This window comes from Macrosteles quadrilineatus, unplaced genomic scaffold (assembly GCF_028750875.1).
Source record: "Macrosteles quadrilineatus isolate MER2022 unplaced genomic scaffold, UCM_ALF_1.0 Scaffold_1__1_contigs__length_201487025, whole genome shotgun sequence".
NCBI lineage: Eukaryota > Metazoa > Arthropoda > Insecta > Hemiptera > Cicadellidae > Macrosteles > Macrosteles quadrilineatus.
This window is the reverse complement of record NW_026542594.1, coordinates 59,414,632-59,522,269: the sequence shown is the minus strand read 5'-3', so window position 1 is coordinate 59,522,269 and position 107,638 is coordinate 59,414,632. Positions and strand designations below refer to the sequence as shown.

Sequence of the window (107,638 nt, the reverse complement as noted above, 5' to 3'; positions counted from 1 at the left end):
GTAGAATTAGGATTTGAGGTTTGTAACACATTCATTTAGTTTTCCTCAATCGTGTTGGCAACTTAGGTTTCTTTTGTAACCCGAAAAGTTCGCTATTAATTTATGCTAGGCCATAATGGTAGTGGCCCTATTACATAGCAAAATCCCATTGGTTGTTATTGGAAGGATTTGAACCTGGGACCTTGCGGACTAAAGCCCCGCGCTTTGCCACCACAGCATCCCTCACCTAAAGATATTTAGTCCAGTGCAATTAGACAAAAAATGACCTTGACCCGGACAAAATTGATAACAGGCTGAAAATTGGTGGAAACGTTCAGAACGATGTCCTGAGTGGCCCACACAAAGTCCCAAGAAATCCCAGTTGGGGAACGGCCGCCATCTTGAAAAAACTGCCGCCATCTTGGAAATTTAGATTTTTTTGCTGTATCTTTTGAAGTAATAGTCCGAAAGGTATTATTATGTCTCAAATTAAGCGTTTTGAACTCATGTATGAGGGTAGTATATAATTAAAGAGTTTAATACGTTCTAAGCATAAATATTATTTATATTAACCTAAAAATATATCTATAAAAATGATATAAATTTACAAAATGAAGCTTTTTCTCTTTTGTTCTTAATTGAGTTGTTAAAGCCATTAACCCTTTTGACATTTCTTTCAATTCCCTATGCTTAGTCTTTGGAATTGGTTAAATAAGGGGTGAATAAAAAGTCAAGACCCCCCTTCTAATATTTTTCTAAGTAAATATACAGAAATATCCTTTTGGTGGTGTTGCAATCTTAGTAGGAAGTTTCATTGTATGATTTTAAAATCTTTGAGTATTCTCCTTTGTCCAAATTACAATTAATTACAAACCAATATTACCATTGATTTTCCATAACGTTTGACGGGCTACCAATTTTGATAAAGATGAAATAGCAAACTCTGGTTTTCACCATTCATAAAGTTTTTGTAAACACATTAAAATGAGATGTCACTTGAAGGGGGTTTACGTTTAAAATTTTTGAGTTGTCCCCAAAATCCCCCCTTTTTGGGGAACATTTTAAAATTTCAAAATCATTAAATGAAACTCCCTGCTAAGATTGGACGACCACCAAAAAGGACATCTCTGTACATTCACTTAGAAAATATTAGAGTGGGGGGTGTTGACTTTTTATTCACCTAAATGCTGTAATTTGTTATTTATTTATTTATTCCAATGGCAAGATCACCAATTTACAATGTGGATTCAAGAAGCCTAAGTGGTAACAACATGCATTTAAACAGAAAACTTAACTAACTTAAATCTATGGCAGGATCAGAGCAACATCGGTAACAGGAAATATAATCTTTACTAAAAAAGCATCAATTTAACAATGAAGTACAAAATAAATTATTAAAAAGCAATTAATATTTCGTTTGTTCCGATCTGAAAAATAGAATCATTTAGATATAGTTGCTATAATTGATTACCATTATATTTTAATATTGCATATAAACTTATAATGTAACTTACTTGCTGTTAAATGTTATTGTCGGTGATGTAATCTTCGTTGTAACTATCGCGGTTGGCACATCCGTGTCCAGTGCAATTAAGATGCATCGTGGTACAATTAAGACCATAAGGATCGTTGTACTGTATCCATGAATCCATTTCAACGTGGACTTGGTTTGTCACTCAGTTGGTGGTTAATGAGCCATAAGGTGTCAGCAAGACAAGCATCTACAACTATTTTTGGTTCGGAAAGGGCTATACTGACATCTCCCAACATTACTAAAGATGTTGGTAAGGTGTCACCATAAATAAAACATACTCCTCAAGGAGTATCATTGAGGAGTATGTTTTATCTATTGTGTTACTGGCTGAAAGCTATGAGATAGAAGGACACTTTTTACTTTTGGGATTGTAGATCGTGGTACAGGAGCACTTGCATTGACACATTTCGGCTGGTGTTATGCACTCAATGCCACCCATGGCGTGAAGAGTTCCATGTCCATCAAGTGTTTTAACGTTGTAATCCGCGTTGTCGAAAACATAATGAACGTAAGCTCCGTCATCTATTGAAGGTGAAAGGTGATACATTATCAGCTATCGAAGTCTCATAATTGACGACCTTCTTGTATGTCGAGCAAACTCCGAGCTACGATAGAATGTCTAACGGCAACTTCGAGCCATATGAAAGATCGTGGTCGAGCTGCAGCAATAATTGCATGAGCGATATTAGTTGTCTCCTATTTAAACCTTTATCATAGTTGGATATTATATTTATATTTAACCAATTCCAAAGGGTGCAAGAAATTTCAATAGGGTTAATGGCCTAAGCAAGTCCATTACGAAAAAAGGGAAAAGCTTATTTTGTATATTTATATCAATTATTTTAGATGGGGACGCCACTATGTGCGTACTTTAACCAAATATGGGTGAAGGATGAGTGTAGGATTAGTGGCGCGATCTTGTAGTCTTGTTAGTGACTAAGGCCAACATATTCCTTAGACACAGATGCTAATTAATAGCCCATACAGCTGATGGCAACTAAGGGACCTACAGTTTATAGTGGAATCCGAACCACATTTTTTCCTTGTAATTAACGAATTAGTCTAATTATCAGGATAGTACTGCGGATAGTCATGGTACTCACTAGTGCGGACGTTAATCCACACCAGGGAGCATCGCATCCACCTTGCATGCCTGTAAATAAATATCCACAATTCGTATAAAAGGGGGAACATAACCGTATCTATATCATTATTATAGATATTTTTTTGGGTTAATATAAATAAAACTTATGCTTAGAACATAATAAACTCTTTAATTATATATTACCCTCATACATGAGCCCAAAACGTGTAATTTGAGACATAAATAAGGTCTTTCGGACAATTACTTCAAGAGATACAGCAAAAAATCTAAATTTCCAAGATGGCGGCAGTTTTTTCAAAATGGCGGCCGTTCCCCAACTGGGATTTCTTGGGACTTTGTGTGGGCCACTGAGGACATTGTTTTGAACATTTCCACCAATTTTCAGCCTGTTATCAATTTTTTCCAGGTCATAACCTAATTGCACTGGACTAATTCAGTAATCTTTAATTCAGTAATTAAAGATATACTGTTTAATCTTCTAAATTAACACAGCTTTCACTGGGGACACACTTAATGTAGGATATTATAATTTCAATGCTACTGCGCTTTGAAATATTAAGAATTAAACTTATATGGATTTACAGAACCTGTCAGTAGTTCTAATCGTAAAATTTGTGATTGTTTGCCTGTTCTGTTTGTTAATGAAACGCCAATCGTATCACCACTATTAAACATTTTGTTGCATTTGTCGTGTTAAATATGTGTTGTCAAGTTTAAATTAACCATAGAAAAGCAACTCAAGTGTTATTAACATGCTTACTGGAAGGCGTTTGAAAATATCATTCTATTAAAATACGAAACTCAATTGTTACAATTTCAACTGCTGAAATGCAGGTTTAATGTAAACTTAATATAAATGCTGTAAATATATATAAAATCACAGACTTTTATGGTATAGTCCAATGGTCTATTGGCTGTGATATCATTCAACATTGCATTTTTAGGCTACGCATGAATGGTTATGGAAGGAGGTAAAATTTGACTTTTGAAAGTTGTGTGAATGTTGATTCATTTAACACAATAATTATATCAGTATTATCTGTAATAAAATTGGGGATTGAAGTTAATGTAACTCACCTAAGGTTCAGTTCAGAAATGTGTTGCTCTCTAATTTACATCATTAGTCAAGTTTTCAACACTTCCATCGATGCTGCAGCTTTGGTGTGAATATTCAAAGAAACTCCCAACATACGTACACAAACATGAAATAAAAAAGTGTATTAGGGTTTACTAAAATTGAGAAAATGATTCATTTCATATTTCTATAGATTTATATCTTCGTTTCTGTCAGTTTTAAGCTAATGTATATTTATTGAATCCTTATTGACCACATCAATCTTTAGATGGTAATTTTTAAGGGTAGCTAATTCCTAAACTGGCCGCCAGAGATATACCCCAAAGCCATCTGGTGGTAAACTCTTGAACTATTGCAAGCCCAATGTAAACAAAGCAATATTTTGCATTGTGAGAGCTCTGTTTTATATAAGTTGTACAATATAATCAAACTTCTGCTATCGTTTATATAAATTTTAAAAGCTACTTAACTTTTTATTATCATATTTATTAAACTCATAGGAAGTTTTTTTACTAAAATACATAAAATGAAAATAATTGCATTTGCCTATAAGTGAATTAATACATCCATATGAGAGTATAACTGTTTTTGTTTTGTGTGCTGGTATCAATCCAAACATTGTCTGCCAAGCTGTGACTCGACTCGCCCGGGTCAAGGAACGGCTTAAGATAATTAGTAATGATAATTTAGAGAAAATAACATAATATACTGTACTTGTGTACAGTGTCTGTGTGTATCCTCTAGTCTCTAGTCCAATCCCACTCCTGTATTAAATCTGAGACAAATCATAAAATATTACACCTGAAGGTAATATGAAAGATTCGAAAGTAAACATATCACACACATTAGTCGACCTCTTATGTCTCAATGAGATATCCTTTCACAATAACTTTGAACAAACATAATTTATTTTTATAATGCAAACGTTTAAACGGAAATTTTCTCAATTTAGAAAAAAAAATATTTAACATGAAATCTGATGACAATACGACGTGGTAAAGTAATCCAAATTTCAAAATCTATAGAGATTTGAGTTTACAAATTGGATAACAAAATATTTGATTTAATTTAATCAACATAATCATAATGGAGGGACTTATCCAATACATATCAAACAATATCTTATCGTCTAATATATCTATCCTTGTTTTGTTTTCTAGATACTGTAGATGTTTGGATCTAGTTTAGGGTGATGATCCCTACAGTATTACGACCTTATTGATATTACTAATCAAATAGATTACGTTATTATTGCGCATCAAATTTACCAAATTGATTTCTTCGTCCAACTTCAAAGTACCAAAATTATGAATTGCTTCCTAACGTTTTACCATGTATAAAACGTACTCTTTTACTTCCTTCTGTAGATGTTGTGTGCTAAGTTTGTATTTAAAACTACAAATTACTGTATACATTTCGAGCGATTTATATTGCTTTAGATTTAGTCCTATTAGGATTAACTTAACAATAACGTTATATATAAATATACATATATGTGTGTGTGCGTAGGCAATAGCTTTTATATTAACACTCCATAGACGTGTAAGTTACTTACTCAATCAAATAGTACAACGTAGCCGTTTATATCCACACATTTGACGTGACGTGACAATCTCTTACTCTTGAACGTTGAGAGGTCAGATTTTGGCGTTTTTTGGAACCCATGTCTTCCGGGTTGAACAATCTTCTTAGGAGATGACAGATCGGCTTGTTTATACAAAGAAGTTACTTATATAGATATAGATTTTTATATTAAACTATGTTTCGTTGAAATTACTGCGTGCATTGATTGAATTAATATAAATGTAGTTTTCAATATCCATGGTAACGAAAATAAATCGGTTGTATGAAAAACTATGGCAAAAGTGATAAACAAAGGTACAACAATGATTCGAAGTCACATTTAAGTTGATGAATTGTATTTTTTTAGTATTTTTTGCTACCGTATTAATAGAAAACCTTTGAAAATATCAATTGTGATATAATGACACGTTTTTCACGGTAAAATAATTAATTTAGCATTTAACTAAAGCAAATTATAAATTTGAAATAAAATTTCACCAATATTTTTAGAATTTTTAATTTTATGAGGCCTTTCGCCAGCTATGCTGGCATCATCAGACATATCACAAAACTGAAGGTCATGTTTATGTTTAAAAATACAATGATACATTTTAAAGAATGTAACATATGGGTGGTTAAAAATAAAAATTATTCTGTTAAGTACATTTAGCTAAAATTACAAAAATAAATTATCCTACTAATATTATAAATGAGAAAGTTTGGATGTATGGATGTATGGATGTATGTTTGTGACAAGTGAACGCGAAAAATACTGGTCGGATTGGGCTGAAATTTGGCATGATGATAGCTCACATTCCCGATTAACATATAGGCATATTCTCATTTCAAAAATCCTTTCGGGCTCCGCCCCAGTGGCTCTGGAGTTTCCCATGTTAACCTTATGAGAAATGGAATTATTGAATCTTAACAGCTGTTTCAATTAAACAAGTTGGTTCTGTTCTATGATGTTCAATAGCATTAAAGTTACAAGGATTACCAACAGGGTGCAGCACTATTATTTCTTTTACATTTATGACAACAGCTAATTTGCAACCAAAAGGTGAGTGAGCGTAGCGAACGAACTTCAACCTGGAGGCGAGTTAGCGTAGCGAACGAGCTAACCTGAAGGCAAGTGAGCAGAGCGAACGAGCTCCAACCTAAAGGTGAGTGAGCGTAGCGAACGAGCTCCAACCTAAAGTTGAGTGAGCGTAGCGAACAAACTTCAACCAGGACGTGATTGAGCCATGCGAACGAGATAATCTTGAAAATTAAGAAGTTAAACGGGGCAAAGCCCGCGGGTTACAGCTAGTGTATGTATAAAAATTAAATATCAAGTAGAAATAACTTATAACTTTGTAAATTTAGAATTTATGTAACATTTTGACATTATTTACCAAACTGTCCTTTTTATTCATAAATAACTAGCTGTACCCGCGGGCTTTTCCCCGTTTTACTTCATAAGTGAGCTCGTTCGCATGGCTCAATCACGTCCTGGTTGAAGTTCGTTCGCTACGCTCACTCTGGAGCTCGTTCGTTGCGCTCATTTGCCTTCAGGTTAGCTCGTTCGCTACGCTAACTCGCCTCCAGGTTGAAGTTCGTTCATCGCTACGCTCACTCAGCTGTACCCGCGGGCTTTGCCCCGTTTTACTTCATAAGCGAGCTCGTTCGCATGGCTCGATCACGTCCTGGTTGAAGTTCGTTCGCTACGCTAACTCGCCTCCAGGTTGAAGTTTGTTCGCTACGCTCACTCACCTTTTTGTTGCAAATTAGCTGTTTATAAAAAAAAAAATAATAGTGCTGCACCCTGTTGGTAATCCTTGTGTAAGTTTTTAATGCTTTTGCTGAGAAGATTCTCATTTTATCTGCTTTTGCTGATCTTTTCTGTTCTGGAGGGTGATGAGAATCTTGAGTGATAAACCTAATGGTGTGGGTTGGTTTTCTATAAATATCAAACTATAAATAAAGCAAATTAGTTAAGTAAACATTCTGAGCACCATCCCACTAGCTATAGTGATGTCATGTCATATTTAAATACATACTAGTATTGCTTCCATTGTCAATTATGGTAGTGTTTTATCCACGGTGGATTTAATGAATAATGATATTTCAACTGAAGAAGACGCTTGAGATAAGGTTTTGACAACTGAAGAGGTTTTGCCGGCTCGAGCTGCAAAACCATTTGGCCCGTGGTACGCACGCTATTTCTCACCACACTATACCCTATTACCACTATAATAATGCACACTGATAGTCAACACAACTACAACTTTAAGGTTATGTGAAGAAATAATTTGAGGAATCAGCCGAAATAAAAATAAATAGTTGAGGCAACGGTGACAATAACACAAGTCTATTGCAATGCTATGGATTTTGATTGTGTATTTAAAATGCATTCATGTTTTAAGTAAGTAAGCGGACAGCTGATTTTGCGGCTCCGGGATGTAAAAACCTGTTCGGTCCCCAAATTACGATGACAGCTGGCATGGCCAGCAAAACGTAACTTTCAGTTACCAATTAACGTATGTAATACAGCCAAAAACATCATAGTATGGTGAAAAATCAATCACATTCTCATTCACATATAAACTTGTAAAAATAAATTAATTTAAACAAATAAAAAACAGAAGTATACAGTTAAGGGCGTGGGGCTATATATTTCAAAGGTAGGTCTCAGATCCGGCATCCCAGATTGGAAAACTTGTCAAACAATAATTTTTGACTAATTGTTCTTAATTGTAAACAGTACAAAAAATATATACAATATACAATATTTTTTTGTAGTAATATATACAAATTATTTTAAACTTGTATCAAAACAATTTTTATACTAGTTTTGTGACTGGTTTTGAAATTGTTATGAACTTGTATCAAAACAGTTTAAAACTTGTATCAAAACAGTTTTAATACAACATTCAACCAACTGTATGAAAACTTGTTTACAGCCTGTATCAAAACAGTTTTAATACCAAACTTGTATTAAACTTGGTTCAAAAATGTTTTAATACCAGTTCAAACTGTTTTCATGCTACTTGGGGAAATCTATACAGGGTGTAAATTAAGTCTGGCACACATTTTTTATCTTTTTTTCTATAGTAGATAGAAGAAATCAATTTGCGGGAATGATTAATAACAAATGTTAGGCACTTTTAACAAATTTTGAAAATAAAAATTCCCTTAAGGGCGAGGGGGGGTGGGGGGTAACTAAAAATTTTCAAATGACAACCCCCATCTTGTGACCCCTCATTTTAAAGGTCATTGGAAGACAAATCCAAAGATGTGTCTAAAAAATTTTTTTTTGCACCCTATCCAAGATGGCGGTTTAAAATGCACTTAGGGTTGAATGGGTAAATTAGGTATGGCACACATTTCTTATCTTTTTTACTCTTTGTAGATAGAAGGAATTAATTTGCGGGACTGAGTAAGAACAAATGTTTGGCACTTTTTCATAATTTTGAAAAAAAATCCCCTTAAGGGTAAGGTGGGGGTGGGGGGTAACTAAAAATTTTCAAATGACAACCCCCATCTTGTGACCACTCATTTTCAAGGTATTTGGAACACAAATTTAACGATGTGTCTGAAAAAAATTTTTTTGCATCCTGTCCAAGATGGCGGCTTTAAATGTGCTTGGGGTTAAACGGGTGGGGTCGGGAACACAATTTTATCTTTTTTGCCATTAATAGATAGAACTTATCCACTCGTGGGACTGAGCCAAAATTAGGCACCTTTTTATTTATTTTAAAAAATCCCCTAAGGGTAAAGGGGGGAGGGGGGGCAACTAAAAATTTTCAAATGACAACCCCCATCTTGTGACCTCTCATTTTAAAGGTATTTGAGAGACCAATTTAACAATGTGTTTAAAAATGTTTTTTAAGCACCCTGTCCAATATGGCGGCTTAAAATGTGCTAAGGGTTGAACAAGTAAATTAAGTCTGAAACACATTTTTATTTTTTTACCAAAAATAAAGTTATAATAGATTTGATAGTTTATATCAGAAAAACTTGGACAATAGGACGAACTGCAATAAACAAACTTATGTAGCTCTTATCACTTAGTAAATAAATCTGATAATTGAGATTCCAGGTTTGGACGTTGCACTCACTTGGAATTCCTATCCTCTTTCTTAAGACTGCAGGCTAATCAGGTAACAATCTTATCAGTTTTTCCTTATTCCCCTTCAGTCTGTGAAGGTAGTTTCTTTGAAGTAGTCGTAAGTACATCTTTTATTATTTTTATTTTAACATGGCGTTGTTAACAACAAAACAGAAGATAGAAATACTTGTCATTGTTGGCTATGGAGATAAAAAAACGGACTCAACTTGAAGCGTGTGATATTTTTAACAACTTGTACCCTGATCGCCAAATTAATCGAGCTACAGTATCTAAGATATGTAATAAGTTTGCTGAAACGGGGGATGTTGCAAGTAAACCAAGAAGTGGTAGGCCAAAATCTGTACTCACTGAAGAAACTAGACTGAATATACTTCTTAGTGTTGAAGAAAATCATCACACATCGACAGGTAGGATTGGAAATGACTTTGGGATAAGTCACATGTCGGTCCACAAAGCCCTTAAAGCCGAGAAGTTTCATCCTTTTAAGGTTCAGTTAATTCATGATTTGAACGAGGACGATTTTGACCGCAGGATTGAACTCTGTGAACTCATGATGCAACGGTGTACTTTGGATCCAATGTTCAAAAATAGAATTGTATTTTCAGATAAGGCTTCATTTAGTCTTCATGGCCACGTGAACAGACAAAACTATAGGTATTGGTCTCCTGAAAATCCGCATTGGGCTCAAGAATGCCATACTCAAAATCCCCAAAAAGTCAATGTTTGGGCAGGCATTGTCGGGACCAAATTAATAGGGCCATTCGTGATCGAAGTAAATCTAAACGGAAACCGTTATCAGGAGTTACTGCGAGAGTCGATAGTACCTGCCATTGCCCATGAGTTTCCTCCGGAAGACGAAGAAAATGTTGTCAACGAGAACATTTGGTTTCAGCAAGATGGCGCACCACCTCACTATAATGCTGAAGTCTGAAATTACTTGGACGAAGTTTTTCCAGATCGTTGGATAGGGAGGCGGGGAGCTATTGAAGGCCTGCCAGATCACCCGACTTGACGCCGTTAGACTACTTTTTGTGGGGCCACCTAAAAAGTAGAGTATTTGTTAACCGCCCAGAAAACATCCAGGATCTCACAGCAAGAATAATAATGGAAGCACGATCTATTAATGAAGAAACGCTGTCCAGGGTGGTAAACGAAATTTACAATCGGTTAGGGCTCTGTCAAGTTACTCTTGGGCATCAGTTTGAGCATTTGTGAATATTAACAAGTACGTAAAGTTGATTATTCCAATTACATTTATTATTTAGTTTAGGAATTCTATTAATTTTGATTGCTATTGTGTTTTTGTTGTTGTAGGGTTGTAGTATTATTGTAATTATTTGGTATTCTATTTTATTGTAATTATTTGGTATTCTATTTTATTGTAATTATTTGGTATTCTATTTTATTGTAATTATTTGGTATTCTATTTTATTTTATTGGTAATCAATCTTTACACTATCAAACATTAGAGTATAAAGGAAAAAAAGGTGTTCCAGACTAAAGGTGCATTGTCCCTGAAGCGACTCTTGCGATAGTAGCTGAGCGACAGTAGCTCAGCGATAGTAGCTTAGCGATAGTAGCTAACCATGTCATTGTCCCAGAAGTGATTGTTCTAGAGCGATTCTGTATATTAGTTTGCTGACTTTCGAGTGAATTGGTGCTACTGTATAAGTGCCATGACACCAGCTAATTTTAAAACTTTTTATTAGCTCACTTTCTTGTCCGGTACAAACTTTGCAATCAATAACTTACTTCCCAACGAGCTAGAGAATTGAAACTTTAAAAATAGCTCACAAATGGATGAGAATGCAATATTATATCATTTAATTTTCATATTTCCCTTGGGCTAAGCCCCATGGGCTTCCAAATTTTTCATGTTTAAATTTTGGAAGAATGTAGGCCTAAATATATCAATTGAAGTCAGCTGTAAATACTAAAATTTGACAGTTCGAATTGCAGTTCGAGGTACAGGTTCTGCTCCCGAGAGATTCTAAATATTAAATAAGCGGATCAAAGTAAAGATAAAACATATGATTACAGATAATAAGTGTTTGGTTATGTATTAACAGGCCATGTAAAATAGATTTCACATATTTACACATTAAAGACTAAAAAGTATAAAATAATTATAAATAAAAATAATTTTAAGAAATACCACGTTTTTAAACGCACTAAAGAGTAAAAAAAATTTATAAATATGTGGAGAAAATAAATTATTTGTAAGATTTAAAAGAAAAAACGTGGCGCGCATGCAATGGATAATAATAGCATAGACTTCATCTATGATAATAGTTTAATAGGTGAAGATAATTGTAAAATTAGTATGGGCCCCACGTTTTTCTTTAAATCTTCAAGTATTTATTCAATACATATTCTGTACTTTATAGTGCGTTTAAAAAGTTGCATTTTAAAAAGTTTTGTTTATATTTATAATTTATAATAGTAGTGATTTAATATTATGTACATATCTCATATCTTCTTCAGGGGTAAAAAGCAGTTTTGTATTCTTTGAAGACATTACGACCAAAACCCGTCCACACCTACAAATCGCTCAGCGACTGCGACTCTGACTCCCCTCAGAGCAGACCCGCTACAGTCGCTGTGTTCAGCCGCTAGCCGCTCCAGTCGCAGTCGCGTCAAGGACAATGGTCCCATTTGAAACAACGCTAACCAGTGCTCAGCTACTATCGCTGAGCTACTATCGCTCAACTACTATCGCAAGAGTCGCTTCAGGGACAATGCACCTTTTAAGGTGCATTGTCCCTGAAGCGACTCTTGCGATAGTAGCTGAGCGACAGTAGCTCAGCGATAGTAGCTCAGCGATAGTAGCTAACCATGTCATTGTCCCTGAAGCGATTGTTCTAGAGCGATTTTGTTCATTTTGCTGACTTTTCGAGTGAATTGGTGCCATGAGTGCCATGACACCAGCTAATTTTAAAACGTTTTTATTAGCTCACTTTCTTATCCGGTACAAACTTTGCAATCAATAACTAACTTCCCGACGAGACGAGCTAGAGAATTGAAACTTGAAACATAGCTCACAAATGGATGACAATGCAATATTATATAATTTAATTTTCATATTTCCCTTGGGCTTCCAAATTTTTCATGTTTACATTTTGGAAGAATGTAGGCCTAATATATCAATTGAAGTCAGCTGTAAATACTAAAATTATTTCTAAAATTAGTAGAAAATAACTATAAATAAAAATAATTTTTAAAAATATCACGTTTTTAAACACACTCAAAAGTAAAAATTATTTATAAATACTATGTGGAGAGAATAAATACTTGTAAGATTTCAAACGAAAAACGTGGGGAGCATGCAATGAATAATAATAGTTCAATAGGTGAAGATAATTATAAATTAGCATGCGCCCCACGTTTTATATCTTCAAGTATTTATTCAATACTTATTCTGTACTAACAGCTTTTCATCTTCTTCAGGGGTAGAAAGCAGTTTTGTATTCTTTGAGGAAATTACGACCAAAACAAGTCTACAAACAACACAAATCGCTCAGCGACTGCGACTCTGACTGCCCTCAGAGCAGACCCGCTACAGTCGCTGTGTTCAGCCGCTAGCCGCTCCAGTCGCAGCCGCGTCAAGGACAATGGTCCCATTTGAAACAACGCTAACCAGTGCTCAACTACTATCGCTGAGCTACTATCGCTCAGCTACTATCGCAAGAGTCGCTTCAGGGACAATGCACCTTTTATTCACCCGTTCAACACTAAGTACATTTTAAGCCACCATATTAGACACTAAGAAGTATATTCAGTCTAGTTTCTTCAGTGAGTACAGAGTTTGGCCTACCACTTCTTGGTTTACTTGCAACATCCCCCGTTTCAGCAAACTTATTACATATCTTAGATACTGTAGCTCGATTAATTTGGCGATCAGGGTACAAGTTGTTAAAAATATCACACGCTTCAAGTTGAGTCCGTTTTTTTATCTCCATAGCCAACAATGACAAGTATTTCTATCTTCTGTTTTGTTGTTAACAACGCCATGTTAAAATAAAAATAATAAAAGATGTACTTACGACTACTTCAAAGAAACTACCTTCACAGACTGAAGGGGAATAAGGAAAAACTGATAAGATTGTTACCTGATTAGCCTGCAGTCTTAAGAAAGAGGATAGGAATTCCAAGTGAGTGCAACGTCCAAACCTGGAATCTCAATTATCAGATTTATTTACTAAGTGATAAGAGCTACATAAGTTTGTTTATTGCAGTTCGTCCTATTGTCCAAGTTTTTCTGATATAAACTATCAAATCTATTATAACTTTATTTTTGGTAAAAAAATAAAAATGTGTTTCAGACTTAATTTACTTGTTCAACCCTTAGCACATTTTAAGCCGCCATATTGGACAGGGTGCTTAAAAAACATGTTTAAACACATTGTTAAATTGGTCTCTCAAATACCTTTAAAATGAGAGGTCACAAGATGGGGGTTGTCATTTGAAAATTTTTAGTTGCCCCCCCCCTTTACCCTTAGGGGATTTTTTAAAATAAATAAAAAGGTGCCTAATTTTGGCTCAGTCCCACGAGTGGATAAGTTCTATCTATTAATGGCAAAAAAGATAAAATTGTGTTCCCGACCCCACCCGTTTAACCCCAAGCACATTTAAAGCCGCCATCTTGGACAGGATGCAAAAAAATTTTTTTCAGACACATCGTTAAATTTGTGTTCCAAATACCTTGAAAATGAGTGGTCACAAGATGGGGGTTGTCATTTGAAAATTTTTAGTTACCCCCCACCCCCACCTTACCCTTAAGGGGATTTTTTTTCAAAATTATGAAAAAGTGCCAAACATTTGTTCTTACTCAGTCCCGCAAATTAATTCCTTCTATCTACAAAGAGTAAAAAAGATAAGAAATGTGTGCCATACCTAATTTACCCATTCAACCCTAAGTGCATTTTAAACCGCCATCTTGGATAGGGTGCAAAAAAATTTTTTTAGACACATCTTTGGATTTGTCTTCCAATGACCTTTAAAATGAGGGGTCACAAGATGGGGGTTGTCATTTGAAAATTTTTAGTTACCCCCCACCCCCCCTCGCCCTTAAGGGAATTTTTATTTTCAAAATTTGTTAAAAGTGCCTAACATTTGTTATTAATCATTCCCGCAAATTGATTTCTTCTATCTACTATAGAAAAAAAGATAAAAAATGTGTGCCAGACTTAATTTACACCCTGTATATTTAATACGCTAGGCATATTTTTGTCATAATTGCTTTGAAGTGGTGGTGCTACAGATCACCATGTCCAAGGTGTTGTTAGAAAGGTCTTAGCATGTAGTTTTGCCATCAAACAAAAAAAAACTTTGGAATTCCATCAGGGCTCTGCCCCAGTGGCCTTCAAAGTTCCTATGTTATTCTTATAGAGAAAATGTTTACATTTTAACAGATGAATACTTTGAAATTGATACTAATATTTGAAACAGCTGGTTATACTAAAATTGGAGAAGTGTGCTATTTATAAGATTAGTTGAAAAGATTGGGTATTTACTCAGGGGAGGTATAGAAGAGGCTAGACAGCTGTGGGCTTCTTATTAGCTGAGGGAACGCCATTACCGTAACAAAACGGACAATAGCCATCGGCCTCGGTGGTCTAATGGTTAGCGTGCTGGGCTGATATACTGTAGGGTCCCGGGTTCGAATCCCGCTGGTAGCATTAACTTTTTGTCCAAGATGTTTTTCTTATAAGCAAGTTTGGTTGGTTTGGTTCGGTTATTACAGTTAAATTTTATTATCAAGTCATTATAAAATTTTAATTGAGCAATTTCTAGTTTTATTTAATAAACAGAATTATTTTTCCGATTACTAAACTTTTGTTATATTATTTCTTTATCAGCAAGTTTGGTTAGTTCGGTTAGGTTATAATAGTTTAATTTTATAATTAAAAAATAATAAAATTGAATTTGAGGCATTTATAATTTTATTTTATGAACAGAACTATTTTTGCGATTAGTAAACCTTCATTGCCAAAGTGCTCTCTACTACAGCTCTGTTCACGGAGGAATTTAGAACTAAATGCCTCATTCGTACCTCCCCTAAGTCAGACCCAAAAGATTGATTGCACAAAATCAAAACATAACCAAAAAACATAATGGAGGCTCTAAGGCTTCGACCAGGACGGCCAATAGGAGGCCGACGAACTTTAACTGGTAGACACAAACGAAATACAAATAATACTATTGTTGTTGATAGCCGAATATAGCAAGCATCACGTGCATTACGTGTTGGGTTTAAGTATGCTATCCAACAGCCGCCTGAAGATTTCACTGATAAGAAGATTGGACACTGTGCTGCATTTCTTGATAAATCATTGAAAGAACCGATTTGCAAACTATGGAAACATAGGAAAGTCATAGAACACCACCAAGTAAAAAAATAGAAATAATGTGTTTTTTAGAGTTTGTTAGAGTGTGCTCTCCAACAGCCGCCTGAAGATTTCACATTCCATTTAGGACTGTTGGATAATCGCTGCATAAGCTGTTGATTTTGGAAGACAAGGAGGCGGGTAGGACTACATCGGAAACAGAAAGAGAGGAGATATTAGGTGAGTGGCAAATGCGTTGGGAGCAGAGTGTTTTATGATAACGTTTTAAAGGTAAACTTTCGGATATATACCTAACATCAGAAAAAGACTAGAACAAGTTTGGGAGATGGGCCATTATGAAATGCAGTTTGTCACAGCACATGGAAAATTTCAAGGCGAATTTCATTTGGTGGAAGAGGAAGTATGTAGATGTGGAGAAATAAAAACGAGTCACGTATTTATGAATTGTTTACTTCAGGAGACAAATAGGTTTAAAAAAACGCCTGTAATACTTAGCGATTGCTCGAATTCAAGCAACAGGTACACTAGTTTTAAATTAATATTTTTTAAATTTTTTTCTGTTACCATTAGGCGCATGATAATGTTTCAATATAGTAAACTATTTGTTTTTTAAGCTCTACAAAATGGTTTTTTGGAAAGAAAAAAACTAACTTTTACCCTATAAAACCCCGTTCCCATGGTCCGATCATGCTGGTTTGGGAACTCGTTAGAATATATGTATTTTTACACGTTTGTACCAAATTTCATCAAAATCTGATCATTTTTGCTCGAGTTATCGTGCTAACGGACACACTTACACACACATATATATATATACATTTAAATATAAATATGTGTATATATGAATTTGAACGGTTGGTGTTTTTGACCTCTAGGGACCTCAAAATTAAAAAATAAATCGGTCCGGGTCCGAATCTTACCATGAGTACTACGGTAATAGGTTATTCCCTATATGGGAAATTCACTAAAATGTATAGACTTATTATTTCAACTAGGATCGGTTTTTAGTAAACAGGGTTGGAAACAAAAGGTCAATTCATTGAGTTGAAGCAAAACGTGTATTTATAAACCCTTAGATCAAGATCCAATCTTTGAAGAATCCAGGGGTGCCCATCCCCCCCTAGACTCATGACGCACCCCCCCCCCTAATTGAGCAACAGCCCCCCCCAACAAATGAGAAACTTAAAAAAAATTATTCCCCCACCCAGCATTATTTGTAAAACTAAGTTTTATACATTCTTTTAGATATTGAAAATTCAAACCCAGTTAATCTATATAAATAAAGCTATAGTTTTGTCTGCACATTGCTCAGAATTATACATATTTTGTGTTATTTTTACATTTTATACATTGAAGAAGTTGAAACATCTCAACTTCTTGTCTTATCTCAATTTATGTCCGTCTGTCACGGCCCAGAAGGCATTTTACGCAGCCTACTCTAAAGAAAACTAGAGTACCGATTATGATTCTAATGGTTTAATTGTCTTCACATGATTGGCGAGAGTGTCCTTAGCCATTAAAGTATGGCCTCACAATTTTGGAAATAAAATAACGGACGATCAAAAACCCAATTTTGTGTGATTTTTCAAGTTTTTTCCTCCATGTTTACTACATACGTCATTTATGAAATGCTAATAATCTGTTAAGAGAACACGTCATATATGAAATTACGAACAGCTGTTTGGATAAAGATTCCTTTTTCTAGCTGTCATTGATATGTTTACATAAATGTTGTTTACGAATACTGCGTAGGCCCTAACCATTGCCGATCACGTGTGTAACCATTTCTGATCACTTTTGTAAGCAAATCCAAAACTAATTGAGATTAATAACCGTGTGGCTTTGGCTTACATAACGGGTTTGATTTATCACGGGTACTTATATGCTACTGTAAATTCAATTAAATACCAGCCATCATCTAGGTCGGGAACCGGAGATTCTGTGTGTATCAAGTTGTACTTGTTCTTGAATTTTGATTACCGGGAAAAGACCGTGAATCAGTGTTTTACAGGACTGGAAAACTTATCTTTCTATATAGGCCCAAATAAAATTAGAGTTTTATAAGTCACCTCAATTTAAGGAATGTTTTATTGCCAGAATATCTATATAGCGTTCGTAACCTCTGCTTAACAAATTGTCAGCGTCTTTCTCTTGATATAACGACCCCCTCTCCCTTCCTTTGGAAACATCACAGCTCCAACGATGAAAATGAAATGGAAACAACGCTTGCGCCAACAATCGTCTGCTCCGTTTTACTTTTGTGTCTGCTGTGCGCTATGTTACAACAGATTTCAGATACAACAGCTGGGGAATGATGACGTTATAATCACAGATAATGGAATCAACGTATTATAGTACATACATGCATTAAAGTATTATATTGTCTGTGATATAATGCTTAGTAAACTGTGATTAGTAACCATGGTAGCTTTGTGGCTGTGATCGGGCAATTGAGTAGGCCTAAATATGGCGACTTGTTGAATTTGTGTATGAATTGAAGAGAAACCTAATAAAGAACAGAAGAACAAAGAAAAAGAATAACAAGATTGTTCTCGTGACATTCTTTTTTTTTTAAGAGTGTTTTTACTATCTCTAAATATAATTTTACACTTTATTACTTATCTATCAATTCCTATGTTGTGATACAGCACCTACCGGTAGCCTATCTGTATATCATGAGCAGTAGTAGCTTATAACACTTTCTAAGGTTTAATATTTACGTTATTTATAACAATGCAGTGTTTGGCTAGTTATTAGTTGAGTTGGAGTTAGCTATAATTTTAAACGTTCCCGTTCGTATAACTGAACCACCAAGATAAATAATTTAAAATCCGTCATTATTGCACAATAATAATGATTGTGCAATATTGAATTTAGTTTATAAAAATGCAAATCGTGACGTTAATGGCTGTTTACAGCGTTTTAATGGGTTTGTCATCTGTTTTTATACTATATTGGATTAACCGTATTTTTCATTACCTCTCCCCCCTCTCTTTACTAACTCAGGTAATCAAGTATCTACACAATAGTGTAAAGTATTGCAGCCTGCTACTTGATTTGTATTTTAACGAGCTTTATGTCAACAAAGTGTTCTGTGCTGAGTCGCGGTGTAGCTGGACGTGTCTGTACCACGCGTTATCTTTATCTATCACATCAGTTGAGCCATTCCGTGCGCTCCCTCTTAGATCTCACGTCTTTCTAATCTTGAATAATAACTTCCCACACGAACCCTAAACTATCCTAAAATTCTATTTTAATGAATTGATTATCGTCACGTTGAACTCTGTTGCAATTAACTTTAGCCACCCCCCCCCAATTTGAATTTTTTGCTACCCCCCCCCCCAAGAATTTCAATGACGCAGTCTGCGTCACAGCCCCCCCTTGTGGGCACCCCTGAAGAATCATAGTATAATCAGTATATAGAAGGGCCTCTGTGGTGAGAGCGAGAGCCGCCGAGGCGGGCCTCTTAGATTCTAAAAACAGCCCTTATTTCATACTATACTCCGCTCACAAAGTTTAGGTGGTTTTAGGGAAGGAAATAGATCACCTCTATTTGATCCTACGTAATAGTTCAATAGCTGAGGTTTGCCAAAACGTCAATCAGCTGCTGCATACATATTTTAGAAAAAAAGTTGTGAGGGAACTTCCCCTCAAACCGCCTACATTTTTTGAACGGACTATTAGTATTCCTTCTTAAATGTTCCATAACTTAATTAACTTCTCATATGTTGTGTTGGAAACTGGAAAGATTAAAAATCAAAAAGGTACTCAACATATTTTACTATAAAAACATACAATTAAAATTAACTAAAATTAAAGACAATTAATTACAATAATCATAAAACTTCATATCAGGCTAAAAATAAATCACATTTTACAAATCACATGTATTTACATTGACCTAAGAGCTATCCCAAGATGATTTACAAAGTAAAAATATATTAAAAGTATATATACATGGAATGATAGAATCAATACATCAGACAATATTACATACAATTAGATTACAAATAACTGATACTCGTAAATAGGGATGAAGAGGATATACTTGGCATCTAACTGACTCTTGAAAGACCAAGTTGTACTAAAGAGATCTACAAACAATGGGTTTATTAGTATATTATATAGTCAATGGATTATGTCTACAAAATGCAACTGACTGAAATTTACGAATGGAAGCCGAGGAGGTTAAAGTGTACCTAAAGGAAAATTTATTTCCTACAAGTAATAAAATTAGTTGTTTTGCAATGTTATAAAGCATGCAAAAAAAAATTAAATATTATGATCTACATTTGTGTCAAAAGATAATAAAGTTACATTTTGTGCTGCATAGAAGTCAAGTGCGTTGGCCAACCTCTTTCAATGGTATATGTGTCTGTTGAATCCCCAATCCCTAAGCTCAGGGATCTTTTTATTTAATTTTTAGATAATTGCTAAATCATCTTACAACATAGCAAGGGGTTGACTGATGACATGGCTACATTGACAAATAAAGGCATATTGTAAAAATTTGATGCTTGAGATCATTAAGTTGTAACTATCACTCTAAAAGTAATTTAATTAGATACATAACTATGTTAAGTGTCTGAATTTGCTTATGAAAACATCAAATATCTAGGAACCATATACACTGATGTAAGATATGATCAGGTTAAATTATCAAAACTTTTTGAGAACATAGTTTACAATACAGGGTGATTAAAAAAAGGATACCCCATTTTAAGATTCTGTATGCAATCAAAGAAATATAAATGACTATCTTATTGAAGTATAACATTCAGTTAATACTGCGAAGTAAGTGCATTGTTGATTTAAGTATGGGTCATGGGTCCTTACTTAAGGAATAGGAATGTGGGTTTAAAATGTAGATGGTTTACTTTTTCAAAATATAATGTTAAGCTATTTCCTTTTTTTACATGTTCACAAGAACTCTTTGAACACTATGTTTGAAGTAATAATATGGCCATGTATGTTTTTTGTGTTTATGGCTTTGTTTTTTTTTTACACAGACACAGTTTTCACTGAAAAAGCGCACCCTTGATAAAGCCACAAACAACTGAATGTGTAAAAGGGATCGGGGTCTGGCATGTACAATCCTTCCTTCATTTGCGTCTGTCAAGTGGCCTTATTAAAAGTCATGGCAAAGGTAACTTTTACAAGAAATTCCTTCTTAGTCAGTTTGAAAGCATTATGGACTATTGTGTAGTATGACAGTTTGACCAGCCAACTTAGCTTTGATAGTGTAGGTGCCCAAGTGAGCTACAACCATCTTGGACCCTGCTTATGTTTCTCATCAACATGATAGAGTTATTTTTAGTAAGGGTTTTTGAGGTGACGAACCTGAGTAGCTTAATGAGTTCAAAACTCTAATGGATACCGTGCTGGATTTACCAGCAAAAGGGGGCGGCAGAGGATTAAAAACTTAAAAACTTAAAAAAAAAATTTAACCATCAGTTTGCCGCGATTACAGGTGACCATAATAATGTTTCCGTGATTGCGGCCCACGGGCCATGGGAGATGTTCTCAATTTCACTGCATCTGGGGGTGCAAATGAGGATGTCCCTGTGATGGCTTTCCGAGTGGGATGTTTACGATTTTGCCGCGGCCGTGGGTGACAATGATACACTCATGATCACAGTCCACGGTAGATGTTTTAACACGACTTTTGAGCAACTGTGAGTGTCGATGATGATGTCCCCGTGATTGCAGCCCGCGGGGGATGTTCATGATTTTTCCGCGCTCACGGATACCTATGATGGCTTTGACTTGATTTAGGAGAGATGTCCACGATTTCATTCACGATCACGGGTGTCATTAATGATGTCCCCTTGATGCATAAGACATAAGGAATTTCCACCACAGGGGGGGGGGGGGGAGGGCCGCTCAACTAATTTGGCCTAGGGCCGTAAGTACCCTAAATCCGGCACTGGGATACAACAGAAAATACGCCCATTGGTAAAGAACCGAATCAAAACTGATATATAAACCGTTTCCTTTCGGTAACAAATTTGACACAACATAGCCATTTATTGAAACCTGTAATAGAATTCTTAAATATACATAGAATGGTTGGTACATATGCCTACCCACAAAAAATACTTTAGAAATTATAATATAGTAGAGGTGGGCATAAACAGAGTTGAAAAAAATAGCGTTGCACACTCTCAGTAGAAAGAGACATATACTTTATTTCAAACGTTGTTTTTATGGATAAAAACTGTTCATTCTTCCTCGAAAGTCAACCATCAGAATGTGCATATTTGGGGTGCTGAGAGTCCGCAGAAAAGAGCTGAGCCTACACTACACATACGGTACCTAAGATGAAGGTTCTTTATGCCGTTTCAGTCAATTAAGATTTTAGTCCTTATTTCTGCAAGAGAGCTTTCCGGAGATGTTTGAAAACTGGCTGTTTTATGATAAAAGAATATTTAAATTCTCTTTATTTTCTTTTATAACAAAAGAATCTTCTGTTTTATTTTGATTAAATACAGCTTTTTAAAATTGGGGTATTATTTTTAACCCTACAAACACATTCTCTACCAAACAAGATTAATTTTAACTTAAGTGATTACCCTTTTGTACTTGTTCTTACATTTATACTAGCTTAAGAAATGTAGAAATGAGGTAGTAGACTACCTCCCATTAACTGGTATTGGTGCTGCTGGTAACAAATGTTAAGTTCAAGATTCTAAAAACTTTTAAAAGGTTATTTAATTTTTTAAATCTGACGTAACAAGGCGTTTCTGTTTACCATGAAAATGTTATACAAGGTACAAGCGTTGTCAGTAAATTATTGTTTCCAATGAGCTCTAATCGCAGCCACGTTATCTAGTTCAAATTTGAGACTAATTTAGTGCTGCTTACTTTATCCATTATTGTTCTAGCTGGTTTCCACGCTGTATAACACTAAAATAATCATATCTTAATTTTTTATAAATTCAAACTTTTGAAGAACGGCACATTAGTAAAATCATTATAAGAACACACTAGTATTGTGCTAAAATGTTGTCCCATCAGGCTTAAAATAAGCCACTTACATTTTACTAGTGCTATTTTTAAAGGAAAAAAACTTTAACTTCAAATAAGTTAGTCTATGATGTCCAGGGGCAGTCTGGTTATTGTTAAAGGTATACAGAAAATATTATAAGGTCTCACAAGGAGTTCACCTTGTAGATTAGGTTTGTGTTTGGAAGATTTACTTTTCCACATTAGGTTATGATAATAACATTGCTATCTTAAAAGCCTTCTTCATCCCTTTGAGATAGTTTGAACACTGAGATAGATATGTATTATCTAGAAATCGTCATCTTCATCGTGAAAGTTGTAAGGAGTCTCGTCGCTGTTGATTGGCTCCACAGCCTTGTAAGATGCGGAGAATCCTTTACTGACAATTGTGTCATCCGAGTGGAAACGGACCAGGAGAGCCTCATTGACAGATACTATATCCGTTGGATTCTGCAATCAGAAGTCACATCTTCATCTGAGATCTGTAGCTAACTAGATAGTGGGAACTTCCATAATGTAGAGAGGATATGTGACAAAACTGACTGTAGCTCTTCAATTGCAAACATTTTTACAGTACTCTCCCAAATAACTGATGTTGTTGGGAACAAGAGAATCTCGGATAAATAACATATAGGTGGCTCAGATTTTGAGGTTAGGAGTTACGTTACCACATTAGGAAGTCAAATACTGTAAAATATATGTTTTTACAATAGATGGAAAATTTAAAAAAATGCTATCTCTGTCGAGATCTACGAGAGATAATGGAATTTTAATAACTCTTTCTGATGTAAGTGGCCAAAGGGCTCTTTCATCTGCATTATATTTGAATGAAAGATTTGCTTGAGTTGGTCCATATGGGTAGGATATGTCTACTTTAATATCCAAAAGTAAATGGTAATACATGTTAAGTCTCTAAAGGAAGTTGTTGAAAGGCAACATTTGTGTGTTGTGTAGGATCTCTGCCCATGTAGCACAGATGGTTGGGCCAACGTTGGCCAACTGTGGGACAGTTGGTCGATGGTTGGTTGGAGCTTCCACAACCAACCAACCGTTGTCCAACTGTATATCTCGTAGTTAGGCCAACCAATATTTACAACTGTGGACCAACATTGGTTCATTGTTAATGAAATAGCCTACATTAATATGCAATGCTGGGTATCATACATCAAGCCAACCGTTGTCCAACCGTTTTTCACTCCGTTGGACCAACAAAAGATACTTTTGTTGGACCAACGATGGTCCATAGTTGAGTTTACACGACTTTCATTCTCTGGATCTAGCTTTCACAACATAATTATAATAATGCAAATATTTTTCAAATTAAAATATTCTTTAACATATTTGCAACAATTTAAGGGGAAAGAGTAATTAATCATATAACAGTCAATTATAATAGCATTAATAATCTAACGGTAATTAAATAATCTATATTCAAATACCAGTATCCTCTCTAACTCCCCCCAAAAGGTAGTTAAGGTAGGAGTAAGGCAACCTCTGCAGCGACTTCTGGCAGAGACTGTACCGTTGGAGCTTATGAAACTTGGAGGTTATGAACCGCTCTGTTTATTTGATATTTAAACGTTGGAGTTTGTGAAATTTGGACATTGTGAAACGGTGCTTATTTTAAAGTTATAGTTTTGGAGTTTATGAAATTTGGAGGTTATGAAACGCACTGTTTATTTAATATTTTAGATGTTGGAGTTTGTAAAATTTGGACATTATGAACCTCACCCAGGTAAGAGGCTCATAAATCGGAGGACCCGGATTCGAGACCCGTCTGGGCCAAAAAATTTTGTTCTAGCTTTTTTCAAAATTTGTTTTTATGAACTATTTAATCAATTTACTCAACTAATAATTATGCTTTTCATACTAAATCTTTTTATTTTGTGTGAAATAAAACGGTTGGTTCGATATCAGTTGTGTTATGGTTAGTTGGCCATCAGTATTTTTGGATGGATGGGCCATTGTTGGACAATGGTTGGTTGGAAAACAGTTTAAAGAGGTGACATTTCTACCGTTGGCCAACTGTGTGGCTCCACAATTTACCAACGTTGGCCCAGCCATCTGTGCTACATGGGTGGACATGTTTACTCACAGAGTTGCCACAGAAACGACCGTAGGAGGGTCCACTAGCGTCTAGACCACTGTAGACCTCCACAAAGTCGTAACCACAGTCCTGCTCATCCTCCACCTCAAATGTGAGGAACGTCAGATGAACATTCTTGCCTGGAGGAGCCTCGATGGACCAATCACAGTCCGCCCGATTCTCGTAGTTGTGGTCTCCATACTTGGAATGGGAGTACAAATGCTTCACTCGACTTGTAGCTTGCAAGTGACCTCCACACACTGAAACCATAATCATTATGGTTAATTTCAAATTTGAGCAATAGTGAATTGGATTAACATTTTATCTCTTGCTGAAAGGCATTATAACTAAATACCAGTTGCACTCTGTTGTTGATTCATACAAGTAGATAGGGGAAGATGAAGGTTTGTTACAAAAATGTCTAAAGGACTGCCCTTTAGATGTGACAATTATCTGTCTTTTTGATAGTTTTGACTTTTCTCTTTGTAGGTAGAGTAACACAAAACTGATCCCAATGTATGGTAAAAAGAATCATACTGTTTGTTGAGTATTCTGCCAAATGCATCCTCATTGACTAACCTGGTAATAAATTAGTGTCTTCTGGAGACTTTGTACAGATCCTTAGACCAGGGTCAATAAGAAATTTATATGTCATAAAAAAGAATCCTGTAGTAATCCTTCAAATAGATCCAAATGATGTCATTCAACAGCATATTTTACCACATCTCATTTAAATAATAGTTGAGGGTTTTGGTATTGAATGATATGTTCAAGTAGGTAGGCTATAGGTAGTTGTATTAGCACCTGTGGTATGAGTGGCTACAAAGCCCTTGCGCTGTACAGATGCATCAGACTTGAACACCATAAACATCTGGTTGGTGGTGGCTATGATGGGGTGAGGGACCTTGGAGCCACAGAAGCGACCCAGGATATGAGAGTCAGTCGAGTCTCCATCATACAACACAATGTGATCATACGCACATTCCTGATGAGGCTCCATCTCAAACTCCGTGAACAACTGTAATCCAAATGAAACCTCAGTGCTTACATAAAAATATGAGTAACTTTCTTCACCCTTCACCTCATCACAAAAATATTAGTATTGTTCTCCATGGTGGAAGGGAAAATAATAGGTGTGCTATTCCCGTCATATGCTGACCTCACCTAGATTGCAAACACCATTTCACAATTTAGAAAAAAATTATAAAAACAATAACAATCAAATCAAAACAAATCTATACTTATTTAATACGCAAGCAGGATTTTTGTGACAATTACTCCTCCGAAACTACTGAACCGATTGACATGTTTTTGGTGTCATTGGAAAGAGCGTAACATGAAGTTGTGCAGGAAACTTTCTTTTTAGGTAAATAATTAGAGAGTGAGGCCCTGGGGCCCTTTAAAGTTTCGTATTTCTCCATAAGATTAACATGGGAAACAAACATTGTTTTGAATCTCCAGCTGTTGTCAGAAATTAAACCTCACTTAATAATTGGTCTCCATGGAAGCATGAGAAAATTCACAATGTTTACATTTGCTTTGACATTTAAATGTAAACAACCAGAACTGTCAAATGCCTATTTCACAATTTCAGACAGCTGATCCAAAAAAATAAAACAACTATATGTGGTAGGTTTATTTAATCTTAAACTTAATGATGGATTATTTATTATAAATCTATTTCAATGATTATGAAACAGATTTTTCCCGTTGCGAAGAAAAATTAAAAGTGAGAAGGAGAACATATGTTAATTGTAAATACCCCCGCCGCAGCAAACCTGCCGACTAAGCGAATTTCCATTTGTCTGAAATGAATTGATTTTCAGTTAAATATATTTTAATAACATTAGGTTTAACGAGTACCTAGGTTTGCTGCTACAAGGAAACTAATAAAGTGTGTTTTTGAGTAAAATATTGATAGCTTAGTACAAAATAAATAAATTTGCCAAGTTTGATCAAAATATATCCATAAACAAGCAAACTACAACATTTGACAATATTCTCCATAAGAATAACATGGGAATTTTAAATTTACAATTTTTTTAATTTTCTTCGTTACTAATAATCGAACAAAAATACTTTTATATACTAAATTATTTGTTTTTTTAAGCTCTTTAAAAAGGTCTAAAGAGAAATCGGGAAGTTTTGTGTTTTGAGGGTCAAAAGTGAGAAAAACAAATTTTTACCCCATAAAACCCCCCGTAAAGCCCCGTTCCCATGGTCCGATCGTGCTGGTTAGCGAACTCATTCAAGTTTATCCCGCTTTACACCTTTAAACCAAATTTCATCAAAATCGGACAAAAATTACTCAAGTTATCGCGTTCACGGACGTATATATATATATATATATGTCAATATATATATATATATATGTCAATATATATATATATATATATACATATATAAAAATTTGAACGAATGGTGTTTTTGGCCTCTGGGGACATCAAAATGAAAAAGTAAATAGGTCCCGGGTCTAGGTCTTACCGTGCCACCTACGGTAATAGCTACTTCCCTTTAGGGAAATTCGCTAACAGCCAATGTGTAAATTATCTATGTTGTATCAAAAATGTGTATAGTTTTGGATGTTGGTTTGTGTTTAATGATATAAGTTATTAATTATAGAATTTTTATTTTAAGGATTTGGCATATGAGTAAGCCTGTGATAAATAACACCATATCAGAGTTCTGCCAGTTTTTGCCTAACTCTGTCCTGTAGAGTTTAAAGTAGCCTACACCTTATTGTCTACAAATTGGCTAAATGTTTTAGGTACGGTATTTTATAAAAGCTGACAGCCTTTTTAAGTTGACTTAAATTGTTAAGCTTACCTTTTCCCATCCATGGGCAGTTTGATTGTTATAAATTAACCCTTTAAACTGGAATAGGAATGTTACGTAAATTTTGAGTATTTCCTTTAGTTAATAATCTTTTAGTTGACTGTTTTAAAATCATCGGAAATTATGACTGTTATTAGTTTTTAAGGTACTTCAGTATTAAACGGAGGCCACATTTTGTCAGCGCACTGCGGCGGTTATGTTAGGTTGGGTTATCATAATAGAAAGTATCGTTCGATTCATAACGAAGCGAGGAAAGTCCTACACACATAATATTTACGGTAACCCAACCTAACATAACCGCCGCAGCGCGCTGACAAAATGTGGCCTCCGTTTAATACTGAAGTACCGTTTTTAAAGTTATTTGTTTATAAAACACTCCAGTACTTATTTGCAATTGCTCGATTTCGAGCAACATGTAAACTAGTATATACTTATATGGCAATACAATCAGGTGATTTTTGTTTGCAATCTGGGTGACGTCAGCATATGACGGGAATAGCACAACTATGTTTTAGCGAATTTCCTTATAGGGAAGTAGCTATTAATGCTATTACCGTAGGTCTCATTGTAAGACTTGAGCCCGGGACGGATTTACTTTTTCATTTTGATGTCCTCAGAGGCCATAAACACTATTTGTTCAATTTTTTTTATATGACTATATCTATCTATCTATCTATGTATATAAACAGGGTGTATATTAATCCCCGCACCGGCTTAATATTTTCTAAATGACAACAGATAAATCAATAAGATTTGGTACATCATCAAAACCACACCTAAATGAAATTTTAACAAACTTAATGTACTCCTAAATTTGAGCATAAATAGAATGTTTATCAATGCATTTAAATTGAAGAAATGTCTTGCTTTGTACTCATAATATCTGCTATGTTAGAACTACTTCTCAGGTAAAAATGGAGACCTGTGCCAGATTTGCCACTTGGCTGACTAAGCCGCAGCGTTTTGTACAAGACAAAAATTGAATTTTTATCTTCTAAAACTAATAATTTGCCTCGCTTGCAGGTGGCGATGATGATGTGTCCTTCATCACATTTGATTTTCATCGATCGCGGGTAGCAATGATGACAACATCTCAGGTAGATATTCTTTACTTTGACGCGATCTGTTTCACCTAAGGGGCAAGGGATGCTCGGGTTAGTTTTGCCCAGGGCTGCAAGTACCCTGAATCCGGCACTGGATATGACATGATAAGAACGTTAGTGGGAATATTGTACATTTTCACGGTTATAAATACTTGACGAATAACCTATTAAATATTTATGTAAATTATTAAACAATAATTTTTATGTTACCAGTTTAATTCTGTGGCCAGGCGTGGTAGTAAAGTGCCAGACACAATCCTTGCGGCTGGGGTAGTAGTCAGGGTAGTTAGGAGAAGACACGGTTCCCACCGGGGCAGTCAGCTCGTACTTGCAGCCTCCCTCCTTGCAGTCGTGGCCGTTCTCATGGAGAGTGAACCCGTTGTGGCACCAGCACGAGTATGAACCAATGGTGTTGCGGCACTCGTGTTGACATCCTCCATTGTCTGTCGCACACTCATCCATATCTGATGACAGATCAACAGATAAATTAACGTTTTGTAACTACTGAGTACAACATTGTAATGTTCTTTGACACTTGCTACAAACTGCTCTGATCCAGTTGCAATGGGATATCATCTTGCCTAGAGGTTGTAGTACCTCTGTTTATATATCTGAAGAGTAAAAATGTATTGCTACCACTAAGCTTAGGCCAGTATAATTTTAGACACCACTGGCAGATATTTAAACAAAAATCTAGTCAACAAGTGCAATTAATGGGGTTTTTGTAGCGGAGATCAGAAGCAGTGTTGGGGACTTATGAATGACATTGTGTCATATATGTGGGATTGGATTATTATTGGTGGTTTGATCAAAGTAATTTATTGGTGTAATAAGAAATACATCTACTGCAGTGGTAAATAATCTATACTTATTTAATACGCAAGCACGATTTTTGTGACAATTACTCCTCCGAAACTACTGAACCGATTGACATGTTTTTGGTGTCGTTGGAAAGAGCGTAACGTGAAGTTGTGCAGGAAACCTTCTTTTTAAGGAAATAATTAGAGAGTGAGGCCCTGGGGCCCTTTAAAGTTTCGTATTTCTCCATAAGGATAACAAGGGAGATAATTTTTATTTACAGAAACATATGTTTGTTACTTGAAAATAGTCAAAGTCTACTACATAATAATTGCTGTGTATTATGACTGTTAATGTATACTACATTTCAATCAAGGATTGTGTGCCTTAAACTTGAATCATAATGGATCTCACTACTTTATTTTCATGCCGGGAATAGTAAAATTTTGTTGAGAATAAGTTACCATATTTAGAAAACTTTACTGTAATAATTAATTGATGTATTTAAAATCACAAATCTTTGACATTATTAATTCATTAGAAACGAAACAGCTGATCGAGAAATCAAACAAATCATCTACTTCATGTGAATAATGTTTTTACACAAACATAGTATTTTTTAACCAATAACTTGATTCTTTTTTACTTGTGGGTGTATTTTGAGTTTGCAGTTATGAAAGCACCAAGCCAAGTACCTTTTATCTAATTTTCTTTATAAACTAACAGTATTAATTAATTACTACATGAACTTTACAAGTTAGGTAATTAATTGTCAGTATGCCAAGGGGAAGAGTGGGTCCTCGAAAACAGTCGAAGGCAGAGGCACCCATCTAGAAAATCCAACTGAGTTTTTAAATATAGAGGCCAGTGGATTGCCAAGACACGGATTATACTAATAAAAGGAGGCAGTGGTTTTATTGATATTAATACATCAAAAAGGACCTCATTAATCTCACAAGGCTTCATGTGATTAGAACGGTTAACAACAATGTAAAGTAGAATGTAAAGTCCTGACATGGAACAAGTGAGAAGGAAATATTTTGATTTCGAGGATAAAAAATTGCCCGTCTGAAACAAAGTTACCTTTTAAAATGGAAAGATGCTAATTTCTGTTATCTTTGGCATTTGCAGCACAAGCACTTTAATTAAAGAGCAGCAATGTTCTTAGCCAGACCAATTTCAGTCACGAGCAACTATATACTGTATATGTTGTTTTAAGTAAGGCTACATCTTTTAATAGTAGGATAAGCATATTCATTACGGAAAATTCTGACCAGGGTAATATTCCTGAAGTTAACTTTAAGACTGAAATCGTAGTATTTATGGAAGTGCTTTTGTGAAAAAATATTGTTTTTTAGTGTTTATTTTTAAAAGTGTTTTCTTCAAGCAGCATTTTATGACCCTCAAAATATGCTACATAGGTATATGCTACATTCACTGCCTATTGGTTTGATATGATAAAATGTTTTGTTAAATGTGTTTTTAAAAATCTTAAAAAAATAACTACCCTGTAACATACTTAAACTTGGACACTTATTAATTTGCTAAATATAATACGCATACAGCTAGAAAATGGCTGGATTCCTCTTCCCTTCTAATGCTTTATTATTACTGTATTTAATTTACGACGAGCCAATATATAACACGATGAATTTGTTTTCTAAATTCATATATTTTTGCGGGGCATTGAGCCGCACAGGTTCACTAGTAAACTTTTAAGACGAGGAATAATTTTCTAGAAGTAGTACCACTGTTTTACAGTAGGCCAAAACCAAGGTTATTAAAAGAAAAAGAGGTTGCCTCAGTCGCACGTATGACGTCAGCCGCCGACCCGGACGGTGCTGCTTTTAATTCACAAAGCTGTCACCTGTCAAATTCTTTGTTATTGTTGTTATTTGTTTTTGTGTAAGGTCCGTGCGGTTAAGTAAAAGCATGTAAAAGTAAGCTAGCGGGCGGGAGTGTGACATTATCTGCCGATCTGATCGCCGCATTCTCCTTCACTCTATTACACCACATATTATTTTTGCATTTGGATGAGAAACAGCTCTCTTTGTAATGTAGCCTATAACTACTTTTCTACTGGTTTTCAGAAAAAACTTTACATAAACATGTTATTAAAGCAAATATTTTATTAAAGCAATACAAAAATAATTTTTTAAATTGGAAATGCATAAATTATATCAACAAATACAACATATGGGTGTTAGGTTGTTTAGTAGATTGCCAGAACGTGTAAAAATTCAATTTTTTGTTTTAAAAGTTTAATCTCATCTCTTAGTTACTTCACTGGATAAGATGTGTTGATTAGTGATCGTACTTATTATATACTGCCATTTCCAGTGCAACTTTCATCTATGCTTGATATTTTGACTAGGGATTCTTCTTTGTTAATCTTGATGTTGAAATTTTAGACAAAGTTTAATTGATGGACATGCGCTGGGCTTAAGATTCCTCTTTGGTGTCAGATTTAAGAGTTCCGCTTTTAAATCTCGTTCGTAATCGTTGTCAGTAAAATGTTTAGAACAAACTACTGAAGTACGAGGATTCAATGGATCTACGCGTTTAAAACAGTGGACCCATTGCTTGCATAGTTCTTCTTCCTTAGGAAAACGGTGATAAACAATTTTAGGCCTGTCACTATGTAAATCACGGGTTTTTACCCGACTATTATCACATACCGCTACAGCACATCGCTCACCAGGCATTTCAAACAAACTATAGTTTGATAAAGATAAAATGTAACAATCAAATTATATAAAACACAAAAAAATATAAACCAGAATGAAAATATAAACTTAAACAATAAAAAATATTACGCAGAATAAATTAAACATGAAAGAATAAGGTTACTTAATCGCACTAAACTAGCACAAAAACGTTTGAAGTGGACACTCAGAAATTACGTATTTTCCTAGTAAGAATGGTGGTTCTGTTTACAAATAAATAAATGAAAAACAAACAACAATAACAAATAATTTGACAGGTGGCAGCTTTGTGAATTATAAGCAGCACGGTCCAGGTCTGCGGGTGACGTCATATGCGCGACTGAGGCAACCTCTTTTTCTTTTAATAACCTTGGGCCAAAACTAACTTGTTATTACAACAATGCTGATTTTATATACACTGCATGTTTTTTTAGATTATACAAAAATAAAAAAATAAAATGACAAAATTTTTTCACACAGATAATGTTTTTAGCCTTTCCAAAATACTATTGCAAAAGGAAAAGTTCAAAGTTAACTAATGTTGATGATTATATGGCAGCTTCGTTCAACAGAAGAAAATCATATGTTTTTTTTAAGTGCTCAGTAGGATTACTTGGTAAATTTATCAGGGTCCAGCTGATTTTACCAGGCTCCAGCATATTCTACTTAGTCCTTTTTGTAAACACCCACTTTTCTGTCAATAAAGAGACCAGAAACCAGCTGCTTACTGTATAGTGTATGGAAAAATAGCTTTAACAGTGTACTAACCTGTAAAGAAGACAGCAGCAAAACCAGACTTTTGCACAGAGTTGTCCGAGCTGAACTCTATACGCAGAGAGTTGCCTTCAGAAGTGACGAGAGGAGGCAGCCTTGAGCCGCAGAACACGCCGTGACGACGAAGAACATCTGCAGACATCTTGCTGTGGACCTCCACACTGTCGTACTCACACTCTTGCTGTACAAGTGTTATAACTGTCTATTGATATAACTAGACATTCTATTCAGAATAAAACTATATGTAGTTGAACTCATTTAAACTGAACTGACAGAGTGAATTGCTGTTCATTACTGATTCCTCTTGTATACAACAAATATTTAACTAAAACAACTAAGTTATTTTTGAATTGGCTATAGTTCGTCCATATAGGTAGATGTGTACTTCAGTAGCCTATCTAAAAGTAAAAAAAGTACAGTATTTAGAATATCTTTACAACTGAGCTGCTACCAAAGACACAACAAACAAAGTAAATATTTAAAGAAGTATCTTCAAAGATTTAGTCATCAAAGCCAAACTGTCCTTATAAAATAAATAGAAACAATTCCAGAGACTTAAAAGGATTTGTGTCAATGTTTTTAAACACTTGAAAGACTTAAATTACAGTTCATTTTGTAGGGATATTTTCTATGGCGTAGCTTTGATATAAGGAAGCTATTATTAAATATGGTATATTTGATTTTAACTATATTCTATTACTGTACCATCAGTTTCTGAATAAGTGAAACAATGGATAGTAGGCTACATGAAAAGGTAAAAATCAAAGTCCATATCCAACCATTTATTGTTTTACAATCTTATATTCCACTATCACAATTCAGTTAAATGGAGGATACTACCTCACTCACTTTTTTAGCTTACTTTAGCTAACTACATTCTTTAGTAGTTTTTTAAGTTCATAATCTACGTAATGAATATCTACTACACAATTATAAGAAATTCTATTTCAACAACTATTCTATTCGTACCATTTTATTTGTGTTATGTGCTGATAATCCTGCAGGTAGCAGTTAAGTCTAGCACTAAAACTTTAAACCTATTTCTAAAATGACCATTATTTTAAGTAAAACTTTGAATAGTCAATCACATATGTGATGAGCATTAATTAGGTAAAATATATTTAAATACATTTTAATACATTATGTATGCAACAGTAATCTATGATACAAACCAATTGAAATGTTGAAACTTGAAACTGTGTAAAAATCTTACCTGGAAGAGCTGAAACAAAACAGATACTAGTTAGATGTATATTTCTTAAACTCAATTAAACAAAAAAAACCAAATCATTAAAAAAATAAAATATACATGATTTTCACAAGTTTCTACAGTGTGTATGTCATTCGTAAGTATAATTAGAGTCAGTGGCAGGATAAAGAAATTTTGTGTGGGAATTACTGTGTATATAACTGAACAGAGATTACTAAACTGACTGGGGATGTCTCACTGGTCTTTACAACTCTGCCGATCTGCAAGCAAAGTTTAACATTTTGTGACTGTCTCAATGGGAACTAATGGGCCCCACAGTCAACCTATACCTTGCAAATTTGTATGACCCTCTTCCATGGAAACTTCCTAAGCCACTCTTACCTACGTATATCTAAAATACTTTTTCTCCATACATTCCTATCAGTTAGCAATTAATTCGAATAGGGGTAGCTTCCTCACATAAATTTATTTGCAGAAGAAGATTAGTCTATGGCAGTAGTGTCAATTTCCCCTCAATTGGCAACTCTGACCAGACTCTTAGTCATATAGAAAAAAACTGGCTATAATAGTTGTAAAAAAAATAGTATTAAAACCAGGCCTTTGCACATAGTACAGGCAGGGGACAGTAGGGGGTTGATTAGGGGGGCACATAACTTGTGGTGGCAGTTATGAAAAGCTGACTTAGCTGCGACTTGAGTTTGATGGAAACTATTATTTTCAGACAGCCCTCCGATCATATCAAAAACCCAATGAACAAGGGCAGCTGAGACCCCTTATGTTTTTTTTCTAAATACCTGGATTAGTTTGAAAGAGGTAATCAAACTATCCCTATCATTAAGCAAAGTAATTTTTTTATAAAGAAAACACTTACATTGTTTCCTTCAAGATCAAAGTGGGTGAAGTTGAGGGTGATGCGGTACTGAGGAGGAGCAATGATCTCCCAGACACAGATCTTGTTGGTTGGGTAGAGTTCTGGGAATGAGGGACTGGTGATGGTTCCATTAGAGGCATCTATAACCCCACCACAAGCATCTGGCAAAACATAAGAGTGTCCATCAAGACAAATTAAGTTTATATACCTATCAATAGAAATTGGTAAATAAGAGGATCCATTTATAGACTCAAGGCTGTAACATTTATGATGAGTCTATCATGACAAGGAAGGAGAAGCAAGCACTTTTAATCTCAATAGATTAAAACGATTTTTTTGATTGAACACACTCATAAAATAACAGAGAATTAATTGGTTCCAAAGAAGAACAGCTCAGTGACTTAATGTAGGATGCAGAGTACCTTATCATAAACTAGAGCATGTGTAAAGACTTGCAAGAGGGCATTCCCATGCATATTGCTTTTTTATAAACTTTGTAAAACATAAGCAAAGTATATGTAAAGAGTGTCCACAAAAGATTTGTAGGTAGGCTACAATTTCTTACATTACATATCAGTATAGGAACTGTTACTTTCAACATTATGTTCTATCAACTTACAATGGTTGTATCGGCCTCGATAAAGATTAGTGTTTTAGCCTACACATGACTGTTGCTGAGTTTGTAATCTGAATAGATATTGTTACCCAAAATTAAAATTAAAAAAAAAAAATAGCAGGTACAATGGACCTGGTTAGCTAACACATTCTGGCTTCCTGGTTTCCCGACATTAATCAAATCAGGCTCTTTTTTGTTAGCAAGTTTTGTTACCTATGTATTTCGGCCTTTTTTTTAGTGCAATAAAGACTGAAAATTGATTTTATTAGCGAATTTCCCTATAGGGAAGTAGCTATTACCGTAGGTCTCATAGTAAGACCTAGGCCCGGGACCGATTTACTTTTTCATTTTGATGTCCCCAGAGGCCAAAAACATCATTCATTCAAATTTTGTATATATGTATATATATATGTCCTTCCGCACGATAACTTGAGTAATTTATGTCCAATTTTGATAAAAATTTTTTGAAGGTGTAAGGTGGGATAAACTTGAATGAGTTCGCGACCCAGCATGATCGGACCATGGTAACGGGTTAAACGGGAGGGGGGGGGTTATGGGGTAAAAATGGGTTTTTCTCATATTTTACCCTTAAAACACACGATTTATCAATTTTTCTCCAGACCTTTTTAAAGAGCTTAAAAAAACAAATAATTTTGTATATCAAAGTGTTTTTGTACAATAATTGGTTACGGAGAAAATTTTAAAAAATTGTTAATTTAAAATTCCCATGTTATTCTTATGGAGAATATTATAATATGTTGTAGTTGGCTTGTTTATGGATAAATTTTGATCAAACTTGGCGTTTTCATTTATTTCATACTAAGCTATTGATATTTTAATAAAAAAACACACTTTATTACATTCCCTGTAGCAGCTAACCTAGGTACTCGTTAAATATGTTATTAATGTTAATTTAATAGATTAATAATTAAAAATCAATCCAGAGGCAAATGGAAATTCGCTAAGTCGGCAGGTTTGCTGCAGCGGGGGTATTTCACTAGCTGTTATCCACGGTCTTCACCCTGTTTGACTACATAAGTATTAATAAAATTATTGATTGGTTAAGTTAAGCTGAAATAAATAAAACAGAATACAGTAATACAAACAAATAATCCCACCTGAATTCAATAAGGTAGTAAATTAAATGAATAACAAACAAATAAGTACAGCTGGGGTATTTTTAACATTAGGTAAATGGAAAGTTCCCTTTAGAAAGGAATTACGACCTTAAAGGGCAATTTATGAAATAATGGATAGTTTTGCGCAAGGTTTCTCGTCATGACGAACATTTTAAGTAGGCCTATATAATTTATGGGGGTGTGACTTGTAGTTTTCTCAAAAGTTCATGGGTACTTTGGGATTTATGGACTACTAGCAGAGTACCCGTCCTTCGTACGGGGTTGGAATATAAGTATAAAATGCTTATTACAGTTATACTCAAGCTTTGTGTTTGCAATAAGGGAGGACACAGTTTGATAAAATTTGTTTTTTAAAATTTACATTATTCTATAGTATTACACATCTACCATAGCCTTAATGTTCTAACACTTCACCTAAACAATAGAGAAAAATAAATTATCAACAATTTGCAAAATATCACAAATTATTCATGAAATGAAAAACATAAACATAACTGTAAACAATCCTACTTTGACAGTTCTCATTGCGAATCACAGTTTTTTGTTACTGCTTAGTTCAAATTAGCTGTTTTCATAAATGAAAAAAATTATAGTGCTGCACCCATCTTATAACTTTTTAATGCTTTTCCATATCATAGAACCAACTTTTTTAGTTGAAACAGCTGACTAAATTCTTTAATTCCCTTTAAATACGAATACTCATAAGGTTAACATCAAGGGCGGTTCCAGGGCTAATTTCCGGGGGGGGCCATTCTATCTCGACCACCGGGGGGTGTGGGGGGTATGGAATACCCCCCATTGCGCAAGGGGGGTCCGGGGGTCCTCCCCCGGAAATTTTTGGAAAATTATACTTACAAAGTCGACATTTTAAGCACTCTGACGAAGAAAAAGTTTAATCTCTTGTAATCTGAAAAGGAGAGTTTTAGTAGTGCAAAACTTACCTACTTTGTTCAGTGATACAACTTTGTCTGCTCTACTGTCCCTGTAATTTCACATTATCTATTTTTAAATATTTTGTTTCATAATGCTGACGTGCATTGTATTCCTTCAACAATTATTGTTTCAGAAAATAAAAAAGTTTCTCGCTTACTACATTATTGACGTTGCCTAACCTAACCTAACATTTTTACACAGTTTAAAAGCAAATTGTGAGATTTTAACAATCAAGGGATTTGAGGAACATGAATTTTTGGACAATAATTAGGCTATAGTACCAGTTTTTTTAAATTTAAGTTACATGTAAAACAAAATGGAAATTCAACAGTGAATTCTATGATAATTATCCTTGTTAGATCTTAGGCTATTTACAAAACAAAATCAAGTCGTCTTTCACTCTTTTTGGCAAAACGTTCGATCACTTTTTCAGTATCTACTTCAATATCCCGGTGAACGTGAAGTAGACAAAGACCCGTAAGACGGTACTCCCCCATTCTCGCCCGTAGCCATGTTTTCACTCTCCTCAATGTGGAGAAAGACCTTTCCGCTGTTGCCACACTGACTGAAAAACATTACGTCTGAATTTTATTAACTGTATATATAATATATATATATATATATATAAACTAATAATTGAAAATACACCACAAGCGTCTACAAATTTGAACATAAATTATTAACTGAAGTAAAACTACCCAAGCAGTTGTGGAACAAATAAATAATTATGTTTACGTTTTGTTCGGCTATTTATTAATAAGAGTAATATGCCTCTTATATTTGTTCAAATTTGGGTATTTAAATCCACAATTTTATTGTTAACTCTACTTGTCTACTCCCTTACGGTATTATTTTTATTAGATCGGAGAATCAAAATATTACTAAAAGTGAAATAAAATAAAAACTGTTTTAATAGCTTGTTTACTGTATGCATACGTAACTTAACATAACATTAACATGTGGAAGTTGCGGTGACGAGTTTAATAATTCGGTTATTTCAAGACCCACTTCCACACAACAACTAACTACCGTATCTAGATTGTCGGTACATAAACTAGTTGTCGACGATTTCGTCAAAACTATTATAGTTTTTCAAAAACGGCGTTCTGTTCTGCGGATCTGTCCGCTGCCGACTGCCGTGGCATTGTCGCAATGAAAAAAACACAAACGCAATGAATATTATAACATCGATATTTTACAATCGCTTACTGTTTGTGCCACTGCGACTTTGTTAATGTCTACACATGAGTGGTAGTAAGTTTAATGGCGGTTGCTCAATTTCGAGTCTAAACTAACCTAACTTAGAAAACAACTAAGCCTAGGATTTAAAAACTTTCATGATCAGTACTTACCATTATAATCTTGTCCGGTGCTTGAGCTCAAGACGCTCAAATGGAGATGAACATTGGTTATATCTTGTAAAACTGTGTTTTAATAACAAACACAACAAAAAACGTAACAAATTAACAAAACGAATACTGAGCTGAGCCACAAGTGTAGGTGTAACGTAATGTGGAGGTATGATCGACACGGTGACGTACCGGATGGCAGGAAACGCGGATGCGCGCGGACGCGGTGCCACGCCCACTGCCCAGACTGCATTGCTACAGAGTGCAGAGCGGGGTTTCCCACGATTTTCCAGACACACAGTTTGTCCAAGTCTTTCAACTCTTCAGTGACACTTATAGTCCAACATGCTTATGTGCGTGTAATAGTCTATTCATGTAAATAAAATAAATGTTTAAATAAAAAAAAAAAAAAAAAATCTCGGGGGGGGCCATGGCCCCCATGGCCCCCTCTCTGGAACCGCCACTGGTTAACATGGGGAATTACAGAGCCACTGGGGCGGATCCCGAAAGGATTTTTGAGATAAGAATATGCCAATATGTTAATCGGGAATGTAAGCTATCATCATGCCAAATTTCAGCCCAATCCGTCCAGTGGTTTCCAGTGGAACTTCAAACACACAAATAACAAACAAACAAACACACAAACTTTCACATTCATAATATTAGTAAGATCAGACAGAGTACCCATCCTTCGTACGGGTTTGGCATATAAGTATAAAATATACTTGCAATGGGAGAGATCACGTACGTTATAAGAAAATTTGGTTTACTATAATTTACTATATTATAGTGTAGCACATCTACCATAGCCATAATGTTCTACCACTGCACCTAAACAATAGAAAAAATTAAAGTTCTCACAGCTCTTTGTTGCTGCTTGGTTCAAATTAGCTGTTGTCATAAATGCAAAAAGAATTAATAGAGCGGCACCCTGTTGGTAAACCTTATAACCTTTTAATGCAATTCAATTCATAGAACCAACTTTTGTAGTTGAAACAGCTTGAAAAATTCTTTAATCCCCTTTAAATATGAATACTCATAAGGTTAACATGGGAAATCCTAGAGCCACTGGGGCGGAGCCCGAAATGATTTTTTAGATAAGAATATGTCTATATGTTAATCGGGAATGTGAGCTATCATCATACCAAATTTCAACCAAATCCGACCAGTAGTTAGTGCGTAATTGAACTTAAAACAAACTGAAGTTCCCCTTGTTGCATAGAGAATCCCGTCCTTAGTAGTAAATGGTTTTATATGTTTGATAACGTTCTAATTTAGAACGTTATCAAAGTTATCCATCCACTTTATTGACAAAGTATATACTTTAGCAGTCAAAAATCAATCTCTTACTGTACCAGTAGAAATATACACATACCTATATAAAGTACATACCTTCGCAATGTCTACCATCAGAATGAAGTTCGTAGCCAATTTTACAGGCACACTCATATCCTCCGAGAGTGTTTATACAGTGATGTTCACACCCGTGGTCCAGCAAAGAACATTCATCAAACTCTGTATAACAAAAACTCTTTATGATTATGATAACATTAATTCTATTTTGATGGTTTAATTTTTGTCTTTTTTAATTATTTCCACCTTTGATTTCCTTTTCAACCAATACGTATAAAAGTGGCAAAAGTTCACTTATCATGTTATTTTACTACTTTAAAACAACACCGTTCTGTGTAAATATAACCTTCCATAGGTGGTTTACACAGAGAACTTACACAGAACTTTTGATTTAATCTAACCCAATATGTAGAAGATGAATTGACGTTACGGTACTTAAATCTATATTAATTTGATAACCTTCAAATGTCCAGATAAAACATACAGATTACCTAAATCACACAGATATATATAGAAGAACCATGTAACGGTATTAATCCCAAACAAATACTCTTATAACTTCTAAGAGAGGTTAGGTTTTAATTTATAACTTCTCATTGGCAATGATAGTGAAACAAAAACTCATTGTAGCAACCACTAGTTAACAATTAAATTGGTCTAACAGGTAAGTTGACGAAGCATTGCAATTTTTTTTCTTTACTCTCAATCCTTGAACCTCATTGGGTTGGTTACTAGTTTTGTGAAAAAAAAACAAAAAAAAACAATGCTGTAAAGTGAATCTTTTTAGTTCTAAGAACTAAATTGAAAAGGGTAGTTTAAAAAACCGTTGTAAAGATATTTTCAAGTCTTTCATTCTGTATTACAATTACAAAGCATGTATAATACCTTACCTTTCATGAAGACAGCTGAGAAGCCTGCTTTCTGCACAGAGCTGTCAGACACAAACTTGATGAACAGTTTGTTGCCGGAGGAATGAAGATCTGGAGGTAGTTTGTAGCCACAGAATTTTCCAAGCAAGGGACTATCTTGAGAAGGCCCGTCTCTAACCTCCACATAGTCATACACACAGTTGTCATGGTTCTCCACCTGGTGTGATGAATACAATGTACATGGAATCATATTAGACAATTATTTAACACGTTGAGTACCGCCGTTCCCAATCGGGTACGGTGCTTGGCCCCCGTACGGTGCGTCCGTACCCGATCTTGAACGCTCGGCAATGCCTTTTGTATATCTTTGTTTTTGCTCTAGCGTTGGTCGTGTGTGACTTGCATTTTGTAGTGGTGTAGGTTGGTAGTATAAATTTCCCCGTAAAATCCCGTCTGGCAAGCTTAAAAGTCAACTTTTTATCCCGTCTTTTTCCCTCCATTTGGCAGTTCCAATGGGACCGGCTATGTTCCAAGCAGTGCTGTTATCTGTGGGTGTTAAGTGAACTACGTCGACTCTCGTCGTAAAGCAGGACATCCCCGCACGTTATTTGCTATTTGTCAGACCGAAATTGGAAAGCCAATCACACACGGCAATCGGGTTTGTTTTCGAGGCTGTGGGCTGCGCCGCACTGAGGAAACGCCTGCCATTTGACGTGCCGCAGCGAACATGTTAACAAACACATTTTTATACTTTAGGATGAAATGTACAATGTGGAGGCAAAAATATTTAGTGTCCTAAATATTTAGCTAATTCACCCATATCAATAAGACTTGTTTCTAAGTACTACATGATTATTAACAAAATGCTTTAAAAATGTGGTTATCGATTTGTCTATTGTGGAGATACAGTACAATGCCATGTTATGGCTGATGTCCACAACCTATACCAGAGTACATAGTACAGTCAAAGCAGTTTAAAACAAAGTGAATGGGAAAAGATATGTGTATATTTTTTTAAATATTTAATAGATTCTCCTCGAACAATGTATTAGAGCTATAATATGTGCTTTGATGGCATTACCTCAAAAGACTGGAACTTGAGTGCCACTTGGTAGTCTTGGGGGGCTGCGAGTACCCAAACACACTCTTTGTTAGGCTCATAGTCCTCTGGATAGTTGGGAGATTCGAGAGAGCGCCACTCCTCATCAATCTGTATCTCTCCGCCCCCACACACCGCTAGACAACAAGCAGTCATATTCATGTGTGGGTTAAGGGTGGAATTAATCAAATTTTCCTATTTTTTTTGTATATTTAAAAATCAAATTTCACTGAAACATTGCTAAAGCCCCCTTATTGAAACATCTTAAATTGTTTCAAACTTTTCTCATTCAAAACAAAATTAAAATAGTTTACAGCTTGGTTTATTTACCTATGTGGATCAGTAGACTATTTCTCATTAAAGTAGACCACATGAGAATTGTTCGATGACACTTTGTAATGTCTTGTCAAATTCATGAAAAATTCAAAAGACTGTTTGTCAGTTATTTCCACATTTGTAGGAACTGGAAAATCCTTCATTTTATTACTTAAGTAACATAAATGTTCCACTGGATTTCTTGCTCAAACACACAATCTAGAGGGTGAAAATTAATAATCAAACTCAATGCAATGGAGTGAATATAAATAAATTTCCTGTTTGTGAATTTTAACTACCTATATTATCTGTGACTATTGATACAACAGTATAATTTTATAATTTAGCTATTAATCATAGGTCCGTGAAGTTGGCGTACCCATATAAGCGTATCCACTTTTGATCATACCAATCGTTAGTTCATCGTTAGTTCTCGATAGTTCCCAAATTTTTTCGTTAGTTCTCAAAAAATAAAAAAGTTATAGCCGATTATAAGTGGGTACGCTAACTTCACACTTCCGGGTTCTAGCACGCGCCGTTTTCTGAGGAGAAATGTTTACATCTATATACCAATCGTTAGTTCTTCGTTAGTCCTCGATAGTTCCCAAATTTTTTCGTTAGTTCTCAAAAAATAAAAAAGTTATGAGGCATACAAAGTGGGTACGCTAACTTCACAATTGTACAATTTCCAGCGGGAACAGTTTTTTTACTATAAATGCCTATATCTATATACCAATCGTTAGTTCTTCGTTAGTTCTCGATAGTTCTCCAAAATTAACGTTAATTCTCAAAAAATAAAAAAGTTACGAAGCATAAAAAGTGGGTACGCCAACTTCACAGTTATAGAATTTCCAGCGGGCACAGTTTTTTTTACTATAAATGCCTATATCTATATACCAATCGTTAGTTCTTCGTTAGTTCTCGATAGTTCTCCAATATTTACGTTAGTTCTCAAAAAATAAAAAAGTTAAGAGGCATACAAAGTGGGTACGCCAACTTCACAATTATAGAATTTCCAGCGGGCACAGTTTTTTTACTATAAATACCTATATCTATATACCAATCGTTAGTTCTTCGTTAGTTCTCGATAGTTCTCCAATATTTACGTTAGTTCTCAAAAAATAAAAAAGTAAAGAGGCATACAAAGTGGGTACGCCAACTTCACAATTATAGAATTTCCAGCGGGCACAGTTTTTTTACTATAAATACCTATATCTATATACCAATCGTTAGTTCTTCGTTAGTTCTCGATAGTTCTCCAATATTTACGTTAGTTCTCAAAAAATAAAAAAGTTATGAGGCATACAAAGTGGGTACGCTAACTTCACAATTGTACAATTTCCAGCGGGAACAGTTTTTTTACTATAAATGCCTATATCTATATACCAATCGTTAGTTCTTCGTTAGTTCTCGATAGTTCTCCAAAATTAACGTTAGTTCTCAAAAAATAAAAAAGTTACGAAGCATAAAAAGTGGGTACGCCAACTTCACAGTTATAGAATTTCCAGCGGGCACAGTTTTTTTACTATAAATGCCTATATCTATATACCAATCGTTAGTTCTTCGTTAGTTCTCGATAGTTCTCCAATATTTACGTTAGTTCTCAAAAAATTAAAAAGTTAAGAGGCATACAAAGTGGGTACGCCAACTTCACAATTATAGAATTTCCAGCGGGCACAGTTTTTTTACTATAAATACCTATATCTATATACCAATCGTTAGTTCTTCGTTAGTTCTCGATAGTTCTCCAATATTTACGTTAGTTCTCAAAAAATAAAAAAGTTAAGAGGCATACAAAGTGGGTACGCTAACTTCACAATTGTACAATTTCCAGCGGGAACAGTTTTTTTACTATAAATGCCTATATCTATATACCAATCGTTAGTTCTTCGTTAGTTCTCGATAGTTCTCCAAAATTAACGTTAGTTCTCAAAAAATAAAAAAGTTACGAAGCATAAAAAGTGGGTACGCCAACTTCACAGTTATAGAATTTCCAGCGGGCACAGTTTTTTTACTATAAATGCCTATATCTATATACCAATCGTTAGTTTGTCGTTAGTTCTCGATAGTTCTCCAATTTTTTCGTTAGTTCTCAAAAAATAAAAAAGTTATGAGGCATACAAAGTGGGTACGCTAACTTCACAATTATAGAATATCCAGCGGGCACAGTTTTTTTACTATAAATACCTATATCTATATACCAATCGTTAGTTCTTCGTTAGTTCTCGATAGTTCTCCAATATTTACGTTAGTTCTCAAAAAATAAAAAAGTTAAGAGGCATACAAAGTGGGTACGCTAACTTCACAATTGTACAATTTCCAGCGGGAACAGTTTTTTTACTATAAATGCCTATATCTATATGCCAATCGTTAGTTCTTCGTTAGTTCTCGATAGTTCTCCAATATTTGCGTTAGTTCTCAAAAAATGAAAAAGTTACGAAGCATAAAAAGTGGGTACGCCAACTTCACAATTATAGAATTTCCAGCGGGCACAGTTTTTTTTTTAAATAAAAATGCTTACATCTATATACCAATCGTTAGTTCTTTGTTAGTTCTCGATAGTTCTCCAATATTTACGTTAGTTCTAAAAAAAAATAAAAAAGTTACGAGGCATACAAAGTGAGTACGCTGACTTCAAAATTATAAAATTTCCAGCGGGCACCGTTTTCCGACTAAAAACGCTTAAATCTATATACCAATTTTTAGTTCCATGCATTGTAATTTGATTCATCTTCACACAATGAAAATCAAAGTAACACTGACATTAGAATAACTATCACATTATGATTCTCTCGAAGAGAAAGGATTGCTTATCAGTTCCAGGATAGCGCTTATCTGTGATATCCGCAATAGTAGTTGCAGGTGTCACTCGGTTAGATTATTTTTTAGGAGTTATAATTTTGATTACGTTATCAAAATGATTAACAGTTGAATATGTTCAGATAATTAGAACATCCAAAAACGACAACGCTTCCGAAAATTGGTTTTAGATAAGCAATGAAATCATATTTATACCTACTTAGTTGTGTGAAAAAGTGCATTTTATAAAAAGTCCATCATGGAAACAAAATAAACTATCCATCAAAATGAAAACCAGAGTCTGCTAAGTAAAATGGTATAAAGTAATTTATAAGCAGTGATTATTTGAATTGGATTAAGCAGATAAAATATGTACGATCAAAGAACTTCTGTTTGGTTAATTAAACTAATCGTTTGTATTGTTTGTATTTGTTTGTGTTCGGTATTAGTATTATAAAATTACATCATTAAACGTAACACGTTACGAGTGACAGTTGCACGGATCGAGACTGGAAGGTCATACGGACTTGAACAAACTGGAGACTGGAGTAGTGGATGGAATAAATGTGTACAACACATTACTAGCATGGCGTATTGGGTATGGCGGGGTCGAGACAATATTTATTTAGTTGTATAGTAGTATACTGTAAGCATTTTTCGTTGAATGAAGGTGCGCGCTGGAAATCAGAAGCATTAAATAAGTTGATCTATTGATTATTGGCTATACGTATATTTATTTAATTTTTTTAGAACTAACAAAATAAATGAGTGAGCCCATCTTACGATTAATATTAAGATATAGGCACTTTAGTCAGACAAGGGTGCACGCTAGGAATGATTTGGGTTTGAGGTTGGCATAACCACGTTTAAGACCTTATTGCCTTTTTATTTAATTGTGAAATTAGCGAACCCTCTTTGTATGCCTCGTAACTTTTTTATTTTTTGAGAACTAACGTAAATATTGGAGAACTATCGAGAACTAACGAAGAACTAACGATTGGTATATAGATATAGGTATTTATAGTAAAAAAACTGTGCCCGCTGGAAATTCTATAATTGTGAAGTGTGCGTACCCACTTTGTATGCCTCTTAACTTTTTTATTTTTTGAGAACTAACGTTAATATTGGAGAACTATCGAGAACTAACGAAGAACTAACGATTGGTATATAGATATAGGCATTTATAGTAAAAAAACTGTGCCCGCTGGAAATTCTATAACTGTGAAGTTGGCGTACCCACTTTTTATGCTTCGTAACTTTTTTATTTTTTGAGAACTAACGTTAATTTTGGAGAACTATCGAGAACTAACGAAGAACTAACGATTGGTATATAGATATAGGTATTTATAGTAAAAAAACTGTGCCCGCTGGAAATTCTATAATTGTGAAGTGTGCGTACCCACTTTGTATGCCTCTTAACTTTTTTATTTTTTGAGAACTAACGTTAATATTGGAGAACTATCGAGAACTAACGAAGAACTAACAATTGGTATATAGATATAGGCATTTATAGTAAAAAAACTGTTCCCGCTGGAAATTGTACAATTGTGAAGTTAGCGTACCCACTTTGTATGCCTCTTAACTTTTTTATTTTTTGAGAACTAACGTTAATATTGGAGAACTATCGAGAACTAATGAAGAACTAACGATTGGTATATAGATATAGGTATTTATAGTAAAAAAACTGTGCCCGCTGGAAATTCTATAATTGTGAAGTTGGCGTACCCACTTTGTATGCCTCTTAACTTTTTTATTTTTTGAGAACTAACGTAAATATTGGAGAACTATCGAGAACTAACGAAGAACTAACGATTGGTATATAGTTATAGTCATTTATAGTAAAAAAAACTGTGCCCGCTGGAAATTCTATAACTGTGAAGTTGGCGTACCCACTTTTTATGCTTCGTAACTTTTTTATTTTTTGAGAACTAACGTTAATTTTGGAGAACTATCGAGAACTAACGAAGAACTAACGATTGGTATATAGATATAGGCATTTATAGTAAAAAAAACTGTTCCCGCTGGAAATTGTACAATTGTGAAGTTAGCGTACCCACTTTGTATGCCTCATAACTTTTTTATTTTTTGAGAACTAACGAAAAAATTTGGGAACTATCGAGGACTAACGAAGAACTAACGATTGGTATATAGATGTAAACATTTCTCCTCAGAAAACGGCGCGTGCTAGAACCCGGAAGTGTGAAGTTAGCGTACCCACTTATAATCGGCTATAACTTTTTTATTTTTTGAGAACTAACGAAAACATTTGGGAACTATCGAGAACTAACGATGAACTAACGATTGGTATGATCAAAAGTTGATACGCTAATATGGGTACGCCAACTTCACGGACCTATTAATCATAGATAAAACATACTCCCTTAGTAGATTTCTCATCCTTATGGAACAGCTGAAGAGAATTTTATTGTTAGTTCATGTACGGTTTATGTAGAGGTCGTGTTTTGTTTACAATTTGTTTCCCGTTATTAAACCCATTTAAAACCTCGCTTAACCAAATAATACGATCTAATCATAAACAATAACTTGTCCCCTAGTTATATAACCAAACAGTAAAGCAGATATCAAGAAATTAACCCTAAAATAATTGAAACAAAGTTTCATCGACACTAGCGCCTTTGTGTCACGTACATGAACTAGACACGAAAAAGGTGCTTCAAAATTTACAATGGGATGAGAAGTCTACTTGTGTTGGTTAGTCTATGTATTAATTATTAGCTATTTAGTTTGAACTATTATTTACTAATTCCTATCAAAACATGTACCATAACATTTTATAACTATTTTATGTATCATATGTTAAGTTCAAAAACTAATCTATCTATCTATTAATAGGCAAGCATGTTTCTTTAAAACCTTTTTTCTCAGCTCGTGTGCATCGTGGGGTAAATCTACGCATACCGTTAGAAAGCTATTTTCCTGTAGGTGTGCAGAATCCGTTTATAAATTTAAATAGGCTCAAAGATAAACACAAAAAATGAGTTTAAAAATTTGAAAAAATTAACATGGATCTTATGCGTTGCCATGCTGGTGACGAAATAACAACGAAATATAAACAGAAAATCAAAACAAATGGAAGAAACTCCAATCACATGTTTTATTTACAGTGTGGGGTGAAAATAGAGAAGTGAGTAAGTTTACATTACATATTTTTGGTCGAGTTTCGACCACTGGACGACCTCTCGTACTTATTTAATACGCAAGCAGGATTTTTGTGACAATTACTCCTCCGAAACTACTGAACCGATTGACATGTTTTTGGTGCCATTGGAAAGAGCGTAACGTGAAGTTGTGCAGGAAACTTTCTTTTTAGAGAAATAATTAGAGAGTGAGGCCCTGGGGCCCTTTAAAGTTTCGTATTTCTCCATAAGATTAACATGGGAAACAAACATTGTTTTGAAACTCCAGCTGTTGTCAGAAATTAAATATTAATAATTGGTCTCCATGGAAGCATGAGAAAATTCACAATGTTTACATTTGCTTTGACATTTAAATGTAAACAACCAGAACTGTCAAATGCCTATTTCAAAATTTTAGACAGCTGATCCAAAAAAATTAAACAACTATGTGGTAGGTTTATTTAATCTCAACCTTTATGATAGATTATTTATTATAAATCTATTTCAATGATTATGAAACATATTTTTCCCGTTGCGAAGCAAAGTTAATAGTGAGAAGAAGAACGTTAATTGTAAACAGTCAATGTGTAAATGATCTATTTTGTATTAAAAATGTGCATAGTTTTGTATGTTGGTTTGTGTTTAATTATATAAGTTATTAGTTATTGAATTTTTATTTTAAGGATTTGGCATATGAGTAAGCCTATGATAAATAACACCATTTCAGAGTTCTGCCAGTTTTTGCCTAACTCTGTCCTGAAGAGTTTAAAGTATCCTACACCTTATTGTCTACAAATTGGCTAAATAACTTAGGATAAAAGCTGGCAGACTTTTTACGTTGACTTAAATTGTAAGCTTACCTTTTCCCGTCCATGGGCAGTTTAATTGTTAAAAATTAACCCTTTAAACTGGAATAGGACTGTAATTGTGAGTACTTCCATTAGTTATTATTAACTATAAGAGAACTATAAGAGACTATAAGATTATTAATCTTATAGTTGACTCTTTTAAAATCATCAGAAATTATGACTGTTATTAGTTTTTAAACAAGTTATTTGTTTATAAATAACTCCTGTACTTCTTTGCAATTGCTCGATTTCGAGCAACATGTACACTAGTGTCAGGGCCGGATTTAGCATTTTTGCGCCCCTAGGCCCAAATAATTTTCCGCCCCCTAGTCTGGTCACAGTTACTTTCCTTCAAACCTTTTTAAAAACTATATCACGCCCATAGGCCTAAGTTAATTGCTTGAATACCACTTCTCGCCGGAATCATTGCAAGTTTTTTGTATTGATTGTTTAGCCTTAACAAAAACACTGTTAGCAATTTTATGCTTTTAATGTTTTGTTTTAATAAATGCTCACGTTTGTGGCCGTGGGACTGAAAAAAACAACTCATACCACCGAGAATTCCTGAAAAAAAAACCAAAAAAAAAACATGGCCATTGATTCCAATTCCAGGCCCAAAAACCTGAACTCCATACAGTATGTGATACCATAGATTAAACATAGGCTACTCCTTTAGTAGATTTGTCATAATTTTGGATTAGCTGAAAACAATTCTTGTTATTTAAGGAGTATGTTTTATCTATGTTTAAACCTAGTTTATCCAAAATAAAACGATCTAATCATCAACAATCGCCTCCTGTTTATATTACAAGAAATTAAAACACACATCATAGAACTAACCCTAAAAAAATAGAAACAAAATTACGTCAAAACTAACGTCCAGTATCACCAACATGAACAAAACATGAACAAATTTTGAATTAACAATGTCATAAGAAGTCGACTTGAGTTATATTTAATCTATGGTCGTACTGCATCTAGGTTATATTTCCAAAGCAAAACAGAGCAATACTCCTGCCAACCATACCGATCCTTAGGTCTGAGGAGAAAATTACAGCATAATTGGTGCTTTGGAGGGTATTGAATGTTTCTAAAATCTAATGCAAACTGAGATTAATATTTTTTTGTTAAATATAAACGTAAATTAATCGTTTTAATATTCAACACAACGTATTATATATTTTAACTTGATCCTGCAGATTGTTGTAAACTAATCAAAAGATTAATTAATAACTTTTGTTTTGTGGTAACAATGTCTAGCACGCTTGCGCCCCCAATCACAATGATCAGTAGTGCCGAGCCCGAGCCTGAGCCAGCGGAGCCAGCATAGTGGCAGTGCAGTGGCAATACGATGCGTACCCTTTGGGCGCTCGTCAACGTCAACATTCCTACAGCCTACTCCCGTATAACCAATGTTCGTTAGCAATTTTGTAACGAAATTGATGCGTAATTCTGAAAAATATTTTAAATTTCATAACAATAATTTCTTCTTATGAACTTCGGAAGTTTTTTTGATCAAATATGACTATTTATTTTTATTTTTAGATAGCCAATAAAAAATTCCTCTTGGCCGTGCGCCCTCTGGGACCTTGCGCCCATAGGCCCGGGCCTACCGGGCCTATTGGGAAATCCGGCCCTGACTAGTGTATAGTTTAAAATCCATCCTCACCTTCATAGATTGCCTTGAAGCCTCGGTGCTCCGATGTGCCTGAAGTGATGTAGGTGATGAGCATGCGACTGCCGGCCGATACTATTGGCTCATAGATACGACCACTGCCACAGTAGCGGCCTAAGAACCATCAGTTGGATAATTGATTGATAAAATAACACCCTTCATTCTTTCCTTATCCAATTGTGATACAGAGTTGAAATTATTGAGACATATTAATGTTGAAAACTGATTATGATTTTCATTACTGTTGAGTTTACAAGTGAATGGTCAACTTCATAAAGTTAGACCTAAGCAGAGAGTTTTTCAGTTGTAAGGTTTTCAGGCCCCTGGGTTAGGGTTTATTGTATCTTAAAGAAAACTCTCAACAAACATTGAAGCTGTAGTGAGTGAGTTGTTAAAATATGTCAGATGCAGGCTTCTGCCTTCCTTTGTGTTTGTGTACACAGTTAGTTTATAGTTATAATTTGTTTCATAAAAATACCCTTTTCTTATTTTCTGTCCTCGGCTTTGCTTCGGTCGTGAAATTGTCGAAAATAGTCACTTAAGCCAAAGTGATGAAATATATCAGAGTGCTTGTGTGTTACCTAGTAAAGGAGACTTATGCCAGTAACCATCTCTGATCTCAATGTAGTCTGTGCGGCAGTTGTCTGACTTGAGGATGTCGAGGTCGGTTATGTTGAGGACAATCATCTCTCCGTGGGTGGCAGTGATGCGCCACTCACAGCGATGTCCGAGACTCTCCTCTGATAGGCCGGTGTGCTGCAGCTCATAGTCTGGTGACGTGATCACAGCTGAGTTCTCCTGATAGGTGCGACCGCATCCTGCAATGTATCACAGCTAAAGAGATCAGATGCTTCGGTATGTGTTAATAATTTACTGTTGGATACTCAAGTAGACATTTATATGGACTAGCTGTAGCCAACTTTGATAAAAAAGAACATAGTTGAAATGCCCATTCACAGTGTTTGCTAAGTCTAAAATTGTATACTTCCTCCCTTAGCTTTCATTACTGATAAAGTCTGTGTGAAATAAAAGACAAGGCAGTTTACAGTAAATTTTCCTTTCAGTTTGGCTTGGAAAAATGTTTACGTAATAAACAGAAATCAATAATTTGCATTAAGACACTATGCCGATGGCTTAATTTTTTTTAAACTAGCTACAACTTTAAAATGAGAGTGTTTATAATATCTAGTACCATCCATATTCAAAGATTTAAAAAATGTTAATAGATTAAAATTTGATACCGTACTTCCATGTTTAAGAATTTTGGATGAAGAAATATTTTAATGATTTTTTTTCATTGAAGGGAATGGATTGATATTGGTATTGATATTGGCTGTTTCAATCCCCATACTTACAAATAGTAATGTTATACACAACAGTTTCAATCCTTTTATACTGTATGAATATTAAAATATTATGTTTGTCATACAATTTGAATTGGTTTGATGTCTATAGTTGTTAAATAATATTACACAAAATAATAAAATCTCTGGTTGTGTTTTTTAGCACCAGTATCCATATAACTTAAATTTGGAAACATACAGGGTGAATTTTAAATGAGTTCCCCCCCTACTTTTTTCTACATTTCATAAGATATCATCTCCGGACCACGTCAGATCATTGTTGAGTAGTAAGTACTTCATTTTGACTGGGTATACATTTTTGGCCGCCATCTTGGATCCGCCATATTGGATACAAAGTTTTTTTTTCAAATGTAAAGGTAGGGTTGTGACCCATTATTTCAAACTAGAATTTTACGCTGATTACAATGCCGCAATTAGTTTTTAAAAATCTTGATCCGTTCTAAAGTTATGAGGACTTTTTATAACTTTATTTTTAGTGCATTTTAACATTGTGCATTTACAAACTAAGACCATAATCTCAAAATTGTGCTAGATAAAGATAAGTATACACCACCATTCATTGCCGACATATTTTCACTTGGTTATGACGGATGTAGTTTTTTCAGCCGCCATCTTGGATCCGCCATTTTGAAATGTGATCAATTAATTTAAATATGAAGGTGGTGTTGTGACCCATCATTTTGAGCTACCTTTTTATGCTGAACTCAATGCCGCAATCCGTTTTTCATTTTCATCTTTGGTTTTTGAAATATTGAAATTTTAAATAAGACTATTTTAATATTTCATCAAGACAGCTTGATAACCAAAAATGGATTGCAGCATTGAGTCCAGTATAAAAAAGTAGTTCAAAATGATGGGTCACAACACCACCTTCATATTTAAATTAATTGATCACATTTCAAAATGGCGGATCCAAGATGGCGGCTGAAAAACTACATCCGTCATAACCAAGTGAAAATATGTCGGCAATGAATGGTGGTGTATACTTATCTTTATCTAGCACTATTTTGAGATTATGGTCTTAGTTTGTAAATGCACAATGTTAAAATGCGCTAAAAATAAAGTTATAAAAAGTCCTCATAACTTTAGAACGGATCAAGATTTTTAAAAACTAATTGCGGCATTGTAATCAGCGTAAAATTCTAGTTTGAAATAATGGGTCACAACCCTACCTTTACATTTGAAAAAAAAACTTTGTATCCAATATGGCGGATCCAAGATGGCGGCCAAAAATGTATACCCAGTCAAAATGAAGTACTTACTACTCAACAATGATCTGACGTGGTCCGGAGATGATATCTTAAGAAATGCAGAAAAAAGTAGGGGGGGAACTCATTTAAAATTCACCCTGTATAGATTACATAGATAGGCTAAGACTTGTTTTAAAGATTTTTATAGTCAAGGTAATGTTTCTGAGAAAGCTATTGAATTTCTAGATTTCTAGATATTCACATACATAAAAAAACAACCATCATCCAGATTAACCTTTTTTAAAAATGTTATGTTATTTTCAATGAATTTGCTTTCAACTATCAATAATTGTTCTGATATCTGAACCAGTTCTGTCAATCTTATTTAGGCCGTTGACCTTAATTAACAATAAATGTCATGTCTCTGGATGAAGAGTGTTACAACATGGCCTGTTATTGTTACACAACCAAACTTCCTAGTCACTAGTCAGATGGTGGTAAGCTATCATTATGGTTCAATAATCAATCCATGAACTTCATGCACTCAGGGGCGCATTTTTCCATCCACGCTTTTTTTTAGCTTGAGGTCTTCACAACTGGTTTGCTCTGTTTAACATACTGATAGTATCATAGATGTCTAACAACACAATTAATGTGATATATCCAACTTCTTTATCCAGCCTTGACATTATTTACTTTGTAAAAAATGGGTCTCTTGTGTAAATTTAGCAACACTAATCTTTCACAACTACAGTATTTTATATGATCCAAGCCTAGGGAGCAGGGAGAGGCTAAAGCCCTTACATTGTATGGCCTACACATTGCAGCCAAAGTGTTGTATAAAAAATATGTTAGGTACATTTAAACAGTAATGCATAAGGCATCTGATTTCTTAACTTGTATAACAAAAAACCATCCCTTTTTAAAATAAGGTAAAGACAGAGAAATTGTAAGTATTTTTCTGAAATCATTTCTATTAACCACTTGAATGATATGCTCAACAATAATTTTAATTGGGCTGATACTTGAGCCAAGACATGATAAGTGGGTTATCTGAAATCTAACTGACTTATCAAGTGACAATGATCCCAAACTACCCTCATTCCCATCTATTTTGTGTCAGTTCCATATACATTATATTAAATTAATTTACTAGTTGTTTAACTGTATGTTTTTTTACAGAAGTGATGAATTTATAGAATAGCTTAAGATGTTCTAAAAAATAGCTTCTTGATTGTATAAAATAACTTTCAGCATTGCACATTGTAGCCTACATCATAGATAAAACATACTCCCTTAGTAGATTTCTCATCCTTATGGAACAGCTGAAGACAATTTTATTGTTAGTTCATGTACGGTTTATGTAGAGGTCGTGTTTTGTTTACAATTTGTTTCCCGTTATTACAGCCATTTAAAATCTTGTTTAACCAAATAATACGATCTAATCATAAACAATAACTTGTCCCCTGGTTATATAACCAAACAGTAAAGCACAAATCAAGAAATTAACCCTAAAATAATGGAAACAAAGTTTCATCGACACTAGCGCCTTTGTGTCACGTACATGAACTAGACACGAAAAACGTGCTTAAAAATTTACAATGGGATGAGAAGTCTACTTGTGTTGGTTAGTCTATGCCTACATGTTCTTAAATTTACAGAAAGTAGATAAAAATATGTATAATACTGTAATACTTGAAACATAATTTACTGGCTTGTGAGTCAACAGTAAAAGTGTAAATGTTTGTTACTTAAGTGTTATTAGAAGTTTGTTATTACTTTCTGTACTAAAAACAGCACTAAGGAATTACTGCAATGGTGATCAACAACATTATTAATTAGGCTAATGTTTTCATATTCTGCATATTTTTTGCAAGACAGAGTAAAGCGTTGCCCCTGAAACTTGCAACATATAACCAAAGCATTATTTTATCTTGTATGTTTATTGACAACATGTCTACAAATCATGATCAAAACTAGCCCCAATCTGCAGTTTTATCAAACCAATTTGTTTTTAATAAATTATATTCATGAAATGATTAGTTAACATAGTAAGTATGATGAACCAGCCTATATAGAAATTCATTAACCTTTTCTTATCTTATAAAGTATTCCCTTGTTAGATTAGAGCCACAAACAACTGATTGCCACAAGTAGTCACAGTTATTTAAAGATGGATCCATACCTACGGTAATCAAAAAATAAACTAATTAATGATGTTCTAGCAACAAGCTCATAAGTTTTAGAATCAATAATAGAAAATTAATAAGTTTTAGATAAATAAAATTAATTAAAATTAAAAACATACTGTACTACACTTTTACTTTGCACCTTTCTTCTCCTGATAAAATTCATATACAAATCACAAACGAAACTATAGTAACTACTGTATAAACTTAATAGCAAAAATGTCATTCAGTCGTTCTTTAGGTGCAATAGGTAATAGGAAAACACTATCCTGAATTGCTAAAAAGTTGTATATCCATTTTAACCTACGGTAGCACTTGTAGAGCAGGTTAGTCTGGGCAATATCTCCCTCACTGAGTCTGATTCTCTGACCAATCTCTGGCCTCCGCTTGTAACCTCCCCTGGAGTAGTCTATGGGCTGGATGGTGTCCAGGTATGTACCCTACAACATACAATAGTCTAGTATACATGTAGAGCAGGTTAGTCTGGGCAATATCTCCCTCACTGAGTCTGATTCTCTGACCAATCTCTGGCCTCCGCTTGTAACCTCCCCTGGAGTAGTCTATGGGCTGGATGGTGTCCAGGTATGTACCCTACAACATACAATAGTCTAGTATACATGTAGAGCAGGTTAGTCTGGGCAATATCTCCCTCACTGAGTCTGATTCTCTGGCCAATCTCTGGCCTCCGCTTGTAACCTCCCCTGGAGTAGTCTATGGGCTGGATGGTGTCCAGGTATGTACCCTACAACATACAATAGTCTAGTATACATGTAGAGCAGGTTAGTCTGGGCAATATCTCCCTCACTGAGTCTGATTCTCTGGCCAATCTCTGGCCTCCGCTTGTAACCTCCCCTGGAGTAGTCTATGGGCTGGATGGTGTCCAGGTATGTACCCTACAACATACAATAGTCTAGTATACATGTAGAGCAGGTTAGTCTGGGCAATATCTCCCTCACTGAGTCTGATTTCCTGACCAATCTCTGGTCTCGGCTTGTAACCTCCCGACAACAGAGAGTCTAGTTTTGTCTATGGGCTGGATTGTGTCCAGGTATGTACCCTACAACATACAGTTGTAAAATTACTTTTACACAACATCTTTTTACTATGACTCTCTGCAAAATTTGCTCATAAGTCTTCATATAATATAGGTTTTTACCTGACAAAAACATAAATAACAAAGTAACCTACATAAAATCTGTTTAGTTAAAAGTTTAATGTTCATTCTTGTAAATAAACAAATTAATTTTAATTTTTCAATGTATATTTCAATGAAAGAAAAAATGTATTTGAGTAAAAGCCTGCCTCTTTTATCCCAAATTTATAATATGCTACTGACACTTAAGATAGCTTACTTTGAAAATGTAGGCCTAAACATTATAGCCTTCTAACGCCTGTTTTGAAAATGTTAAACCTGTGGGATAACTCAAACAATAAACTATAATGCGACAATTGTATCTAAAATGACATTTTACATAACACAGCTTTTGCTACTGCTCTCCTCAGGACAGGGCTCCCAGGACCAACTCTAGTAACATATGTGTAGGGCATCCCGGTTTGTATAAAACTCCCCTGAAGTAAAAAAAAAAACATCTTCTATCAATAATATGTGTTCAGTAATATTCAGTATAATTAACTTTGTTATAATAATGCTTTCTATCAACTAAAAATAAATACAGGTGGCATTGGTTTTTAATTTGGTTTAATGTTTAAAACAACATATGTGATTTAACAATGAAATAATTTATTAGTAATTTTGTTAGTTGAAAAAAAACAAACACATCAAGACTCAAGATCCCTCTCTCTTTTGTAATCTCTCTTTAAAGTTCTGTAAAATCATTGAAAGTTTATTTGTTAATATTAAAAGTATTTGTTAATTGTATCTCAGTGTTCTAATTTGAAGAATGAAAACTCCGCTTAACTTATAAATACAGTCCACTCCACAGGCTATCGAAATTCTACATGGTCCTTCGAGCCGGATCATCTGAAACTCAGCTCTTTTGGTAACTATAAGTCACAATTAGTTCTACTCAAACTCCAACTTGCAACCTTAAAAATGAACTACTCACTCCTTTCTCATCAGTAAGAAGTAAGAAGACTATCAAGACTACTGTAGATCTAAAAGGTCAATATCTAAAGGACTTTGATTCAAACTTTGATTCCTCTATATTTTATGCATATTGTTTTTGTTGTAATTTATTAATTGACATTTCAATTTGTATCAAACTGTACAATTTGGTATTTTGTAATGCTCATAGCAACCACTAGCACTAATGTAACAATGCCATCTGTTATCTGTGTCTCGTATTGCAGAAAATAATGACAATCTCTAATCTCTCTCCCTCTGAGTACTCAGAATAATTGTTTTGTTGTACAACAAAAATGAAATTCGTCACCCTCTCTAGGCAATTAAACTCAATTGCGAATCGTTTAGCCAAAATCCAAACTAACATCCAAGCTTTAGATTTATTACCTGAATTGTCCCAAGAACAAATAAATAAGTTGAAACTTTTAGAGTCAGAAACACTTAGAAAATACTCAGAATTTGAAACCTCCCTTGAGAAACTATTCAATAGTGACACGCTTCCCGATGATTATGAAGAAGATACACTCTTTCAATTACAAGATACTATATCTGACTTATATGTAGGAATTCAAACTCTCACGAAGAAACACCTTTCTCAAGATCCTACAAGTCATAGGCCTGTTCTAAACACTGACTCAATAACAAATACTCCATCAAGTAGCCTACCCCATAGGCCTAGTAGCTCTTCCTCAAACCAAGATAGCCACTCACTAAAACTCCCTCCTCTATCTCTCAAAACTTTCAATGGTTCACCGGAACAATGGTTATCTTATGTTAGCCTGTTTCAAGTATCTGTTCATGATAATGAAAACATATCCAAAGTTGAGCGATTTCAATATCTGCTTTCTACTCTACAGGGAGAACCTTTCAATCTTATAAAGAATTTACCAATCACAGCTGAAAACTATGATGTAGCATGGGATCTTCTTCAAAAACGGTATCAAAACAGTAGGAAAATCATAAGCATACACCTCAACAACATAATAGACTTACCTAACCTAAGTGACTCCTCCCTCAAGAACATTCGCTCGTTCATTTCTCAGTATAACGAAAATGCCCAAGCACTCATTGCACTCAATCATGACATAGCCAAGGATAATATCTTGCTCTCAGCCATGTTACTAAGGAAATTACACGCAGACATTCGCAAAAAGTTTGAAAGCTTACGTCTAAATTCTCAAGACCTTCCAACCGTAGGTGAAGCAATAACATTTTTAGAAAATGAATGTGCTTACTTAGAAGCTGCTAACCTCTCTAACTCTCAGTTCCCTAGAACTACTTCAAGCAATAGCAATGTAGGTTTCACTCAAAATAGTAAGAGGTCCAGCCCTCACTCCTCTCAGATAGGCCTACATAAGTCTACACCGAACCGCACTACTTTACTAGCTTTCAGAGACTCAAACGCCACATGCACATTTTGTAGTAAAAGTGATCACAACATTTACCAATGCTCAGAGTTTAAAGATTTGTCCGTACAGGAAAGATACAATTTTGTGAGGAAAAACCACCTCTGTTTGAACTGCTTAGGTACCGCTCATTCTGTCAAAGACTGTAAGTCAAATAAAACATGTTTTCACTGTAAACTGAAACATCACTCCCTCTTACATCAAACTAATAATAGGCCTAATGATAAGCTTAACCAAAAGCCTAAAGATAATGCTCCAACGCCCAAGGAAATGAATAAAACTTATGATCACCCTGAACCTCCCTTTGTAGCTGTCTCCTCAAACCCTAATACCACTATATTGCTAGCCACTGCATTGGTACACTTGAAAGCTAATAACGGTAACACAGTTGTAGCCCGAGCCGTTATTGACTCCGCATCTATGGTAAGCTGCGTAACAGAAAATATTGCTAACCTGCTTATGCTTAAACGGACATTTTCCAGTAATTCCAAGATAGATGGCCTATCATCAGTAGAAGTTAAATCTAAAGGTGTGTCAAAAGTTAACATATCGTCTCTTAGCGGAGAAATGATTGCTGATAACAACCCAGTCCTTATTCTAGACAGAATAACCTCAAACCTCCCACACTCAGAAGTTCCAGTTAATGTTAAAGAATACTTCAAACATTTGGTCCTGGCTGATCCAACTTTTCATTTGCCTAGTAAGATAGATGTGCTCATAGGTGCTGATCTATTCGCTAAAGTAATCACTGGTGAACGCATTATCCTTAACAAGGATCTTCCTGCTGCCATGAATTCTGTATTTGGATATCTTATCATAGGATCTGCCCCAACTCTTCCTGCTGTAGTCCCTCACAAAACAGCCCCTCAATGCAAGGGTAATCTTTCTTCTTTATTAAGTACTCAAGATATTGATTTGCACAATTCTCTGCAGAAATTTTGGACTCTAGAGGAACCTCCCATCAAACATCATATTACATCTGAACAAGAAATTTGTGAAAATCACTTTCTAAACACGGTCTCTAGGGATTCAGATGGACGCTACTTTGTTAGGCTACCCATAAAAGAAAATCATCCCCCTCTTGGTGACTCATCATTTTGCGCTCGTAATAGATTCCTATCACTTGAAAGAAAATTAGAAAGTCAGCCTGAAGTTAAAGCAGAGTATAGTAAAGCCATACATGATTTATTGTCATCTAGTCACATGGAACCTGTTAACCCTCCTCCAAACAGTGATAATAAACAATTTTACTTACCTCACCATGCTATTGTCAAAGTAGAATCCTCAACCACCAAGCTTCGTGTAGTATACGATGCAAGCGCACGCAGCTCCTCAGGTGTCAGCCTTAACGATATTCTACATACCGGGCCAAAACTACATAATGATCTTAATGATATTCTGTTAAAGTTTAGACTTTCCCCTATTGTCTTCTCATGTGACATCAAACAAATGTTTCGTCAAATAATGATCCACCCAGATGATAGAAACTATCAAATGTTGTATTGGAGAGATGACAAAGACGACCCCCTTTCAGTTTACCGTTTAACTACAGTTGTGTTTGGATTCAACTGCTCACCCTACTTGGCACTAAGGACACTTCACCAACTTATCACTGATGAAGGCGCAAACTTCCCTCTGGCAGCTGAGGCTTTAAAGAAACAAGTATATGTAGATGATTTAATATTAGGTGCCAACAGCATAGAACAAGCTTTGGTACTAAGAAATGAGGTGGAACAACTTCTTTTAAAAGGATGTTTCGAACTGAGGAAATGGACTAGCAACTGCCCTCAAATCATGGAAACTCTCCCCGACTCTTACAAAGAAACTCCTCTATATTTCAACTCCTCAGATCAACCTTATTTCAAGGTACTAGGTATAAAATGGTCACCTAACTCAGACACTTTCTCTTATCAGTTGAATATCCCAGATACACCTCCCACTAAACGAGGTATACTTGGAACAGTTAGCAGAATATTTGATCCAAACGGTTGGTTGACTCCAGTCACTCTTTGGGTAAAAGCGTTGATACAAGTTTTATGGGCACTAGGTTTATCATGGGATGCGCCTGTACCTCCGGATCTAACTGAAAAATGGTCTAAGTTCCTCCAACAACTCCCTTTCTTAAGTGAACTTAGCTTACCTCGATATGTTTCCGTAGCTGATGCTGTTCATATCAGTTTACATGGATTTTGTGATGGGTCTGAAACAGGTTACGGAGCTTGTGTCTACTTGCGATGTGTAAGTTCTTCCGGAGAAATCAACGTACATCTGTTAATTGCCAAAGCTCGAGTAGCTCCTCTTAAGAAGATCTCCATCCCTAGACTAGAATTGTGTGGTGCCCATCTTTTGTCCAAACTCCTGAACTATTGCAACTCTCTACTCTCTCAAGATTATCTTGTCAACGAATTACATGCTTGGTGTGATTCATCTGTAGTCTTGTCATGGATAAAAACTGTACCCTACCGCTTAAAAGTTTATGTTGCAAATCGAGTCTCAGAAATTCAAGAACTTACTCCTACTTACATATGGAAACATGTCTCAACTCATTGTAATCCAGCTGACATTGCCAGTAGAGGAACCCTTCCCATTTCTATGAAAGACAACAGTTTATGGTGGAACGGTCCCAATTGGTTATCTCTGGATCAGGAATCATGGCCTATTCCTCGCTTCACCCCTCTCCAAGACGAACAATTGCCAGAACGTAAGATCGAACCTTTACCAATAATGGTTACAACTAAAAAACCAGACTTATTCAACAGGTTTTCATCTTGGTCAACCCTCCAGCGAGTCATTGCTTACGTTCTACGCTTCAAAAATAACCTTACAAACCAGGTTAAAGAATCAGGGTTTTTAAAGCTTGAAGAGCTTGATAAAGCAACAATCACTATCTGTAAAATGATTCAGCAAACTGTCTTTTCTGAAGATATTTCTAGATTGAAAGATGGAAAACCTTGTTCCTCTCGTCTCGCGTCTCTCTCCCCCTTCTTAGACGAAAATGGATTGATTCGTGTTGGAGGCCGCCTTAAGCACTCTCAAGTATCCTACGCTGCAAAGCATCCTATTGTATTGCCCAAAACTAACCATGTCACCAATCTCATCGTTGATCATTACCATTTGAAACACTTGCATGCTGGACCTCAGTTTTTACAAGCCGTTTTATCTCAGAAGTTTTGGATCCTATCTGCTCGAAGTATTATTCGAAGAAGAGTTTACAAGTGCATCCGATGCTTCAAATGCAATCCTAAGACAACAACTCAGAAAATGGGAGATCTTCCTCCACAACGAGTCCTACCCTCAAGAGTGTTCAACAACTGCGGGACGGACTTTTTAGGCCCATTCTCAGTTAAACCTTGCAAATTAAGGAAGATACGTTTGTATCTTCATTTGTTTTTCTGTCAAGGCTGTACATTTAGAGGTTGTTACAGATCTCAGTTCCGAAGCTTACCTAGCAGCATTGACGAGATTTGTCTCTCGACGAGGGTTGTGTAGCAACATCTACTCGGACTGCGGAACAAATTATGTAGGTGCCGCTAATGAAGTTCAAAAGATTGTTAAGAATTTCTTCGTCCAGAAAGAAACTCAAGAAGCTCTTAGTAAGTTTGCAATGGAAAACAACATTACATTTCATTTCTTACCCCCCGCAGCTCCACACCAAGGTGGCCTTTGGGAGAGAACTGTCCGCAGTGTCAAACACCATCTTCGGAGAGTCATAGGCGAACAGATTCTTACTCTTGAAGAGTTCATCACACTAACCACTCGCATCGAAGCAATTCTAAATTCACGGCCCTTAACCCCACTTTCATCTGACCCCAGCGAAATTAATTGCTTAACTCCAGGTCATTTTCTGATTGGAGGACCTCTTTTATCTCTTCCCGAAGCTAACTGGAATGATGTCTCAACAAACAGATTGTCAAGGTGGAAGTTTGTTCAAGCATTAACCCAAAGTTTTTGGAAAAGATGGCAAAAGGAATACCTCTACACGTTGCAACAACGAGGGAAATGGAGAAGTCCTCAACCTAACATGAAAATTGGAGATCTTGTCCTATTGCATGAACCAAACCAACCTCCCCTTTCATGGAAAATGGGACGTGTCATTTCAACCTCCCCAGGGCAAGATGGTCTTGTACGAGTTGTAAGATTAAAAACTTCAACAGGAACACTCTCCAGATCTATAACTAAAGTCTCACCCCTCCCAATCAATGAGTAATAAAAGAAGTTAAGACTGTTAACCAAGAGTTTATTGTAAATAATATGTTCATTTCTAAATACATTTTTTTTTCTTCTCAATACTTGATTATTAGGTGAACCCCACTAAGTGGTTCACGGGCGGGGGTATGTTCAGTAATATTCAGTATAATTAACTTTGTTATAATAATGCTTTCTATCAACTAAAAATAAATACAGGTGGCATTGGTTTTTAATTTGGTTTAATGTTTAAAACAACATATGTGATTTAACAATGAAATAATTTATTAGTAATTTTGTTAGTTGAAAAAAAACAAACACATCAAGACTCAAGATCCCTCTCTCTTTTGTAATCTCTCTTTAAAGTTCTGTAAAATCATTGAAAGTTTATTTGTTAATATTAAAAGTATTTGTTAATTGTATCTCAGTGTTCTAATTTGAAGAATGAAAACTCCGCTTAACTTATAAATACAGTCCACTCCACACGCTATCGAAATTCTACAATATGACTATTTGACTGCCACTATCAAAATAGTCAAACTAATTTAGCCATCTTTCAGAAGCACATGTGGATGTTTTGTAATTGGGTGTGTGTGAGTGTGTGTGTGAGCTACACGTGTGAGAGTGTTAGAGGGGCACAGCTATATCCGGCTTACTTGACAGAGGGGGACCAAATCCTGCTCTGCTATAGTGTGTGTTTTGACCCATGACCCAGTGACCTCGTCACCACCTGACCATCAACCCCTGGTAAGGGAGTCCCACATGTTACACTACAGTGCATAGCCATAGCGTGGTGTCAACATCAAAACTTGGGGCTTAAGGATTTGCATAAGAAAATATATTTAGTAGATGAATTTTTCAGAATGGCTTTCTGATATCTAGAACCAACATACAAAACTAACAATGTATATGAACGCTGCTACTATAGTCCTATATTTTTCAGTAATTCAATCCATTCTTTGAGACAGCGACATACTCTAAGATGCGTACTTGATGCAGAATATAATTGAATAATAAGTGTACTTTCTAGATTTGGTACTGACTGGAGATAAGCTGTTCTAGGCCAGGGATCATTTATTAATGATCACCGCAATGATAAAAGACAGTTGGATCCAGTTTTGAGCCATTGACTCAGAATAGAGATAGAACCTTTTATAGATATGATAAAATAACCTTTTATTTTCATGATCAAATCTGACCATGTTTTATCTAATACGAGCAATGTTTGTATGTATGTTTGCACAAAGATCTCAAAAACGGCTCCGATGATTTTCTTCAAATGTTGTAAGTAGTTTATTTCTGGACTAAAAACGAGTTTACTGCAGTTAGAACTGCCAACAAAAATCTAATTACGTAGAAAAATTAAACTGAAAATCACATTTATTTAACATTAGTCTTATGGGTTGCTAAGTAACAATGTTGGTTGAATTAACAAGGAAAAAGTAAACAAAATACTTGTAAGTTAGTTGTCTAGCCACAGTATACTAGCAAATTATAAATACAGTACAAAAGGAAAAACATCAGTTGTTACTATTGAGCAAAGATTATACTGAAGATTACTCGATACATTGTAGCAGGACTTTTTTTATCTATGATTATAATAAAGACAAGCAGTCCGGATTGAGGGAACTGTTAATGCCAATAAGATTAAGGTATCTGCAATCCTAAAATGCTGCGGGAAGGGAGGGAAACAGGTCCGCGACGTAGGAAGTGGTAAAGGAAGTAGTAAAGGCGAGCAGTCCTGAGTGTGGAAACTGTATATGACGATTATATTAAGGAATCTGCAATCTTAAAATGCAATGGGAAGGGAGGAAAGCAGGTCCACGACATAGGAAGTAAAGGCGAGCTGTCCGGAGTTTGGGAACTGTTAATGACGATTAGATTAAGGAATCTACAAACCTAAAATGCCGTGGGAAGGGAGGAAAACAGGTCCGCTACGTAGGAAGTGGTGAGGGAAGTAGTCAAGGTGTGCTGTACGGAGTGTGGGAACTGTTTATGACGATTAGATTAAGGCATATACAATCCTAAAATGCTATGGGAAGGGAAGGAATCAGGTCCGCGTCGTAGGAAGTGGTGAAAGAAGTAGTAAAGGTGAGCAGTCTGGAGTGTGGGAACTAATGGGGATTAGATTAAGGTATCTACAATCCTAAAATGCTATGAGAAGGGAGGAAAACAGGTCCATGACGTAGGAAATGGTGAAGTATGTAGTAAGGCTAGCAGTGCAGAGTGTGGGAACTGTCTGTGGCATTTATGTATTTGCAATTCTAAAATAGTATAGGGAAGGAGGGCAAACAGGTCCACGACGTAGGGAGTGGTGAAGGAAGTAGTGAAGGTGAGCAGTGTGGAGTTTGGGAGTGGATTAATGTATCTGCAATACTAAACTGCTTTCAGAGTACACTAATGATTTCCCCGAGCAAAGCTTGGTCCCCATGTACTATGGTTAATTTCGTCAATAATTCCCCATACATTGCAGTTCCATCAACTCAATTTCTATAAATCAAGCTACGGCCCCGTTCAGCACGATGTTTCTGAAAACACCAAATTAACCAATCATATTATACCACCAAAAAACATAATACCGTAAATACTTTTATGTATGAGTTAAAAAAATAATTATTTAATAAAGGCTTTGAGCTGTTTTTAACATCTAATGGCTTGAAAAATAAACTAAATTGTAACCTGTTCATAATATAGTATGAACAATAACACTTTTGTAATTTATTCAGTTTGGATATGTTTCAGCCAACATATCCAATGCAAATAAATGTAATAAATGTAATGCATAGTTTATAGCTCTACTAATGATATCAGTTAATTATGGATATAATGTCGGTTGGGCTCTAAACCAGAGAGAGGATTCTGTGCTCTCTGCTCTAAACTCAACTGTCAGATCAAGAAGGTATGTAGAGGAATATTTAGCTCAGTTAATCACGAGAAGTAGAAAATATAGAAACTATAGAATAATACCCCCGCTGCAGCAAACCTGAGGACTAAGCGAATTTCCATTTGTCCGAATTGATTTTCAGTTAAATATATTTTAATAACATTAGGTTTAACGAGTACCTAGGTTTGCTGCTACAAGGAAACTAATAAAGTGTGTTTTTGAGTAAAATATTGATAGCTTAGTACAAAATAAATAAATTTGCCAAGTTTGATCAAAATATATCCATAAACAAGCAAACTACAACATTTGACAATATTCTCCATAAGAATAACATGGGAATTTGAAATTTACAATTTTGTTAATTTTCTACGTTACTAATAATTGAACAAAAATACTTTTATATACTAAATTATTTGTTTTTCTAAGCTCTTTAAAAAGGTCTAAAGAGAAATCGGAAAATTTTGTGTTTTGAGGGTCAAAAGTGAGAAAAACCAATTTTTACCCCATAAAACCCCCCGTAAAGCCCCTTTCCCATGGTCCGATCGTGCTGGTTCGCGAACTCATTCAAGTTTATCCCGCTTTACACCTTTAAACCAAATTTCATCAAAATCGGACCAAAATTACTCAAGTTATCGCGTTCACGGACGTGATATATATAAGTCTGTATATATATATATATATATATATATAGACTTATATATATATACATATATAAAAATTTTAACGAATGGTGTTTTTGGCCTCTGGGGACATCAAAATGAAAAAGTAAATCGGTCCCGAGTCTAGGTCTTACCGTGCCACCTACGGTAATAGCTACTTCCCTATAGGGAAATTCGCTAAAACAAAGTGTGTTTGATAGAAGGTGAATAATGGAAATATTTCAATTTAGATAAACATATACATTGACATTTTCACTTGCATATAATTCCATAAACATTGTATAACAATTCTAATTAGCTTATTTTAAAATGTAAAATATTTTTTTAAATAAATTTTACAATAGGCTATTTTAGAATTTACAAAATACTCAGTAATATATTTACTAAATATTTTACAATCTATTATATTATTAATCAAATTTTATGTAAACGGTTAAGGCCATTTACCAAATAAAAATATAGCATGGCACATTATGGCACATCAAAATTAAGCTTAGAGTGTGTAGATTTGCCGAAAAGTATTTATATGGACAAACTTCCTAAGGGCTCTGCCCCACAGGCTGATTTCCAAAGGGCTACGCCTGGCATGCTTTTAAGGTTTAGATGATTTAATTTAATTTAGTTAATGAAACAGCTGGTCAATACAATGAACTGATGTTTGTTTATTTACTCGAATAAGATGTTTGTGATGCTTTATGTAGATTGAGGAGGGCTATGTTTGGTTTTAAAGTGAGGTTGTGTACGTTTTGTAAAGTATTGCTCAAAGTTTCATTTTTTCATTTATATTGTAAGCTACGTGAAGAGGAATGAATAAAATTAAAGGCAATGGTGAAACATGTAATTCATAAAGCATCAATATTATGAAGCAATAAATTGATGCTATTGCTACACTAAGGTATGTTGTGCTAAGAGATCTATTAAAGTCAAAAGTAGGGGTTTGAAAGAAAGTAGGTTTACACTTTGAAATCAGTTTATATTTTCAAACTAAATCATAGAGTTGCTGTATTTTAAAACACACATCAGCACCACGTTAATAGCTCTATAGGTCACATTTTCTTCCCGTTGCAAAGCACGGGTATAGCAGCTTGTACATATATAAAATGTATAGTTTATATCAAATTAATGTTCAGTAAACATTTTGTACACTGTTCATTTGTGTCATCGAGCTGGTTATGTGTTTATTTTTAATGCTAGACATACCCGAATCATTTACCAAACAATCTTTTCAAAATCATCTTCTAATAAACAAATTAGAAAATAATGATTCAACCTCGGCAATGAACTTATTTCTGAAACAAAATGTGTCTTATCTTTTAGGGTTACACTGCATAATATTTTAAAGTTGTTTTTACTGAATCCTTCAGTTAAAAAAAATATATAGGGTACACAATACAACCGGGAATACTAATAAAACACAGTCAATACAGACATTAAACACTCCAGCTTACAAACCCTTACCTTAGAGAATGTGTTTCTGGCATAGTGCATGATGGAGTCATAGTCATAGGGAAGACCCAGAGAGTTAACCTCATCTTCTGTCAGTTTGTTGAAGTTGTACTCTTGTCCTAAAAAAAATTTAATCACAATTAAAACCCACACAATCCCTATTACTAATTTGGATGAGGACGCACCTGGTCATATTTAAACCTAAACTAGTGTGCATGTTGCTCGAATTCGAGCAATTGCAAAGTATTACAGGAGTTATTTCAAAACGAATAAAAGGATGAGCATGGACATGGGAGTGGAAAGCATTGTCTAGCTTTGTACCTAACAAGGACCAACAGATCTTCAGCTATTTATTGCAAGTCCAATGATCTAGGACAGCTGGGGGTAGTTTCAAACCAACAAAAAATGTCCGACTCAGGATCAAAAATAGCTTATTGTACTAAGTTTAACCTTTACGTTAAGAACGCTGTATGAAGGAAAAGATGATACCTGCCATGATGTTGTCCCGCACAATCTGTACGTGGTTGTCGCGGTCAGGACGTGTGTGTTCGTGCCAGAACCCGACCACGTGGCCCAACTCGTGCACTACGATGCCGAACTTGTCGCAGTTCTTGCCGATGGAGATCGCCTGCGGTCCGTTGCCGCGCTTGCCCACGAACGAGCAGCATCTGCAAACAGGTGACAACACTGGTAACGGCGTCGTCCTCAAGCGTGTAAAGCACAGTGTAGATGCACTATTGTAACGTAACTACAACTACTGTTTTGTCTCACCCGCACGGGCGCTCCGTGAACACTATATAGTTGGGGTGTTCTGGAGCGTTTCTCTCCACAAACTTGACGCAAGTGAAGTTCTCCCAGTGCCTCATCGCTTGTTTGAAGAGCGCCTTGTGTGCGCCGCTGAAGTTGCCGTCAATCTCGTACGGGATGACGCCGTAGTCCCAGACTCGTTCCTTCCTAGCGGTGGCGGCGCGCGCGACACGACGTCGTGGCGTCATCAGCTGACTAGGAGCCTCCGTCGGCGCCGGCGTGGTCTTCTGTCGACCCTCCCTGCAACAGACAAAAGACATGGTACGTCATACTATGGATCTTAATAAGAGCCCCTATACAGTAATTAAAACCTATCATATCCCATTTTCAACGTAAGATAAATATTTTTCACTTTACTAATCAATAAAGCATGAGTAAATTATTGTCTTGCGTTCCTCAGCGTATTATAAATAATTTTGAATGAATTCATGAACTCATTAATGATTAAGAAATTAAATGTTTCTCATCATATTGGTACAAATGTCGTCTCGACCATTAAATATAATACTTGTAGAGGCAGTTATATACATACAAGTATCGGGTACATTCTAGTATTCGTGGGTACAATTCGACGTTTCAACAATACAACAATTAATTAATTATTAACATAATGTTATTTTGTTGCCAGAAATCGTTAATAATATACGTTATCCCAACAAAAAAAATAAATTTAGTAACTGATGAAACAAAACTTGTGACGAAAAAACTTGCACCATCTGAACTGTATTCGTACATAATATGTAAACTCGCCGCACCCGATGTGGTAGATATGCAGTGATTCCGGTTTATGGTTTTGTGGAACAGAAATACAAAACATGACAACTGTTGGTTTCCGACAATATAGGCCACAGTTCCATCCCCGCTTTTGTGATCTCGACACCTGACGGCTTTCGTGTGACAGTCGCGGTTTGGCCATACACTTTGTGAGGGATTTATTTATTATACCATACATTCTCCCATCTCGATGACCATGGTAACACGAGGTTCAATCCATTCCATTATTGGCTAAAATAGTTACTAAAGTATCAATCCAGTTTATATTTCTGTCACAGTTATGATGTATTCCACATTACTAAAACTGAGCACAATATGAGATTTCATAGATTACAAGAAAATAGTTGTATTGCTTGAAGATGTTACTGCTTGACTGAATCAGCTTCAGCTATGATCAGTTTCATTATTTTTTATACATGTTTTTTTGTACTTTCAAAGATGAAACTATTTTAAAAGCACATATCTTAGTGAGGGTACACTCGTCCTTTTTGGTATGGAGCATTGAGGTAATGTTTACTTTTTCAAACCAAACAATACAAGAAATTATATAAATCTCATAAAAATAAATTTGAAAGTTCAAAGGCGTGGGCAAAATACTCATCCAAATGGAAACCATCCAAAGGCCGCAGTTAAACATCAATCATTTTTATTAATGCGATTGGCTTTACCACTAGTCCATGATTAAATAAAAACTTATCAAAACACGCTTTAAAGTCTGAGGCTTACGAAGATTTCGGAGCTTTGATCATGAATAAAGTTAGGATGTCCACTGGATAGTTTACAACTTCACCAAAAGCATTAAAACTCGCAAACAAAGTATTATGATCAACTAACGTTGGTATTTTTTTTTTTAGGGAGAGGAGGTAAAATAAGGAGGAGGTAATATATGTTTTTGTAATGCTTTTACGCACACTGGTATCCAGTATGTAGTGAGATACTCCTGAGCTTATCAGGATAACTCACTAAAACCCCCCCTCTACTCTGTTGGACACAGACCTGGGATTGTTTGAAAACGTGTGACCTAAGCCCTCAGGGCTCGCACCGTTTCTGACATTAAATTTCTTTACGACCTAGACTGCATCGTGGTCAAGCTCTAGCTTCTTGGTGCGGAGAATACCCTGGACAAAATGCGACATACAGGTCCAATTGTCCTCTCACGTCATCATCGGAATGACCGTGTCCACCGTCAACTGTTCTACATGTTGTTGAGCCTCCAGGCAGAAACCTTCCCAACGCTGGCAGCGGAAGAAGGCGTGCTCCGCGTCGTCGGGAGTGTCTGGGCAGTAGATGTAATCGGGTGACACGGCTTTGTCCATCCTAATGGATCAGTCTCCTTGTCCAGCGTTCCCGCGTCTCCTGTTCCCAGCTCTCCTGCCAGAGCTGGTAGGTGCGGTTGCGCGCCTCCGTTTTTGCATGGTTCTCCCCACGTCGCTGACAAATCGCTTTCCCCTCCACGCCAAAAGTTAGACGGGGATTACTCCAGCAACCACCAAGATGGCGGGTTCAGATACTGTTCGGTAGGCGGATGCTACCCTGAGTGCTGCCTGACTCAGCACTCTGGCGAGCCGCATCCTATACGCCTCCTTATTGAGCGCGTCTGCCCACACTTCTGCATCATACAGGAGTACATACTGAACTGCAGACATCAACAGCCTTCTGCAACTGGAACGAGGACCTCCAACATTGGCCATTAACCGGCTAAGAGAAGAAATCACCTAAGCGGCCTTGTCCGCAGTACGGAATATCTGGTCCCGCCAGCTGAGCTTAGTGTCCCCCATGACACCAAGGTACTTGGTAGCACGAACGGTTTGGACTTTGATCCACCCTCAACGGCACAATGGTGTCAATCCGCTTTTTGGTCAGAATCCCGATCTCTGTTTGTTCAGAGCGAGTGAGAGACCGTGATCTGCCATCCATGCGTTTATAGTTTGCATGACTCGGTTTAATTCTAGCTGGGCCAGATCAACACTACGAGCAGCTATTAAATCCGAAATATCATTTGAGTACCCAACTAAAACGGTTTAATCAGGCATTTCAGACCCGAAGAGGCAGTCGTAGGCAATGTTCCAGAGGTCCAGGTCGAGTATGGAACCTTGGGCAGCACCAGAAGTGACACTCATCGTCCGCGGGCCTTCTGTAGTATCATACATGAGGAGGCGGAACCGGAGGTAATCCTCTATAATGCGCATGAGGTATGCCGAGACGTGGAATTGTTCTACAGAGCGTCCAGCATATCGTTGGTATTATGAGAGGTACCAACTTACTAATTAAACGTTAAGTAAAATATAAATAAAATAACAAAGATCATAGGCCGATATAATGTTACCAAATTTCTAAGCATTAGAATGTTATATTTTAAGATGTCATGAATTATTTCATCAGACTGTAAATTTTTCCAACTATGTTGGAAATTTCCTAAAAAAATTTCCAAAACCTATGCTCTCGTACAAAAATAAACGGACATACAGTATTTTAAAAATAAATTTTAAATAATAACAACGGTTGTGATGAAATGTAAAGACAACGCCACACAAGTAAATTCGAGATGAAAAGTTATAAAACATTTCCAAATGGCTGTTACAACGGACGCTACATATTGGACAGTCGGTATTTTCATTACAACGCCGCGGCAACAGTTGATGGGATGGAGATACGTAAACAAAAATAAATACACGACACCTGCCACTAAACAAACCTCCCCATCGCCCTCTACGTATACACATCGCCTCTCGCTACCTACACACTTCAACACGCTATACACATACACTACGCTACTTATACCCTCAAACCGTCATACACACCATACCTCGCACTATATATCCCTCACATCTATACTACACATATCATATCTCGCTTTACATATCACGCCTCGCTTATTATATTCCTCACCACGATAATAATTTCCTCCAACACATAACGTCTCGCTACATATATCTTTCACATAGATCGCTACACACATCCGTACCTAGCTAAATACATCTCTATACACAAAACGTCTCGCTGTATACATCCCTCCCATCGCTATACACATCATACCTAGTTAAATGTATCCCTGACATAGCTATACACATAACTTCTCATGTAGCTAAATACAACTAACCGAGAAATAATGAAACATTATAGGCCTAATGTAAATTTTAGTTAAAGATAATCGCCTGCAATGTGGGTGGACATCATCTTTAAATATTGAGTATGTTGAGTCAAAACTCATCCTAGAGCCGACTTAAAATACGTGAGCTTGACTATTACAAAAGATTACTTTATTAAAATTATTTCATTTTTTTAATTCAGTTGTAGCAATTGAAATATTTAATTTAAAAAAATTAATTACAAATATTAATAAAAAACTAGCAAAATTTTAATAATATAGATTATTTACGAATAAAGTTGATAGTTTCTGAGTTAAGCAAAATATTACAAAAATCAAAATTTCCCCACATTTTTATCATTTTAGCAAATTTTTCATATAGGGAATAAGCTATTACCATATAGTACTCGTGGTAAGACCTGGACCCGGGTCCGATTTACTTTTGAACGGATGGTATTTTTGGCCTCTAAGGACCTGAAAACGAAAAGGTGAAAAAGTGATCTGATTTCGATTAAATTTGGTACAAACGTGTAAACCTACATTAATTTAAACGAGCGAACCAGCATGATCGGACCATGGGAACAGGTTTTATTGGGTGAAAATAAATTTTTCCCATTTTTGACCCTAAAATCATAAAATTTTGTAATTTACTTCAATACCATTTTGTAAGGCTCAAAAAACAAACAATTTAGTATATTTAAGCGTTGTCATGCGCGTAGTAGTTACGGAGAAAATTCCATATAAATTTAAATTTAAAATTTCTTATGTTATTCATATGGAGAAAAACAAAACTTGTTGTAGTTTGCTTTTTTTGTGAACATATTTTGATCAAATTTGGAAAATGCATTTATTTCATACTAAAATATTTAACATTTTACTTGAAACACTTTTTTACCCACCCTGTCACAGCAAACCTAAGTACTCGTTAAACTAGTGCTAAGTTATAAATAGGGAATAAATGTGAAATTTAAATTATATATTTAAGTGTAAATCCAATTAGGCAAATGGAAATTTGCTTAGTCTGCAGGTTTGCTGCGGTGGGGGTATTTTGCCAAAGTTTTGTCACAAATTTTTGTTAGCAAACCTCAGACTCACACTCGTTAATTCATCACCCTAAAACACATAATAAATACAAAAAATCAAAGCTACCTCACAACTTTCTCGCTAGGAGAACATCTAAAAACAAATTTACTGGATTATTTATAGTGCGTTTGAAGTCGGTTGTTTTTTACAAGAATAAGTTATACTTTTTAGCGAATTTCCCATATAGGGAATAAACTACTACCCAAACAGTTCATGATTAGTACTCATGGTAAGACCTGGACTCGGGACAGATATTTTTTCGTTTTGAGGTCCCTAGAGTCCAAAAACACCAAAATTTCACAATTTCTTTTCAAACCATTTTGTAGACCTTAAAAAAATAATTTAGTATATTGAAGCGTTATTATGCGCTTAATGATTAGGGAGAAAATTCAAAAAATTGTTAAATTAAAATTCCCATGTTATTCTTATGGGGGAATAAGTCAACTGTTGTAGTTTGCTTGTTTATTGATATATTTTAGTCAAATTTGGCAATTTTGATTATTCCATACTACTAAGCTATCAAAATTTCAATAAAAAACACATATCAATACCTTCCCTGTTGCATCAAACCTAAGTACTCGTTAAACTAATTTTATTTAAATAGGGAATAAATGTGATATTTTTAACGATACATTTTAGTGTAAATCCAATCAGGCAAATGGAAATTCGCTTAGTCTGCAGGTTTGCTGCGGGTATTATCTTATTGGTGCTGTTGCTTTATACGTATGTATGATATTAAGCTTGTAGTCACATTAATTGGATTCAACTAAACTGGATGTGTACACGGGTAACAATTAACTTAATCAGCAATTTTTCAGGTGATTATAAGCCCAAAAGAGTTATTATCACCAAATTACTATTACTAATACTAACGGTTGTTATGAGTAGACAGCTTTTACTATTCACACAAAGTAGTGTCATGAATACTGTAAATACGGATTGGTGACGGGTGACTGGTGGCGTGTATTTTCCATCATCTGCGGATAGCTGGGGGCGAGGAGATATTGGACTTGGATCCAATACCCTGAAGTGGCACGACACTACGACCTCAACGACAGCAATCCGACACGTCCTCTACACAGATAATCCAACCATATCTCTCTCCATCACAAACTGAATTTCAATCGCTAAAAATATAAACCTATAAATTGCGTTGGTTTTTATATGCATTATGCTTTCTAAGCAACTAATATGTTTTATGTATTTTCAAGAGTAAATATATGAAATTATTCATTCCTTTGTTTGTACTCTTTATACATCAACATAATTGCAAAAGTAATTGCATATAACTACTTAGCTAAAGATAAATTATGATCGCGTGTAAGTTTCAAGTAAACGTTAAGAAACATGTTCCAATTTTGTATTGCTGGATTTGAATGAAGTACTGTTACAACCGTAGCAGCCTAAGTACTGCTTGATATTGTAACTTGGCGCTACGGAGGAAGCAGCAATCATCGTGATACTGTGACTAAGATCAGTTGTTTCATTAGCCAGGAGCATTTATTAAAAATCCAATCTGCTATAAATTAATATTTGTCGATTAGGTCTATTGTTTTATTTTATAAGGCTCTTACAAAGTTCAACCAGAGAGTACCTTGTGTAATAGTTTTATGGAAGGTCGTATAATGAAAATTATACTAATGAAATGTTGAATAATAATTTATAATTTCCGGAACTAATTTTTTTTTTATAGCAAGGCACCCCTTGTGACATATCAAATAAAAGAGCACGAAAAAGGAAAATGTTTGGTGAAAAAATATTTGTATTTAGCTTATAAATTTGTGAGTTATTTCACCCCCTTTCTCTCCCTTCCCTTAACTTAAAATTTTGGAATTGCGAGATATCCCAATTAATTAAAAATGTTCTTTTTTCGTGCTCTTTCATTTGATATGTCACAAGGGATATCTCGCAATTCCAAAATTTTAAGTTAAGGGAAGGGAGAGAAAGGGGGTGAAATATCTCACAAATTTATAAGCTAAATAGAAATATTTTTTTCACAAAACATTTTCTTTTTTCATGCTCTTTTATTTGATATGTCACAAGGGGTACCTTGCTATAAAAAAAAAATAAGTTCCCGGGAGGGGGGATATCGCACAAATTTATGAGCCATTTTAAAATGTTTTTCACTAAACATTTTCTTTTGTCGTGCTCTTTCATTTGATATGTCACAAGGGATATCTCGCAATTTCAAAATTTTAAGTTAAGGGTAGGGAGAGAAAGGGGGTGAAATATCTTACAAATTTATGAGCCGATTTTCAATTTTTTTTACCAAACATTTTCTTTTTTCATGCTCTTTCATTTGATATGCCACAAGGGGTACCTTGCTATTAAAAAAAAATTGGGGCCAGGGGGGAAGGGGGGAATGTGAATGTAACGTTGAATTCAAAACAATTGGGCCCCCTACGTCAATAGATGATTCCCGCAAAGTGCATATTTCTATCTATTGCGGTTTTTACATAAATAAAGATGCAAGTTAAAAAAAACACCCTGTATATTTTGTAAAGAGATAATACCCATATGAGCGATGTAATAAGAAACACTGAAATAGTATATTTCGTACCTAGGGCCGAAAACGAGGTTTTGCCGGTTTGAGATAGTTTTTAAGTTCGAAACGAAGTCAAGAACATAAATCGATCGAGAGCTGCAAAACCATTTTCGGTCCATGGTACGAACACTATTTTTCACCACACTACTACTATTCACAATAATAATAATGAAAACTGATAGTCAACGCAACTTTAAGGTTATGTGAAGAAGTAATTATGTGTTAAGTAATATGTGTTAAGTAATTTCAGGAATCAGCAAAAATAATAACCAATAAAGAGTTGCTAGGCAACGGTGAAAAAAAAACAATTCTATTTCAATGCTATTAATACTGTTTGTGTAATTAATATGCAAGCGGACAGCTGATTTTGCGGCCCCGCGATGTAAAAACCTGCTCGGTCCCCAAATTACGATGACAGCTGGCATGGCCAGCAAAACGTAACTTTCAGCGGGTCTGACTTAGGGGAGGTACAAATGAGGCATTTAGTTCAAAATTCCTCCATGAACAGCGCTGTAGTAGAGAGCACTTTGGCAATGAAGGTTTACTAATCGCAAAAATAATTCTGTTCATAAAATAAAATTATAAATGCCTAAAATTCAATTTTATTATTTTTTAATTATACAATTAAACTATCATAACCTAACCGAACTAACCAAACTTGCTGATAAAGAAATAATATAACAAAAGTTTAGTAATCGGAAAAATAATTCTGTTTATTAAATAAAACTAGAAATTGCTCAATTAAAATTTTATAATGACTTAATAATAAAATTAAACTGTAATAACCAAACTAAACCAACCAAACTTGCTGATAATAAAAAAAATCTTGGACATAAAGTTAATGCTACCAGTGGGATTCGAACCCGGGACCTACAGTATATCAGCCCGGCACGCTAACCGTTAGACCACCGAGGCCGTTGGCTACCATTCGTTTTGTTAGGGTAATGGCGTTCCCTCAGCTAATAAGAAGCCCTCAGATGTCATCGTAGCCTCTTCTATACCTCCCCTGAGTAAATACCACTTTCAGCCACCAATTAACGTATGTAATACAGCAAAAAACATCATAGTGTGGTGTAATAGCTATTTACATTACAAGTGTAGTAAGAGCGTTTTTACATCACGCAGGTGAATGTTGTGCAACGAGCGAAGGCGAGTTGCATAATTCACCGAAGTGATGTAAACACGCTCTTGCGTAACGTGTAACGTACACGATTTTACCTGACCCGACAATATTCAGGAGGTTACGAGCAATATGCTTCATTATCAATTTCACTCATCTTCTAACAGTAACGTTCATTTACAAACAAAAGCTAGGTTAGGAAAATTCTTCAAAGCATAACAATAAAATTCAAACACACAGCTGATTTCTAGCGTTGAATGTCGTTGGCTCCATAGAGGTATATTTTTTAAGTTATCCACTCAATGTTATTTAAATGGGTTTCATTACATCACCGAGTGAGTTTTTTTCAACTTTACATCACTCGAGAAGTAAGGAAGTTGTATACATCACGCTTGGGATAGGGAAGTTTAACATGGCGGGTTAGGTAAACTTATTTACATTGTTGAGTTGTCAAATAGATAATCGATAAACTATTTAAATTTTAAATGTTACTAGCAGCAAAAACTGGAGTTGCCCAGGTTAACATAAAATTCACAATAATGGTAATAAAATATGTTTTTTTATTGATTAGGCCTAATACAGTATCTTGAAATTAACTGGTTCAAGCGATCAGTATCTCGAATGAAAGCCTTTATTTCTGAGTATTTTAAGACAAAGACATATAAAAAAAATAAAATAAAAATTGACTTACGTATCATTGATATAAGATAAATAATAAGATAAATAATTATCTTTGATTCGTGATTCAGCAGCGTGCATCAGGTACGTCCGATCTTAATAATCAAAATAGCCCAAATGAAAGCTGATATTTCACTGAGGTAGACCAAAACATATAGGATATTGTAATTAGAACTGGTGAAATAGATCTTTAACTGAATATAAAAAATTGAAGAAAATTCTAATACATGTTTTTTTGGTCGGGTAATACAGTAGATAAATGAATGCTGACGCTTGATGGTCAATCTGTACTTTCATAACTTAAATTTTAGGCCAAAATTATGAAAATCGGTCAGGTAAAAAAGCCAATCGAACTCGGAAAAGAAAACCTAAATGTAACTCCTATAAGAAATGGACCGGGAAGAAGTTGCTTATGTGCTTAACTCGAAATATACGTCAGGTAAATGAATGCCTACGCTTGATGGCAAATCTGTGCGTCCATACCTTTCATTTAAGACTAGAATTATTATGAAAGTCGGTCGGGTAGAAGAGCCGAAACAACTCGGAAAAATCCAATATTTGAGCGGAGCGAGCGAAGCGAGCGAAGCTCTTATACGTCGACTTTTATGCATTTCGTAATACGCAAGCTCCTCCTAGACGGCTGAATCGATCGTTTTCAAATTTTGGATGGTGATAAAGACCATATCGGTGAGTGCCAACATCTATATGGCGTTAAAAATAACTCTCAGGAATCCACCCCACTGGGTCTCAAAGTTTCAATGTAATCCTTATGGAAACAGTATTTGACACATAAACAAAGACATATGATCAGCTGTTGACTTTTAAATGCAGTAGATAAATAAATAGCTGATAGCATTATTCCACAGATATTAGAACATAAACGGTGGTTTGGATCATAAAATAATCAAATGACGACACTAACTTGAGGTCCGTGACGTAGGAAGTGGTGAAGGAAGTAGTAAAGGTGAGCAGTCTGGAGTGTGCAAACTGTTTATGACGATTGGATTTAGGTATCTGCATTCCAAAAATTATAAGGGAAGGGAGGAAAACGGGTCCGCGACGTAGGAAGTGATGAAGGAAGTAGTCAAGGCAAGCTGTCCAGAGTGTGGGAACTGCTTATGACATTATATTAAGGTATTTGCAATCCTATGATGCTATGGGAAGGGAAGGAAACAGTTCCGTGGCGTAGGAAGTGGCGAAGGAAGTAGTAAAGGCGAGCAGTCCGGAGTGTTGGAACTGTTTATGACGATTAGATGAAGATATCTGCAATCATAAAAGCTATGGGAAGGGAGGATAGCGGGTCCGCGACGTAGGAAGTGATGAAGGAAGTAGTCAAGGCAAGCTGTCCGGAGTGTGGGAACTATTTATGACAATTAGATTAAGGTTTCTGCAATCATAAAATGCTATGGGAAGGGAGGAAAACGGGTCCGCGACGTAGGAAGTGATGAAGGAAGTAGTAAAGGCGAGCAGTCCGGAGTGTTGGAACTGTTTATGACGATTAGATTAAGGATTAAGGTATCTGCAATCATAAAATGCTATGGGAAGGGAGGAAAACGGGTCCGCGACGTAGGCAGTGATGAAGGAAGTAGCCAAGGCAAGCTGTCCGGAGTGTGAGAACTGCTTATGACCATTATAGTAAATAAGGTAATAAGGTAATAGGTAGTTGCAATCCTATGATGCTATGGTAAGGAAGGGAAACATGTCCGTCACGTAGGAAGTGGTGAAGAGAGTAGTAAAGGCGAGCAGTCAGGAGTGTGGGAACTGTTTATGACGATTAGATGAAGATATCTGCAATCATAAAAGCTATGGGAAGGGAGGATAACGGGTCCGCGACGTAGGAAGTGGCGAAGGAAGTAGTAAAGGCGAGCAGTCCGGAGTGTTGGAACTGTTTATGACGATTAGATTAAGGTATCTGCAATCATAAAATGCTATGGAGCAAAACGGGTCCGCGACGTAGGAAGTGATGAAGGAAGTAGTCAAGGCAAGCTGACCGGAGTGTGGGAACAGCTTATGACCATTATTTTAAGGTATTTGCAATCCTATGATGCTCTGGGAAGGGAGGGAAACATGTCTGTCACGTAGGAAGTGGTGAAGGAAGTAGTCAAGGCGGGCTGTCCAGAGTGTGGGAACTGTTTATGACGATAAGATTAAGGTATCTGCAATCATAAAATGCTATGGAAAGGGTTAGGAAAAGGTCCGTGGCGTAGGAAGTGGCGAAGGAAGTAGTAAAGGTGAGCAGTCCGGAGTGTGGGAACTGTTATGACGATTAGATTAAGGTATCTGCAATCATAAAATGCTGTGGGAAGGGAGGATAACGGGTCCGCGACGTAGGAAGTGATGAAGGAAGTAGTAAAGGCAAATTGTCCGGAGTATAGGAACTGTTTATGACGATTAGATTAAGGTATCTGCAATCATAAAATGCTATGGGAAGGAAGGGAAAAGGTCCGAGACGTATGAAGTGGTGAAGGAAGTAGTAAAGGTGAGCAGTCCGGAGTGTGGGAACTGTTATGACGATTAGATTAAGGTATCTGCAATCATAAAATGCTGTGGGAAGGGAGGATAACGGGTCCGCGACGTAGGAAGTGATGAAGGAAGTAGTAAAGGCAAATTGTCCGGAGTATAGGAACTGTTTATGACGATTAGATTAAGGTATCTGCAATCATAAAATGCTATGGGAAGGAAGGGAAAAGGTCCGAGACGTATGAAGTGGTGAAGGAATTTGTAAGGTGAGCAATGTGGAGTGTGGGAACTGGAAACCGTTTGTAGCAGTTAAATTAATGTATCTGCAATGCTGAAATGCTATGAGAAGGGATGGAAGCATCCCCACGACATAGAAAATGGTGAAAGAAGTAGTAAAGGCTAGCAGTGCGGAGTGTGGGGAATGTTTGTGGCAATTAGATTAACGTATCTTAAATACTAAATTGCTATGGAAAGTGATGAAAACAGGTCCACGATGTAGAAAAAGGCTTAGAAAGTAGTAAAGTATGAGCATAGTGTGAAAACCGTCTGTTGCAGTTAGATTGATGTATCTTTAATCCAAAAATGCTATGAGAAGGGAAGGAAACAAGTCTATGGCGTAGGAAATGGTGAAGGAAGTAGTAAGGCTTGCAGCGCAGAGTGTGGGAACTGTCTTTGGCAATTACATTAATATATCTGCAATCCTAAAATGTTATGGGAAGAGAGGGAAATAGGTCCACGACGTAGGGGTGGTGAAGGAAGTAGTAAAGGTGAGCGTGTTGAGTGTGGGAATGGATTAATGTATCTGCAAAGCTAAAACGCTATGGGAAGAGACTGTAAACTGTAGGTTAAAATAATTTCGAAGCACGAATCGATACATATTTCGATACATGCAATCGTTTATAATAGAAATTTACAACTGAGTTGCCAACAGCTGATTTTTACTCCATAGAGGATAAAAACTATTTTTACTCCATAGAGGATAAAAACTTTTTTACTTCCTAAAGACTAAAATTGCTACTTAAGACCCTCAACGCATGCATTAAAAACGACTGGTATTACTGCTGTATGACCAAAACAATATAATATAAACCCTTGACGACTCCGCTCAATTTTGTGGATGCTTCTGCGAACGCCACCTAGTTATTAGTAAATATACAAGAGCTCACCCCGTGGTCTAAAACTCGACCAAAGTATGTATTGTGCTTGTGCAAACATTTTCACCCCACGCTGTAAATAAAACATGCGATTAGAATTTATTCCATTTGTTTTGATTTTCTGGTTATATTTTGTTGTTATTTCGTCACCAACATGGCAACCCATAAGGCCAATGTTATTTTTTAACTATAAATTCATCTTTGTGCTTATTTTTGAGCCTTATTTTAATTTATAAAAAGATTCTGCACATCTACGTTCAAATATCTTTCTAACAGTATGAATAGATTTTCCCTGTGGTGCACAGGAGCTGGGAAAAAAGGTTTTCAAGAAACATGCTTGTCTATTAATATATAGAATCATCCACATGTCTCTTCAAAAGAAAAGTTTAATTTCCATTTTTGACCCAATTAACATAAATATTTTTAAAATACAAATAAAACCTGCACATATAGGACCGATAACCTTTCTTTTGGTATAATCCGTGTGTAATTCGGTCCAGTAGTATGGTAAGGTTAGCTGTCATAAGTTGTTCAAAGTTTTTTTTTAAATATTATTTATAAGATTATACATGTATTGGTAGGCTATATTATAGTATAGATTATGTACATATATGTATATAGATTTTGAGAAATAAAACCAACGCTGTGTGAATTTGAAATAATTGTAAAAAGCACTCACCCTTGCTTCTGTTTCTTTCTCCTTCTGTTCCGTCGTCTTCTATTCTCCATATTATTGTTCCTCTGTCTGTGCGGTCTCCTCATCTTCTTATTCTTATGACCAGTCTTTTGTTTCGTCGACGCCTTGCTGGTCTCTGTCGTTGTCATCACAACAGGCACGGGGGTTGTCTCTAGTATCTTGCCCTGATACTTCCTAGTCGTGGTCTCTGTCGTCGCCGTCGACGTCGGTGTGGTGATGGTCGTCGTCTTCGCTAAGTCAGTCGTGTTTCTGTGCCGAGGCCTCGCCCTATTCCTCGCTCTCTCCTGTCCTGCCCGGAACACCCCGGTTGTTCCGTTACCGGACAACCCCTTCTCCTTTTTCATACGTAGCCCCGGCAGCCCTTCCTCTTCCACCTGTAGCCCTTCGTGAAGCACTTCTTTCTTGTACTTCTCCACCTCCTCCTGGTAACTCTTGTTGGCTCTCTGCAGACTCCACTCAGTCTCGTACCTCACGTTGGGCAGCGCGATGTCTCCCAGGAAACCGTCTGCAACAACAACAACTCTGCATCAGGCGAATGTGGTTGGACGTTATGACTCTAAGGTGGAGAGGCCCTAGGAACAGTCCTTTTCTAATACTAATGTTACACGAAAATGCTATTATCTTTTCGGTTACAAATATCTAGTAGTAGCCATTCAAATTTGGTTTCAAATATATACAATAGCCTATATGTGAATTATTTTAAAGCCTAGCGGCATTCCGTAAACACGATAAGCTAAATTGTAACGTAAATCATCCAAATCAAATAAAAAAACGTTTCGGTTGTTTTATTTTGCCCCAATCCAACGTGTATAAATCCAACTGGGAAATGATTTAAGAAAATGTTACAGCTGACACTTTAGTTTTAACTTGGTCTACAATAGAGCTACAACACAGAATTATTTCTGGGGGGGCTACAGGGGCTAAATCTCCCGATTGTTCCCTGGGAAAATAAATGCAATCATATACACACACGTAATGGATGTTTTTGGGCACAGTTCTAGATGTTAATATGGTTTAAGAATGTCTCCAGAGGGGTTCAAAAACAAAATTTACCGAGAGAGGACATCCAGATCCCCTCTCCTTTCTTACAGTGGAGATCCACACCCCAGAACTTCCAAGTAGCCCCCTTCTTGATGAGGACCTGAAACCGCCACTGAATACATGTACATGTACACTGGAGGTCATCCTCAGATCTAATCCAATCCAAGACTGATAGAATAAAAATCAGAAAGAAGCGTTATCAGAGCTACACATATCACATAACCAAAAGCACACTCTTAAAAAAAAAAAAAAAAAAAAAAAAATAGATTTGATCCCATCTCAGCATACTAATATTTCGTTTGAATAACAATACTCATACCCGACCGATAGGGGAGGCATTTTTAATAATTTTTTTTTTATTTTCAGAAGGTTATGTGTGCAATAATAAATAATATTAATAATAAAACACGAATTATTGATAACACATTCCGTGCATGCTTGAATAGTTATCACGGACACATATTCTACTTGTCATAACTACACAGCAGGAAGAAACTGTCATATGAGCGGGAGGAGACAGACAATCAAGTAGATTCAGTTGTTAGGCAACTAACCATTAGGTCCATACTAAACAACTCTCTGACACACGCTCCAATAGGAATCACAGCGCAGCAGGAAACTGTCATATATAAATTTAGAAAACTAACCATTTGAAAACATACTAAACAACTTGCTGACACACCTCCAATAGGAATCGCAGCGCAGCAGGAAACTGTCATATATAAATTTAGAAAACTAACCATTTGAAAACATACTAAACAACTTGCTGACACACGCTCCAATGGGAATCGCAGCGCAGCAGGAAACTGTCGTATATAAATTTAGAAAACTAACCATTTGAAAACATACTAAACAACTTGCTGACACACGCTCCAATAGGAATCGCAGCGCAGCAGGAAACTGTCATATATAAATTTAGAAAACTAACCATTTGAATACCTACTAAACAACTCGCTGACACACGCTCCAATGGGAATCACAGCACAGAAGTAAACTGTCATATATGAATTTAGAAAACTTACCATTTGAATACCTACTAAACAACTCGCTGACACATGCTCCAATAGGAATCACAGCACAGAAGTAAACTGTCGTATATGAATGACAGGAGACAGACAATCATACTGATTCAGTTGATAGAAAACAAACCATTTGAATCCCTACTGAACAACTATCTGACACTCTTTCTAATAGAAATCACAGCTCAGCAGGATACTGTCATATATGAGTGATATGAGAAAGACACTCATATTGATTCAGTTGTTAGACAACTAACCATTTGAACCGATAATACGCTCACTTAATTAACAATGATAAATATATGTCTAATTAAATCGTGCCACATGTAGATTCCACACTGAATTCTCTTTTGAAAAATGGTATTTTTATTTAAAGTATCTAGCTAAAATATTTGCCGGCTTAAGGGCTAAGTACATAACTGTAAGAATAACAACCTGTATTATCACGTTGTAAGTTGTTACAAATTAGCAATCTAAAATCGTGTCTTCTGAACTAGGTAGTTGTAATGTATTGTTCGCATTTTCATGATACAGTAACTCGCTTCACACATAAAAACCATTAACACAGCGACCAGACACGTTTAATCCTCAAAACCAAACTATAATGAGAATCGCGGTGGTTTTATTCAACGGATTGGTGTTAAGCTTTCATTGAATACATTCATAGCACTAGGCGTAAAATGGTCTTTAAAGCGGGATTAGTATCAACTACACGCGGGAAGCCGTACAAAGTTATCATTTATTGATCACTTCTGACCAATGTACATTATTATGTGTCACTTTCTCTCAAGTATATGGTCTAGACATATCTCAAGCGTACAATACATATTCCACAGTTGGGGCAAGCCGACCAATTCTCATCCTCGTCCGTTAAGCAGCGATAAGTAAAGGTTAAATATTAACTTGTTTTTTTATGACGATTAGACAATGAATCGATTCAGTACATAGAGTTTGACCATGTAGAGGAGCTATATTGGGCATATGTAGGATGGAAACTCGTTTGTGATTTGTTAATTTACGAGGTAAGTGAACGGAATTTCTAGGGGGTTTTCACGGGTACTGCAAAGAAAGCACGTGGAACGGTTTGACCATGCCACTCCCATCTTACGAGATTAGTGGTGGAAGAGGGTGTGTAGCTCTACTTATAACAAGAGTGGGAATTTTCACCCGATTTCATTTAATCACATTTCCTACAGATCAACAATGTTGCTGAAAACTTATTGGATTTAAAATGTATGTAAATTGTTTAAAAAAAGGTTGCCCCGTGGTTATATACTACGTGTTTCCATGTTGAAAATGTAAGAGTTTGCCTCAATTTAAGTTTGATTAAAGTTAATTTAAGGTTGATAAGTGTGTGGTAATTTGTTTGTAAGTAGCTTTAAAAACATTTGACTACTTAATTGTCTGGGTGGCTAAGAGGTTTAGTAATAGTGTTAGACTTCAAATCTGAAGGTTACTGGTTCGACTCCAATCAAACCAGACCCAGATGCCATTTTGCTAGGGCCCCGACCACGACTGGAACCGAACCAGACCCAGATGCCATTTTGCTAGGGCCCCGACCACGACTGGAACCGAACCAGACCCAGATGCCATTTTGCTAGGGCCCCGACCACGACTGGAACCGAACCAGACCCAGATGTCATTTTGCTAGGGCCCCGACCACGACTGGAACCGAACCAGACCCAGATGTCATTTTGCTAGGGCCCCGACCACGACTGGAACCGAACCAGACCCAGATGCCATTTTGCTAGGCCCCCGACCACGACTGGAACCGAACCAGACCCAGATGCCATTTTGCCCCGACCACGACTGGAACCGACCAGTTTTATAATAAGAATACTGTAAATGGAACAGTGCTCTGGTCGCATGGTGAATGACAACGACTGGTCGACTGGTTGGACCCTGGTCACACGACCAAAGTTTTCCCGTTAGGTCGGGCCCGCTGGCATATTATTAACGGCATTTATTATTATAATTATTAAAATTATTAAATTATTAAAATATTACATTTATTATTATTAACGGCACTAAATTTGGCCGTTGCAGCCAAACATAGCACACAATGTAATGGGACGACGCGCACTACCCCCGACTTGCCTCCGATCCGACCAGTACACCACTCAACCCCCAGTATTCCTACATCAATCAAACGGTGAGCACTTGCTTTTTGCGCCGGTCTGTGAAGTGAGTATTTTGGTAAAATGTCGCAGGATTTTGACACTTTTGAAACCTGTCTTAATATTGACGTACCTCTTCACAAAATGTTGCAAACTGCTCTTTTGTAGACCTAACAGTTAACATTGGATGTACCCAGTATAGTGTCTTCTTCCGCTTAACGTACCTACGATACAAATGCACCACAGCAACTACTTCTTCAACATCCATCTTGACACTGAAGTTTGTAAAAAAATCGTTGCCTTGGTCAGGTCGTGGTCGGGTCGTGCTCTGGTCGCATGGTGAATGACAACGACTGGTCGGGCGTTTGGTCGTGGTATGATCTTTCATTCGTGGTCTTGGTCGGGATAGTGCGTGCCGGCCCTACAATTAACGATGATATCTAACAAAAGATCGAAGTTGATAGTAACAAGATAAGGGTTTGGACCGTTCCTGTACAAAAAACTTTACGAAATTTCACTATCGCAGATTAAAAAACAATTCGAAAACCGCTGTTCTGGATCGACAGTTTTAACAGAATACTTGATACACTTGAGTAGGACGGACTCACAGCTAGTATCAATTAAAATAGAAAACTATTATACATATATTCTCATATCGCAGCTCACAATAACACAAATATGCAGTTAAATAAAATTAGTTAAACGTCTGTAAAATCTTGTTACAATAACAATAAAACGTCCATTAAACAGTTACTCCTTGAGTAAATACTTTAACACGACCGTATAATAACTGGTTAGTTCTATAACTGAAATCTGCACAGGGATGCTTAAAACAAGTACGCCTCTGAAAATCTGACCTCAGGCTACTTTAGTCCAACAAACAGCCAGCATGTTGTGTAGAAACTCTACTTATTTTCAAGTGCGTCAGAAATAAGATGAAAAATATCCTAAATATTAAAGTTAAAGAATTTTAAAAGTTAAAAATAGAATTACAAAGTTGAAGATAGTCGCTGAAGATAGTCGCAGTAACCCGAGGCCTACTAGTGTAGAGTAGTGGCAATGAGTGATGACGCGGTGGGGAGTGGGAGGGGGAGAGAGAGATAACGTACCAGATGACCTATGACCTTGTTATCAGCTGGACACCTTGTTATCATGAGGTCACCTCATCATAGCTTTGTCATGTGGTACTGCAGCTCTCGCAGCCATCAAAATAGTTGTTACCGTTAACAGTAATTCAAGCTATAAGTGCGGCGTTAAACATTTGTGCTTTCATCAGTTTCATCAATTTAAGCGAGCTATTGTACGAACGATTATCTTTATTTGGTAGAGTTTTACATTATTATTTTCTACTGATGTCCAATAACCAGACTTTATCGGCAATACAGAAACTACGCACTACACAAATATTGTAAAAATATATAAAATTATCCAACGTTCAGGCATTTAGAGAAGTAAAATCCCTAAAATGCCTGAAAATATCAAAATCCTGTACTAACGCAAAATAAATACTGGCCAATTGACGGTGTCTCAACAGCAGGGCTGTTGAAAATTAACTGGAACAATTTAAAATTGAATCATACATAATATACCACTTTTAAACGATAATACAATTTTGTTTAGTCACTCTCTGCTACAATATAGATACGCATATAATCAATCCTTCATAAACCACAATAACAAAGTAATTCCATCTTTTAAACTTAAATGCTTTGTGATAAACACTGGAGTCTAAGGTCTGGTTGTTAGTATTTTATTGCAGATTCTCTTTGCCAAGTTATCAGCTGAAGTTGGTTCACAAATATTGGCCGCAGCCACAGCGTGGTTCCGAGACGTCCTCAAACAGTTCAAACGCAAATAAACGCGAACAGAGCGAGTTAGTCTTGCAAACATAACATGTCCTCAACCTGGCCGTGAACAAATGTTGGGGGAGGAAAATAGGATGATAATCCCACGAGTCTCCATAACTGTGCTGATATGCATGAAACTTTACATTGCACTGTGTATAATTCAATGTAGTGTAAAAGCTATGTGTTCATAATAGTTATTTATTTTACTAACTGCGTAATTCAAATAAAGTTAGATTAAAACATAGATTTAATAAAATAAAATATAGTACTCTCTTCTAGGACTAAATTATGAAACAGTAATTTAAATAAAATTTATGTCATACAAAATCTATTTATCAGTGATTTCTAATCAAATCGGCAATGTGTACAAACTTGACCGCACCCACTACCGTAAGGCCGGTGCTCCACTAAGCTGTTTGGCCGAGCGCGGCAGAACCTCGCGCGGCGTGGCCGCGACTATGATTTTATGCTCCATTGAGCGGTTTTAACGCCAATTGCGGACCGCGCTCGCTACTTTGTTGACTCACCTGGTACAGTGATGACGCGTGTTTTTTTGTAGTGCAGAGTGATGTCGTTAGTAAAAGTTGTGTGTGCTCTCGAAGCCTGTGGTATGCTGGAACCGAAAAAGAAGCGGTACTGGGTTCACCCCTTCACTTTGGAACGCAGACAAGGAAACAATTTCTTTAAATTTTATGAAGAAATCCGGAAGCATGAGGACAAGTTTTTTCAGTACTACAGAATGTCGATCAAATCATTTGATGAACTAATTTGGAGTAGACAGGCCACGGCACAACCGCACAGTGGAGCTCACCTCACAAGACTGAATGTGGCGCCGCGACTGCGGCGACGCCGCGCTCGCGGTCACGCCGCGACATGTGTAAGAAAGGGTTTTCAAAGAGCTAAAAACATTAATGTAGGAGGATGGTAATAGTAGACCTAATGTTTATGTTTTATTCCTACTTCTTCTTTTCCGCCGTTTTCAATAATTTCTTTACCAATAGTTTCAGATTTCCTATGTACCGGATAACGAAAAGAGTTTAAATAAAGAGTAATGTACATAATTCCAATTATTAGGTGATAAAACAACTTAGACATGTGTAATCAAATTAAAAATCGAACGCTTGATCGAGAAACCTTGTACTGCCTTACTGAATTTCGTGGATATGAAATTTGCAAATATACGCGACACGCTCTTTCCAATGAGACGTCAATGGATAAAATCGGTTAAGAACTGGCGGAGGAGTTCAATTTCTCGAAATGAAGTATTTGCAATGGTTTTTATCTGATTTTAAATTTATTTTCTTCTCCATCGTGTGATGTTTTGCAACATAATGTTCTATTACAAAATCAGGAAAATCCTAATATCACAGTAACTCTTAAAATCATTTCTTACCTAGTATCTATTGTACGGGTTGATTTCTGCCTTTTTTCACTTTTGCCTATCATTTAAGACAGATCATCATAGGTTCATGAGACTATTGACATGTTTTCGTTCAATAGTAGTTTACAGCAACTGAATTGAATTTTATTAATTTTTATGTAGAAATGTGTGAATGATTTTAAAGTCATCAAGCTGGAAAACTTTAATTTACTGCAGTCTTTTCAGAGAGGTTACTTCGACGCATTCGTTCAGCTTAGTGAAACCATAATATGGATATACAAATATGGACCCAAAAATACTATGTAACTTACCCAGATAGTTACATAAAAAATTCTCAAACTCTGTCCTACAAAAAATTTCAGGGCAGAGACATTTAAATGCGCTTGGATTGTACATTTACAATTCGGCTTCTATCTCTCATAACCAACAGATTCTCCATCTTCAGAAGAAGTTAAATGTGTTCGTATCATGTCTAATAACATCCGAACACAGAAACCTTGCCTAAAAAAGTATCTAAATCTTGACAGATGATTTGCAGTGGCCTATTACGTACCGTGGCCCACTTGCTCTTAAGTTATATTTTTGAAAATAACACTGTACTTCGACTGTAAAAATTTTTAAAAAATGTAAAAATTTACACAAATAGTAAATTAACATAAAGAGTAAACATTAACATTTAAGCAACTGATGTCATGACAGGAAGGTCATGTTCCCTTTACTCATCATCCTTTAAAAATACATTGATTAACAATATTGCATATAAACGTCGCTATTTGTGTAGCCGGAAATTTACAATAATATTATTTGCTTTTTGGAATGCAGCATTGCTATGTCTCTGTATCATTTGCTTCCAAAGAAGCAGTCCAACCGTATGAACGTGGTATATAACAGTGCAACAATAAAATTCAGGTTCACGACAAGTATATTCCACTAAACCTAGAACATTCCAAAGTGAGATTATATTGACAACTTAATGTAATTGGTAAGGCCGAGACAACTGACATCCGTGGATGTCAAGGAATTCCAGCTTTATCAGCAACCCCACGGCCAAATTTCTCAAAATTATTCAAGAGGTTAATTAATTGGCACAGAAGTGCAGTATGATGACCGACGTGAAGAAGTAAAAAATACTTACACAGCTTAAGGTAGACTATAGGTATGAAGTAAGAACGTGTCTTCTCAACAAACAGAATTTTTTTATCAAATAAAAACATAGATTTAATCTACCTTGCACTTATGAAATCACGGAAGTGTTTAGCACAAAAGATCCATCCACACGATTTTAATACTGTCTAAAGGCTCTTCAAAAAGAAGATGAAACCAGTTAACATAGTAATAATGACTCCGATGACGTACTGGAAATACTTTATTCATTGAATGATCAAACCATATTTTGTAACTTGCACAATAATCATTATTATTTTTACACATATTTATTACTCATTACACAAAGCTAAATGTTAAAAGTTTTGATAATTTCACTCTATTTATCGCAGTTAGATGAATTAACTTAAGCCATGAAAGTAACCGTCGATTTCGACGGGTTTCACCTAGTATTTTCTTATTTGGTGACGTCCAATATTAATTTAGTCCAATTATATTTTTATTAGATACAATTCAGTGACAAAAAACCTCTCTAAAACATAAGATATGAATTTGTCATCATTGGATGTTTTACTGAATTATAAAACTACCTACAGCGAAGAATTACTAGAATACGAGTAGTTGTACTCCTAGCTTGTGCTCTTAGTCGCATTGCTTATTGTTCCACATATTATAGCTGTTTAGGTATAGTGTCCCTAGCTACATAGGCCGTGGTATCTGGTCCATAACTATAATACTATAGCACTTGGGCCCTGTCCAGAATCAATGTCAAGCCTCTGCTGCTTACAGGTCAACTGCTAAAGCAAATGGCTCATGGCAAATTATGAAAACTTATCACTCGCCAACAGCTACTGTCTTGACATGTAGTAACGGTTGCACCTTACATTAACCGTTTGACTAACTGAAAAATAACGTTAATATTTTAGTCAAGGCTGTTGGCAATATTAATGGTTCTTTTCCTGCTAAAAGGAGATGGGTGCGGTATATTTGTTTAACACTTCTAGTACCGGGGGACCGAGCCTTGCTCGGTTAATTAGGTGTATTGGTTAATTGGGTTTAATCGTTAAAACAATACCGTAAACAAACACATTTTATAATTTACGAAAAACCGTTTTATTACAAACCATAGACATTTTATCGCTAAAATAAGAAACAACTCTGTAATGTTGTATTCTGTAAAAGTATGCAATTTTAAACAAAAATATACACTTTTATAATCTTGACTAAGTTTAAGTGCTACTCAAATATAATGTTAATGTTTCTCCCCCTAGTCATTGAAACCCGTTGTTCGACTTTTATACTCACCGATGACAGCAGTTAAAAGTATGATGCAGTATAAACAAAATCACATTAGTTACAAATGCTTGTCACAACGGTTTTCGCTTTTGCGCCACTACTTCTAAAGCAATTGAGATTCTGTCTCATTTTTTAATTGGGATTTAGCAAACGGTAATAGTTTTATGTCAATTAAAACCCCCAGATGTAGTTAATTTACTTGGAATATTATTATATTGATATGATTAAATCTATTTCTTCAATTAAGTCCCTAATTAAGTATAGTGTAGTAGGTAATAAGTGTAGTGCTAAAACATTTAGTAACCAAAATTGTTTTTTTCAGTAACATTCACAGTTCCCTGCGATAGGCCTACTGGTCCACCAATAAATGTGTTAGAAGCAAAATTATCTTTCCTAAAATTACAACTATATCCTTCTTCTAATTTTTAAATACATTTAGTTAGAACATCTACAAACAATCAAATGTTTAGTGTAGTCTTTGCTCAATATATACAACAGATGTTTATCCCTTTGTACTGATTTTTTTAATTCGCTCTAGTACACTGTGGATAGCTTGTTATAAACATAAGCTACAAAGGTTTTGTTTACTGTTTCTTTGTTATTTTATTCAACCAACAAAATTACTTAGCAACCCATAATGCTAATATACATTTTTTACATTTTCAAATAAGCTATGTATAAATGCATCCATAGTAGTGAAATGCGATTTTTCCTGGGGTAGTGGTTGTCGCCAATCACGTTTTTAGAGCTTTAAGGGGATTTTGTTATTTTTTTCCCTGATTCCAAAATTTAATCAACACTCTTACATTGGTTTTCGAGATATATACTACAGACAGACAGATAGACAGACAAACAGACATTGCTCGTATACAGGATAAGCCAATTCGATCAGTTATAGCGTTCACCATTCGATCGATAGTCCATTGTTATACCGAAGAAGCAATGTACTTTCATATTCCTAAGTCAGTACATATTTTAATATATAACAAAGCGAATTAATGCGATATAGTTCAAGTCTTCTTCGTTTTTTTCTAGGTAGGTTACTAATAAGTCAAGCTAATTATTTACAGATGTTGTTTAGCTGAGAACTGTAACTAGCTTGTCTATGACCAGTCAGGGGTCAAAGTACACACATCTGGGCATGTTTAGATCCCACAGAGGACAAAACAATCCGAGGGACTTGGACACGCGGTTTCGTGTGGTTGTTACCAAGAACTCATATTTCAATAATCCATACTATAGATTTAAAAATGTTCTGTATTGCGTCTGAAACGTGTAAAACAGTTTATGAACCGTATGTTTAGGTACAATCACTTTTTTAAATTGAAATAAAAAGTCATTAGCAATCTAACGATTATACAGGGTGTTGTTTTTTAAACGAAACGCAAATTAAAAGTACTATGAGAAACCATTTAACGACAGACGACTCATATATTGGTATCCCTGAATTCTTCACTTAGTTACCGATCAAATTAAATGCATTGTTGCATATAGTCCAGTCAACGAAGCTGAATGAGTTGGAAAAAATGGCGTAGTCCCGGATTTTTGCACAGTTGTAGGGGATACCCTCCTGAACAACATACTAAAAGTCCTGATTGAAGGGGTGTGAGCTATGGGGGGGGGGAGGGGGGGTGTAAATGCAAAATTTTTCGGTTTTCTGTAATTATCTCGAAAACGGTGCCCTCTAGCGGTAAAATGTTTTATACAAAAATGAAGAGCATTAAATTTCCAACAATAATGCTCATTACATCGTGTTCCTAAAATCAACACTTAAAGAGATACATGGGTCATAAGAAAAAAAAACAGTTTGTCATGTTTTCTAATGACCCGGTTTCTTTAAATTCTTTACAGGTCTATAAAAATAGTTGGTTTATAAGGAACTATAATCACACCCGGAAACTTAAATTCAACACTTTATGGTAAACAGTCAATGATTCTACGGGTGTTTTTACGCAGTCCGGAAGACACATTTTAAGGACAGAATAAACTCATATGTTGGTATCACTGTTATCTTTACTTCATTGCCGATCAGCTGATATCCATTGCTTTGGAGTTACAATGAGCTGGGGCGTTTATCTTACTAATATTAAATGTGAAAGTTTGTGTGTTTGTTTGTTTGTGTGTTTGAAGTTCAATCACGCATAAACCAATGGACGGATTGGGCTAAAAATTTGGCATGATGATAGCTTATATTCCCGATTGACATATTGGCATATTCTTATCTCAAAAATCCTTTCGGGCTCCACCCCAGTGGCTCTGTAATTCCCCATGTTAACCTTATGAGTATTCATATTTAAAGGGAATTAAAGAATTTAGTCAGCTGTTTTAACTAAAAAAGTTGGTTCTATGATATAGAAAAGCATTAAAAAGTTATAAGATTTACCAACAGGGTGCAGCACTATATTTTTTTGCATTTATGAAAACAGCTAATTTGAACTAAGCAGCAACAAAAAAACTGTGATTCGCAATGAGAACTGTCAAAGTGGGATTGTTTACAGTTATAATTATGTTTATCATTTCATGAATAATTTGTGATATTTTGCGAATTGTTGATAATTTATTTTTCTCTATTGTTTAGGTGAAGTGGTAGAATATTATGGCTATGGTAGATGTGTAATAATATAGAATACTGTAAATTTAAAAAAGCAAATTTTATCAAACTGTGTCCTCCCTTATTGCAAACTCAAAGCTTGAGTATAACTGCAATAAGCATTTTATACTTATACTAGCTGTGTACCCGTTCTACGCACGGGGATCTTATAATATTCAGTTGAAACCTTCTTATATAACGAACAGCAGTTGGTTTGCATATTTTAAGATATGCTGGCCAAACTATTATACATAGCTTCATTTTATGTTGTTTTTTGTTGTTCCGGATCGGTATGACAATCAATAAAAGGTTAAATTACCTCTGTGTCTGCCGGTCGATCCTATAACGGTAGGCTTACTTTTATTTTTACTATCTGATCTCGTTTGCATGGCTCAATCACGTCCTGGTTGAAGTTCGTTCGCTACGCTCACTCACCTGTATGTTGGAGCTCGTTCGCTGCGCTCACTTTCCTTCAGGTTAGCTCGTTCGCTACGCTCACTTGCCTTCAGGTTAGCTCGTTCGCTACGCTCACTCGCCTCCAGGTTGCAAATTAGCTGTTGTCATAAATGTAAAAGAAATAATAGTGCTAGTGCTGCACCCTGTTGGTAATCCTTGTAACTTTAATGCTATTGAACATCACAGAACAGAACCAACTTGTTTAATTGAAACAGCTGTTAAGATTCAATAATTTCATTTCTCATAAGGTTAACATGGGCTTCCAGAAATTCCACGTCAAAAATCGACAAAAACTTGATTTTCAAGGGTTTACTGTTAAATATCTAACTGTCTCATATTCGATGAAATACGTCTAAAACCATCTCATATATGTATAGTATTTGGAAAATAAGTTTCAGGCGGGACAGTGCTATAGTTATTGAGGAGTAGTTGTAATAAAGTGCGTATTTTAGCGTTACCAAGAGAATGACAGATAGACAGACAGACAGACAGACAGACAGACAGACAGAAATTGAGATAAGGTTTGATTCGGTTTCTCTGACCTATGAAATGTAAAAATAACCAAAAAGTTCATTATTCTAAGCAATGTACAGACAAAACTCTAATTTTATTTATATAGATTCCAACCCCGTACGAAGGACGGGTACTCTGCTAGTTGTAAATAAGACTCAACATGATATTTTCAAAAGCCAGAAGAGTGTGTATTGTTGAAGAATACGTTTAAAAGTATGTCAACGATTTTATGAGAAAAATTTTTTTGAAATTATGTTTCTAGGCGTGATCCTATACCTTATGTATCAACGATTTATTGACTTCGTCCAAAAGTTATGGAAACCGGATTTGTAGAAAACATTTTAACATTCAATACCTACTTTCATTTGAGTTTAAAAATGTTGAGTCTTATTTGCAACTAGCAACAGAGCCCGTCATGGTAAAATACAACGGTTTCTAGAAAAATAGTATATACTATATGCTTCCACAAATGCAAATTGTAAACAAACAAATTGAAAGAATGAAAAATCAATGAAATATATAACAATACAATAATCAGCTGTTATGGAAGTTTACGCAAAGATCGCGTAAAGATAGTGTTAAAGACACGAGTATAAAATTTAAGGTACGAGCCTCGGCGAGTGCCTTAAAATCTTCTATGAGTGTCGCGACTTCTACGCGAGTTGCGTACACTACTTTACCTACGACCGTTTTAGCGAATTTCCCATATAGGGAATAAGCTATTACCGTAGGTCTCATGGTAAGACCTTGACCCGGGACCGATTTACTTTTTTGTTTTGAGGTCCCTAGACGCCAAAAACACCCTCCGTTCAAATACATATATATATGAGCGACGAGAAAGTGAATAAAAACGTTTAAAAATTGACTGCTCAAAATGCATTTTTGCCAACTCGAACTGTTATAAAATTGTCTTAGCTTACCCCATTCTTTAGCCCATTATAAATTTGACCTTTTAAGAAATGTTTATAATACATCAACTCCATATTGAATAAGAGCAATTAATGGGGTTTAGCAGTAAATAACTACACCATCATTCTCATTCAGCACAGCGTAGACCAGCTGTTATCGCTACACGTATCTTACGTGGGAATCTTCGAGCGGAACAATGCACAGGCGAATATCGTAACACCAACACCGCATAACATAACATGACATCCCTCATTTGAAAACATTAGAAACTCTAAGTAGTCGAGTGGCCTTGGAAAAACATCTCGTCTCCTGTACAAACGATTTGTCATACTTAGGTGGCTTGAGAAAAGTCTTGCTGATCACAGGAAATGAGAGTTTTACATACTCAAAATAATAGTGGTTTGTGCTAAAACAGGTAGTTTAGTAGTGTCAGTAATCTGATAAAACTCCTATTTCACACTGTAGAATGTTTTATAACTTGGCTATTTTTTCTAATCATCAGTAAGAAGAAAACTAAGTAGCTAAGTAGCATTTATGAAGGAAGCCTTTAGGGCTAGTTTACACACATTAACTTTCGTTCTACAGCATGATTCGTTTAAACAAAAAGACTATTATCTGGCGACTCCAACAGCACAAATAATAACAAACATTATCCCAACAGAAATTAACAGAACAGAAATCATCCTAGAATAATTAACTAGGAAAAGACAAATTCGACTACAATTACCCGTATGACAAAGCCAATTATGATGTGATGCAAAAGAAAGAATGTCTTACACACGATTTCCTGAGATACACATCTTGAACGAATAACTCATTCAATTAAAAGAGGCGAGTGATAACAAACATAGTTTTATGATGGTTAAATATTTGTTGGAATAAGTATCATACCATAAACAAATAGATTTTTAATAGATATTTGTGCAAAGAGACTTTGTGCTCGTGTTGTACATTATATTTTCCTACAGTTACTGTAAAGCGTATGGTCGTTTTTATGGGTAATTATTTGTATATACAGGTTAACTTTTACTATGTAGTTTCACAAGTAACTGTAACAAATCCTCAACAAAATTCAAACTAAATTAAATTGTAAAAAATCTAAACCTAAATGAAATTGTCTTACAAACCATTTAAAACCTAAATTAATTTTTTTCTCAAATCAGCAAAAAAATCTGAATGAAATTTAACAAACCTAATTAATCAGAATCTGTATAAAGTTTTTGGAGTGTAGTGTTTATGTTAACACGCAACAGCAGGTTTATAATTTTTTCACTTTGCTCATTATTCGTAAACATTTTACTTCTAACTAATTTATCTTTCAAACACTAAACAACGCGTTTATCATTGTGTCAAATCCAAGAGTTGAACGACAAATTGTTAATACGCGACAACAGGTTTGTAGGTAAAGTTAAGTCGTTGTATCAATGGTAAAATGGAATGACGAATAAACACTGCAACTATCAACACTGCAACACTGCTGTATTTCTTTGTGATCGTAGTCGTAGTATATTTAAGAGCTGCCAAATTGTGTTCAAGCGTACACGTTTACGTGCCTAATACAATCACACATTGTTGTGTTGTTTGGTTGAATTACTGGAGTGCGGGAAAGTAAAATGAGTTCGAGAAGAAAAGTAAGTAAATACTGCAATTAGCTACTTTGCGCGCTATAATCGTTTCTCAAGGAACTGTAGGAAAATTGTCTTTTCCTACAGTTACCTAACAATGTACATGTTCTCTCACTGATTTGAGAAAGCAAAGTGGCCAATTCGCTCATCAGTGAGACAATGTTAACATTGTCTCACTCTAATTACTTTGTCTCACTCCAGATTTGCAACGTGAAGGCACGAAATAGTGAGCGCGTAACATGCAGGCAACGTCGTATGCGAGCGAAATACGTTGACAGCACTGGCTGTAAATCAGCTGGTCAGCTTTTGTACTGTTGTATTTTTCACTTCACATTAAATGTTACGAGAGGTCGTCCAGTGGTCGAAACTCGACCAAAAATACGTAATGTACTCACTTATCCATTTTCACCCCACACTGTAAATAAAACATGTGATTTGAGTTTCTTCCATTTGTTTTGGTTTTCTGTTTATATTTCGTTGTTATTTTCGTTACCAGCATGGCAACGCATAAGATCCATGTTAATATTTTCAAATTTTTAAACTCATTTTTTGTGCTTATCTTTGAGCCTATTTAAATTTATAAAGGGATTCTGCACACCTACAGGAAAATAGTTTCCTAACGGTATGCGTAGATTTTCCCTACGATGAACACGAGCTGAGAAAAAAGGTTTTAAAGAAACATGCTTGCCTATTAATATATAGATAGATATTAAAAGTTCACTTCTGTGTAAAAATAGGTTATGTTTCTTCACCAATTTATTTGTTTTATGGTAACTGTACTGTAGGAAAAGTATAATGTGCAACTCGAGTTCAAAGTACAATTGCCTCACTCGAGAAACCATTCCTCACTCGCCTACGGCTCAAGGATTTCTCTCGAGTGAGTCAATTGTTCACTTTTCTCACTAGTTGCACAAATAACTATTTCACAAGGTTTCACAAACAATAGACACGACGGTATCGGATGAAGGAGGTGGGGTAAAGGGGGATAACTGTACTTATTTGCACCATTCCTCCAACGTAATCTTCAGTATAATGAAGGTATGGCTCTTAAGCTTTCGGTGGATGAAGGAAAGTATAAAGTAGTGGAAAATGTTTAGCTATATTGCAGGACATGTGCATTAAGCAACGGTGTTGGACCTTGGGTAAAGACGTTCGACAAAGAAAACTCATCGACCTATTAAACCCGACTTGGAGATTTTTACGACAAATTAAGAATAATAAAAGGACAAGTTCTGACAACCAACAACTCAGGAATAACTTAGGTCCGCTACTACTACTACTGTTCTACTGGTCAATCTGAGCTTAGCAAAATTTAAAAACAAATAAGTCTACATCCATGGAAATGGGGGTGTCATGAAAACAGAAAACTTTCTAAGCATCGATAGTCTAAGATAATCATGTAGGAAAAATGAGTATAGTTGATGTTGTTCAACCCAAGAAAGTAGATTGTTCGTCGGACTGCCCAAGTCACCAAGCTCTGTATGTGTGTTTTCTAGACTCACAACTGCGCCTGTGCAAGATCGCGTGATCCCACACTTCTCACCTCGGATATCAATGTAATTATTCTACAACTTGCTCATTTTATTTCGCAAACTTTCACTACTTTCTCAGCATCAAACAAAGGATACGTTGATGTGACGTTTTGGCAAACAGAAAATCAGATTATGTTAATTCATGGACATAAATGAGCGATTTTGTGTGTGAGTACTTCACATTCAGACCTCTTGGGAAACACTTTTTACAGACAATCTGTTGGTTGTCAATGTTTACATACCTTAGCTAATAAGGTATTGCAAAAATATGGTACATTAAAATAGTATTTGAATATTTTATTATAGGACTTACTGTGTAACTGTAATATAAATACAACATTTCAGAAAAGAAACCTTTGTAATTGTTTTTGGCAATTTGACTAATTAATTAAAATTCGTAATGACTTGGTACGAGGGTTACATTGTATAGTAGGTCTATTTTTTATTGAGATTGTTATAAATATATCACATGTGTACAACCACAGTGCCATACCAGATACTTCCTACTCATAATCAACTGTAATAAGTCGTGTAGAGTCCAGTGCGACATTGACGAGTCCGGTTATTCACATTTCTCAAGAGCCCTTTTCTTTATACAACGGTTGAATGAATGTCACTTTTTTGAATAATTGGCTTCTCGATAAAAGTTTGGTTGTAGTGTGTATGGGCCAATCCGTAACAGATCTGTTGTTACTCGTAGACTCCTTGCTGCCTAGCAGAAATAAATAAACTGATTTATGTCATAAGATCAAGATTCAAGATTTATTCATTTCAGGCTACAACATTTTGAACAAAAGTAGAGTCCAAAGTTAATTGAATAGTAATATGAATGTAGTAATATTTGTTTGAAGTCGTTTTTAAAATTACCTGCAAATGTGTGAAAGATTATTATTTATTTGCTGCTCATTGATTTATTAGGTAAAAGATTGAAACTATCTCTTTTAAGTATCTTATTATCTTATTCTTTCCTTAGCCTATTTATAAGTACAGATAATCAATTGAGACAGTCAATCCTTTATCAACGTAAGCCTCATACATAATTATTGCAACAATTCAAGAGATTAGATATGTTTGGGCCTAGTATAAATCACCGCCGTACCTCCTCGGCTGTGTAACAGGACGGTTACATGCAGCAATTACCTGCCTGCCTCCTACATGCACAAGGCGGCAAACATTTCTCAACAATGGGCGTTGTACTAGACGATAGTCCCTAAATGATCAGTTAATCCAGAAAGAGACCAGAGACGGCTGTAAGTACCAACCCCGACTATTTTCGTGAACAGGAAAATTGAAATTGTGTGATATATTTTAGTTGGTGTTGGTTGGTATCAACATTTTAATTAGCTTTTACAAGTGGTACAAATAGTACTACAATATTACATAGAATGTTATATATTTAGAAAGTTGTGTTTTGGCGTAGATTTGTAACCCGACTTGAAATTGGCTTTTCTCAGTAACTGAGACAGTAAAAACTTTCCTTGTGTATGTACAAAAGGGCATTAACAGTAAGCAATTATGATAAAGTTTATATTGTAAAATATACAACTCGTTTGCAATCCTTTATTTGAACACTATAGCAAATCTTTCTGGTAGGAAATGTATGTATTTGTTGTCTATATCATTGTATGACCAACACAAGATGTTAATTATTTGAAAGTACATATCGTTTATGAAATCGGCGATAACTATATTGAATGATACAACAAAATCAAAGTTAAACAAAATATAAATGAGTTTCTCCTCAATATAAATCAAACAACTATCAAGGAGCAGAGGAATTTAAACACTCATAGCCCATAACTTATATCGCGCTAATATGCTTTGAGGACGACTGGAGCTCTACGGTTGTTTTAAAATTTCAATTTACAAAATGTTAATTCTGTGTAAGCCTATTTATTGTGTTCAGATCAGTAAACTATGTTCTTTTAGCTGTAGTCCTAGGGTACAGGTTCTACAGGGTAGGTTACTGGAGGTAGGATAGGTTACTGGAGGTAGGTATGGCAGGCTAGGGTACAGATTCTACACAGGGAAGGTTACTGGAGTAGGAAAGGTAATTAGGTTCTGGAGTAGGATAGGTAACCAGGTCACCGGAGGTAGGTAAGGGCAGGCTAGGGTACAGGTTCTACAGGGTAGGTTACTGGAGTAGGATAGGTAACCAGGTTACTGGAAGTAGGTAGGGCAGGCTAGGGTACAGGTTCTACAGGGTAGGTTACTGAAGTAGGATAGGTTACTGGAGGTAGGTATGGCAGGCTAGGGTACAGGTTCTACAGGGTAGGTTACTGGAGTAGGATAGGTAACCAGGTTACTGGAGGTAGGTAGGGCAGGCTAGGGTACAGGTTCTACAGGGTAGGTTACTGAAGTAGGATAGGTTTAATTTTTCCCACGCAAAATTAGGTTTTACACATGTCACAGTTTCACTACAAACGTAACAATCAACCAAAATCCATACTTCCGATCTGACCCCTACTTCCGGTGCCCTCTGACACCGCGATACCGCGGGTTTGGATGATATCCCGTGAAAGCCCTTCGTCCTATAGGATTTTAAAATTCCATAGTTTGTGCTGAATTCTTTTGTCAATCAGCTGAACTTTTTTAAGTTTACATTTGTTTCCATCAAAACAGATGGCCATGATACAATTTTGTTTATATCCATACAAAGACAGGGTTATCTGTAGCTGGTGATATTTCAGTGAATTCAATTTAAATGTTGTAATGTTATTTGTATAAAATGTAAAGAAGAAAATTACTTATGTTAAATATTGTGTTGTGAGAGGATTATGTGTCTTCATAGTAAAGGGTGTCCCAAAAAAACAGGGACAGTTTTAAAATGCAATTTTTTAGCTGTTATAAAGGATGGAGAGTTCATTGATGCGTTAAATGAATCTTTATTTGATGCCATTTAGTGTATAACTACTATGGATCATCAACGGCTACCACAACATCGTGCCTTTGTCCTAGAGGCTTTTTTGAAGAATAATTTGTCTATCACTCCTACTCAACGTCAATTACGTGTTCATTTCAACGTTGGCCGTAATGGTGCAACCCTAGGAGGCTCCTAGGTGCAACCCCACACCGAAAAACTACTCAAAGATAGGTAAGCAATTTCCTGAACACGGCTTCAGCACTCAAAATCAAACCTACTTAACCTACAAACAAAACCCATTTGGTTAATATTCTAATTGTGACGAATAATCGCCATCTTTTTAGTAAACACAACCAAAATTTATATATTCAAATGTGTTTATTGTAAATTTAAAACTCCCATGCTATTCTTATGAATTAGTTAACTGTTGCAGTTTGCTTGTTTATAGATATATTTTGATCAAACTTGGAAAATTAGTTATTTTATAGTAAGGTATTGATATTTTACTTAAAAAAAAAACACACTATAATAACCTACCTGTAGCAGCAAACCTAGGTACCTGTTGAATCTAATTTTATTTATATACATTTTTTAATAAAACATCCAATGAAATGGAAATTTGCTGAGTCTGCAGGTTTGCTGTGGCGGAGTTGTTTTACTCATAAAATAAGCTTAAATTTTTAGATTTTATAGTATCACACTATTTAACTAAATAGGATTAATTATCATAATCCTTGAAAGTAACGGTCAATTTCCATGTGTTTCACCTATTTTTGATAAATAGAAAAAACTAAATATACTTAATAACAAATAACTCAAAAACCGTTGGGTTTAGAGAAAGATGGTAAATACAAAAAATGTGTATTTTTAGATGACCTACATTTTGTACATTTAGCTTTTTCCTGTATCTCTAATAATAAAGTCACTATAGCGAAAAATACATAAATATGCCGCCATTTTCCAATATGGCGGCCGTAGCACAGCTTTAATTTTAGGGGACTTTTAGTATGTTGAAAAGGAAGGTACACCCAACATCTGTACCAAATTCCCCGGTTGTGCTAATTTTTTTTGGGTCAAAACATATTTTTACTGTACTATACTGCCTACATGGGAAATTCGCTCAAATTAAGAACTAGTAAATGAAAAAAATAAAAACTAAATCAATTATGACTAACACTAAGAGGGGAGGTGGAAAATTACTTTTCCCCTTGGAATAACATTCCTTAAGTTTTAGCTTTCTCATGAAATTATTCCTGCTATGTTCATTTATAATTTTACTAGGAAGATGCTTAAACAATTGTAATCCTAAATACAGAATGGTTTTTCGTAGAATTAAAAATTATGTTTACTTGAAACACGTAATTTTTTTGCCAAGTGTTGTATGGGCATACCAATAATTTGTCTCAGAGGTGCTCAAGCGAATTTCTGATAGAATGATTGTGTCGTTAATATATTGGCTATATACTGTTAAAATGTTCAATTCTTTAATTTGTTTTTGTTGTTTCGTTGTGTTTTAGTTAAAAAATTATTATGATTGCTATTTTTTGTAATTTAAGTATCGTATCAAAATTTGCTATTGTACTGAAACGTAAAGGCACAAAGCACAAGATAAATGTGAATGGACATTACCCTCATATATGTTTTTAAATGTTTTATGGGTACAAAAATAAGAAATTCTAGAGAGTGAATACAGTCCTGAACATAATTTTTTTAAGGAGTTCATCCAAGTTTACATTTTGGCCCACAGTTAGACCTAAAAAACTGTGTACTGTTTTTATGTCAAATTTCTGCATTATATATGATATTTGGATCAATTAACTGTTTATGTTGATTTGTTTTTAAAGTAAAAAAAGAATCTTTTTTTTAGGATTGATTAAGTTTCAACTTATTCTGTTGTAGAAAGTTTCCAATGTTCGCCAATTTAACAAAATTTCAACTTGTTGCACTGACTCGACTCAGCCGATATACTTTGAGATTGGTATCGTCTGCATAAAAAGAAATATCGTTCTGAGGTAAACATGTGAGTGCACCACTAGCATCTAACATAATACAGAGACTCCTATTCATCTACTGGTATACGCCAGACACCCCAACTTTCAACACAATATCCAAATCAGCATAACAGACAGTCCAGTTGGATGTCCAGTCAGCACCTAAACTGAGTAGGTGAAAATGTATATTATTAGTGGAGAGGACGAGGCGCCCTGTAGGCCATGGTACAAAGTCCACAGCCGAAGTCATCGACCTTGAGGGGGTGGTGTCAGGTAGGGGATGGATCAGGTATACAATACACCAGGTCTCGGAACCACGCTTTGACGTCGAGCCGCATTCCAAACATTTCCCCGAGTCTGTATTTTTACAACCCTACAGCTACAGCATTACAGTAAGATCATACTGAGGAAGATTTTTGATTTATTTTCATCCATGAACGCAACGCGCAGATAAATGGAAGTATTGAAACTACTGTCTTATTCCGAAGGAGCAATTTCGGAGGTTTTCAGTTGTAATGCGATCAAACCATAGTGTATTAACGAAAAAGAGGATATATAAATACTGTATAACTAAATGACAATGAAACTTATTCAGTAAGATTTGAATTTTTATTAAGTGTGTCATTTCATTGTCTTAAATGCTACGGATTAATTAAGTACATTAATATGATCTATATCTGAATATAATGTAGGATAAAGTATAGAAATGTTGCCAAATTGGGTTATGTATTACACAACTTTTTGTAGTTTCTTGATATAAGTTCTGCGGGTAATAATGCAGCAACTTGCTGGTTTTACATTAACACGACCAACCTCTTTTGTTAACTAACAAAAGTAAAAAATAATCTTAACAACAAATAGTGTGGTAATTAATTTAAGTGTTAAAATTTAATAAAACTGACGGTCATTTCCGCGAGTGTACAACTAAACGTAGACATAAACAAAGAGGGTTATTTTAGTTGCTCATAAATTCCCTAAAGGGGTGGAAAACATAATCAATTGATTGGGCCTAACAATCTAACATAAAAAGTGACATGTTCAACTCACCAGATTTACAAGGATCCATATAGATATCATCTGAAAGTCTCCGGGGATAACTGGTGTGCAGCAGTTGATCCGCGGTGTACTTTGGTCTCTGTTCGTGTTTCCTTGTAACTTTTGTGTTGTCAATGGCAACCACGGTGGTCACCACCACCACGGAGATCAACCACAACCCCATCATGTCCACAACCACAACACTACACAGTACACAGTCACTGCGGAGTCCTCCCCATCACCACTGTTAGCCGCTCGCGCTGACGGTCGCGCTGATACTGAACTAGTGAACTCACTTCACTGCAGCCTCAATATCCCCTCTCTCTCATTGGTCCTCGCAACAATGCTCCTTACTCGCGCTCTCATTGGCTCCAGACCTCCTCCCTCCTATAACTTGCTTATTTTACCATCGTTGCTGTTTGCTTTCTAGGTAGAATAGGGACATTTTTGTAAGATGTATTTCACTTTTCCCAAATTGTACAATTTGGTTATTTTAAAAATTATGCCTACTGTAAATGTATTATTCTTACTTTGAAATAAGTGTGCACGTTTTAAACTAATAAAAGTTTTTTTTTAGTTTATAAGTTTATATTATGAAACCGAAAATTATTTTTCGTCATACTGCAGTAAAAACATCCGTTTTAAATGCATGCATACTCCCTAGAGGGAGTAAAAGCGTTTTAGCCCCTAGGGAGTAAAAATCAGCTGTTGTCAACCCAGTTGTAAATTTCGATTGTAAACAATTGCATAAATCGAAAGTGCCGGTATTTATCGATTGTTTAATCGATTGTATCTTATTGTTACATTATTGTAAATAGTTTGACATATCGATAGTATAATGTACCAACACAATCGTAACAGACTATACGATTGAATCACTTGCCAAACAGCAGCTTGTTTCCATTAGCAAATTAAATTTAAAAATGTTAGAACTACTTTTGAGAGGTTATTTTTAAAAGAAAACTATTTTAGTTTTGTAACATAGTTTGTTCAAATAGTACAATATGACGAAATTATAGTTCATCACACGGGTAAAAAGTGACTTTTTAACCCTCGCTCATTTTCCGGGTTATGTCCTATTCCGCCCGAGTTTTATTTCGCCCGGAGCCTAATTACTCCCAATTCGCCCGCGGTCCCAGATTATCCCCTATAATCCTCAGCTCTACCTGCGTCAGGAGTCCTATTCCATCCACGGAGGACCCCACCCACCCCCAACTATGTAAAAGCCCTCCCCTACCCATCACCCCGTTATCCACCTCCGATTACACGGTTAT

The 107,638-nt window shown here is 35.6% G+C and overlaps 1 protein-coding gene across 1 annotated transcript; it reads right to left on the bottom strand.

Moving 5' to 3' along the window:
- Nucleotides 1-22,776: 22,776 nt before the first annotated feature.
- Nucleotides 22,777-106,622, bottom strand: LOC128983226 (tolloid-like protein 2). The gene is made up of 17 exons (XM_054402448.1): nt 106,377-106,622; nt 83,028-83,550; nt 69,411-69,686; nt 69,129-69,307; nt 68,652-68,758; nt 56,284-56,416; nt 51,815-52,051; nt 51,228-51,347; nt 42,442-42,596; nt 41,382-41,577; nt 40,531-40,653; nt 35,096-35,262; nt 33,015-33,201; nt 28,954-29,207; nt 25,610-25,823; nt 24,815-25,065; nt 22,777-23,169 (listed from the first exon to the last, which is right to left on the bottom strand). The coding sequence occupies exons 1-17, from the start codon at nt 106,549-106,551 to the stop codon at nt 23,008-23,010; spliced, it is 3,459 nt and encodes a 1,152-aa protein (XP_054258423.1). The 5' UTR covers nt 106,552-106,622; the 3' UTR covers nt 22,777-23,007.
- Between the last annotated feature and the right edge of the window lie 1,016 nt (nt 106,623-107,638).

Bases quoted from the DNA above. Each gene is read 5' to 3' on its own strand.
- LOC128983226 (XM_054402448.1), bottom strand. From the start codon at position 106,551: ATGATGGGGTTGTGGTTGATCTCCGTGGTGGTGGTGACCACCGTGGTT. The intron at 69,687-83,027 runs GTGAGTGCTTTT...TGTCTGTTGCAG, and splicing joins AGAAAGAAACAGAAGCAAGG to GGAGGGTCGACAGAAGACCA. The intron at 52,052-56,283 runs GTAGGTTAAAAT...GATACATTGCAG, and splicing joins CCTGCTCTACAAGTGCTACC to GATGCGGTCGCACCTATCAG.